General features: G+C 42.8%; 2 protein-coding genes and 2 long non-coding RNA genes across 6 annotated transcripts in view; 1 reads left to right on the top strand and 3 right to left on the bottom strand.

The window, feature by feature from the left end:
• Positions 1-31,890: 31,890 nt before the first annotated feature.
• Positions 31,891-53,798, bottom strand: LOC142658007 (active regulator of SIRT1-like). Of its 2 annotated transcripts, none has more exons than XM_075833649.1 (4): positions 53,735-53,798; positions 39,749-39,916; positions 38,793-38,890; positions 31,891-38,222 (listed from the first exon to the last, which is right to left on the bottom strand). In XM_075833649.1, the coding sequence occupies exons 1-4, from the start codon at positions 53,781-53,783 to the stop codon at positions 38,091-38,093; spliced, it is 447 nt and encodes a 148-aa protein (XP_075689764.1). In that variant the 5' UTR covers positions 53,784-53,798; the 3' UTR covers positions 31,891-38,090. The 2 variants fall into 2 exon arrangements, with proteins under 2 accessions (XP_075689764.1, XP_075689763.1); XM_075833648.1 differs by lacking the exon at positions 53,735-53,798 and adding an exon at positions 51,245-51,454.
• On the top strand, positions 51,244-64,384 carry LOC142658008 (uncharacterized). The gene is made up of 3 exons (XR_012850013.1): positions 51,244-51,647; positions 63,255-63,535; positions 63,774-64,384. It is a non-coding gene; the product is annotated as an uncharacterized LOC142658008 (long non-coding RNA).
• LOC142658009 (uncharacterized) lies at positions 63,787-93,197 on the bottom strand. The gene is made up of 4 exons (XR_012850014.1): positions 93,122-93,197; positions 83,766-83,873; positions 64,556-65,378; positions 63,787-64,275 (listed from the first exon to the last, which is right to left on the bottom strand). It is a non-coding gene; the product is annotated as an uncharacterized LOC142658009 (long non-coding RNA).
• A 36,334-nt stretch (positions 93,198-129,531) lies between these two features.
• LOC142658006 (active regulator of SIRT1-like) overlaps positions 129,532-144,179 on the bottom strand; it is a 16,906-nt gene continuing 2,258 nt past the window's right edge. The window contains exons 1-4 of one of the 2 annotated variants that reach the window (XM_075833646.1): positions 143,116-143,287; positions 131,471-131,638; positions 130,480-130,577; positions 129,532-129,906 (exon numbers count right to left, since the gene is read on the bottom strand). In XM_075833646.1, the coding sequence (XP_075689761.1) occupies positions 129,775-129,906; positions 130,480-130,577; positions 131,471-131,638; positions 143,116-143,170 (453 nt within the window). In that variant the 5' untranslated portion in view covers positions 143,171-143,287 and the 3' untranslated portion in view covers positions 129,532-129,774. Of the gene's footprint in view, positions 129,907-130,479; positions 130,578-131,470; positions 131,639-143,115; positions 143,288-144,179 lie in introns of those variants that run through there. The other variant, XM_075833647.1, reaches the window with a different exon arrangement.

The following is a 144,179-nucleotide window of genomic DNA, read 5'->3' as shown; positions in this document are numbered from 1 at the left end:
ATAACTGACGGGACGTAGGAGGAGCACTAGATGACAGTGATGATGATGACAACGAGATGGTGGATAAGGCCTGGCTACTACTTAGATGACAGGGACTCGGAGCAGCAGCAGCAGCGGCAGAGGGGTCTTCATTAGATGTACATGATGGTGGGGCATGTCGATTGTCCCACATGGCCTTGTGATGCCGCTCCATGTGTTTACGTAGAGCTGTAGTTCCTACATTGCTGCCCTGCCCACTCCTTACTTTCTTACTTACTTACAGCACTGTGCCATGTTTTCGTCCTCCGGGAAGGTACAAAAAAATTGCCACACAGCAGAGTACCGTAAAGAGGTAGTACCACGTCCACCACCACCACCCGAGCTTGCCCCTTGTCTGGCGGCTTTTTTCGGGAGCCTACACCAGTAGCAGCAGTGTCGCCGTCACCGGCTCCTGAGCTGACCCTACCGCTGCAACGTTTTGCTGATTTACTTCTGCCCCTACCTCGGCTTGGCTGTTTATCACTCCCAGTGCCGCCACTACTACCCTCCTCCTCTGACGCCGTCATCACCTCGTCACCTGGTTCCCACGTCCTGTCTAAAACAACATCATCATCATAGCCCTCCTCATCATCCCCGCCACTTCTGTCACTGTGTTGTAAATGTGATGTGACATCATGGCGGGCTCCATGCCCCCCCCCCCCTCATTACTGCGTCTGCCACCACGGCTACCACCAACACCCCACTACCACAGCTATGCGTCTCGGACACCGCTTCCACCTCCACCGCCGCAACACACTCCGTTGGCTGACTCGCGGAAAACAAATCATCATCACTATGTTGTTCAGTATCTTCCTTCGCACCCGAGGAGATGTCTCTTAGGACTCTCAGGAAAGATGGCTTCCCGCTAGGAAGGTGGAGTGAAGACAGATGATGGAATGGAAACGCTAGAAATACCCATATTACTACTGTCACTGTGCCAAGGAACTGTAGAGGATCTGGAATCCAACGACGAAACCTGGCTTGAAGCCAGATCGTCAGAGTCTTCCTGCTGTGATGACCGCAAGCCAGCCAACCAGTCCACAATGGCCGTATTGTCTAAACTAACCCGCCCACCGGAGGAGATGGACAAGTCTGGCTTGCTTATACTGCTACTACTACCAGCAGGCACATGGCTGCTGCTACTAGTAGAACTGGGCACATGTCTTGTGCCACAAATGCTGGTACTGGGTCTGGCACCAACAGATCCAACATTTGGACTGGAAGAGGACATGGCATGGGTGTTTTTTCCTCTACCCCGTCCTTTCACAACCTTTTTTTTACCAGACATTTCACTGCTGGAGTGCAGCAAGTTGAATCAAAACCCCTTCCCCTACTAGAGGAATGAGGCCCTTATAAAATATTATTTGGACTGGCTGAAAATGAGTGACTGTGAATAGGTGGCAGTCAGTGTATGCTGTGACTTGTATAATAGCACCAAAGGCAGCGGCTGTACTTAATTAGCACGTTGAATTAAACCCTTAGACAGAAATGAGACCCTTTTAAATTGTTATTCGGACTGGCGGAAAATCAGTGACTCATAAGGTGCCAGTCAGTCGGGGAATGCTGAGCGTTGTAGTACTACAAAGGTTGCCTGTATTGCAAGTTGGATGTTAACCCATGCAACTGGGATGAGCCCCTTCTAAAAGCTTATTCACACACTGGCTTGGCAAATGGCAATGAATGAGAATTTCTATCAGCCACTGTGCACTCAGGGAATGCTGGGCGTTGTAGTACTACAAAGGCTGCCTGTATTGCAAGTTGGATTGTTAACCCATGCAACGGGGATGAGCACCTTCTAAAAGCTTATTCACACACTGGCTTGGCAAATGGTAATGAATGAGAATTTCTATCAGCCACTGTGCACTCAGGGAATGCTGGGCGTTGTAGTACTACAAAGGCTGCCTGGATTGCAAGTTGAATTTTTAATCCATGCAACGGGGATGAGCCCCTTCTAAAAGCTTATTCACACACTGGCTTGGCAAATGGCAATGAATGAGAATTTCTATCAGCCACTGTGCACTCAGGGAATGCTGGGCATTGTAGTACTACAGCTGCCTGCCTGGATTGCAAGTTGGATTGTTAACCCATGCAACGGGGATGAGCCTATTCTAAAAGCTTATTCACACACTGGCTTGGCAAATGGCAATGAATGAGAATTTCTATCAGCCACTTTGCACTCAGGGAATGCTGGGCGTTGTAGTACTACAAAGGCTGCCTGTATTGCAAGTTGGATGTTAACCCATGCACGTTGGATGAGCCCCTTCTAAAAGCTTATTCACACACTGGCTTGGCAAATGGCAATGAATGAGAATTTCTATCAGCCACTGTGCACTCAGGGAATGCTGGGCGTTGTAGTACTACAAAGGCTGCCTGTATTGCAAGTTGGATTGTTAACCCATGCAAAGGGGATGAGCCCCTTCTAAAAGCTTATTCACACACTGGCTTGGCAAATGGCAATGAATGAGAATTTCTATCAGCCACTGTGCACTCAGGGAATGCTGGGCATTATAGTACTACAAAGGCTGCCTTATTGCAAGTTGGATTGTTAACCCATGCAATGGGGATGAGCCCCTTCTAAAAGCTTATTCACACACTGGCTTGGCAAATGGCAATGAATGAGAACTTCTATCAGCCACTGTGCACTCAGGGAATGCTGGGCGTTGCAGTACTATAGCTGCCTGCCTGGATTGCAAGTTGGATTGTTAACCCATGCAACGGGGATGAGCCCCTTCTAAAAGCTTATTCACACACTGGCTTGGCAAATGGCAATGAATGAGAATTTCTATCAGCCACGGTGCACTCAGGGAATGCTGGGCGTTGTAGTACTACAAAGGCTGCCTGTATTGCAAGTTGGATTGTTAACCCATGCAACGGGGATGAGCCCCTTCTAAAAGCTTATTCACACACTAGCTTGGCAAGTGGCAATGAATGAGAATTTCTATCAGCCACTGTGCACTCAGGGAATGCTGGGCGTTATAGTACTACAGCTGCCTGCCTGGATTGCAAGTTGGATTGTTAACCCATACAACGGGGATGAGCCCCTTCTAAAAGCTTATTCACACACTGGCTTGGCAAATGGAAATGAATGAGAATTTCTATCAGCCACTGTGCACTCAGGGAATGCTGGGAGTTGTAGTACTACAGCTGCCTGCCTGGATTGCAAGTTGGATTGTTAACCCATGCAACGGGGATGAGCCTATTCTAAAAGCTTATTCACACACTGGCTTGGCAAATGGCAATGAATGAGAATTTCTATCAGCCACTGTGCTCTCAGGGAATGCTGGGCGTTGTAGTACTACAGCTGCCTGCCTGGATTGCAAGTTGGATTGTTAACCCATGCAACGGGGATGAGCCCCTTCTAAAAGCTTATTCACACACTGGCTTGGCAAATGGCAATGAATGAGAATTTCTATCAGCCACGGTGCACTCAGGGAATGCTGGGCGTTGTAGTACTACAAAGGCTGCCTGTATTGCAAGTTGGATTGTTAACCCATGCAACGGGCATGAGCCCCTTCTAAAAGCTTATTCACACACTAGCTTGGCAAGTGGCAATGAATGAGAATTTCTATCAGCCACTGTGCACTCAGGGAATGCTGGGCGTTATAGTACTACAGCTGCCTGCCTGGATTGCAAGTTGGATTGTTAACCCATGCAACGGGGATGAGCCCCTTCTAAAAGCTTATTCACACACTGGCTTGGCAAATGGAAATGAATGAGAATTTCTATCAGCCACTGTGCACTCAGGGAATGCTGGGAGTTGTAGTATCCTGTTGTGTAGTATCCTGTTGTGTTGGAGGGGTTCCCTTGAATCACTGGAAGAGTTCATCAAGGAAATGAATATAAATAATTTAAATATCTTTTTGACATTTACTCATAGTAAAGATACTATTAGTTTCCTAGATCTTAACATCTACAAGGAGGAAAACAAATTGAAAACAACTACATATCGGAAACCAACATCGGGTAATACCCTATTAGCAGCAAGTAGTCACCATCCTATATCTCAGATTAGGGGGATCCCAATAAGTGAATTCCTTAGAATTCGGCGTAATTGTTCGGAATTAAAGGACTTTAAGAATGAAGCAGAAGACCTATCGTCTCGTTTTGAAAATAGGGGGTACCCCAAGAAATTAATCAAGAAGGGATACAATAGGGCATTGAGACATAATAGACAGGAAATCCTTCAAAGAAATAAAAGAAATAACGAGGACAAGAGAGTTCGATTCATTTCAAGATATGGGTCCCATTGGGACATTTTGCGTAACTTGATGATAAAGAACTGGCCACATTTAACTTTGGACAAAAAAATTAATCAAATAGTTGGAGATACACCGAGTATGGTTCCCAGGAAGGCCCCTACATTGAGAGACATACTAGTCAGCTCGGAGTTCAAGAGAAGAACTCCAGAAAATGAGGCATGGCTACAAAAACGCCCCAAGGGAATGTTCATGTGTGGTTCGTGTAGATGTTGTAAATACGTGCTGAAGTCAAATACTTTCTCGGATAGTGAACACAAAAGGGAATTTAAAGTCCTTAATTATATTAACTGTCGTTCCACGATGGTTGTGTACTCGATTATCTGCCCTTGTGGAAAACAATATATTGGGAAAACCAAACGAGAACTGCACATACGCATAAATGAACACATTTTGGATATTTCAAAAGGAGATATAAAAAATCCATTGGCAGCACATTTTAAAACACATCATGAGCAATCACCTGCGGGCCTAAAATTCATGGGGATCTACCAACTGTTTGGGGATAGAAGAGGAGGCGATCGCAATCGTATACTTTTACAGAAGGAGACCATGTGGATTTATACATTGGGTACCCTAAACCCTAGAGGATTAAACAATGAAATAAAATTCAATATGTTTCTTTAATTTTCCTTTCGGGAGGTAGCATGTGGACTTCCTCTGGGATGGCTGCTTTCCAGCGTCTTTAGAGGTCTCCTCCGGCCCCCTCCCATTTTATAGATATCCCATGATGTGATGAAAAGATCTGTAAATTCTTGATCCTAGGGGGCGCATGATTGACTAGATCCAGACTCGGTAGTTCTCATGGATTAACAAGAAATATGGAATATTTCTTGGAATAATAAATTTGAGGGCCAAACTGATGGGTGGGTTTTGCTTACAAATATATAACAGGCCACCTTTCAGATAAATGATTTATCTTCCCTTTTGTTCCCCTGGAACTAAGGAGTTTCTTCATATGAGGAGGAGTGCATATGTGATATATCCGAGGATTAATGGGTAGTGGGGGTTAATAGAGAATTTCATTCCATCTAAGTACATATTTTGATTTTTTATGGATTGTTCATTTATTTTGTTCCTTGATGATTGAATGTGTGGGGATTTATATGCTTGCCTCCCAGGATTGGTGGGGACCCGGGTTCTGTTGCCCCTCCAGGTATAAGAGCCCCCTCCCTGCCTTCCCTGGAACGCTGGATTGATTCCATCCGCATGTTCTTCGGTCATCGAATTGATAATTCATAGATGTAGTGGAATCATGCCTATGGAGCAATGGCTCAAGGAAACCTCATACAGAATAACTGGCATAAGTATTTGGATATTCAGTATGAAATTCTTATTGACTTTACCCATATATGTCTTTTTGTAAAAAATATGCAATACAAAATGAATAATTTCTGTAATGGGATTAAAGTATGTCGAGGTAGTAAACAACTCTTCCCTATACTAGAGATCTACATACGTATTTCCATGTGAGGGCACACCATTGACTGTCTTCCATCTATACAGTGATTAAAATACGTTGTGCACGTTGATTGACACTTTGCCCCTTGATGTCTCCTTAGAATTTTGGAGGTGTGGGGGATTTCGTGTTCCTTCCGGGGTTAGTGGGGACTTGGGACTCTGTTGCCCTATTGGGTATGAGCCCCCTCCCTGCTGTCCCGGGAAGACTCAATGAACTCCACCCATATTTTTCTGTCATAAAATTGAGAATTTACTCATATAATGGAACTATATTTATGGGTTATTTGCAAAAAAACGGGCTTGAATATCTTGATTAAACAAAAATGTAATAAACAAAAATGTAATATTTAAAAGCTCTTCGTATCTATGTCTCTCTATGTAAAAATGGGGAAAGAAAAGTTTTTCTTTTTCTCTTTTTTCTTTTATTAAAGGAAAAATATTTATATTTAATATTCCAAAAATATGTGAAATATGAAATGTACAACTTGGGTAATACTTGGAATAGGCAGGAAGTAATTTTCTCCAAAACCCGAGTTTCACATATTTATTAGCGTATGAGGGACACCACGGATTATGCATGATCTATATAGGGATTAAAATGTTCATTAATATTGAACTAATTGATTGTCAGTTCTTTCCCCAATATATTATTTTTTGATGTAGAAAGAAAATTATTGTTGTCACTTCGTAGAAGGAATATGAGGGTAATCTTGCAATAGCAAAGATCTCCGGTACGGGATATTTTATTCCCAACTATAGAACCAATGAAAGTACGTTGGACACTATAAATGTACTGAATCTGGCTGGACTTGCTAAGACAGCTCTGAGGAAATCCCGATATGGGATGAAACGCGTCAGCTGACCTAATCAAGCAAGGCGGGTAGTGACGTCGAGACTCTGCCTTGTGAATGCCTGGCCGTGTTGGTAACATCGCACGAAAAAGGATACTATATGGATACTATATGGTTTGGAAAATCGCCTTCTTGAAAGTGTGGGCCCCTCTTTCTTTTGGATCTAATACCTACATATGTTTCCTGTGGAGCAACCCTGCATGTCGGAGACGTAATAAAGCCTATATTGAAGAATTTAATCCTAAAGGCTTGAAGGAAGGTATGAGCTTATGGGCGGAATCTCACCTGAATACCAACTGGTGAGAGGCATTGGAGCTTCAAATTGTGCCTGCTGCTCTTCCACGTCTCTTTGCGGATGCTTAAAGGTAAAAGCCGTATAAAATCATTAAGAACGGAGCTTTCTGTGATAATTATAAGGATCGGGAGGAATATATTTGGACCAGAATGGTCTAAGAAATAGACTGTCTATTACCCCTGATCCCTGAGGCAAGATTGATCCTTGAAAGGGAGGAATGAGAGCCACACACAATAGAAAATACATTCCCCTCACTGAATGACAGCTTTATTTCTATAAGGGAATGCTTCTTTCATATATGGGAAGGCCTTCCTCATAAATCTACTACATGTTCCTTTGACAAGAACTGCTGTCATTTTTGGAGGAAATACACATAAGTATGTGCAGGGAAAAACCGCAGGTGTGAATTCAACCTAGCGATTTTTCTTGGATCTATGCTATTTACCCCGATTTGTGGGGAAAACAAGGTGTACATCAATGCTTTCTACTTATTAGTAGTATATTTTGTATAGGAGGTCATTTGTATCTGTATGTAACCTTTTCCTGGCCAGGAGATAAAAATGTTTTAATTTGTGTGAATACAATTATATTTTCCAAATAATTGGAGTTTTAATAATAAAATAAATTTTCATAATTTTTCAATAACCCAAGAGTGCCTGGTTATATTTCTGATATAGTTTTTCTTTTTTGTTTTACATATATAATTTTCAGAATTGGCACCGTGTGATATTGATATCACATTCATTTTTGGGTTTTCTATTGGGTATGGTTTTCTAAACCTAATCTTGTTTTGTACTACAGCTGCCTGCCTCGATTGCAAGTTGGATTGTTAACCCATGCAACGGGGATGAGCCTATTCTAAAAGCTTATTCACACACTGGCTTGGCAAATGGCAATGAATGAGAATTTCTATCAGCCACTGTGCACTCAGGGAATGCTGGGCGTTGTAGTACTACAGCTACCTGCTTGGATTGCAAGTTGGATTCTTAACCCATGCAACGGGGATGAGCCCCTTCTAAAAGCTTATTCACACACTGGCTTGGCAAATGGCAATGAATGAGAATTTCTATCAGCCACTGTGCACTCAGGGAATGCTGGGCGTTGTAGTACTACAAAGGCTGCCTGTATTGCAAGTTGGATTGTTAACCCATGCAACGGGGATGATCCCCTTCTAAAATCTTATTCACACACTGGCTTGGCAAATGGCAAATGGAGAATTTGTATTGCAATTTCGATGTTGAGAGTAGACTTCCGCTGTAGTGGATGAGCCCCTTCGATTGCTGGATTCCTGGCTTTTAGATTCCTAAAGCTTTCCCTTACTGCACAGAGATGCTATACCTACAGCTCCTGTCTCTAAAATGGCCGCTGAGCTCCATGCATAGACTTTTATTGCAGGCTTGAGCCCGCCCCTATGCTGCCTCCCGATTGGCTGGGAGAGCCGTTTGCAAGGCATTATGGGGTAGCCTGATGTCAGGTGATATTTTGAAATCCTCCATTTTAGATCTAACATGTGGCAGGCCCCAAAACCGGTTTGGCCGAACCCGGTGAAGTTCGGATTCGCTACTAACCGAACTTTTCACGATGTTCGGACCGAAACCGGGTTCGGTTGTCCTGGTTCGCTCATCTCTACATAAGACATTCTGATAGGGCAGTAGATATGGTGCCCGCATTCAAGGCCTGTCACTGTATGTTAAGAAGCGAGGTACTAAAAGAAGAGAGGGGATAAAAAGTCAACTTCTTATAACAAGTGGGATTCCTTAGTTGGCGATACGCCTCCCTTTCATACATGTCTCTTGGCCAGACCACTATATTACCACCCTTGTCAGCTGGTTTGTATACAGTGTCTTTGAGAGATTTTAATCTTTTCAAACTGCTCAGTTCAGCGACAGTCAGATTGTGATGTCTAATACCCATAGATATCTTTTCCAGATCTTGGGAGACCAATTTGACAAATAGATCAACCGCCGGACATATAGCGAATAGGGGAAATCTTGTTGATCGTTTCCTTATTGTTTGCGGAATCATAGTTGTTGTAAAGACTGAAGTGCCTCTCTCTCCTCTGGTGTATTAAAGATATTGTCATCCTTTCTATGGAACCATCTCTTAAAGATCAGTCCTCTAGCGAAGAGGTGCAAATCCTTCACTGCTGTAAAGGCATCAAAGTGAGTTGAAGGTGCAAATGTTAACCCACTTGACAGTACCCCAATATCAGTGGGTGAATTAATTAATTATTTAAACACCGGTATAAATGCATATATATATATATATATATATATATATATATATATATATATATATCCTCTGATGTACACAACCATATATCACATTATCCCATTTTTAGCGACTATTTTTCCGTCGTCTTACACAGTTTTGTGATGTTTCTTGTGGTTTTCTTTACTCATATTTTATCTTTATTTTTGGTTTTCTCACTTTTTGCATTGATAATAAATTTCTCTCCTCCGGTAGCGGATTGTCACTACATTGAATTATATTTCCTTATTTATGTTTTTCAGTTTGTCACCTCATTATATTTATTTATTTATTCACTTTCATAGTCTGATATGCTCAGATATGCAGCGCACAAGTATGAGCATGTATATATATCTTACATATATTGTTTTTAAGTGTAACTTTTTATATTCTCCATTACTTGAAACATCTTAAACAAAAAAAATTTTATGTGCCTTTATGAATTTTTCATGTGCACTTATAAAAATTTTATTTTTCATTAATTCTATGTAGTGTCACATTATGTATGTGTTATAGATGTGTAAATATATATTTTTTGGAAACAACGTATTGATTTGTATGTTCAGTTGATTCAATTGACTATTTTACTCTTTATTGAATATGTATAGATGCTTTATGCAATAATGGTATGCAACACCAATTTTTATTGTGGGTTTATTCAATTTAGATACTTTTCCTTCTTTCCCCTTTTATAATTAGTGTAGGGATAGATTATAGATCCATAAATATACAATAACAAGTCCCTGTTTCCCACCTTCTTGCATTGCCCTCTTTTCTTATGTATGCATCCATCAAATGTTTTCTGTGTCACAAACGATCCCCTGCATCCTACCTTATGCGCATGCGCGGTCTCGCAGTCCGTGTCTCCACCTCCCAGGCCAGACCAGATTGCGGGACACGTGTTTCTGACGTCTTCTGCTTCCGATGCAGTGCCCTCGATGTTGACGCATCGGACTGTGATGCCGTGGATGATATTTTATTAGACCTTTCAAAACTCCTTACCTGTGATTGGTTGATGGGGATTTAAAGGGCTTGGGTTCTCTTCTTGACACCACCCCCAGACGAAGGCTTCTGGGCCGAAACGCGCGTCGGGTTTGACGCCATATACGGTGACTCTTGAGATGGGTAAGAGATCTTCTTGTGCATTATAACAGACCTTTATATATGGTGTGTATACACCTCTGCTAAATTTATTTACTACTGTTATGGGCAAGTTCTCATATGCATCATGTAGAGGCGACACATGGTGAATATATCATTGTTGCATCCATCATCGAACCACCATATGTTTATATACATTTGGCTGCTGGAATTACCTTTCAAATATAGTCCATATACAAAAGGCTGAGTACGTTTTCTTACTCCTTTATGCTGTGATAAATATATATACATAGGTGTAATGTGCTATAGTCTTGTCCTTTCTGGTTTATACAGCGCCATTTTCTGTACTGTATTATCTGGTTGTCTATCCACACTGTGGCAATCATCTCTATGTTTATAATGTGTTTTGTTAATTTTAATTGATCTAATAAATTTATATTGCTTTAATTCATTTTTGGTGTGTCAGACTCCAATCTTTAGGTTTTGTTTCAAATCACTGGGTTCCACCGTTACCACCATGTTCACTATGGGCTTTTGTGCCCGGTTCCCTACAGACATCATACAACAATTGGAATGGATATTTACAATGAATATTCTAGGGATTCTCTTGGTCGTCTCCACTTAGGAATAGTATTGGTATTATCTGTTTTTCTTGCAGATTCTGGGAGGTCCACCAGCATGGACTTTAAGGCCAGGGAAAGAGCCTGGTTGACCAAGATAGAAACAGTCTTTAGAGATTAACCCACAGTGGGAGATCCTGACACCCGTGGAAATTTAGCTGCTACTAAAAATAGTTTAAAATCACTGTTCCACAAACGTACGAAAACATGGTGGAATAAGGCTTTTTTGGAAAAGTACCTACAAAGGGGCCTTATACCCAGGGGTCTTCGGATTCAAGTGTTTCCGTCTCTCAACAGTTTAGATGATGGTTTTATTAGTCGATGGGAAGAGAATTGTAGGGCCTCATCCCAGACTTTCATGGAATTACTACTAGGTCTTGATAAGCAGTCTCTTGAAGCATTAGATACTGAAATTGAAAAAGTTCAGACTCAACTGAAAGCAAAATTGAGCGATGATGAATGGAAAAGTACTTTCCAACAACTCGATTCAGAAATGGATAAATGGGAGAAAAGCATACAAGATATTAAGAGTCGCAAATTTCAGCGGGATTTAAATGATAAAGTGACAAACCGGATGTATAAGTGGCAACATTCCAAACAGCTTAGTGGGGATACCAGTAGATCTCCTTCAGTGTCCTCAGGGAGTTCTATTTCAGAACCCGAGGACAATATACAGAGAGGTAGAACATGAAGTGGCATGGATTATAGAAGACATAATACATCCAATCAAAGTGGCCGGCAGAGGTATCGCATGGATGAACGACGCATGCAATCATATGGCTATGACCCCCCTAATAGACAAAGAGGAGAAGTTCGGCGCAATCAAATGTCCGACAATCAACGAATGAAGGTAATAAATTTATCCAGTCATTATTTGTCACCCACTGATATTGGATTACTGTCAAGGGGGTTAACATTTGCACCTTCAACTCACTTTGATGCCTTTATAGTAGTGAAGGATTTGCACCTCTTCACTAGAGGACTGATCTTTAACCCCTTAACGACCGGACCTGTTTGGACCTTAAAGGGAACCTGTCACCAGCATTTCACTTATGAAACCAGCAATACCTGGTGGTAGTGGGTGAAAAATCATTTCTATATAACCTATAATTGTCTTCTTAGTCGGCTCTGTAGCTTAAGAATTCAGTTTTTTATAGTTCACACACTGTATGCTAATGAGCAGAAAAGAGTCAAATCTTAATTTGAAAAGAGTCAGATCTTCATTCCTCAAGTCTTTCAGAGTTCACCCCGCCTCCTTGCTTTTGATTGATAGCTCCTCGCCTTACCCCAGCACTGAAAATCCTGCGCTTGTGCATTGATGTCCTATTCTGGTGTGTGCGCACAATGGAACACCGGATTATTACGATAAAAGGTGCAAAATGTTTGCAGACCGTTATTTACAGTCGGAGGAGGAGTTTAGGAGAGGGGATAACGGCAATGAACTTTTGATAGCAGCGGCCAGTGAGGCATAAGTAAAGTTCAATAGGTGAAATGCTGGTGACAGGTTCCCTTTAACCCCTTCCCGCAAAATCACGTACAGTTACGTCATGGGAGATGGACTGTTCCCGCATCTCCACGTAACTGTACGTCATGGAGATGAAGTTGGCTCAGGAGCTGAGCCAGCGACATCACCGCCGGGTGACAGCTGTATGTTACAGCTGGCACCCTGAGGTATCGGCCTCCGATCCGACCGATTAACCCCTCACATGCTGCGTTGAATAGCGATCGCAGCATGTTAGGAGTTTATAGCCACCGGCGCCCCAGCAACGTGATCGCTGGGTTGCCGGTGGCTGCAAAGGCGATCGGAGGGCTAATGCTTACCTCCCGGTCCGCCAGCAACGGAATCCTCCTATGCCCCGTCGTCGGCGGGGCCCAGGAGGCTTCCGGTACCATCGGCAAGATGGCACCGACTCAGCTTCCGGCTCAGAAGCTGAGCCGGCGTCATCAGCAGTGGGTGTCCACTGTATGTTACAGCGGACACGCCGATCTATTGCCAGGAACCGGAGCTAGCTCCGATTCCTGGCATTAACCCCTTCGATGCAGCGATCCATTGTGATCGCTGCATCCTAGAGGTTTGTACCAAATCGGCAGCCTTGCCACGCGATGGCAAGGCTGGCGACTGCTACCATGGCAACAGGAGCCCTAACAATGGACTCCTGTCTGCCATTACGTAAGCTGATTACTCCCCGCCCAGAGGCGGAGCCTGATCGGCTTGCTGTCAGTGAACAACTGACAGTTCTAATACATTGCACTACATAGGTAGTGCAATGTATTAGAACATTAAACAAACTGTTGGACCTTCAAGTCCCCTAGTGGGACTAAAGAAAAGTGTAAAAAAAAAGTGTCAAAAAAGTAAAAATAAAAGTTGTAAAAAATACAATATAAGTTTCAAATAATAACACAAAACACAATCGCCCTTTTTCCCTTATCAAGTCATTTATTATTGAAAAAAATAATAAAGCCATACATATTTGGTATCGCTGCGACCGTAACAACCTGAACTATAAAAATATTATGTTATTTATTCCGCACAGTGAACGCCGTAAAAAAAATAACTAAAAAATACTGACATAATTGCTATTTTTGGTCACTTTGTCTTCCAAAAATTGAAATAACAAGTGATCAAAAAGTCGCATGTACCTAAAAATGGTACCTATAAAAACTATAACTCGTCTCGCTAAAAACAAGCCCTCATACAGCTCCGTCGACGAAAAATTTTAAACAGTTATGGCTCTCACAACTTGGCGACAGAAAAATCCCATTCTCTTTACAAAAGTTATTTTATTGTGCAAAAAGTTGTAAAACATAAAAAGTGCTATAAATTAGGTATCACCGGAATCGGACTGACCCGCAGAATAAAGGTAACATGTAATTTATAACACGTGGCGAACGCTGTATAAAAAGAACTAAAAAAATATGGCAGAATTGCTGTTTTTGGGTCACCTTGCCTCCCAAAAACAAAAGGATAACAAGTGATCAAAAAGTTGCGTGTACCCCAAAATGGTACCAATAAAAACTACAGCTCGTCACACAAAAAAAACAGCCCTCATACCACTACGTCTATCAAAAAATAAAATTAGTCAAGGCACCAATAAGCCAGGAAATAAAAATATGCAGTTGTGCCGGCCCGAGGGGAACGTTTCTTCTGTTTCAAGTGGCGAATTATCAAGGCCCCTAAAATTAGGGATCCAGGAAGGGGAGGGCCCAAACATATCTGCTGGAAGTGAGGGTGCCCGTATTATACCAGGACAACACTTTCCCAGCAAAATTCCCCAAACTTCAAAGGTGCGGAGTGCGGACCAAAAGAGGGATAAGTAAAGACCATTTATTAGTGCGACACCGGCCTGTGCAGAAAGGATTGTGTCACAGCATAACACACATCTATGGATTATTTTATTGGTGTTTTATACCCCACTATACCACCTGACTATGCCCCTTATATACTCCGCCCGCCTTACATGTGCCCTCACATTATAAACGGAAACACCAGTAAGACTCCAAACAAAACTACTACAAGCAAAATCCACGCTCCAAAAGCCAAATGGCTCTACCTCCCTTCTGAACCCTACAGTGTGCCCAAACAGCAGTTTACTTCCACATATATGGCATCGCCATACCCGGGAGAACCCTTTTAACAATTTTTGGGGTGTGTGTCTCCAGTGGCACAAGCTGGGTGCCACATATTGGCATATCTATTGAAAAAACATTTTCACTCTGCAACATCACGTGCACACCAATTTCTGCCAATCACCTGTGGGGTTAATATGCTCACTACACCCCTAGGTGAATACCTTGAGGGGTGTAGTTTCCAAAATGGGGTCACTTCTGGGGGGGGGATCCACTGTTTTGGTCCCACAGGGACTTTGCAAATGCGACATAGCGCCCAGAAACCAATCCAGCAAAATCTGTACTCCAAAAGCCAAATGGCGCTCCTTCCCTTCTGTGCCCTACTCTGGGCCTAAACAGCAGTTTATGACCACATATGTGGTATTGTCATACACAGGAGAAGTTGCTTTACAAGTGTTGCGGTGCTCTTTTACATTTATTTGTTGAGAATATGAAACATTTTCAGCTAAAACTACGTCTTATTGAAGAAAAAGGATTTTTTTTATTTTCACTGCCCAATTCTAATAAAATCTATGAAACACCTGTGGGGTCAAAATGCTCACTACACCCCTAGATGGATTCCTCAAGGGGTGTAGTTTCGTGAATCGAGTCACTTTTGGGGAGTTTCCACTGTACTGGTACCTTAGGAGCTTTGCAAAAGTGACATGGTGTCAAGAAACCAATCCAGCAAAATCTGTGCTCCAAAAGCCAAATGGCACTCCTTCTCTTCTGATCCTTGCCGTGTGCCCAAACAGCAGTTTATAACCACAAATGGGGTATTGGCATACTCCAGAGAAGTTGCTTTACAAATGTTGGGGTTCTTTTATTCCTTTATTTGTTGAGAAAATGAAAAACGTTGAGCTAAAGCTACGTCTTATTGGAAAAAAAGGATTTTTTTATCTTCACTGCCCAATTCTAATAAAATCTATGAAACCCCTCTGAGTTCAAAATGCTCACTACACCCCTAGATGGATTCTTCAAGGGGTGTAGTTTCCTAAATGGAGTCAGTTTTTTGGTGTTTTCACTGTTTTGGTCCCTTAGGGGCTTTGCAAATGCGACGTGGTCTCCGCAAACCATTCCTGCTAAATTTGAGCTCCAAAAGCCAAATGGCGCTCTTTCCCTTCTAAGCTCCGCCGTGTGTCCAAAAAGCCGTTTATGACCACATGCGGGGTATTGTTTTACTCGGGAGAAATTGCTTTACAAAAGTAGTGGTGCATTTTCTACTTTTAGTCCTTGTGGAAATTAGAAAAAATTAGCTAAACCTACATTTTCTTTGAAAGAATGTAGATTTTCATTTTCACGGCCTACTTTCAATAATTTCTGCAAAAAACCTGCGGGGTCAAAATGCTCACTATACCCCTAGATAATTTCCTCAAGGGGTATAGTTTCCAAAATGTTGTCACTTTTGGGGGATTTCCACTGTTTTGGTGCCGCAAGAGCCTTTCAGACCCGACATGGAGCCTAAAATATTTTCTAATAAAAAGGAGGCCCCAAAATCCACTGGGTGCTCCTTTGCTTCTGAGGCCGGTGCTTCAGTCCATTACCGCACTAGGGCCACATGTGGGGTATTTCTAAAAACTGCAGAATCTGGGCAATAGATATTGAGTTGCGTTTCTCTGGTAAAACTTTCTGTGTTACAAAAAAATAGATGAGAAATGAATTTCTGCAAAAAAAAAAAGAAATTTGAACATTTCACATCTACTTTGCCTTAATTCCTGTGAAACATCTAAAGGGTTAAGAAACTTTCTAAATGCTGTTTTGAATACTTTGAGGAGTGAAGTTTTTAAAATGGGGTGACTTATCGAGGGTTTCTAATATATAAGGCCCTAAAATCCACTTCACATCTGAACTGGCCCCTGTAAAAATAGCCTTTTGAAATTTTCTTGAAAATGTAAGAAATTGCTGCTAAAGTTCTAAGCCTTGTGATGTCATAGAAAAATAAAAGGATGTTCAAAAAACGATGCCAATCTAAAGTAGACATATGGGTGATGTTAATTAGCAACAATTTTGTGTGGTATTACCATCTGTCTTACCAGCTGATACATATAAATTTAGAAAAATGCTAATTTTTGCAATTTTTCGCTACATTTTGGTGTTTTTCACAATTAAATACTTAATGTATCGAGCAAATTTTGCCAGTAACATAAAGTCCAATGTGTCACGAGAAAACAATCTCAGAATCGCTTGGATAGGTAAAAGCATTCCGGAGTTATTACCACATAAACTGAAACATGTCAGATTTGAAAAAATTGGCTGTGTCCTGAAGGCCAAAACAGGCTGTGTCTTGAAGGGGTTAATGACCAAGCCAGATTTGTTAAATCTGGTATGTCTGATATTATCAGAGAATAACTCTGCGAAAGTTTTGAATATCCAAGTAATTCTGACATTGTTTTTTCGTCACATGTTGTACTTTATTTTAGTGGTAAAAGTAGACTGATACGATCTGCGGAAATTAATTAAAAAATAGAAAAATTAAAGAAATTCTGTAAAAATTATAATTTTTCCCTATTTTTAACTGCAATATGTCACATATGTACATACTGTACAATTTTTTTTAATTAAATATATATTTCCATCTTTTTACTCTATTTTGGCAGCACTTTTGAAAAAATATATATATTTTTTTAGCAATTTAGAAGACTTACAAATTTAGTAATAATTTTATACATTTTGAAGTACATTTTGTTTTCCTGCACCAAGCCAGGTTTTCAGAGGCTCATGGGTGTCAGAATGGTGGAAACCCCAACAAGTGACCCCATTTTGAAAACGACACCCCTTAAGGTATTTATTGAGGGGTGTTGTAAGTATTTTGACACCACAGTTTTTTTTGTAAGAATTCATGCAAAGCAGGCGTAAAAAAATATAATTTCACTTTTTTCATAAAAGTATCACTTTGAAGACCAATTTCTTTGTAAAGCAATAATGAGAATGAAGAAACACACCACAAAATCTATCACCCTGTTTCTCCTGTTTTCAAAAATAGCCACATTGTGGCCCTAATGCATTGCCTGGACACACGGCAGGGCCCAAAACGAAGGGAGCACCCGGAGACTTTCAGACTTATGAAAAATTCACTTTTTTCATAAAAGTGTCAGTTTGAAGACCGATTTCTTTCTAAAGCGAACATGAAAATGAAGAAACACACACCAAAATCTATCACCCGGTTTCTCCTGTTTTCAAAAATACTCCCATTGTTGCCCCAATCTGCTTATTAGACGTGTGGCTGTGCCAAAAAGTGAGGAAGAACCCTTTGGCTTTCAGGGCACAATTGAATAAATTCTAGGCCCCATATCATGCATTTAGAGGCATTGAGCTGCCTGAACAAAAAAAAAACAACACGCAGAAATGACCCCATTTTAAAAACTAAACCCCTAAAGGTATTCATCTAGTGGTGTAGTGAGCATGCGGACCAAAACATTTTTAAAGGAGGAAATAATGGGTATTATTTTAGACACTATTGGTATAGGTTTTCTTCAAATTCTTATTACGTTTCCAGATAAAATAGAGGAGACGTGGTAGAAGGTTATTTTGTTAGAAATATGCCACATTAATAAATTTGTGCGGCATACAAAAGAGAAGTGAAGTCGTGTATTCATAACGGATACATGTTCCTATAGACGTATTTGCCTGTACTTATAACTATGTCTTGCTGAAGAAGGAGTTGTCCCGCATCTGTGCCATTATGATGTCATTGTGGACAGAATTCTGTCCTAATATAAAATCAGTCAGAGAGGAAAAAATAAACTGTACTGGAGTGATGAGCAATATCTTCAAACAAATGGCGGAAAATGTATCCAACTATGTTGCAAACTCGAGTCTGTTCACTAGATAGAAGAACACCTGCAGGGCTGCCATGACAAGGTGTTTTTTTTTTCAGTAAACTGGTTGTACAACGTCTCTTTGGCTCCATCACTGCTTATGAGGGACGAATGTGCCAAGTGATGCAGTACACCATAACAGGCCCCTGCCCGGCAAGGTAGGAACCGCTATATCCACAAAACAACCAATCACCTACAGAATATATAAAGGGGCAGTGTCCAAAACCATCTATAGGAACAGTAAAGGATCACTAATCCCCAAAATGATGTCAGTATTTCCAGAAGAACTGTAAGAAAGCCCATGGTGTATTGATAAGGAACAGCTCAATTATTAGAGATCCTCCAAAAAAAATAATATCATGCCCATATCATGGTACAGAATTAGGACTGTAACAGCTGTATGTGGCAGGACATAGTCATCAGAAAAAGGAAATACATCCTCAATTTATTCTTGTAACCATTGCTAAAATGCACGACTTCCACTAAGGCCTCATTTACACGAGCGTGTGCGTTTTGCGCGAACAAAAAACGCAGCGTTTTGCGTGCGCAAAAGGCACTTGACAGCTCCGTGTGTCATCCGTGTATGATGCGCGGCTGCGTGATTTTCGCGCAGCCGCCATCATAGAGATGAGGCTAGTCGACGTCAGTCACTGTCCATGGTGCTGAAAGAGTTAACTGATCGTCAGTAACTCTTTCAGCACCCTCGACAGTGAATTCCGATCACCATATCGAGTAACCGGTTTTAAAAAAAAGAGGTTCGTACTTACCGAGAACTTCCCGGCCGTTGCCTTGGTGACGCATCCTTGGTGACGCGTCCTTGGTGACGCGCCTCTCTTGACATCTGGCCCCACCTCCCTGGATGACGCGGCAGTCCATGTGACCGCTGCAGCCTGTGCTTGGCTTGTGATTGGCTGCAGCTGTCACTTGGACTGAATTGTCATCCCGGGAGGTCAGACAGGAGGAAGAAGCCGGGAGTCATCGGTAAGTCAGAACTTTTTTTTTTTTTTTTTACACGTTCACGTATATTGGAATCGGAAGTCACTGTCCAGGGTGCTGAACCAGTTTAAACTCTTTCAGCACCCTGCACAGTGACTGTCTCCTGCCGGGTTCGGTCAAAACGAGTTCGGCCGAACCCGGTAAAGTTCGGTTCGCTCATGTCTAAGACACTCCGTTCAGATGTTTGTAAACAGAAAAGCACGTGGTGCATTCAGTTTGACAGCTCTTGCGCGAATCACGCAGTTCGCACGGAAGTGCTTCCGTGCGACCTTCGTGGTTTTCACGCACCCATTGACTTCAATGGGTGCGTGATGCGCGAAAAACGCACGATTATAGAACATGTCGTGAGTTTTACGCAACGCACTCGCGCTGCGCATAATTCACGCATCGTCTGCACTGCCCCATAGAGTAATATAGGTGCGTACGACACGCGTGAAAAGCACGCGCGTATATTACGCTCGTGTAAATGAGGCCTAATTCAGGGGTGGCTTAGGCCGCAGGTGTTCCGATTCTTTGGCAGTTTTTCGGGCGTTTACTCCCCGAAAATAGGCCGTGTGAACATACCCTTAGAGAGGGTAACGGCGGATAGGTCTGCGTATAGAGAGATCTGTTGAAACCTTCTGGAAGTTCTTGTTTCTGAATCGCAGCTTTCATTACTGCTTCTTTGAAATGATAAAAATGGAGGCGTGCAAGTAGATCTCTTGAGGCACTGGCCGGAAGATTTCGGATATCTGTGAGCCGAGAGATATAAAAAGCTTGGTTAGAAATTCCTGTAGTTGTGAATCGGAGACAGATTCAGGAATGTTTCTGAATCCAATATTATTTATCCTAGAGAGGTCCTCTAGATCAGACAGTTTTAGCTTCATAGTGGACATATCATATTTCATGTCATTGTGAGTATCAACCAAAAAGTTATGAGAACCAACAAATTCCTCCATTTTTTTTCCTCCAAATGAGCTGTTCTTTCACCCACTTCAGAAATGTTAGTATTCATAATAGAAAGAGCAAAAACCACGGCGCCACATAGTGCAAATCAATAGGGTAGGCTGATGAAGGAATAAGAAAACCATGCTCACCATTTAGCCATAGGTAATACGCAGAATAGGTCCACTAGTGCTGCTGCCAGATCCGGGCCTGTTTCCAACGGTAACCGCTTGGTATATGATAAGTAGATGCAGAAAAGTAGGATCTATAACGGCGCTGCTACGTGGTACAAGTCGGTGGAAAACAAGGAGTCTCTTCTATATTGCAAGAATATTTATTGTAAAGGTAGCAACGCGTTTCAACGCCGAACTGGCGTCTTCATCAGGCATAATATGTATTAAAAAAGCTTGGTATATATACACACACACCACTGGGTTTTGATTGGCCCAGTTCAGACGGAACAGTGATGGAAAAAACCGCCAAAACATGGCGGGTCAAAGTTCATGATAAAATCAATATAAAATAACAGCATAGCAAAATTGGTAGTATACTTAACCCCTTCCCTCTTTAGCCACTTTTGACCTTCCTGACCGAGCCTCATTTTTCAAATCTGACATGTGTCACTTTATGTGGTAATAACTCCGGAATGCTTTCACCTATCCAAGCGATTCTGAGATTGTTTTCTCGTGACACATTGGACTTTAAGTTACTGGCAAAATTTGCTCGATATGTTCAGTATTTAATTGTGAAAAACACCAAAATTTAGCGAAAAATTGCAAAAATTAGCATTTTTCTCAATTTAAATGTATCTGCTTGTAAGACAGGCAGTTATACCACACAAAATTGTTGCTAATTAACATCCCCCATATGTCTACTTTAGATTGGCATCGTTTTTTGAACATCCTTTTATTTTTCTATGACATTACAAGGCTTAGAACTTTAGCAGCAATTTCTCACATTTTCAAGAAAATTTCAAAAGGCCATTTTTACAGGGGCCAGTTCAGTTGTGAAGTGGCTTTGAGGGCCTTATATATTAGAAACCGCCAAAAAGTCACCCCATTTTAAAAACTTCACCCCTCAAAGTATTCAAAACAGCATTTAGAAAATGTCTTAACCCTTTACACATGTCACAGGAATTAAAGCAAAGTAGAGGTGAAATTTACAAATTACATATTTTTTTGCAGAAATAAATTTTTAGTACAATTTTTTTTTATAACACAGAAGGTTTTACCAGAGAAATGCAACTCAATATTTGTTGCCCAGTTTCTGCAGTTTTAGGAAATATCCCACATGTGGCCGTAGCGTGCTACTGGACTGAAGCACCGGCCTCAGAAGCAAAGGAACACCTAGTGGATTTTGGGGCCTTATTTTTGTTAGAATAAATTTTAGGCACCATGTCAGGTTTGAAGGGCTCTTGCGGTGCCAAATTAGTAAAAATCCCCCAAAAGTGACCCCATCTGGGAAACTACACACCTCAAGGAAATTATCTAGGGGTACAGTGAGCATTTTGACCGCACAGGTTTTTTACAGAAATTATTGGAAGTAGGCCGTGAAAATTAAAATCAACATTTCTTCAAAGAAAATGTAGGTTTAGCGATTTTTTTTCTCATTTCCACAAGGACTAAAGGAGAAAAAGCCTGTAAAATTTGTAAAGCAATTTCTCCCGAGTAAAACAATACCCCACATGTGGTAATAAACGGTTGTTTGGAGACACGGCAGGGCTGAGAAGGGAAAGAGCGCTATTTGGCTTTTGGAGCTCAAGTTTAGCAGGAATGGTTTGCGGAGGCCATGTCACATTTACAAAGCCCCTGAGGGGACAAAACAGTGGAAACCCCCCACAAGTGACCCCATTTTGGAAACTACACCCATTGAGGAAATTATCTAGGGGTATAGTGAGCGTTTTGACCCAACAGGTTTTTTGCATAAATTATTGGAAATAGGCCCTGAAAATGACAATCTAAATTTTTTCAAAGAAAATGTAGGTTTAGCTAATTTTTTCTCATTTCCACAAGGACTGAAGGAGAAAAAGCACCACAAAATTTGTAAAGCAATTTCTCCCGAGTAAAACAATGCGCCACATGTGGTAATAAACGGCTGTTTGGAGACACGGCTTGGCTTAGAAGGTAAAGAGCGCTATTTGGCTTTTGGAGATCACATTGAGCAGTAATGGTTTGCGGCGGCCATGTCACATTTGCAAAGCCCCTGAGGGGAAAAAACAATGAAAACGCCAAAAAAGTTACACCATTTAGGAAACTACACCTGTTGAGGAATTCATCTAGGGGCGTAGTGAGCATTTTGACCCCACAGATGTTTCATAGAATTTATTAGAATTGGGCAGTGAAAATAAAAACAATCCTTTTTCTTCAATAAGACGTAGCTTTAGCGCAAATTTTTTCATTTTCGCAACAAATAAAGGAAAAAAAAGAACCCAACATTTGTAAAGCAATTTCTACCGAGTACGGCAATACCCCATATGTGGTCATAAACTGCTGTTTGGGCACACGGCAGGGCTCAGAAGGGAAGGACCGCCATTTGGAGTGCAGATGTTGCTGGATTGGTTTCTGGACGCCTGTGGGCCCAAAACAGTGGAAACCCCCCAGAAGTGACCCAATTTTGGAAACTACACCCCTCAATGCATTTACCTAGGGGTGTAGTGAGCATGTTAACCCTGCAGGTGTTTTGTAGAAATTAGTGTGAACTCGATGTTGCAGAGTGAAAATGGGATTTTTTTCCACAGATATGTGGACAATATGTGGTGCCCGGCTTGTGCCACCATAACAAGACAGCTCTCTAATTATTATGCTGGGTTTCCTGGTTTTAGAAACACCCTACATGTGGCCATAATCTCTTGCCTGGACAGTCGACCAGGCTCAGGAGTGAAAGCGTACCATGTAAAATTGAGGCCTAATTTGGCAATTTACAAAGTATTGGTTCACAACTGCAGAGGCTCAGATGTGAAATAATAAAAATAAACCCCTGAGAAGTGACCCCATTATGGAAACTGCACCCCTCAAGACATTTATTAAGGGGTGTAGTGAGCATTTTCACCGCACAGGTCTTTTCCATAAATGAATGCGCTGTGGATGGTGCAAATTAAAAATTTATATTTTTCCCTAGATATGCCATTCAGTGGCAAATATGTCGTGCCCAGCTTATGCCACTGGAGACACACAGCCCAAAAATTGCTAAAAGGGTTCTCCCGGGTATGACAGTGCCATATATGTGGAAGGAAACTGCTGTTTGGGCACGCTGTAGGGTTCAGATGGGAGGAAATGCCATTTGGCTTTTGGAGCGTGGATTTTGCTTGGTAGTAGTTTTGTTTGGAGTCTTACTGGTGTTTCCGTTTATAATGTAGGGCATATGTAAGCCGGGCGGAGTATATAAGGGGCATAGTCAGGTGGTATAATAATGGGGTAAAAAAAAAACAATAAAATAATCCATAGATGTGTGTTACGCTGTGAAGCAATCCTTTCTGCACAGGCCGGTGTCGCACTGATATATGGCGTCCTTTATTATCCCCCTTTTGATCCACACTCCGCGCCTTTGTAGTTTGGGGAATTTTGCTAGGAAGTGTTGTCCTGGTATAATACGGGCACCGTCGCTTCCAGCGGATATGTTTAGGCTCTCCCTTTCCTGGTTCCCTAATTTTAGGTCCTTGATAAATCGCCTCTTTAAACAGAAGAAATGTTCCCCTCGGGCACAACTGCATATTTTTTTATTTCCTGACTTATTGGAGCCATAACTAATTTTATTTTTCATAGATGTAGCGGTATGAGGGCTGGTTTGTTGCGGGACGAGCTGTAGTTATTATTGGTACCATTTTGGGGTACATCCAACTTTTTGATCACCTTTTATCCTATTTTTTGGGATGCCAGGTAAACAAAAAAACGCAATTCTGGCACAGCTTTTTTCGTCTTTTTTTATACAGCGTTCACCATGCGTTATAAATTACATGTTAACTTTATTCTACGGGTCAGTACGATTCCGGCGATACCTAATTTATAGCACTTTTTTATGTTTTACAACTTTTTGCACAATAAAATTACTTTTGTAAAAAGAATGTATTTTTTCTGTCGCCAAGTTGTGAGAACCATAACTTTTTAATTTTTTTGTCGACGGAGTTGTATGAGGGCTTGTTTTTTGCGGGACGAGCTATAGTTTTTACAGGTACCATTTTTGGATACGTGCGACTTTTTGATCATTTTTTATTCTAATATTTGTAGGGCAAAGTGACCAAAAAACAGAAACTCTGGTAACGTTTTTTTTTTACGCTGTTCACCGCGTGCAATAAATAATATAATATTTTGATACCTCCGGTCGTTACGGTCGTGGCGATACCAAATACATATGGTTTATTATTATTTTTCAATAATAAAGGACTTGATAAGAGTAAAAGGGGGATTGTGTTTTATTTGATTACTTGAAACTTTTACTGTTTTCAAACTTTTATTTTTTGCACTTTTTTATACTTTTTTTACACTTTTTCTCAAGTCCCACTAGGGGACTTGAAGGTCCAACGGTCAGATTTTTTTTTTCTAATACATTGCACTACCTATGTAGTGCACTGTATTAGATCTGTCAGTCATTCACTGACAGCAAGCCGATTAGGCTTCGCCTCCCGGCGGGGCCTAAATCGGCTTCCGTAATGGCAGAGCAGGAGACAATTGTGTTTCTTCTGTTGCCATAACAGCAGTCGCCAGTCCCGATTGCCTGTCAGGGCTGGCGATCTGCTAGTAACCGCTACGATGCAGCAATCGCTTTCGATTGCTGCATCGAAGGGGTTAATGGCAGGGATCGGAGCTAGCTCTGGTTCCTGCCGTTACAGGTGGATGTCAGCTGTACAGTACAGCTGACTTCCACCGCTGATGACGCCGGATCAGCTCGGATCTTGACCGGCTTCGGTGCTAGGCAGACCGGGAGGCCAGTATTAGGCCTCTGGTTGCCATTGCAGCCACCGGAACCCCGGCAATTTCATTACTGGGGTTCCGATGAGCTGCAAACACCTTAAGTGCAGCGATCGCGTTTGAGCGCTGCACTTAAGGGGTTAATGGCGGGGATCGAAGCTAATTTCGGTCCCCGCCGTTACAGCCGGATGTCAGCTGTAAGATACAGCTCAGATCCGGTGATCTGAGCCGGTCCCAAACATTCGGCGTACATGTACGGCAAGAAGTCGGGAAGGGGTTAAAAGAAGGGACATATGATCGGGTGTCACATTAAAATTCTAAGAAAATACATATCAGGAGCGGAGTCACAACAGGTATGGATAGAAACATGTTCAACACATAGAAAGACATAGTAACAGTGGGGGCGATAAGAATTGGTTCGCCCGTCTACTGATAGCGACATAAACCTAACAGTATTTTGTGTATTTATTGTATCGAGTGGTATATACAATGAATAGGGTTCTATTGGTAAACACGGGCCGTAGTCAAGGAGATCATCCTAAACTACGGAGGCCGAGGAGGGCCAAACAGGGCGGTGGAACGCATAATGGCACGCAAACCGCGAGGACTCGTGTGATCCGCTACTGAAGAGGAGAATGAGTGAACCAGCTGTAAAAACATGTAAGTAGACACAGAAAAATTATCCTGATGTGGGTATAGGGAATGGTTAGTTCACATGTAGTTATATTTAAAAGATTTTTCTAGAAGTAAGCATTAAGGTAATTTAGAGTGGGTTTAACCCTTTAGAATTTCTTACATAAAAACATAGAAGATTACTTGTTGGCAATAGTTGTTAATGTTGATACAATGGATTTGGTTGGTAATAAGAATTGGGAATAGACCTTTTCATACGGAAAGGAGTCCTCTAGAGACGGATCTCTATGAAAACATAAGATCTTGTAATGGGGGACTCTTCACAGGAGTATTGGTTATTAGATCCCGGAGTACCTGGGTATTGGGACCAGAGTCTAAAGGAGAAAGAACCGCTTACATCCATGAGTGTGAGACCGTAATATACCGTAATGATACATGCGGTCGTTGAGAGATGTTTACTTGATAGATCTCAATAAGAACATCATATAGTTCTTTAGTGGTGTGTATGTACATCCAGTACATCGTGTCAGTTAAAGGGACAAGAGAACGGGAACCTTGAGGAATTGGTCAATAATAATAAGGTTAATCCAAGGCAGACTCTGCGATGTCATTCATGCCTCCTGGGTGTAGTGTGTTCATTTTAAATATCCAGAAGTTTTCTCTTTGTTTCAACTTATTGAACCTGTTGGGAACATCTGTATGGATGTGTTCAATCGGTGTGATTCTAATTTCACTGAATTGACAGTTATGTACCTGAGCAAAGTGACATTACCTATATATTGCAGTGTCTGTCTAAAATAGCTCTAATTATTTTGCTTCCCTTGTTGTAGGTGGTGACGAAATTGGTGTTGTAGGAAGATGCCTCTCAGTTCATTGATACTTTAAATAGTAATAATTACGAATTAACATTCACACATACTTTTTCTCCCATCTCCATAGACTTTCTAGACCTTACAATTGGCTATGATAGCGATCACAACAAATTTGTCACCCGAACACACTTTAAATTAGTAGACGTGAAAAGTTATATCGATTTTAGAAGTGCCCACTACCGCCCTTGGCTCAAAAACAAACCTTTCGGACAATTTAGGAGAATCAGAAAGAACTGTAGCACAGATGCATATTACCAAAAAGAATGCAATGTCCTTGAGAAAAGGTTTAAAGATAAACATTTTCCTCAAAATCTTATAAAAGGTGCAAGACGCAAGGCTACAGAATTATCTCAAGATTCCTGCCTTAACCCGCCCCCTAAGGAGCCCAAACCGAACAAAAACTACAACACCAATTTCATCACCACCTACAAGGGAAGCAAAATAATTAGAGCTATTTTAGACAGACACTGGCACATCATAAAGAATGACCCATACTTGAAAGATTTGGTTCCAGCCAAACCGAGTATCACCTTTAGGCGATCTTTAACCCTTAAAAATATCCTAGCCCCCAGCAATTTCCTCTGAGCTGAAAGGGTCCTATAAATGTGGTCACCCACGCTGCCTATGTTGCAACATTATTAACCATAAAAAGCATACGTACACATCATCAGTCACCAATGAAACATTCCCAATTAAAACATTTCTCAATTGTGGCAGTTCATATGTCGTCTATTTAATTGAATGTCCATGCCAACTGCAATATATAGGTAGGATCACCCAATGCCTACGAACCCGTGTCAACAACCATCGTTTTAACGTCAACACTGGTTTGCTGAAACACAGCGTATCCCGTCACTTTGCTCAGGTACATAACTGTCAATTCAGTGAAATTAGAATCACACCGATTGAACACATCCATACAGATGTTCCCAACAGGTTCAATAAGTTGAAACAAAGAGAAAACTTCTGGATATTCAAAATGAACACACTACACCCAGGAGGCATGAATGACATCGCAGAGTCTGCCTTGGATTAACCTTATTATTATTGACCAATTCCTCAAGGTTCCCGTTCTCTTGTCCCTTTAACTGACACGATGTACTGAACGTACATACACACCACTAAAGAACTATATGATGTTCTTATTGAGATCTATCAAGTAAACATCTCTCAACGACCGAATATATCATTACGGTATATTACGGTCTCACACTCATGGATGTAAGCGGTTCTTTCTCCTTTAGACTCTGGTCCCAATACCCAGGTACTCCGGGATCTAATAACCAATACTCCTGTGAAGAGTCCCCCATTACAAGATCTTATGTTTTCATAGATATCCGTCTCTAGAGGACTCCTTTCCGTATGAAAAGGTCTATTCCCAATTCTTATTACCAACCAAATCCATTGTATCAACATTAACAACTATTGCCAACAAGTAATCTTCTATGTTTTTATGTAAGAAATTCTAAAGGGTTAAACCCACTCTAAATTACCTTAATGCTTACTTCTAGAAAAATCTTTTAAATATAACTACATGTGAACTAACCATTCCCTATACACACATCAGGATAATTTTTCTGTGTCTACTTACATGTTTTTAACAGCTGGTTCACTCATTCTCCTCTTCAGTAGCGGATCACACGAGTCCTCGCGGTTTGCGTGCCATTATGCGTTCCACCGCCCTGTTTGGCCCTCCTCGGCCTCCGTAGTTTAGGATGATCTCCTTGACTACGGCCCGTGTTTACCAATAGAACCCTATTCATTGTATATACCACTCGATACAATAAATACACAAAATACTGTTAGGTTTATGTCGCTATCAGTAGACGGGCGAACCAATCCTTATCGCCCCCACTGTTACTATGTCTTTCTATGTGTTGAACATGTTTCTATCCATACCTGTTGCGACTCCGCTCCTGATATGTATTTTCATGTGACACCCGATCATATGTCCCTTCTTTTAACTTTTAAGTATACTACCAATTTTGCTATGCTGTTATTTTATATTGATTTTATCATGAACTTTGACCCGCCATGTTTTGGCGGTTTTTTCCATCACTGTTCCGTCTGAACTGGGCCAATCAAAACCCAGTGGTGTGTATATATACCAAGCTTTTTTAATACATATTATGCCTGATGACGACGCCAGTTTGGCGTCGAAACGCGTTGCTACCTTTACAATAAATATTCTTGCAATATAGAAGAGACTCCTTGTTTTCCACAGACTTGTACCACGTAGCAGCGCCGTTATAGAGCCTACTTTTCTGCATCTACTTATCACAGTATTCATAATAGAAATGGCTGCATGTATGTCTTAATGGAGTGAGTCTTTTAGCTCTTGAACCAAGTGTCTCATTTTTGCTGAGGAAATGGGAGCATCTGAAGGAGGCATAAAGGACAGCGTGGCCACGCTCTGTCGCAGGAAATGCTGTGTGGTAAGGGTGAGTTCTCTGGGGAGAGATTATGCCATGCAGGCTTACTGCTATTTGTGGCCGCTGAAGAAGCCAGGCCGGGTAAAGGCTGGGATCTGCTCACCTCCATTGATGCTTGTAACAGGGCTGGTCTCCGTCACGCTCCGGAACCAGCGCCATCACGGATGGAGGAGACTGGCAGATACAAGGCCGTTAGTCTTGGTAGACTTATGCTGCGGGTCATGATTATGGATCTTCCCAGGATGGTGAGCATCTGAGACCTATTTTAACCCCTTAATGACCAGCCTATTTTAGACCTTAATGACCAAGCCATTTTTTACGTTTTTCCATTGCCGCATTCCAAGCGCTATAACTCTTATTTTTGCGTCGACATAGCTGTATAAGATCTTGTTTTTTGCGGGACAAGTTGTACTCTTTAATAGCACCATTTTGGGGGACATATTATTTATTGATTAACTTTTATTAACTTTTTTTTGGGGGGGGGGGGGGATAGAAATAAAACCTGAAATTTCGCCACTCTTTTTCGCGTCTTAAATCAACGGCGTTTACCGTGTGATATAAATAAGACCATAACTTTATTCAGCGGGTTGTTACGATTGCAACGATACCAAATTTGTATAGTTTTTGTATGTTTTACTACTTTTACACAGTAAAAACGCTTTTTTTTCAAAATTATTTGTTTTTGTGTCTCCATATTTGAAGAGCCATAACGTTACATTTTTTCGCCGATGCGGTTGTATGAGGGCTTTTTTTTTTGCGGGAAGACTTGTAGTTTTTATTGGTACCATTTTTGAGTAGAAGCGACTTTTTGATCACTTTTTATAACATTTTTTTAAAGTCAGGATTCATAGAAAACAGCAATTTTTCCAGTTTTTTTATTACATTTTTTATGGCGTTCACCGTGCGAGTTAAATAATGTTATAGATTTATAGTCGGGGTCGTTACGGACGCGGCGATCCCAAATATGTGTAACTTTTTTACTTTATTTTGTTTTTTTAATAGTAAAGCATTGTGTAAGGGGAAAAGCTGGGTTTTTCATTTTTTTTTCATTAACTTTATTAAACTTTTATTTTTTTACTTTTTTACTAGTCCCACTAGGGGACTATAATATGCGAATATCCGATTCTCCGATCATTATTGTAATACACTGCAATACTTTTGTATTGCAGTGTATTACTGCCTGTCCGTTTAAAACAGCTGCTAGGTCATGCCTCCAGCATGATCTAGCAGGCAGTCGCTCCAGGCAGACCTGGGGGCCTTTATTAGGCCCCCGGCTGCGATTAGAGACACAGACACTCGGCGATCGTATCGTCGGGTGTCGGTGGGAGAGAGAGGGAGCTCCCTCCCTCTCTCCAAAACCACTCAGATGCGGTGCACGCTATTGCGCACCGCATCTGAAGGGTTAAACGGGTGAGATCGATACTAATATCGATCTCACCCGGCAGAGCAGGGACGCTCCCAGCCCTCAGCTGCCTCTAGCAGCTGAGAGCAGGGAGATTTGACACTCCCTGCTCTGTTTACTTTATCCTGATGCAGTGCCGTAAAAAGGCATATGCATCAGAATAAAGCCCGTTAGTGGCCGCCGTTAAAAGGCGGACTGGCGGTCACTAACGGGTTAAATGTACTGGATAGGTTACCAGCTTCTGTTTGAGCCGCTGAAGTTGATCACTGTGCGGAGCTCCTGCCTCACACGACTTCTTACTTCAGCATCCGGCCACGCCCCGTAGAACTAGGGAGATCGAGCAGGTGCCCTTCTAGCACAGATTTAAAAAAACAAACTGCTAAATTTAAAACTGAATACCTAGAGGACACACTTGGCTCTAAAACCAGTAATCCTTTAAGCAGGAGCTGTAACTTACAGATCATGATCTTAAAAGAGGTCTGCTAAATACAGCTGGGGTCGGAAAACATTCCAACCCCAGGTGTTTAATCCTTTGATCGCCACAGTCCGTGACCGTGGCATGATCAATGGGGACTCCACTCTTTGATCTCGTCATCAGAAACCAGGTGATCAAAGACAGGGGCATACCTCTGCAGTCAGCACTGGGGACCTAGAAAGGATCCCAGGGCAGTCTGCTTAGTTTGCCTGCTGTTTGGACACACTATCTGCTGCCCTAACAGCAGCCTGTGTCAGTGACACAGTATAATGTATTAGCATACAGGAGTATGCTAATACATTATAAGTAAAAAATAAAGTTATAAGTAAAGTTATCGCTTAACGCGTCATGCATATGACCGAGTCCCGTCAGTGATCCGAGGAAAGATAGGACATGTTCTATCTTTCCACGGATCGGAGACTCGGACCATTTTTCATGGACCCGATTCACTCGCTAAAGTGAATGGGTCCGTGAAGACAATCGGGTGCCACTCGGATGCCGTCAAATGGCACAACAGTCAAGTGCAAGAGGCATATTGGGTTTAAAAAAAAAAAAAAAAAAAAATTCATTATTTTGCATCAAATATATTTTATTGCCCCTACATTACATAAAAACAAAAAACCTACACATATTAGGTATCTACACGACCATAATAACCTGAAGAATTCATTTAACAGGTTATTTAGCGTGAACAGGGTAAAAATGAAACAAGAAAAACTATGCAGAGAATCGCTTTTTCCTATATTCACACTGTAATACATTTTTTCTACCCCCCAAACTGCAAAAAAAACAACTATTTCTCCTGCATAAAACAAGGCCTCAAACAGCCACATCAATGAAAAAATAAAAAAGTTATGGCTGCTGAAAGGCAAAAACAGAAAAATGTAGCTGGTCATTAAAGCCTTTTCAGGCCCGGTCATTAAGGGGATAAAGAAAGAGAAACCCAAAATGGTCACTGAAATAACTTGAAACTGACAAAAGTACTAATAAGTTTTAATTTACTGAAAATCAACTAATGTAAATCAGACATTGCTTTTGAATTGTGGTTCAACAGAAAAATTTAAAAAATAAAAACGAATGAAACTGGCCTGGACATAAATGATGGTCGCCTTAACTTTTTTGTTGCACAACCTTTTAAGGCAATTGCTGCAAACAAACTATTTCTGTAACTCTCAATGAGACTTCTGCACCTGTTCACAGGTATTTTGGCCACTCCTCGAGAGGACACTGCTCCAGCTGTCAGAATTTGCCAAAACGCATATTGACAAGCCACAAAGCTTTGGCCAGATGAGACAAAACTGGAGATTTTTCCAAGTCACATCAGCTCTATGGTCACAGACACAAAACTGAAGCATATAACGTTTTTCCAGTTAGGCCCCATGCACAAGAACGTGTTTTTGCAGCCACTATTCACCCGTAAATCTGCGGGTGAATTGCAGTCCTGTTCATTTCTATGGGAGCCGATGTAGCGGCTCATAGACTTTCTATTGAGCCCATACACCGCTATATATCGATTTCTGGAAAAAGCCGAACAGAAACGAAGTGGCTCAGCACTCACATGAGCACTTTTGCAGCTTTGTTTTAGCAATTGGTGGTAGTCTCAGTGCTCGGACCCCCACCAATCAAAACTTCTGACATGTCCCTATGACACGTCAGGAGCTTCTTGAACATATAGTTACACTTGAAGTAGGAGTAGTCCAACCATCCCTGGCTAATACCCCCTCCTTTAATCACGTCCCTTTTTTTATTTAGACTTTGCGTGTTTGTCATTGTCTGTCTGTAGTGTCTTTGTTGTCTCTGCGCTCTTTTTTTGTGTTCTTATTGTTCTGGTGTCTATACACTTTTTCATATTTGTATGTTTAAGCCAATACTCTACATTGATGAACAATCAATGATTGTGCCATGGTCCTCTTTAAATTTGGTGTGTAGCTTCTTAGATCCTTCAATAAAAGTTATAGACCCATACAGCCACTGCTTCACCTTCTCAACCACAAATCTAGCTTGGCACCAACGTATGACTAGAGCTTAACAAAAAAAAAATTATAATTGGGATTTGTCTGCAGCATTGCAATCTTCCTGTAGCATGACCAAAGTCGCCAAGTAGCACTAGCCTTCCACCACCTTGTCGAAAAAAAAAACCACATTTTTTTTAGAGATTTGCATAGATCGAGAAAACGCAAAATAGGTAGTACTATAACTATAATGGAAGCCAGAAGTGGATCCAAAGGGAAGGAAAAGTATAAATATCTTTTGGTGTCCACTTCTGTGCTTGGCTCAAAAATCTTGAGTCAAAAAACCTGTGCGTGAACCTGGCCTTAATCTTTTTTTCTCCAGTGCATTAGAAAAATAAAAACGTTTTGTGTTTCCAGCTCCTATGCAGACCTACATATGTATCTGCATGACATAAAATCTCAAACAAATAATGTATAGTCTGTTCTTTTATACTCCACCTAGGTTAGCAAGAAGAAGGGGGTAGTTGATTGCAGGTTTAGACTACACAGTGTGTGACCATGGAGACGAATAGTTCTGTATAGGAGATGTAGACACAAAATGGTAGGATCTCTTTTTTTTTTTTTTTAAATGAAGCTATTTGCAAAGTTGCTTCATTATTTTAGATGCATTGGCGCAATATAAAAAATAGGTTGCTTTGAAATATCATTGTTTTTTGTAAACAAAAAAATTAAGGGTCTACTTATAAATTGGTGGAAGTCGTTTGGTTTTTTTTCAGAAAAGTTCCAAAGACTACATTTTTTTGTACGCAGGTAACAATATACACTCCTGGAACGGACATCCACACTTCACACAAAATGTCAGAAAAACTTGTCTACACAGCCAAAAAAAACAAACCCAGATGTATAACTTATTAGTATCTCCGATGTATAAGAAGGTGTTCAAAACATAAATGACATTTTATGGAGCGCACTCCTTAGCTCAAACATAACAGAACTCCTTTGGGCCCCATGCACACGAACGTAAAAACGCTCGCAATTCCGGGCCCATAGACTTCTATTGGCCACGGGTACCTTCCCGTTTGCTTACGGGAAGGTGCCTGTGCCGTTGAAAAATATGGACCATGTCCTATTTCAGGCCGTAATTACGGCACAGGCAGGCCCATAGAAGTCTATAGGGCTCCCGTAATTACAGGTGCGAAACTAATCTTCTATACTGGCTGCCAGGCGCTGAAACGAATGCAACCAAGATCGAGCGTCTATGATTTACGGGTCAATAGCTAGCCTCAGAAACATCCAGAGAAGTCAAAGACAGTGCTTCTATACTAACTGCCAGGCGCTGAAACGAATGCAACAAGGATCGAGTCTATGAATTACGGTTCAAGAGTTAGCCTCACAAACAGTGGTTCTGAACTTGCTGCCAATAGCTCGCCTGAGAAACATCCAGAGAAGTCAAACACAGTGCTTCTATACTGGCTGCCAGGCGCCGAAACGTATGCAACCAAGATCGAGCGTCTATGACTTACGGTTCAAGAGTTATTCACAGAAACATGGTTCTGAACATGCTGCCAATAGCTCGCCTGGGAAACATGCAGAGAAGTCCAAGATAGTGTTTTTTAGACTGGCTGCCACGAGCTGAATCGAATGCAGCCAAGAGCGAGCGTCTGTTTTTTACGGTTCAAGAGTTATTCACAGAAACATGGTTCTGAACTTTACTGCCAGCCGCGAAAGCGAAAATAACCAAGATCGAGCGTCTAGGATTTACGGGTCAATAACTCGCCTGGGAAACATCCAGAGAAGTCAAAGACAGTGCTTCTATACTAAATGGCAGGCGCTGAAACGAATGCAACCAGGATCGAGTCTATGACATACGGTTCAAGAGTTAGCCTCAGAAACAGTGGTTCTGAACTTGCTGCCAATAGCTCGCCTGAGAAACATCCAGAGAAGTCAAAGACAGTGCTTCTATACTGGCTGCCAGGCGCTGAAACGAATGCAACCAAGATCGAGCGTCTATGACTTAGAGTATGTTTTCAAGGGAAAACAGCACCTGATTTTCAGACTTTTTTTTAACAACTCACGTTTTTCGCTGCGTTTTCGTAGCTGTTTTCAATAGAGTCTATGAGAAAACGGCTCCAAAAACGTCCCAAGATGTGTCCTGCACTTTTGACGAGGCTGTAATTTTACGTGTCGTCTTTTGACAGCTGTCAAACGACGACGCGTAACTTACAGGTCGTCGGCACAGTACGTCGGCAAACCCATTCAAATGAATGGGCAGATGTTTGCCGACGTTTTGGAGCCATATTTTCATGCGTAAATCGAGGCATAATACGCCTCGTTTACGCCTGAAAATAGGTCGTGTGAACCCATCCTTACGGTTCAAGAGTTAGCCTCAGAAACAGTGGTTTGAGCACCCGTAATTACGGGAGCGTTGCTAGGCGACGTCAGGGGATAGTCACTGTCCAGGGCGCTGAAAGAGTTAACTGATAGACAGTAACTCTTTCAGCACCCGGGACAATGACTACCACTGGAGTTAATAGTATTAAAAGTTAACTTACCCAGAACTCCCTGCTTCTTTCTCCAGTCCGGCCTCCAGGGATGACGTTTCATCCCATGTGACCGATGCAGTCAATCACAGGCTGCAGCGGTCACATGGACTGCCGCGTCATCCAGGGAGGTCGGACTGGATGTCAAAAGAGGCATGTGTCACCAAGACAACTGTCGGGGGTACATATGAATTTCTTTTACTTTCAATCTCTGCGTAAACTATGCCCGAAAGGGCTGCCTCTTCTCTCTACCTAGTACTGCTAGAGAGAAGGGGCTACCGATTAGTGCAGAGAAAACGGGTCCGTAAATACGGGTGGAATACGTGTGACAAAGCACCCGTATTTACGGGAGGAAAATAATACATTCATGTGCATGGGACCTTAGAGAGACGTTATATATTTCCTTAAATTAGTGCATCTTTCTGATATCCTAATACCAGAAATATATCCCCTAATTTACTTGAAAGGGGTTGTCCACTACCAGACAACTGATGACCTATCCACCGGATAGGTCATCAGCATATCATCAGTGCGGGTCTGACAGCCAAACCCCACACCGATCAGATGCTCCAGAGGCCTTCGGGCACTGGATGTTATGGCCATTATGCAATGTAAGCAGCCAGAAGCCGTTGGCTCTGTACATTGCATAGTGGCCCTGCTGCCGAACTGCAGCTCTGCTACTATTCCATGACCGGAGCGATCAGCTTCAGACATTGACATCCGGTGCACAGAAGCAGCCGAAGCAGCTTAAAGATGCAGGGTCTGGGTTTCGGACCCCCACAGATCAATGGGTACTGATAACTTATCTGGTGGATAGGTCATCAGTTGCCTGGTAGTGGCCAACCCCTATAACATTTGTCAGGTTACAGATTCTCTTTAAGCATAATCTATTGATTTGAACACAACTGCAAATTTCCTGTCTCCTACAACAGCTATGTACACTGAATGGCCACTTTATTAGACGCCCGCCCTTCCTGCATGGAAATTAGACATGTAACCTCAGAATGCAGCTTAAAAATCAAGGTAAAGAGTTTTTCATGGCTGAGTTTCAGTGTGAATCCACATTAGAATGGGATTATTCAGAGATTTAAAAAGGGGTCAGAAGAGGCTGTCAAGAAAAGTTCTATATACCCAGAGAAATGTATGGCATGTCCTAAGTGTCTGGGATCTACAGGATTTTTGCAAGGCCTATTTCAGAACAGATTGTTGTCTTCCATTTAGCTCAGTATTTAGGTTACTACCGTGTTTCCCCGAAAGTAAGACAGTGTCTTACTTTCTTTTTATCCCCAAAATCCCCACTATGTCTTACTTTCGGGGTATGTCTTATATTGCGTTGCGTTGCTCGATTTTCTAGATAGTCACTGTTCATGGTGCTGAAAGAGTTAAACTGTTTCAGCACCATGGACAGTGACTTCCGATCCCAATAAACATGAACCTGTCAAAAAAAAAAAAGAAGTTCTGACGTACCGATAACTCCCGGCGTCTTCCTCCAGTCTGACCTCCCGGGATGACGATTCAGGCCAAGTGACAGCTCCAGCCAATCACAGGCCAAGCACAGCCTGCAGCAGTCACATGGACTGGCGCGTCATCCAGGGAGGTGGGGCCCGATGTCGAGAGGCGCGTCACCAAGGACGCGTCACCAAGGCAACGGCCGGGAAGTTCTCGGTAAGTACGAACTTTTTCTTTTTTTCACGGCATTCACTGTCGAGGGTGCTGAAAGAGTTAGCTCTTTCAGCACCTTGGACAGTGACGGGCGTCGACTAGACTCATCTCTATGATGGCGGCTGCGCGAAAATCACGCAGCCGCGCATCAGAAATACCCCCGTGTTTCCCCGAAAGTAAGACATATGTCTTACTTTCGGGGTACGGCTTATATTAGCCGACCCCCCTGAAACCCCCGATACGTCTTACAATCGGGGGTGTCTTACTATCGGGGAAACACGGTATTTTATTCTTTAAGCTCTGTATTGTTCTAGATCCACAGAATAACACTGCTTCCATAATCAGAACCTACACCGTATGGATAAAATAAGGAACAAAAAGTGCAAGTATAAGGGAGGCATAAAACTGGAATATCAGATTCCCAGGACTATTAAACTTCAACAAAGAGGAGTTGTGGAAAATACTTGATAAAAACCTAGTATTCTACCACCTGGCTTTCTACCTAGTAAAATTCTAGAGTTCCAGCACTTTCCCTTCCATATTTAAGTACGTGCCAGACCAGGAGTAGTCCTGAGATATCAGGTGCCAAACCAATGTACAATTAATAATTGCAATAAGTCCTGTAGACAATGCAGTGACTGAGAACCAGTGACATAGTTGTAAGTTAGACTTGTGCTGAACTGTCCCTGTCTAGTTAATAATGCAGAGGTCCTTGTCCCTAATGTGATCAGGAAACCATGTATCTTTATTGAGATTTCTCTACTTCCACTCTTTGTTCTTTTTCTTGTATTGGACGCTTCCGTTCCATAAGTGACATATTTCTAGTTTGCCCCCAACTTTATACCATAGATTATATACATTGTTATATCAGCACCTCGGATTGCCAGCACAGAACATTCTGCTCCACTCTGTGGTTTTGAGTTGACCCAATCTTAGCAACATAACAGAACCATGCAGTAGGCATGTAACACCCAAAAAATATATATATCTGTCCAGGGGGTGATAGAGCCTCCTCTCTGCTGCTATCTGGTTCCAAAATACTCCTTTTGAAACTTTTTGAAGTCCTGATCTGTAAACATAGAGTTCTCTTGCACCGTCTTTTCCTTTTTTACACGCTGATCTTTTGCTTTCCGTCCACAGTGCTGAGTCAGAATCTGTATCACGAACATAAAACATATTGAATATTGATAGATTGCTACATGTACTCCTTTTTTCTCAGATTAAAAATGTTATCTTGCTTATTTCATTTCTTCATTGTAATGGGATTTTCTAGGATATAACATTGATGCGCCATAGGATAGGCCATCAAAGTATGAGTGTCTGTCTCTCAGTACCCCTCCTCCCGATAAACAGAGCAGGCCCATTACAGCACAGCTGCAGTACCAGACAGTTGCACAGACAGGGCTAAAGCGGTGTTAGGTACTGCAGCTCAGGCTTATTGATGTAAATGAGGGTGTGCTGCAATACTAGCCAAATTGACAAGAGCAGCACATTGGTAGGAAATACAGTAAAGGGACCGCCGTGAACTAGCAAGAGCCACAACCCCTACTTTCTGCTGATCAGTGAGGTTCTGGCAGTTGGTCCACCACGGATCACCTCTCCTTAGGATAGGTTATCATTGTTAAATCCCAGAAAACCTATTTGAATATTTAAGCAGTTTACTACCGTAGTAAACATACATAGCGTCCAACCACTCTTCAAACGATTTTTTACAATTCACTCACCTTGTTGACTGAGACCTTATTTGCAACAGCTTGTGATTCACGCATGTACTTGAGGTTCTGTGCAAGATGATCCTGCGCTGTACGCTTCTTATACTCCTCTGTAAGAAGAAATCAGACATTGCCCAGATACAAGAGTATGCATCAATGATCAACATTTATTTTAAAAATGCAAAGCCTTATTAAAAACAGCAGCACCCGCTTTGGCAAATCAGGACACTGCAGCGGTTTCTGACTGTCAGGAAACCTGACCTGTGGAGAAGCTGATAGACTGTTCAGCTTCTGCATAAAAAGGAGTGGTCATGGTAAGACAGCCCATTTAATGGACAATCTGTTGAGTTTATGTAATAAAAAGGGAAATGGAGCTCAAATGCTTGTGTAAAAAAGCCCCATGTCTTATTTCAGTAGTTATTTACATTGCAACATCTATACAGATGATAAGTATGATTTTCTGAGGACTAGACATATGTCTAAAGTCAAAGTTGAAAACTTAGCTTCCATCCTAAATTTGTTAGGGATCCCCCCCCCCCCTTTTAGAACCTTGAACATTTCCATCTAAAATTAGGGCTTCATCTTCAATGGAGAATTACCATAGAACTGAGCAGAGAGAATGCCTGGCAGGACTTAGACTACAGCCGTCTCTTACTGCTGCATTTAAATGGAATCTGCCGTCCAAATTATTCTGTCCCCACTGAGGGCAGCATCCAAATTCACAAACTTGGATGAGATTGATAACAGTTGGATCCTGTGTGGCCAGTGCTCACCGAAGCAGTATCTCCCGCTGACCTGACGGATTCGGCTGTGACCACAATCCCAGGATACATAGAAGCTGTACCTCAAAAAGTTATTTTTTTTCAATAAAACCCAACTGAAAACTTGTTTAAAATACATTTAAAAAAAAGGAGAAAAAAAAAAAAAAAAGGGTTTACACGGTGTTGTGTTGTGCTCAGGATTCTCACCAACTGCGGATTTGATGACTCTGTTTTTGGCAGACGCTCTCTGGTTTTGGGGCTGTCCCTGTTGCTTCAGTTTCCTACGCCGTTTCTTCATTCCGGTCTTGTCACAACTTATGGCTGCATGTGGATTGTGGGCTCTTGTTTTTTTCTTTAAACGTGACGATTTATTATCTGTGTCAAGTAGAAAAAAATGTAACAGGGAGGAGATGACAACAACATAAAGGTTATGGCCAAAATGACATTAATTTCTCTACATTCACACGAGCGTGACAGATTTACACGCATAAAAAACTTGCGTCAATCTGTCCGTGTGCGTTGCGTTTTTGCATCAGTGTGCTTTGTGTGTGGCATGTTTTTCACGCACTTGCACTTTTTTTTTTTTTTTTTAAGTGTAATTGATGCGTGAAACACGGACAGCACACGGATGTGCGTCCGTGTGTTGTTCGTGGTTTTCACACACCCATTGACTTCAATAGGCGACTAGGTGGGTGAAAACGCACCAATATAAGACATGCAGTGCGCTTCACGCAACGAACACTCGCTGCGTGAAAACCCATGCACGTGTGAATAGCCCCATTGAAATCAAAGCACATTGACATGGTGGTTTCAATGCACAGCACATGGACGAGAATCATGCTCGTCTGAATGAGCACTTACTCACTAAAACAGTGTGAACAATGTCATAACCTTTATTTACCCACGTTCATTGCAAGCGGACTATCACAAGGTTTACATTACAGGGAGTAGAATTAAACCAACATGAGAGGATACTCCCACCTTCTAGTTTTATGGCATATCGGTGGGAATTCGACCTCTAGGCACCGCATCGATCGTGAGAATGAATGGAGAGAGGTTCCATCGGATTATCTCTGCACAACAGCACTCCCATGCTGCAGTTACCGGTTTGTTTGTTTTTTAATTCATTCATCTGATTGGCAGAATACCATCCCTTCTAATGATGGGAAAACCCCTTAACAATGACTACGCTTGAAACTCCCCATATTGAACCAGAGCCACTGCCAAGCAGCAGCTCTTGCTCTGGCAGACTGGAGCAATCTATGTAATGCATCTAAATGGCCATCATATACTTGGCAAATTCAGCTGTTTGCCGGAGGTGTGAGGAGCTGGGCCCGTGGCTTCTGAAAAGGGGTGGTCTTTGTGAGAGGCACTAATGTGATCTGGAAGTAGTCGTGGTAATGGATGTCGCTATAACTTTCAGAATACCGCTTCCCTTCTGTGGCAATATGCGAGAAGCGTTAGTCTAAACATATTATTGTATTTACTGAAATTCTTTTAGAGATTAGAAAATTAATTAGTCAATAAAACTCAAAGCCAATGTACTGATACACCAACTGCAAATCTTCAACTATCAATTTACTCCTCAATACATCGAATGCCCTCTTCATATCACATTTGTGACGTCCATTTAGCATGTATGTCGGGAAAGTTTCAGACGTGCACATTAAATGCGTCCATGGTAGGGATGTCACAATACCAGAATTTGGACTTAGATACCGATACTTCGTGTAGTATTGCGATACTCGATACCAAAACGATACTTTGCCAACAATGAAAAAAAAGAAGTTCTTCCATTCTCTGATGTGAGGCACGTGGTGTGATGAATTTTGAACCTCCACTTGCCTCACATTAATAGTAATTAATCCCATCATGTTCCTCAGCCATAATGAACAACATTGGGTTCATGTGCGAGATACATGATGGGTTAATTACCATGAATGTGAGGCACGTGGGGGTTCAAAATTCATAATACCTCGTACCTCACATTAATAAGTGAAAGAAAGCAGTTTTTATTTCATAACATTGTAAATATCATAAATGACGCTATAAATTTATTACGGCCGCGACAATACCGAATACATGTATGTTGTATGTATTGAGACTTATTAATGTTTATTGTAAAAAAGGTGTATGTGCGTGTGCGTTTTTTTTTAAATTTAACCCCTTCAGGACTGAGCCTGTTTTGACCTTCAGGACAAAGAAGATTATCCAAATCTGACACATGTCACGATGTGGTAATAACTTCGGAACTACGTTACGTTAGTGAAAAAATTTGGACGATAAATTCAATATTTATTTGTAAAAAAAAATGGCAAGATTGAGAACATTTTAAAAAATTAGCAATTTTGTAAATTTAAATGTATCTGCTTGTAAAATACCACGCAAAATAGTTACTAGTTTACATTTCCCATATGTCTACTTTATGTTTGCATCGTTTTTTCTAGGGCGTTACAAGGCTTAGAACTTTAGCAGCAATTTCTCACATTGTCAAGAAAATTTCAAAAAGCTATTTTTTCAGGCACCAGTTCAGTTCTGAAGTGGCTTTGAGGGCCTTATATATTAGAAAGTCCCCATAAATCACCCCATTTTGAAAACTGCACCCCTCATTCAAAACAGCATTCAGAAAGTGTTTTAACCCTTTAGGCCAGAGTTTCCCAACCTTTTCAGGCTCAAGGCACCCCAGGGGAAAAAAAAATTCTCAGGGCACCCCTACCAAAAATTGTTTACAAAACGACAAAAACCGGCTAAAAACAAGCACTACACTCTTATGGTATGTTCACACAACGTTTTTTTGTAAGGTAGAAACTAAAAATCTGCCTTCAAATTCATTTAGGAATTTTGAGACAGATTTTGAATTGACAGCGTTGTTTGACTGTTTTTTGCCCACATTTTTTTTTAAGCCGTTAAAGCAAATGCAAAAACCGCAGACAAAAAAGCACCAAACGAGCGCCGCAGGTTTTTTTCTGCCTCCTATTAATTTCAATGGGAGGTCAGAGGCGGAAACCACTCGAAGACCATCAGCCGCCCACTCACAGTAATGACCATCAGCCGCCCACTCACAGTAATGACCATCAGCCGCCCACTCACAGTAATGACCACCAGCCGCCCACTCACAGTAATGACCACCAGCCGCCCACTCACAGTAATGACCACCAGCCGCCCACTCACAGTATGACCCCTCAGTAAAGAGACCATCAGCCTCCGTCCCCCAGTAAAACGACCATCAGCCTCCGTCCCCCAGTAAAACGACCATCAGCCCCCTCCAGTAAAGCCACCATCAGCCTCAGTCATCCGCCGTCGTCCCACCCCCCCCCCCCCGATAAAATGACCATCTGCCCCTCTAGTAAAAGTGACCATCACAGAGAGAAAGTGTGCTTACTCCTGGGGAAGGAATAAATAAGGAGCTATAAGAACAACAACTCCCAGCATGTCCAGGCTATTATGTGATATCAATGGACATTACAGGAAGGAGATATAAGAGAGAACTACAACTCCCATCATGTCCAGGATGTTATGGGATATCAGAGGACATTACAGAGAGGAGGTATAAGAGGAGAGAACTACAACTCCCAGCATGTGCAGGACATTATTATGGGATATCAGAGGACATTACAGAGAGGAGGTATAAGAGGAGAGGACTACAACCTCCGGCATTCTGGCTCCATTTCTCACACAACTGCTAACAAAGTAAAGAAAAAAAATACTTACCCTGCCCAGCGTTAATGGCTCCTCTCCCTCCGTCAGGCTTCTAGTGGGAAGCTGTGGGCGGTTCTCGTAACAGACGTCCGCGCGTCACGTCCGCTACGCATGCCACAGGAATTAAAGCAATTTCATTTTTTTTGCCAAAATTCATTTGTAATACATTGTTTTCTGTACCACAGAAGGTTTTACCCGACAAATGCAACAAAATACTTATTGCCCAGATTCTGCAGTTTTTAGAAATATCCCACATGTGGTCTTAGTGTGCTAATGGACTGAAACACAGGTCTCAGTAGCAAAGGAGCACCTAGGGGATTTTGGGGCCTCTTTTTTTTTTTTTTTTTTTTTAAGAATATATTTTAGGCACCATGTCAGGTTTGAATAGATCTTGTGGGGCCAAAACAGTAAATACCACCAAAAGTGACCCCATTTCGGAAAAACTACACCTCTAAAAGAATTTATCAAGGGGTATAGTTAGCATTTTGAACCCGCAATTTTTTTTGAATTGGTATGGGATGATAAAAATCGACTTTTTTTCTGAAAAAACGTAGACATTTTAAATTTTTACAAGGAATAAAAGGAGAAAAAAAAAAACACCCCAACATATGCAAAGCAATTTCTCCCGATTATAGCAATACCCCATATGCAGTGGCGGATTAAGAAGAACATGGGCTGTTACCCAAACTTGGGCCCCCCCTTCTCCACCGCCGCGATGCCGCGCTGTAACTATTGCTAACACTACCTTTTTGCACAAGCATTAACAAATGGGTGTTACGATTCCCCTTTCACAGGGCTGTGTCCCTACATACTGACAGTATCACACTGTGCAAGGGACACATCCTCCTGACAAGGGGATTGGTAACACCAATTTTCCTATCAGTCCTGGACTGCACAAAGACGTTATGTGGAATACAAGGATTTCCTATAATAAACAGGAGAGGGGACAGATTCTCTACAAATCCAGTGACTCACAGGCGACGACGTCTCAGAAGCTAGTAGTTTTTTTTCCTCTTTTCTTCTCCATCCGGTCCTGAGCTCAAGACGACTTCTCCTGGCCATGACCCATTTCTGCAGCCTTTAAATATAATATCACCATGCACTGCGCCCCTGAATACTTTACAGTGTGTGACACAACTATAAGGCACCACATACAGTGCCCCCTGTAGATAGCGCCAACCCCCCCCCCTGTAGACAGCGCCACACACACAACTCCCTGTAGAGTGCGCCACACAGGCCTCCCCCTTGTATATAGTGCCACACAGTGCTCCCTTCCTTATATATAGTGCCACACAGCGCTCCCCCCTTGTATATAGTGCTACACAGCGTCGCTGTCATTTTATCCCATATGACTGCTGAAGTCTGCGATTGGCTGCAGCGGTCACATGGGGTGAAACGTCATCACAGCAGGCCGGCCCGGACCAAGAAACAGAATTATGGGCAAGTAGAAGATTTTTATTTTTTCCAAATTGCGTTTTTACATAACATCTGTTATTTGTTGCGGGTTTTACCTCCCCATTGAATTAAATGGGGGAAAACCCAAAACAAATGAGTAGTATTTACACAAATACAATTGACATGCTGCGGAATAAAAACTGCACCGCAGGTCAATTTCTGAGCTTCTTTTCCCCACTTATTTACGCAGCGTGTGGATGAGAATTGTTCACATCTAATCTACTGTGCTGCTACTGTATTAGGGCTTCTCCACACTTAACAGAATTGCTGCGTCTTTTCCGCCAGGAAAATACGCAAAATACAGTAGTGGCAAAGTGAGTGAATTTACCAAATCTCATCCAGACGCTGCGTAAAATTTCCGACCAGACATTTTGTCCTGCGGTGCGTATTTCTCGTACTGCAGCATGTCAATTCCTGCTGCGGAAAATGGACAGAATTGCTGCGTTTTTTCAGAGGAGATGTCACCATCCCCCAACATTGAGAAAAACGCCGCAAAATACGCACCATTTTCTGCAGTAAAAATACAGGAAATGGTGCTTTTTTCTGCAGAGATATATATATATATATATATATACACACACACACACACACACGATATATATACACACACATGTACACATCGCAGACACACATGAGTATGCACATTATACACATATAAAGTACACATTGTAAACACACATGCACTTACCTTTTATGTAGGATATTTGTGAAGGGCCGTTCAGCAGGTTGATGTGGTGGGAGCCTTCACTCAGCGTTTCTTCTGCTCACAGCCCGACAGAGCCCGCAAACAGCCTCCCCTCCCCCATGTCCTGACTGCTAGCAGCAGGAGGAGAGATTTGTAGAGCAGGGAAGGGGGGCTGGAGGGGGAGTTTCAGTACAGACCATGGCTGCTAAGTAGGAGCGAAGCTCACTTCGCCTCATGACAGGTGCGGTCCTGGCACCGGGGCTCCCTTTGGTGCTAGCGACGCCACCGGGCATGAGGGGGTTCGGGCCCCCTGGGAGCCTTTGGCCCCGGGCAGCCACCCGAACCGCCCTAATGATAATCCGCCACTGCCCATATGTGGTAATGAACTGCTGTTTGGACCCACAGCAGGGCTCAGAAGGGACAGAGCACCATTTGGATTTTTGATTTTGCTGGAACAGTTTTCAGTGCCGTGTCGCGTTTTCAATGCACCGGAGGGTCCAAAATAGTGGAAACCCCCCCAAAAATTACCCCATTTTGGAAACTACACCCCTTTCTCTGAAAAAAACTTAGCCATTTTTAATTTTTACAAGGAATAAAAGGAGAAAAAGCACCCCAACATTTGTAAAACAATATCTCCCGATTACATAAATATGCCATATGTGGTAATAAATTGCAGTTTGGACCCACAGCGGGTCTTGCAAATGAAGGAGCGCTATTTGGCTTTTGGAGCTCAAATTTAGCTGAATTGGTTTTCGGATGCCATGTCGCATTTGCAAAGCCTCTGAAAGGCCAAAGCAGTGAAAACCACCCAAAAGTTAACCCATTTGGGAAACTACAAAACTGAAGGAATCGATCTAGGGGTATAGTGAGCATTTAGACCCCACAGGTTTTTTGCAGAATTAGAATTAGGCAGTGAAAATGAATATCAACATTATTTCCACTAAAATGTTGCATTTTTTCAATTTCACAAAGGATAAAGGAGGAAAAAGCACCCCAACATTTGTAAAGCAATTTCTATCGAGTATGGCAATACCCCACATAGTCATAAATGGTTTTTTCATTAGAAAGTAATTAACCCTTTCCGGACAACCATTTTTTGAATTTTCTTTTTCCCTCCCCGCGTTTACCTTGCGAGTTAAATAATGGTATATTGTAATAGTTTGGACTTTATAGACACAGCGATACCAATTTAGTGGCTTTTTTTTTTTACATTTTTACATCACTTTAGACCAAAAAAAAGTGAAAAGGTTTTTTTTTGTACTTGAAATATTTTTTCAACTAATAATTATTAACTTTTTTTTTAATATATATTTTATTAGTCCCTATAAGGGACTTGGACCAGCAATCAGTAGATAGCTGGTACAATACACTGCAATATTAATGTATTGCAGTATATTGTCATTTTTACACTCTCCTGTAACAGCGCGACCGCTGTTCCTGACCGTTAGTCATGCGTGTCAGCTGTAATACACAGCGGACAGCGTATGGCACTGGCTCAGAGCGTGAGCCCGCTCCATATATTACCCCCCCACAACACAACATGCTATGTCGTGGTGCGCAAAGAGGTTAATGCGCAGCGGATGGTGCAGAGCGAAAATTTTAATTTTCCACTGATTTACCATTTCAGAGCACTATAAATTATGCCCAGTTTGTGCCACTGAAGACAAATACCTTAAAATATTAACCGGGTTCTCCCGGCTATGGTGATGCCATATCGGTGGACGTAAACTGCTGTTGGGCACGCTGCAGGGCTGAGAAGGGAGGGAGCAGCGATTCAGCTTGGTAGTAGTTCTGTTTGGCGTTTTGCTGGTATTTCAGTTTATAATGTGGGGGCATATGTAAACTCTGAAGTACATCAGGGCATAATAATGTGGTAAATAAATAATTCATAGATGTGTGGGCAGTGTCACACTGCTAAATGGTGCCCAATTTAATCCGCTTTTGGAACACTGCACATTTTGCATCGCCATATTCTAAGATCTGGAACTTTTTTTTATTTTTTTTTAACGTGTTGATTTTTTTCCTGGTCCTCATAGGCTTCCGTACATGGCAGCCCAGAGGACATTGTCGATGGGCCGCTGATCGGCAACACAGAGAGCTGGGCAGACACGCTGCACAGTTAGCCGCCGCCGCGGTGTAGCGCCATGCAGCACTTAAAGGAAGGGTGCCGCGAAAAAAATAATTTTTAGATCAATTTGCTGTTCGTGTTTTATTTTTTTTTAAAAATATTTATTTGTGTGTTTGTGTTTTGCTTTTATTTTTTCAAACTTTTTCTTCACTATGGGGGCTGCCATTTTTTTTCTTCATCTCTGTATGTCGATTAACGACACATACAGAGATGGAATACGGCACATACATCCTCATAGAGAATGCGAACGGGAACCGTTCGCATTCACTATGGTGTACGCCGTCTGCGTGGGAACGGCGCATGCGCCGCTCCCACACAGTCCAAATGGAAGGTCTTCGACCGAGCGCCATCAGGCGCCATTTTCTTGTGGACCGGAAGCCGCGGCCGGACAGTAAGATGACTACTTCCGGTTGCAGCTTCCGGACATGTGTTCTGAAGCAAGCACTAGGAGCGGAGGGAGCAGACAGAGCGTACGGACCGGAGGGAGCGGCGGCAGCAGAAGCAGGTAAGTTATGTCTGTGTATGTACGTGTTTTAGTGTGTGATTACCACTGTATGTAAGCCTACTACACTGTATTCGCTCAAAAAATGGCGGCACAGTGTAGGAGGCTTGAACATTCAATCCCCTCCTTTCTCCTGGCACTAGCCAGGATAAGTGAGGGGGAGATTCTGTGAGCTCACTAGAGCGTGTGTGTTTACACCAAATTTGCAGCATAAAGCAATGTGGTTGCTTTACCACATGCAAATGCTGAAATTTTGGGAATTGCTCCCTCAAGTGATCAGCACAGGGAAATGTTATAAATTAGAATCTAATTTATAATATTTCCTGACTTGTGAAAAAATAAAAAAAAAATTATAACAATGTTTAATCATTTATACACTAACAGTTTAACTAAAACGGAACATATATGGACAGTGAAGTGAGGGACGTCTCCTGGAGCCGTCCTCTACAGGAAAGTAGGGGGGGGTGCTATCTATTGGGGGTGACTATGTACAAGGGTGTCTGTGTGGCATTATCTACAGAGGGCAGCGTGGGCATTATCTACAGAGGGCAGCGTGGGGCATTATCTACAGAGGGCAGTGTGTTGAAAAAAATGTACAAATGAAATTCATCCAATTTTAAAACGGACAGGGAAAAAAAAAAAAAAAAAAAAAAAAGAAGGATGCAAAACGGGTCAAAATCGTCCGTTGGCCCGAAAAACTTGGCCCGGAACGGATGCAAAACGGCCGAGAAAAACTGACGTTTTTATCGATCGACACTCGGACCCGGTCGTGTGAATAGAGCCTTAAAGGGTCAATGACTTTCTTATTCACTACAAAACAACCAAGTTGGACGGTGCACAAAATGAATCTAAACATTTAAAGGGAATGTGTTGCCAGAAAAACATGTTTTTTTTTTAAAAATTAAACATTTAGTGTGTGGGTGATTAAACATTGTTCAAATTTTTTTTATTTTTTTCGCGAGTCAGGAAATATTATAAATTTTTTCTAATTTATAATACTACCCATTTTTGGTCACTAGATGGAGCTAGTTCCCAAAATTGCAGCATTGCGTTAAAAGCCCTCGCTCTAGTGAGCTCTCAGCATCCCCCCCTCCTTTATCCTGGCTAGTGCCGGGATAAACGAGGGGTTTGAAAGGTTTAACCTCCTACACTGTGTGTCGCCATTTTTTGAGGTAACCCACAGTGTAGTAGGTTTACATACAGTAGTAAACACACACAAACACTAACATACATTGAAATATCTTACCTGCTCCTGCCGCCGCGGCTCCCTCCGGCCCGTCCGCTCCGTTTGCTGCCGCTGTTCCATGTGCACAAGTCCGGAAGCCGCGACCGGAAGTAGTAATATTACTGTCCGGCCGCGACTTCCGGTCCACAGGAAAATGGCGCCGGACGGCGCCAATTTCGAATAGGACTGTGTGGGAGCGGCGCATGCGCAGTTCCCACACAGACGCCGTACACGGCAGTCAATGGGACGGGAGCCGTTCACAGTCCCTATGGGACTGTGGCTGCCGTATTCCATGTCTGTGTGTGTCGTTAATCGACACACACAGAAATGGAACAAAAAATGGCAGCCCCCATAGGGAAGAAAAAGTGTAAAAATAAGAAACAGTAAAACACAAACACACAAATGAATATAAACGTTTTTATTAAAGCACTAACATCTTTAACATATAAAAAAATTATTTGTGATGACACTGTTCCTTTAAATCACTTTCACAATCTATCTATTTGATATCCGTTTTGCATGGCCATTAAAAAAAACTGAATTTCATTTGTCAGGCTTTTTTGTCCCAACCCCCTGAAAACAACAAAAAGAAGGTCATTGTCATGATTGTTATACAGTCCCCCTGTAGATGATGCCACACACACACACACATCTCTCCGGAGAAGGCACCACCCCCTCCCTGTAGTAATCTTCCGGTACTGGTTCTGTATAGCTCTGTTCACATCTGCGTCGGGGTCCCTTTCTGACGTTCAGTCTGAGGTTTCCGTCAGAAAGCCACCCTGAGCAGACACAAACCGACACCAGAGGTTTCCATTTCCATCACCATCGATTTCAACGGAGACGGTGGTTTCCGTTTGTCTGTTTTGTGCACCGAATAAGCTATTGCTTCCGGCAAAACGATGGATCCGGTGCACAAAAGAGACAAACGGAAACCACGGAAATTAATGGTGATGGAAACGGAAACCTCTGGTTTCTGTCGGTGTCAGTTTGTGTCTGCTCAGGGTCCCGTTCTGACAGAAACCTCCGGCGGAAAGTCAGAACGGGACCCCGACGCAGATGTGAACAGAGCCTAAACTTAGGACAGCCCCGTAAAATTTGCTGCAGTTGACAACAATGCCCCCTGTACTAGCGCCACACTACCCTTGTAGTGAGCACAATACCCGACATATAATTCCGCCTGAATGCCCTACACGCTCACTGATGCAGCGCTGCCTACTTCATATGGGGTCTTTGGTCTTCACGAGTTCTGCGAAGGCAGCGCGATGACATCCTCTTGTCACCTTCGCAGAACCCGTGAGACTAGAGACCACACCTATAGAGGACGGCGCTGCATCGGTGAGTATGTGTCATCACGCCGCCAATAGCCAACAAGGGAACCAATAATTCCCTTGCCTCTTGAACCACCATGTGATAGATCCGTTTTTAACGGCTGTTAGGGCCTGTTCACATCACCGTTCGTTTCCATTCCAGGGTTCCATCGGAGGTTTCCGTTGCGGGGTTCACCCGACAGAAACCTCAGACGGAACCCCGGAACGGAAATGAACAGCAATGTGAACAGACCCTTACATGTATTCACAGCGGTTAAAAATGGAGCCATTGACTTCTATGTGGGCCGTCTAAACGGCCAAACATAGGACATGTCCTATTTTTTTGACGGCCAATATTCACGGGCCGTTAAAAAACGGCAGTGTAAATACACCCATAGAAAATCATTGACGACCGTTCAAAGATCGGCCGTTTTTCACTGTCGTGTGAATGTAGCCGTATAGCATGGTTAAACGAAACCAATGTAATACAAAAATAAGTCCAATATAACAATGATGTAGTGTCACAAGTGCTGCGGAGACACAAATCCCAGCATGCTCTCTTGCAGATAATATGGTATGCTGTGAATTGCAGTTTCATATTAACTGGAGAACAGGTCGCAGATCGGTGCTATATACCCCAGTATAGATCAGGGCAGTTATGTGCCGTCGCTAGGCTGCTCTCCACATACAAACAATTCTCACCCCTGGAAACAGGGCCCAGTATCTCCAGTCCTTTCCTGAGTAGCGCCGCGGACATGTTCTCCCCTCTACACAGCGATACAGACCACACGTGTGACTTCCATAAGCGGCTCCGACACCAATCACCAACAATTTCCGGCGTGGCATGGCGCACTTCCGTACATAAGCTTCTGGGTCTTATTTACTACCATAGAGTCTTGACACTTGCGCTAGAGTGACCCGGCTAAGTGACGTCAGCCGAGTGAGGGTGTGCAGTGATGTTGTATCACTAGGTGGCGATAGTAGCTAATGGAACCAGTGACTTGACAGAACGTGATGTAGTGGTGAAATGGGGCTTTATAGGAGGATCAGCTCATTTTCTTTGAAAGAATTTGGCGGCATTGCTAATATTAGGGCCACAACACCTGTAAGGAGGGAGTAGCTGGGAAGACGCTAGGTCACGCTCAGTGTTGGTTTTTAATCCCTTCTCGCTGCAGCCACTTTTAACCTTCCTGACGGAGCTTTATTATGACATGTGTCACTTTATGTGGTAACTTTGGAATGCTTTTACCTATCCAAGCAATTCTGAGATTATTTTCTCGTGACACATTGTACTCTAAGTTTGTGGCAAATTTTGGTCCATACATTAAAGAGGCTCTGTCACCACATTATTAGTGCCCTGTCTCCTACATAAGGAGATCGGCGCTATAATGTAGGTGACAGTAATGCTTTTTATTTAGAAAACCGATCTATTTTAAACCACTTTATTAGCGATTTTTAGCTTTATGCTAATGAGTTTCTTAATAGCTAAGTGGGCGTGTTTTTACTTTCAACCAAGTGGGCGTTGTACAGAGTGTATGACGCTGACCAATCAGTGACCAGTCAGCGTCATACACTCCTCTTCATTCATTTACACAGCAGCATCGCGTTCTTACTAGAACATGATGTGCAGCCACATACACAGACATTAACGTTAATCAAGTGTCCTGATAATGAATATACATTACCTCCAGCCTGGACGTCATGTGTATTCAGAATCCTGACATCTCTGAATCTTTTCTGAAAACTGCGCACGGCACACGGGCGCACTTCCGTGTGCCGCGCGTGATGAGCGCTACAGTAGTCAAAACTATGAATGAAAACAGAAAAGCACCACGTGCTTTTCTGTTTAGGCTGGGTTCACACGACCTATTTTCAGACATAAACGAGGCGTATTATGCCTCGTTTTACGTCTGAAAATAGGGCTACAATACGTCGGCAAACATCTGCCCATTCATTTGAATGGGTTTGCCGACGTACTGTGCAGACAACCTGTCATTTATGCGTCGTCGTTTGACAGCTGTCAAACGACGACGCGTAAAATGACTGCCTCGGCAAAGAAGTGCAGGACACTTCTTTGCAACGTAATTTCAGCCATTCTTCATTGAAGTCAATGAAGAGCAGCTCAAGATTTACGAGCGTCAAAGACGCCTCGCATAATGCGAGGAGGAGCTTTTACGTCTGAAACGACACAGCTGTTTTCTCCTGAAAACAGTCTGTCTTTTCAGACATAAAAGGAAGCTAGCGTGTGCACATACCCTTACAAACATAAAAACAGAGTGTCATAATGATGGCGGCTGTGCGAAAATCTCGCAGCCACGCATAATATGCCGATGACACGTGGACTTTTTGCGCGCTAAGACAGATAGTAATACCACACTAAATAAATGCTAATTAACATTTACCATATGTCTAGATTGGCATCTTTTTTTGAACATCCTTTTATTTTTCTAGGACCAGTGGCGGATTAAGTAGACCATAGGCCCTGGGCTGTTACCCATAGTTGGGCCCCCCTTCTCCACCGCCGCCCTGTAACTATTGTTAACACTTCCTTTTTGTCCAGACATTAACAAATGGGTGTTACTACTCCCCTTGTCAAAAGGCTGTGTCCCCACATACTGACAGTCTCCAACCATCGCTGACAGTATGTAGGGACACATTCTCCTGACAAGGGGAATAGTAACACTTAGGGTATGTTCACACGAGGGCGTCCGTTACGGCTGAAATTACGGGGATGTTTCAGCCTGAAAACATCCCCGTAATTTCAGCCGTAACGGCATGTGCAGGCGCTTGAACACTGCGTCCATTACGGCCGTAATTAGCGCTGCTATTCATTGGAGTCAATGAATAACGGCTCCAATTACGGCCAAAGAAGTGACAGGTCACTTCTTTGACGCGGGCGTCTATTTACGCACCGTCATTTGACAGCGGCGCGTAAATATACGCCTCGTGTGAACAGACAAACGTCTGCCCATTGCTTTCAATGGGCAGATGTTTGTCAGCGCTATTGAGGCGCTATTTTCGGGCGTAATTCGAGGCAAAAACGCCCGAATTACGTCCGTAAATAGGCCGTGTGAACATACCCTTATTTGTCTATCAGTCCTGGACTGCACAAAGACTTTGTGAAATACAAGGATTTCATATAATAAACATGTCAGTAGAGATGACAGATTGTCTATAAATCTAGTGACTCACAGGTGACGACGTAGTTTTTTTCCTTTTCTCCATCCAGTCCAGACTTCATGACGACTTTTCCCGGCCATGACCAATTTCTGCAGAATTTGCCACTCAGATGTCTTTGGCTCCTCACTTTTCCAACATTTCCACACCTATAAACAAAGATAATATTATCATGGTGCCACACACTGTGCCCCTAAATATAATAGCACCAAACACTGAGCCCCTGAATAAAATAGTACAAACACTGTGCCCCTAAATATTATAGCACCATAGACTGCGCCCCTGAATATAATTGTGTCAAACACTGTAGATAGCACCACACACAGCCCCCTGTAAATAGCGCTATACAGTCCTCCCCCTCTGTAAATAGCGTCACATAGCCCTCCCCCTCTTGTATATAGTGCTACACAGCAATCCCCCTTAGATATAGTGATACACAGCACTCCCTTCTATATAGTGCTATACAACAATCCCCCCTTGTATATTGTGCTACACAGCGTCTCCCCCCTTGGACCTGCAGCTCTTGTAATTGCTCAGTATAATGTCCCCCGTAGCTGCCCCCACAGTATAATGCCCTTCATAGCTGCGACACAGTATAATGCCCCCATAGCTACGACACAGTATAATATCTCCATAGCTGCTACATGGTATATTGCCTCCATAGCTGCGACACAGTATAATATCCCCATAGCTGCGACACAGTATAATGCCTCCATAGCTGCAACACTGTATAATGCCCCCATAGCTATGGCACAGTATAATGCCCCCATAGCTGCAACACAGTATAAGGGTATGTTCACACGCTGAGAGGCAGTTACGTGTGAAAAGACAGACTGTTAACAGCTGCCTCGTTTCACACGTAAAAGCTCCTCGTAATTTACGAGGCGTCTGAGACGCTCGTAAACCTTGAGCCGTGCTTCATTGATTTCAATGAAGAACGGCTCAAATTACGTGGCAAAGAAGTGCCCTGCACTTCTTTGCCGAGGCAGTAAATTTACGGGTCGTCGTTTGACAGCTGTCAAACGACGACTCGTAAATAACAGGTCGTCTGCACAGTACGTCGGCAAACCCATTCAAATGAATGGGCAGATGTTTGCCGACGTATTGCAGCCCTATTTTCAGACGTAAAACGAGGCATAATACGCCTCGTATACGTCTGAAATTTGGCCGTGTGAACATACCCTTATACCCCCTTAGCTGCGACACAGTATAATGCCTCCATAGCTGCGACACAGTATAATGCCTCCATAGCTGCGACACAGTATAATTCCCCATAGCTGCGACACAGTATAATGCCTCCATAGATGTGACACAGTATAATGCCCCCATAGCTATGACACAGTATAATGCCCCCATAGCTGCGACACAGTATAATGCCTCCATAGCTGCGACACAGTATAATGCCCCCATAGCTGCGACACAGTATAATTCCCCATAGCTGCGACACAGTATAATGCCTCCATAGATGTGACACAGTATAATTCCCCATAGCTGCGACACAGTATAATGCCCCCATAGCTGCGACACAGTATAATGCCTCCATAGCTGCGACACAGTATAATGCCTCCATAGCTGCGACACAGTATAATGCCTCCATAGCTACGACACAGTATAATTCCCCATAGCTGCAACACAGTATAATGCCCCCATAGCTGCGACACAGTATAATGCCTCCATAGCTGCGACACAGTATAATGCCTCCATAGCTGCGACACAGTATAATGCCTCCATAGCTGCGACACTGTATAATGCCCCCATAGATATGACACAGTATAATGCCCCCATAGCTGCAACACAGTATAATGCCCCCATAGCTGCGACACAGTATAATGCCTCCATAGCTGCGACACAGTATAATGCCTCCATAGCGGCGACACAGTATAATGCCTCCATAGCTGCGACACAGTATAATGCCTCCATAGCTGCGACACAGTATAATTCCCCATAGCTGCGACACAGTATAATGCCTCCATAGATGTGACACAGTATAATGCCCCCATAGCTATGACACAGTATAATGCCCCCATAGTTGCAATACAGTATAATGCCCCCATAGCTGCGACACAGTATAATGCCTCCATAGCTGCGACACAGTATAATGCCTCCATAGCTGCGACACAGTATAATGCCTCCATAGCTACGACACAGTATAATTCCCCATAGCTGCAACACAGTATAATGCCCCCATAGCTGCGACACAGTATAATGCCTCCATAGCTGCGACACAGTATAATGCCTCCATAGCTGCGACACAGTATAATGCCTCCATAGCTGCGACACAGTATAATGCCTCCATAGATGTGACACAGTATAATAGCTATGACACAGTATAATTCCCCATAGCTGCGACACAGTATAATGCCTCCATAGCTGCAACACAGTATAATGCCTCCATAGATGTGACACAGTATAATGCCCCATAGCTGACACAGTATAATGCCCCATAGATGTGACACAGTATAATGCACCATAGCTGACACAGTATAATGCCCCATAGCTGCGACACAGTATAATGCCTCCATAGCTGCGACACAGTATAATGCCTCCATAGCTGCGACACAGTTTAATGCCTCCATAGCTGCAACACAGTATCATGCCTCCATAGATGTGACACAGTATAATGCCCCATAGCTGACACAGTATAATGCCCCATAGCTGACACAGTATAATGCCCCATAGCTGACACAGTATAATGCCCCATAGCTGACACAGTATAATGCCCCATAACTGACACAGTATAATTCCCCATAAGGGTATGTTCACACGGCGGGGGTCCGTAACGGCTGAAATTACGGGGATGTTTCAGCCTGAAAACATCCCCGTAATTTCAGCCGTACCGGCATATGCAGGCGCTTGAACGCCGCGTCAATTACTGCCGTAATTAGCGCTGCTATTCATTGGAGTCAATGAATAGCGGCTCCAATTACGGCCAAAGAAGTGACAGGTCACTTCTTCTACGCGGGCGTCTATTTACGCGCCGTCATTTGACAGCGGCGCGTAAATATACGCCTCGTGTGAACAGACAAACGTCTGCCCATTGCTTTCAATGGGCAGATGTTTGTCAGCGCTATTGAGGCGCTATTTTCGGGCGTAATTCGGGGCAAAAACGCCCGATTTACGTCCGTAAATAGGCCGTGTGAACATACCCTTACTGACACAGTATAATGCCCCATAGCTGACACAGTATAATGCCCCATATGTACGTACCTAATAAAAAAGAAAACATAATTACTTACCTATCCCGGTTCCCACGACGGTGGGGGATGCTTCTCCTCCTCTGCACTGTACTGTGAGTGACTCCATGCAGACAGGCGCGATGACATCACTACATCACGCCTGCCTGCACCGAGCCGCTCACGGCAGAGTGAATGCCGGGGCGAGGCTCCAGCATTCAACCCAACTGAATCTGCGTCCTGCGGACGCAGATTCAGTTGGAAGCGGGCAGCGCGGCACCCTGGCAGCCTCGGGCCCCGGGCGACCGCCCGATCCGCCCATATTATAATCCGCCATTGTCTAGGACGTTACAAGGCTTAGAACTTTAGTAGAAATTTCTCCCGTTTTCAAGAAAATGTAAAAATACTATTTTTACAGGTGCCAGTTCAGTTCTGAAGTGGCTTTGAGGGGCCTATACAATAAAAACCCTCATAAGTCACCCCATTTTAAAAACTTCACCCCCTCAAGGTATTCAAAACAGCATTTAGAAAGTTTCTTAACCCTTTAGGCTTCTCACAAGAATGAAAGCAATGTAGAGGTGAAATTTACCCAAAAAAAAATTCTTGCAGAAATTCATATTTAACCCCTTCACGACCAGCCCACGTAGATTAATGGGCTGCCGTGCTGGGCTTTTGTCCTGCAGCCCGTTAATCCACGTGCTGTGAGAACAGAGTGCACAGCGCTCTCCCTGTGCTCTGAATCTCTCAGCACACGCTGCTACTAGCAGCCTAAGTGCTGAGGCTCCATGCACACGACAGCAAAAAACCTCCGTTTTTGCGGACCGCAATTGCGGTCCGCAAAAACGGAGCCATTCACTTTCATTGAACACTGACACCTTTCCGTAGCACCACGGAAGGGTGTCAGTGCCGTGGAAATGTTCCGGGAATTATGGAACATGTCCGTTCTTTCGCATTTTGCGGGCCGTGCTCCCATACTTTGTATGGGAGCACGGCCCGAAAATGCGGCTGTCAGTCAGCGGCCAGCCGTGCCCGCAAGCGCGGGCTGTGATTGAGGGCACGGTCGTGTGCATGGGGCCTGAGATAAGACATCAGGACCGGATTGGTGTCGGTCCCGATGACGTGATCACCATGATAAAGCTATCATGGTGTTCACAGCAAAGTTTGTTGCAGCAACAAACTTTCGTGCTGTTTGTTACAATGTTTCTCCTCCCTCCCTGCCAGATCGTTCTGAGACAGTGGGGGAGAAGAAGCTGTGCCGAGCAGCTGCTGTGTGTCTCGTATAAAGACACAATGACTGTGAAACACAAAAACACCTCCACATAGATAGTTTAGTTTAGGCAGCTAGTTATAGTTTAGGTAGATAGTACTCAGATTAGGGCAATAAATTAGTTAATTGATAATCAATTAGGGCTTATAATGTGTGAGTGTATATATATATATATATATATATATATATATATATATAAAATTATAGCTATATATATATATATTTATATACTGTGTGTGTGTGTGTGTGTGTGTGTGTGTGTGTGTATATATATATATATATATATATATATATACATGTCTATATTATATATGTGCATATATATATATATATATATATGCATACACATATATATACACATATTCACACGTAATATATATTATATATAGACATATATTTGAAATTTGTTAATACAAAAAATTTATAATTAGGGATGTTATATATCTATAACATCATATAGATATATACGTACATGTAATATATACTCATGCACACATTTACTTATATAAATCTCTTCATATATTTGACACGTCTGTAAATTCTAAATACATTGATTCATTGTTAGGCTGTGTTCACACAGAGTTTTTTGCAGGAGGAAAATTCCTCCTGCAAAAACTGCTCCAGGTGTTTTTTGCACAGTGGTTTTGCAAAAACTCGTCAAAACACTCGTCGAGGTGTTTTCTTTACCCTCCTGACTGATTGAAATGGGGTTTTGGAGGCGGAAACCGCCTCAAGATAGGTTATGTCGCTTCTTTTTACCGCGATGCGTTTTTTTTGCTCACGGTAAAAAGGCTCGTCCAACTCCCTTTGAAATAAATGGGAGACATTTTCGGGCGGTTTTTTAAGAGTTTTGCAGAGCGGTTTCCACGCCAAAAAACTCAGTGTGAACAGGGACTTAGGGTTGTCCATAAATTTATTGATCAATGGATTAGTGGACTTTTTCTTTGTTACTTTTATTAAAACTGTTGCAAAAAATAAGTAAAAAAAAAAATACATAAAAAAATGGCACGCAAGTTATATACCACTGAAGAGGCATTTGCTCTCTTGGATTCTGATAGTGAATGTCACTTTTGGGTGGTTTCCGCTGTTTTGGTCCCTCCAGGGCGTTGCAAATGCGACATGGCACCGAAAACCATTATAGCAAAATTTGAGCTCCAAAACCCAAATGGCGCTCCTTCCCTTCTGAGGGCTGTAATGTGTTCAAATATAAGTTTATGACCACATATGGGGTATTGCAGTAATCAGGATAAATTCCTTTACAAATGTTGGGGTGCTTTTTCTCCTTTATTACTTGCGAAAATTAAAAATGTCTATGTTTCTTCAGAAGATTTTCATTTTCACAGACTAACGCCAATAAATTCAGCAAGAAACCTGTGGGTTTAAAATGCTCACTATACAACTAGATAAATTCCTTGAGGGGTGTAGTTTCCAAAATGGGGTCACTTTTTGGGGGTTTCCGCTGTTTAGGTACCATCTTCAAACCAGACATGGAGCCTAAGGCTGGGTTCACACGACCTATTTTCAGACGTAAACGAGGCGTATTATGCCTCATTTTACGTCTGAAAATAGGGCTACAATACGTCGGCAAACATCTGCCCATTCATTTGAATGGGTTTGCCGACATACTGTGCAGACGACCTGTCATTTACGCGTCGTCGTTTGACAGCTGTCAAACGACGACGCGTAAAATGACTGCCTCGGCAAAGAAGTGCAGGACACTTCTTTGCAACGTAATTTCAGCCATTCTTCATTGAAGTCAATGAAGAGCAGCTCAAGATTTACGAGCGTCAAAGACGCCTCGCATAATGCGAGGAGGAGCTTTTACGTCTGAAACGACACAGCTGTTTTCTCCTGAAAACAGTCTGTCTTTTCAGACGTAGAACGTAGCTAGCATGTGCACTAAAATATATTGTAATAAAAAGGAGGCTTCAAAATCCTCTAGGTGCTCCTTTGCTTCTGAGACCGGTGTTTCAGTCCAATGGGACACTAGGGCCACAAGTGGTATATTTTTAAATACTGCAGAATCTGGGCAATAAATATTGAGTTGTGTTTCTCATGTAAAACCTTCTGTTACAGAAATTTTTCTATTACAAATGAAGTTCTGCAAAAAAAATTACATTTGTAAATTTCACCTCTACTTTGCTTTAATTCCTGTGAAATGCCTAAAGGGTTAAGAAACTTTCTGAATGCTGTTTTGAATACTTTGAGGGGTGAAGTTTTTAAAATGGGGTGATTTATGGGGAGTTTCTAATATATAAGGCCCTCAAAGCCACTTCAGAACTGAACTGGTCCATGAAAAAATAGGTTCTGAAAATTTCTTGAAAATGTGAGAAATTGCTGCTAAAGATCTAAGGGTATGTGCACACACACTAATTACGTCCGTAATTGACGGACGTATTTCGGCCGCAAGTACCGGACCGAACACAGTGCAGGGAGCCGGGCTCCTAGCATCATAGTTATGTACGATGCTAGGAGTCCCTGCCTCGCTGCAGGACAACTGTCCCGTACTGAAAACATGATTAAAGTACGGGACAGTTGTCCTGCAGCGAGGCAGGGACTCCTAGCATCGTACATAAGTATGATGCTAGGAGCCCGGCTCCCTGCACTGTGTTCGGTCCGGCACTTGCGGCCGAAATACGTCCGTCAATTACGGACGTAATTAGTGTGTGTGCACATACCCTAAGCCTTGTAACGTCCTAGAAAAATAAAAGGACGTTCAAAAAACTATGCAAATATAAAGTAGACAAATGGGGGATGTTAACTTGTAACGAGTTTGTGTGGTATTATCTGTTTTGCAAGCAGATACATTCAAATTTAGAAAAATTAAATTTTTTGCAAATTTTCTCTAAATTTTGGTGTTTTTAACAAATAAATACTGAATTTATCGACCAAATTTTTTCACATTCGTAAAGTACAATATGTAACGAGAAAACAATTTCTGAATCGCTTGGATAGGTATAAGCATTGCCATGCTATTACCACATAAAGTGACACATGTCAGATTTGAAAAAATCGCCTGCTTCCACAAGGCCAAAACAGGCTGTGTCCTGAAGGGGTTAATCAATTTTTTTCTGTAACACAGAAGGTTTTACCTGAGAAATGCAACTCAATATTTATTGCCCTGATTCTGCACATTTTAGAAATATCCAACATGTGGCCCTAGTGTGCTAATGGACTGACAGGCCTCATATGCAAAGGATCACCTAGTGTATTTTGGGGCCTTCTTTTTGTTAGAATATACTTTAGGCACCATGTCAGGTTTGAAGAGGTCATGTGGTGCCAAAACAAAAGAAACACCCCCCAAAATACCCCATTTGGGAAACTACACCCCACAAGGAATTCATCTAGGGGTTTAGTGAGCATTTTGACCCCACATGTGTTTCATAGATTTTATTAGAATTTGGACGTGAAAATGAAAAATGTAATTTTTTTTCCAATGAGATGTAATTTTAGCTAAAAAAAACACCAATGTCCACAAGGAATAAAGAAGAACAAGCCCCCTAAAACCTGTAAAGCAACTTCTCTGATGTATGGAAATATGTGGGCAAAAACTGCAGTTTGTGCACATGGCAGGGCTCAGTATAGAATAAGCGCCATTTGGCTATTGGAGCACAGATTTTGCTGGATTGGTTTTTCTGCACCATGTCGCATTTTCAAAGCCCCTGTGGGACCAAAACAGTGTAAATTACCAAAAAGTGACTCCATTTGGGATACTACACCCCTTGAGGAATTAATCTAGGGGTGTAGCGAGCATTTTGACCCCACAGGTGTTTCGTCGATTTTATTAGAATTAGGCAGTGAAAATAAAAGTTACATTTTTTCCCAATAAGATGTAACTTTAGTTCAAATTTTTTAATTCTCTCAACAAATAAGGTAGAATAGGCACCCCAACATTTGTAAAGCAATTTCTCCCAAGTACGGCAATACCCCATATGTGGTCATAATCTGCTGTTTTGGCACACAGTAGGGCTCAGAAGGGAAGGAGCGCCATTTGGCTTTTGGAATGCAGATTTTGCTGAATTGGTTTCTTGGCGCTATGTTGCATTTGCAAAGCCCCTGTGGGATCAAAACAGTGGTCACACTCTGCACCTTTGCCATTTGGGGAATTTCGCTGGGAAAGTGTTGTCCTGGTATAATACGGACACCCTCGCTTCCAGCAGATCTGTTTGGGCCCTTCCTGGTTCCCTAATTTTGTGGCCTTGATAAATCGCCTTTTGAAACAGAAGAAATTTTCCCGTTGGGCCTGCACAACTGCATTTTCTTTCCTGACATATTGGAGCATTAGGGTGTATTCACATCAGCGTTAGTTTCCGCTGAGGGGTTCCGTCGGAGGTTTCCGTCTGGTTAACCCCTCAGTGGAATGTCAAATGTAAACATCAGCTTCTGTTTTCCTCACCATTAAACTCAATGGTGACGGAAACTTAGCTAATGGTTTCCGTCTGTCACCAGTCGACTTCGCTATTGATTCCGTCCAAATCAACGGAACCCTGTCACAATGGTGACAGACGGAAACCATGAGGGAAACGGAAGCTAAGGTTTCAATTTGCCTTTCCGCTGAGGGGTTAACCCGACGGAAACCGCAGACGGAACCCCCCCCCCCAATGGAAGAGCAACGCTGATGTGAACAGGCCCTTAGTGACGGACATTCAGGTTTTTTTTTTAAGTTGGTTCACTAAATTTTACATAGCGTAGCTTTATAGTTTTAGTCTAAAGTTACTGCAGTATAATTTTTATACTACAGTTTTTTTATTACGAATACATAAGGTTACAAATTTAGCATCAGTTAGGCTTCGTTCACTGCTTGACGGATGCCACACTGATTGCAACGTGATGTAAAATATCTTGTTTTTTGATTGATCAGTTTAACGGATCCGTCAAAAAAACGGACACTTTCTCTCAGTTTGCCATCAGTTATACTCCGTTGTAACGGATAAGTTTGTTTGTATTGTTTTGTCTAGAAGGACTATAAAAACCAGAACAAATTCCAAGAACTTCAGTCTGGACAAGATATTTTCAGAGGAGAGTACATTCTGTTTCTGCTCCAGATTTTCCTGTTCTGCACTTTCAACATGTTTCCTGCTTATCTAATTTTCAGTTTTGATGTGTGGATCTTGAGGATGAGGAGGAGAAATTTGGAGAGGGAGAGACGGCGATGGAGATATTGGGTCCACTCCATAACTTCGACAAGGATGACCAGCGGTGTTTATTCTACCTTATACCGTAATCTCTGCGAACATCCAGACAAGTTTAGTGACTACCTGCGCATGAGTGTTTCAAGTTTTGACCATCTCCTGCAGCGTGTTTCGCAATGACTTTAGAGAGAAGACACTTCCGTAAGAGCATTCCACCAGATGACCGGCTAATCGTTACCCTGTGGTAAGTTTAAATCTTTAAAACAAAAAAAATTATTTAATGATTTATTTTATGGGCAGTGCTATTTTGCTGTAGATCTTCAAAGAGAAATTACAGCAAGAAGGAAAAGCAATGTATTATAAATGACAAAGAATATTTCTATAATGACACGTTTGATTCTTTCAACTGTGTTTTCTTAAATTTTTATTGTTTTATTCTGCGTTTTATATATTTTTCTCATATTTCTGTTTTTCCTTTAAAGTTTTTGGCAACAGGAGAAAGCTTCTCATCCCTTCATTTTCAATTTAGACTTGGGAAGTCTACTATTTCATACATCGTGCGGGACACATACCAAGCCTTATGGGATGTACTACGTGATGACTATATTCCGCATCCCTCTACCCAGCAATGGAAGTTACAGACAAGTTTTTGGAGGTCATGCAATTCCCAAACTGTGTTGGTGCTATGAATGGAAAACATATTTGGAAACAGAAGACTTCAGGAACTGGATCGGAGTACTTAAATTACAAGAAGTACTTTTCCATTATTGTTATAGCCATTGCAGATGCAGAATATCGATTTGTTGCTGTGGATGTTGGGTCATTTGGCCAAACAAATGACTCCAGCATATTGAAGAACTTTGGATTACCTTCACCAATGACATCTGGGAATGATGGACCTCCAATGCCCTTTGTTTTTGTTGGCAATGAGGCCTTTCAGATGTGTGGCAACTTGTTTAAACCATACGCCAGCCGTGCGCTCAACTACAAGAAGCAAATTATCAACTATAGACTTACAAATACAATGACAATGAATACAATGTTTTTTGGGTATTTCAGTAGATTAATTACACGGAACACAGTTTGTCCAATTTAAGACCTTTACTTTATATGTTAAAATTAAATTATCAATAAAATGATAAATAACTTCAAAACTATGAAGATTGTTTTTTTGTTTTGTTTTCTTCAATAATCAAAAGTGAAATTTTCAAATGTGTTCATGTTTTTTTCAAACAAAATGACAATATATAAAAACTAAATTTACCTTTATTCACGCTGGGGGAGGCAGATACATGCCTTTGTCTGCTGACCCCTCTATCTTGAGTTTCTTCCGTAATGCCACTCTGAAAAATCTTGCGCTCTCTGGAAGTACTACAGGAGTAGATTGGTGAGGGGTTTGGAGAGAATAAGAATCGGTAAAGAAGGAAAGAGTTGAGTGCGAGGTGTGGAAGGTGTAGGAAACGAGGTAGGTAGAGGAAAATGAGAAGATGGAGAGTGAGCAGAGGAGAAAGAGTGAGAATGAGCGGATTGAGAGTGTGAAGGTGGGTTGGAATGTGTTGGTGTAAAGGATTGTGAGTGGGGTTGGGAATGAGAGGAGGAATGTGCTTGGGATGGGGGATAAGACTGGGATGGGGGGCGGTGTAGACAGACAGTTTGAGCGAGTGTCACCCAGCACTCCAATATCTGTTCAGGTGTCATTTGCTCCACCCAAGGAACGAGAGTTTCGAAGAAATGATGACTAGTTGTAGGGAAATTTGTCACTCCCACGCCCTCCGAACGACGAATTAGATGTAAAATCTGCTCCCTAAAAGTAGTCAATCTGTTCATCTAATCTCAGAAAGGCATCCCTACAGTATCTTGTGAGATCCTCCCATTCACTTGGGCGTCTCCTACCAGGTCTCTCCCACCTTAACAGATTCTCAAAATTTGTGTGAATTAATGATCTGCCTGTTAAGGCGGAAGAGGCTTCTGGTAGGGGAGCACCAGTGCCCTGAACAGACATTTGGGGGATAGAGGGGCCAGCAGAGTTGTCCTCTCTAGTGATCGCTTCACGAAGGACTTCAGGCTCTCGAGTACTCGATGTTGTCCTTAAAAGAAATAAAAATGAAATAAATATGTATAACAGGCTATAAGTAGTAGGATTCAAACTACTTGAACGATTTAGGTTGCTTATGCCATGTACCATGATTTGCTTGCACATAGTCAATAGTATTTTTTCTTTTTAATTTTTTTGAAATCGTGAGAATAATTACCTAACATAACAGGTACGTAGAATAGCATATTTAACAAAATTAAGATCATATATATACATATATGTGTTAAGGATCTGCCAGGCACAGCTTCTGTATCCACGCCCATAGGTAATCAGTCTGCACCTGCTTCTATGTCTGTGAGACTGACTCCATCTTCCACCACTCAGGATGGTAGGCTTAGGAGTGGGAGAGCCTATCACAGCCTGGCCAGACGGAGCTAGTTCCCGCCCCCTGTCTATTTATACCTGCCTTTCCTGTTCCTCCTTGCTTGTGATTCTTCTTGTGTGGTTTCCTGGCCCTGCTGCAGCTTCTTTGAATATTTGACCCTGCTTCATATTGACCCTGGCTTACTGACTACTCTCCTGCACTGCGTTTGGTACCTCGTACACTCCTGGTTTGACTCGGCTTGTTCACTACTCTCCTGCTCTGCGTTTTGTACTTCGTACACTCCTGGTTTGACTCGGCTCGTTCACCACTCCTGTTGCTCACGGTGTTACCGTGGGCAACTGCCCCTTTTCCCTTGCTTCTGTGTACCCTTGTCTGTTTGTCTGTCGTGCACTTATTGAGCGTAGGGACCGTCGCCCAGTTGTACCCCGTTGCCTAGGGCGGGCCGTTGCAAGTAGGCAGGGACTGAGTGGCGGGTAGATTAGGGATCACTTGTCTGTTTCCTTACCCCCATCATTACAATATGTTCATAAGCTCGATGTAGATCTACAATATAGATTTTTAAAAATAGGGACCGGGATTACAGTGTGTATATTATTGTACATAGGAAGCAGTGTTTTAGTAGTTCAAATCTTGTATATAGCATTCAGTTTAGAACTTTTATTAATGGGTTTGTACAGCATTAATTACTTCTGCATAAAGGGCAGTATTATAGTAGTTATATTCTTGTACATATGGGGCAGTATTACAGTAGTTCTATTCTTGTACAAAGTATACAGTATTAAAGTAGTTATATTCTTGTATATAGGAGCCAGCATTACAGTAGTTATATTCTTGAATATAGGAGCCAGTATTGTAGCAATTATATTCATGTACATAGGGAGCAGAAATATAGTATTTATATTTACCCTTTCACCTATGACAGCACCCCTGGAGGGACATCCCATTCGCTGGACAGGAAGCCTAAGGATATAAAAAAGGACACACCTCTCCACCCACCTAGTCAGGTTTCCGGTCCTCCGGATGGGATTGTTCTGTTAGGAAAAGAAGCACATCTCCATGGGTTGCAGACCCCCTAGCAAGGTTTTTACCTTTTCTCCCTAGGGGTCCTCTGGAAGGTGTAAGTCTCCTTGGAGGGAGCAACCTTAAGTCTGGGTTTGGTTACTCCTTCCTCTCCCAGTCCATCGCTTCGGTCCCTGGAGGTGGTTTTAAGTCCCACGAGGTGAGACCTTCCTCTGGAGGGAGAGCGGTTCTCCCAGGGGCCTTACTTGGTTCCCTAGTCGGGCCGGCACGCATGCCCAGTGTTGGGGGCTTTCGGCGCACTCTGTGCAAATCTTCCAGTCACCGCGACGCGTCACTTCCGGCAGAGTGACGCGCCCTATTCCAGGAAACGTTGGTTTCTGCGGCCCCAAAGGGAGGAGGGGCTCCAGGTGTCTGTAGCAGAGAACCTCCCCAGCCAATCCAAGGCCTATCTAGGCCTGAACGATATGGAGCCTCAGTCTCCAGCATCTCCTTCCATAATGGAAACGACAGGAGAAGCAACAGGACGCACTGACCGCTCGGATGCCACAAGATCCTCCAGGTCCTAGGGAAAAACTGGATAAAACCCGTAACAAGGAGTGTGCAGTTTGTAATACAAAAACTAGCAGCCTCTTAAAATAAAAGACTTTTCCAGAATTGTTTACATAAAATAATCACGGAAGAATCTACAAGTCTGGCCTCGAGCATTAAAGAGATTGTGAGGGCAGAAGTTAGGAACTCGCTAAAGTCCCTAAAGGAACAGAAGGATCTTCCATCCATCTTGTCTGGTCAGGTAGATCTATCCGATTCCTCTGCTGAAGAGGATTTTCAGCTAGAAAAAGATGAAGAGCTGAGCTCTTCAGATTATTCCTCAGACGAGGACGGGGAGGGGGATTTGTTCTTAGCAGAAGACGTAGACCAGCTTCTTAAAACCGTAAGAGCAACTATGAACATCGATGACCCCAAAGAACCTCGTTCCGCCCAGGACATAATGTCTGAAGGCTTAGGGCCTAGAAAACAGTGAACCTTTCCCATTCATAAGAATGTATGAAGCCTCATTAAAAGGGAATGGAAAAATCCAGATAGGAAAGTTGGTATTCCCAAATTTCTTAAGAGGAAATATCCCTTTGAGGAAGGACTGGGATAATGCCCCAGTGGCAAAAATATCAAGGAAGAATGCTCTTCCATTTGAGGATCTAGGCTCTTTATTCGATCCCATTGATAGGAAAGCCGATTACTACCTCAAGAGAACCTGGGAAGCTTCTACGGGGTTTTTTAAGCCAGGCATTGCCACCACTTGTGTGGCTAGGTCTCTAAAGATATGGCTAGCGCACTTAGAGCTCCAACTTAGAGATAAGACTTCTAGGAATCAGATCTTCTCCTCCCTTCCAATGTTATCTAAGGCAGCAGATTTGTTGGCCGACGCCTCGGTAGATTCTGTTCGCCTCTTTGCCAGATCAGCGGCTCTCTCAAACTCCACCAGGAGGGCTATTTGGCTAAAAACCTGCAAGGGTGACACTGGGTCAAAAGGGAAGCTATGTGCCTATTCCCTGCTCTGGTGATTATTTGTTTGGACCCCCGCTAGATGACCTATTAGAAAAAGCGTCTGATAGGAAGAAGGGGTTCCCTACACAAGGGAAACCAATGGATTCCTTTCATTCCAGGAGGCTTAATAAAAGACCTAACCCTAGGGGACAGGAGTCTAGGCCCTCAAAATTTCCTAAGAAAAACAAGGGCTTCCTTTTCAGGCCTCAAAACGACCCCAAAAACAGAGACCACCAGCAATGATGCCAGAAAGCCCATGGTGGGGGATCATCTATCCAGGTATTACAAAAATTGGGAAGAAATAACATCAAATCCGTGGATCCTAGGAATTATAAAAACTGGGTACGTCCTAGAATTAGGATCTCTTCTCCCAAACAGATTCTTTTCCACAAAGACCCTAAAGAATTTAGAGAAACAAGAAGTTTTAGAGGCAGAAATTCTGTCACTTATAAGAAAAGGGGTTCTAATTCAAGTCCCAAATGCAGAGGCAGGCCAGGGCTTTTATTCCCCTCTCTTCCTGGTGAAGAAACCAGAAGGGAAATACAGGGTCATGATAAATCTAAAGGATTTGTTCTCTTATCTGACATACAAAAATTTCATATGGAAAGCCATTCCTTAAAAATTCACTGAAGTGATAAATGAGTAAAATGTATAATTTTTATTTCATAGCTATCTAAAAACAGGGGTACAATCACCACTGTGAAAAGCCCAACCGTGTATTTAAAAACGTATTAAACAGAATACTCCCAGTCCTAGTTCGTTTGCGAACCCTTAATGACTGGGTATGTAAACAGAGATATCAAAATATGGAATCAGCGTATAACATTGGTAAAGCAGTGGTTTGGACCCTCGTTCACACAGGAGCCTGCGTTAACCGCACCAGATTCTCCCAATGTACAGATGCACAACAATGCCACTGCCCCCTACGCAAAATTCCCTCACTTCACCCGACCCTACGCGTTTCTATACTTATCATCAGGGGTCTGTCAGTCTGGCCAGGATGCCAGCGATATATCTTCAGCAGCAGATATTCTACTGCACAACACGGAAGCATGCACGCATAGATGTCAGCGGCATACTTCACTCTGGGACTCTGAGTCACTATGAACTGAATACTCCGCCCCCTGGCTCCGGCAGCATACATCAAACAGCCAATCACACTGGCCCAGCACATCCATGATGCTAAACCATGTGACTCCCGGCTGTCAGCTGACATACCCGGAAGAAACAATGTAAACAACACAGAGCATGCGGACTCAATGGGAGGCTGTAGAAGTATCTATTTACTACACAAAGCCTCATGCTATTCAAGGATGGAGTATAACACTATAATGTTGGATATATGTTGCGGATCAGCTGAGGGCCGCAATTGGACTACCACGATAGGAGCACCTACCCTGAAAATACATAATATATGGATAGAAGAACGACGTAATTGTAAACCTCACTTAAAACATTTGACACACTCCTGGACTCAATTGCCATACCTGCTACTTATTGATTGATATATTACAAGTGACTACACTGGGACTAGGAATGCATTACCATACCCCCACCCAGAGGACCAAAAAAGCCCTATGACTTGATATGGATAGTGTATTAAATAAAACAGGTATAATTTGTTTTCTCGTTTAAACCTTCAGGATGTACGCAAGCCAGTCTGTAGATCCATTGGGCCTCTTTACGCAGAATGAGGTTATCCCAATCCCCTCCCCGTTTAGGAGGACGTACCAATTCAATTGCCTGAAATTTTAAACATTCTGCCCTGCCTTGATGTTTTGCATGCACATGTTTTGATATGGAAGTATCTCTTTCATTTGTAACATCTCCAACATGTTCCCTAATCCGGCGCCGAAACTGCCGTATCGTCTTGCCCACGTAATTCAGTGGGCACGGACATGTGATTAAATAGACAACTCCAGCCGTTTTGCAGTTCACAAAATCTCGGATATCATACTCAACCTTGGTGGTAACACTTTTGAATTTTTTTTCCACTTTGAATGAAATCACAGGCTCTACAACTACCACATCTGTGTGTACCCGGTATCTGCCTGTCTAACCAAGTACCCTTTTGGATTATTGGATCAAAACAGCTCTGCATCACCCTATCCCTGATGTTTTTACCTCTACGGAACGTGACTGAAGGCCATTGTGTTATCTGATGCGCCAAGTCCGCATCGGCTCCTAGGATACGCCAATACCTCTTGAGGATTTCCATGATCTCAGATTGTTTGGAGTCAAAAGTACCTATGAGCCTAGTGACCCTTTCCTGTTGACGTTGTCTAGGGACTAAAAGGCTCTGCCTATCTGCATCCCTCGCTCCCTCATAGGCCTTTCTAATTACCCCCTTAGGGAAGCCCCTCTCCTTCAATCTGTTTGTGAGGTCATGTGCCTGTGACTCAAAATCGTCCATTGAACTACAATTTCGGCGTACTCTCATGAATTGGCCTCTGGGAATCCCACGTTTGAGGGGATAGGGGTGACAACTGTTCCATTGTAGGAAACTATTGGTTGCTGTCTCCTTTCGGTGTACTTTAGTACGTATTGTGCCTTCCTTAGTTTTAATTATCTTAAGATCTAAAAAAGATAATTCCTGATCACTGATTTCACATGTGAACCTGAGCCCTAGATCGTTTGTATTAAGGGCTGCCACAAAATTATTGAATTCCTCCACTGTGGAATTCCAGAGCAACAACACGTCATCAATATATCTAATCCAGATCTCTATTGATGAAGTCCATTTGACAAATTTATCCCCAAAGACAACTGTCTCTTCCCACCAACCAAGAAACAAGTTTGCATAAGTGGGAGCAGTGGGACTCCCCATTGCTGTACCACGTTGCTGATGAAAAATACGGTCTTCAAAGATAAAAACATTCCTTTCTAACACAAAGTGTAATAATTGCAAAACAAGCTGGTTATGAGCCACATATTGAGTGCCCCTAGATTTTAGAAAGTATTCCACTGCTTCACAGCCAAGTCTATGTGGAATGGAGGAATACAAAGCCTCCACATCCAAACTCGCCAGAAATGTATTTTGTTCCAAAGTGATACCCTAAATTTGTTTTAAAACATCCATGGTATCACGTACATATGATGTGAGACCTAGCACAAACGGACGCAGCACCTGGTCTATATATGTACTCACATTCTGGGTAAGATTATTAATACCTGATACAATGGGTCTACCACGTAGGGGAGGATAGCCCTTGTGTATTTTTGGCAGGCTATAAAAGCATGCCATAATAGGAAATTGAGGAAATAGAAAGTTGAATTCGCTAGCACTGATCAAAGACCTGCTCTTTGCATCCAGCAGTATACCTAAAAGCTCCTTCTTGAACACTGCTGTGGGGTTATCTTTTAGAATGGTGTAACAGTCAGGATTGAGCAAAATGTCCTCACACATTTTCTTATAGTCTTCTCGACTCATGACCACAATGTTCCCACCCTTATCGGATGCTTTTAGAATGATATTACGTCTTTTTTCCAAAGTGGTAAGAGCTACACGTTCAGACCAAGACAGATTGTTATCAATGCCCCTCATATCCTGACTCAAAGCTTTGATCTCTTCACCCACCAAATCTACGATCAGATCTACGTTGGTAAAATCTCCCAATGGCGGCAACTTCCTACTTCTAGTTCTTAGATTAGTAAAAGGACCCAGTCCTGGGGTTCTACTTGATTCTTCAAGTTGTAGAGCCTGTGATTTCATTCAAAGTGGAAAAAAATTCAAAAGTGTTACCACCAAGGTTGAGTATGATATCCGAGATTTTGTGAACTGCAAAACGGCTGGAGTTGTCTATTTAATCACATGTCCGTGCCCACTGAATTACGTGGGCAAGACGATACGGCAGTTTCGGCGCCGGATTAGGGAACATGTTGGAGATGTTACAAATGAAAGAGATACTTCCATATCAAAACATGTGCATGCAAAACATCAAGGCAGGGCAGAATGTTTAAAATTTCAGGCAATTGAATTGGTACGTCCTCCTAAACGGGGAGGGGATTGGGATAACCTCATTCTGCGTAAAGAGGCCCAATGGATCTACAGACTGGCTTGCGTACATCCTGAAGGTTTAAACGAGCAAACAAATTATACCTGTTTTATTTAATACACTATCCATATCAAGTCATAGGGCTTTTTTGGTCCTCTGGGTGGGGGTATGGTAATGCATTCCTAGTCCCAGTGTAGTCACTTGTAATATATCAATCAATAAGTAGCAGGTATGGCAATTGAGTCCAGGAGTGTGTCAAATGTTTTAAGTGAGGTTTACAATTACGTCGTTCTTCTATCCATATATTATGTATTTTCAGGGTAGGTGCTCCTATCGTGGTAGTCCAATTGCGGCCCTGAGCTGATCCGCAACATATATCCAACATTATAGTGTTATACTCCATCCTTGAATAGCATGAGGCTTTGTGTAGTAAATAGATACTTCTACAGCCTCCCATTGAGTCCGCATGCTCTGTGTTGTTTACATTGTTACTTCCGGGTATGTCAGCTGACAGCCGGGAGTCACATGGTTTAGCATCATGGATGTGCTGGGCCAGTGTGATTGGCTGTTTGATGTATGCTGCCGGAGCCAGGGGGCGGAGTATTCAGTTCATAGTGACTCAGAGTCCCAGAGTGAAGTATGCCGCTGACATCTATGCGTGCATGCTTCCGTGTTGTGCAGTAGAATATCTGCTGCTGAAGATATATCGCTGGCATCCTGGCCAGACTGACAGACCCCTGATGATAAGTATAGAAACGCGTAGGGTCGGGTGAAGTGAGGGAATTTTGCGTAGGGGGCAGTGGCATTGTTGTGCATCTGTACATTGGGAGAATCTGGTGCGGTTAACGCAGGCTCCTGTGTGAACGAGGGTCCAAACCACTGCTTTACCAATGTTATACGCTGATTCCATATTTTGATATCTCTGTTTACATACCCAGTCATTAAGGGTTCGCAAACGAACTAGGACTGGGAGTATTCTGTTTAATACGTTTTTAAATACACGGTTGGGCTTTTCACAGTGGTGATTGTACCCCTGTTTTTAGATAGCTATGAAATAAAAATTATAAATTTTACTCATTTATCACTTCAGTGAATTTTCAAATGTTCATATTTGTGGGAGCACAATATATATCGTTAAAATACAGTGAATTATTACGGAAAGCATTCCTTCTACTATAAATCTCCTCTCCAAAGATTGTGTGATGGCATCACTAGACCTGGAGGATGCATATCATCATGTGCCAATATGCAGTCCTCACCAGAAATATCTAAGAATAGCAGTGACCCTCAACAAGTCTTTGTTTCACCTTCAGTACAGAGTCCTTCCCTTTGGCATTTCACAAGCCCCAAGGGTGTTCTCAAAGATAATATCAGAAATGACATATATCAGGACGAGGGACATCCTCCTGATTCCCTACCTGGACGATTTTCTAATAACGGCAGAAACATCTCAGGCCTGATCCAACAGATAAAAATAATTTGCTCCATCCTAACAAATTTAGGATGGAAGATAAATCTAAAAAAAAGTCAAATTTAATCCCATCAACCAGATGTATCTGTCTAGGGATTCTGCTAGATTCCTCCAGGCAGATGTCCTTTCTTCCAGAAGGGAAGATCAATCCCCTGATAGACAGGGTCTCAGAGCTACAGTATATTTAGACCATATGACCTCTTTCAGGGAAGCTATGTCCGTGCTGGGCCTCATGACGTCACGCATCCCAGCAGTATTATGGGCTCCCTTCAGATCCAGGGCCCTACAATAGGACATTTTAAATCAGTGGGACAAGAACAGTCTCTCCCTAGATCAATCCCTCCACATATCATTAGCAGCCAGGCTGTCTCTCAGATGGTGGTTGAAAAGGGAAAACCTCAGGCGGGGCATCCCATGGATAACAACCCCTACTCTAAATATAACTACGGATGCGAGTCCTTGGGGATGGGGAGCTCAATACGACACCTCTTTTCTTCAGAGTCAGTGGGATCACCAAACCATGCAGAGGTCCTCCAACTTCAAGGACCTGGCAGCAGTTATTAAAACTATGAAAAACTCTATACTAGCAATTTCAGGTCAGAATTTAAAGATATATTCGGACAACATGACGAGTCATCAGTGGGGGACGAGATCTGTTCCCCTGATGGGTTTATCTTCCCAGATATTTTCTCTGGCAGAGCACCATCTGTTGACCCTCTCAGCTGCCACCTAAAGGGAATGGACAACCAGGTAGCAGACTTCCTAAGTCGAGAAAGGTTACGCCAGTCAGACTGGTCTCTGAATACGGAAATATTTCAGAAGATTGTTTACAGATGGGGGATTCCCTCAATAGACCTGTTTGCGTCCGGAGGAAACAGGAAGGTCAAGAGATTCTTCTCCCTGGATCCATCAGAAAACCCAACGGCAATAGATGCATTCTCCCAGTGTTGGAGTCAAGAGAGGGGTTATGCCTCCCCCCCTATGTTTTCTCCCAAGGGTGATCAGAAAATCAGGGAAGACAAAGCTTCAATAATCCTGATAGCCCCCTTCTGGCCAAAGAGACCATGGTTCACATGGTTAAGGAAAATGTCCTCAGACCAACCTTGGATTCTCCCGACTCTACCAGATCTCCTATACCAGGGCCCAGTCATGCAATAGACTCTATAACCATAAAGATACTGACACTCAAAATGACGTTCTTGTTAGCCATTACATTGGCCAGTAGAGTAAGTGAGATTCAGGCCCTTTCTGCTTTTTCTCCATATACTCTACCATTAGATCATTAGATGACAGGGTCATCTTAAAAACCTTAACAAAGTTTCTTCCTAAAATGATCTCTCTGTTTCATCTAGACTAAGAAATTGTTCTTCCCTCTTTTTGTAATTCCCCGAAAAATCAGAGGGAACAGCATTTTAACTGCCTGGACATAAGGGGGTGCCTAGTCCAACACCTAGAAATCACTAAAGATTTAAGAACCTCAGAAAATGTGCTTGTCCAGTTCCAGGGTCCCAACAAGGGTTCGGCAGCCAGTAGATCCACTATAGCGAGATGGATTAAACAGGCTATACATTTAGCCTATGTAAATCATAATCTCCAGCCTCCAGAGTTCTTCGGATCCCACTCCACCAGGGCTGTGTCCACTTCCTGGGCTGAGAGAGCAGAGGCCCTCCTAGATCAGATATGCAAGGCTGCTACATGGAGCTCTCCTCATACATTCCTCAAGCATTACCGATTACAACTGCATACAGCCTCTGACTTGGCCTTTGGTAGAAAGGTACTACAAGCTATGGTCCCACCCTAAATTTTGACTTCTATTGTACATCTCAAGGGGTGCTGTCATAGGTGAAAGGGTAAAAGATTGACTACTTACCGGTAATCGGTTTTTCATGAACCTATGACAGCACCCCTCTGTTACCCTCCCTAATAGCGTATACAGTCCTCATAAGGTTGAGTTCCAACATGAATACAAAGGTATTCCTTGTAAATACTGTATATATGAAGGTGTGAGGTAATTCCACTTGGGTGGCGCAAAAAAATAAATAAATAAATAAATATATATATATATATATATATACTAAACTAATATATAAACTAAACTAATTCTCATCATGAGTTCTTTCTAAGACTGGGTGCGTGGAGAGGTGTGTCCTTTTTTTTAAATCCTCAGGCTTCCTGTCCAGTGAATGGGATGTCTCTCCAGGGGTGCTGTCATAGGTTCATGAAAAACAGATTACCGGTAAGTAATCAATCTTTTTTGTATATAGGGCAGTATTATAGTCGTTATACTAGCCACCACTGGTATAGTGCGCCCTCCGAATGAAGTGGTCTGGTCAACAACCGACTGAAATACAGATTAATAAATAAAGATTAATTAATATTTAATTGTATCTAACAATAATTTAGTGTGTATGTATATATATATATATATATATATATATATATGTATATATAGCGGAAAAAGAATGGCGACAGCACACTGCGACACTAATGCCACCTAAACCACTAAATATAAATAAATATGCATTACTGCTAAGTCTACTTATAATAGGGTGGTTCTTAGTGCACATTTTGATCAAAAAATATGAAGCGAGAAATAACGGAGATGGAGGAAAGACGCCAAGAAATTGTGTCCGGAGGTTGTGCCGTTGCGAAAAAACTCAAAAATGATGACTGATTTGCAGAGATGGCGTCCCCTAGCACAAGAGAGAAAGGCAAAGAAAAACAGGATAAAGAAGCAAAAGTAACCGCACCATCGGCACCAGTCTCCAGACTCAGAAATGCCGCCAGAGACTAGGGAGACAGGCAGCGAAGTGGAGGAGAAACCAAAAGTGGTAAAGAAGGTGGTGGAGGGTTATAATATCCATTTGCCTCCCACCTCGTAATCTGAAGGCAGCTCCGAGTCAGAGGACGAGCGTCCCCCGGGTGTGCTCACCCAGATCCAGGAGCTGGAATCCCCGGTATCAATGCAGGGATTCTGCTTCGGTTCGGAGCTGCCCGCTGAGACCGGCAAGAGGAAGAAGGGGAAGCGGAGGAAGAAAGCTGACACAGGACAGATGAGGCTGGTATACAAACTGCAGTCTCCCCTGCACTCCGGACCAGAGAATATCTCGGTTCGGGCTGCAGATCCTGCAAAACCCCCAGTTTCGGCTTCTGTAGTGGGCCGGAATGGGTAAGCGAGGAGAAAATCACGAGGCCAGGCGAAATGGCGCCGGACGCCGTTCTTTGTAAAGGGGGCGGTGCCAGTGCTGTCACTTTAAGGGGCGTGGTCCCAAGGCTGGTGGAAGGCGAGCCCCTGAAGCTGGCAAATGGCGTGAGGCATCGGAAGGGGCGGACCGGAAACTGCCGGTGCGTTCCTGGGATTCAGCTGACCGGAAGTCAGCCAGCCATGCAACATCCGGGCCGGCTGATGAGACAGAGCAATGGTCAGCTGCTGCCTCGTACAGAGACGGAGCGGACAGGAGCGTTAAGCAGGCTGGTAGCCACCGCGCTTTGGAAAGGGGGAGTGGCTCTAAAACCACTGCCCAGGTTGGGGGCGGTTTAATAGTAATTTCGCAGTTGACATTGCCGCAAGGTTCTGTCAGAGATGTAACGCCTCCCCCTTCAGTTGCCATGGACACCACTGATGCGGAGGGTAGCGTGGAGGTACCGCTCATAACATTTTGCGGTCCCTCCACAAAAGCACATGATGAGTTTGTAATTGGATTGAGAATTGGCTCAAGGACCATATCCAGAGAGTTGTGGTAAATGATTCCTACTCTGAATGGTCCCCGGTAATAAGTGGTGTACCCCAGGGTTCAGTGCTGGGACCGCTATTATTCAACTTATTTATTAATGATATAGAGGATGGGATTAATAGCACTATTTCTATTTTTGCAGATGACACCAAGCTATGTAATATAGTTCAGTCTATGGAAGATGTTCGTGAATTGCAAGCGGATTTAAACAAACTAAGTGTTTGGGCATCCAGTTGGCAAATGAAGTTTAATGTAGATAAATGTAAAGTTATGCATCTGGGTACCAACAACCTGCATGCATCATATGTCCTAGGGGGAGCTACACTGGTGGATTCACTTGTTGAGAAGGATCTGGGTGTACTTGTAAATCATAAACTAAATAACAGAATGCAGTGTCAATCAGCTGCTTCAATGGCCAGCAGGATATTGTCGTGTATTAAAAGAGGCATGGATTCGCGGGACAGGGATGTAATATTGCCACTTTACAAAGCATTAGTGAGGCCTCATCTAGAATATGAAGTTCAATTCTGGGCTCCAGTTCATAGAAAGGATGCCCTGGAGATGGAAAAAAATACAAAGAAGAGCAACGAAGCTAATAAGAGGCATGGAGAATCTAAGTTATGAGGAAAGATTAAAAGAATTAAACCTATTTAGCCTTGAAAAAAGACGACTAAGGGGGGACTTGATTAATTTATATAAATATATTAATGGAACATACAAAAAATATGGTGAAATCCTGTTCCATGTAAAACTCCCTCAAAAAACAAGGGGACACTCCCTCCGTCTGGAGAAAAAAGGTTCAACCTGCAGAGGCGACAAGCCTTCTTTACTGTGAGAACGGTGAATTTATGGAATAGCCTACAGCAGGAGCTGGTCACAGCAGGGACAGTAGATGGCTTTAAAAAAGGGTTAGATACTTTCCTAGAACAAAAAAGTATTAGCTCCTATGTGTAGAAATTTTTCCCTTCCCTTTTCCCGTCCCTTGGTTGAACTTGATGGACATGTGTCTTTTTTCAGCCGTACTAACTATGTAACTATGTAACTATGATGCGGTGGAGAAAATAGAGGAGGGGCTAAAGTAAAAGAGAAATATAATAACATTGAGCCAGACCTGGTTAGGAATGTGTCAAATGTAAATAAAGATGTGATGGGTGTTGGTGGTAGAATGTGTATAGGTGATAGGGCTCAACCAGGGGATTAGGGGGGTCGGGTGCTCCCTCTAATACTGCTCCCAGCAGATCTTATGCTGGAGTCATGGGGTGGGGACCGCCCGCTCACCCTTCCTCATCCTCAGGCCCCAGGGATGGTAACTTGCAACAATGTCTCCTGGAGGCTTAAGGGAGGGGAAGCAGACCCTAACAGTAGGGGGTGTGCAGGGAGACCTATCCTCTTGGATAGAGAGGTACGGTCTGAATGCCTTCCGAGAGACGAGGGGAGATCAATAGTCGCTCCCAACAACCGGGCCGGCCACTGCCAGGAGAAATGTAGTCCATCTCCGGAGGCGTGGCAATGATGCGTGCCCTCCTAGAAAGAGGGTGGTGGAGCTGCTACTTGAGATGGGCTTCAAGGTGAGTGACATCTTTGCCTTGATACATCCTCATGGTACGGCTGAGTTTGACGTCAGCTTTGTTCACCCGGGGGGCCTTGAGGTATTCTGGGGCAACTACAAGCTGATGAAAAGCGAGCCCGGCTGGCGGGATTTTGCTGTACAAGCAATATCCCGCCAGAATGGTCTCAAGAAGATGACTGTTCTTACCCATAACGAGTCACTTTCTTGCTTTGACATCATGACCTGGTTGAGCAGATATGGTGAGGTGGCGGAGATGCCAAGGAAGAACTTGGACGAATTTGGCATCTGGTCAGGGGCCTGAACATTTATGGTCAAACTTAAACGTCTGGAGCAAACTGTGTCCCACATTCCATCCTCCGCTTTTCTCGGGAGGGATCGTATCGTGGTCTTCTACCAGGGGCAACCAAAGCGGTGACCCTTGAGCGCGGGCTGCCCTGTGCAGAATTGCGCTCATTGTGGAGGGGTAGGCCTTCTGGCTGCATCGTGTGACCAGGTTAGGTGTCATCTGTGTGGTGACCTAGGTCACCCGTTCAGTAGGTGTCCTCGCTCTGTGGTCTCCAAATCTGTAGCGGAAGAAAGTGCTTCTGCAGGTGAGGAGTCATGCGGAGATGGCGGAGCCCAAGGGCAAGTGAAGAATACCAAGAGAGGCCCCCTTCTTACCAGCGGAGGTTGGAGAAAATGAGAAAGGAAAGGGAGCGGAGAGAAGCCCAGGCAACTGGGGTGATCTCTGGCCCTGACCTGGACCCTGCCCCAGAAACAGATGCCCTTGGGGAGACCGATCTGAACGAGGAGATCAGGAGAATCTGGAGAGAGTGAGTGGCTGAAGACTCCCAGTCCTCCCAATATGAAAGTGTTGGTGAGGAGGAGAGAGCCAAGAACATCTGGCTCTGCCCTGACCATGGAAGGCAGGACCTGCAACCCTCTGGGTCTCTCCCCCAGCCGCTACCAAGCCCTTGTGTATATTCCAGCTCCTCAAAGCGAGGAGGAGAGTGAGGTAGGGGTCTCTAGGGACGCTGAGCACCCTCCCTTGCAAGGTGCACTGGCCTCAGGGGCGGGGGTTACCATGGAGTCGGAGGATAAGGAAGGGAAGGCAAAATGTCCTGAAGATATGGACTCTTCTGTTTAAAGAAAAAGAGGAAAGGGGAACAAGTCTGAGGGGTCCTCCTCGGACAAAGAAAATCAGGGTGGGAAGAGGAAAGCTGTCTAACACAATCATCTTAGATGGCAGAACCCGCACCGTTGACGCTGGCATCGATTAACGTTGCCAGCATTATGTCTGATACGGCTAGATTTGCAGCCTTTAATTTTCTTGGCCGAGTTAAAGCCGACATTTTGTTTTTGCAGGAGACCAGGCTGTCACTTTTGGCAGACATCGTAAAAGCTAGGAGGGAATGGCGACGCGGGCCCTCCTACTGGTCTCTTGCGGCTGAGCCGTATAGCGGTGTGGCGGTTCTTTTCACCATACCGGTAACATGCCGATGGATGATTGAGTTAGAAATGGGGAGGTGCTTGATCTTAGATGTTCTCATGAGGGGGCAAGAACTAAGATTAATTAATATATATGGTCCCCAGACCAAGTGGGACAGGAAAAGCCTCTTCATGAAAATTAAGCCTTTCCTTTTTACGAGCAGACAAGTTATCTTTGGAGTGGATTGTTTTTTACTGTCGTTAGACCCCGAGACAGAGGAGTTTCCAGAGATAGACTGACTTATGATAGTGTAGCATTAGATAGCATAGTTAGCGATGCTCGCCTGGTGGATATCCACATCAGGCATACCCCAGGTCACTCGGGTTTCACCTATCGTAAAGGTAGTTGTAGGTCTAGAATAGACAGGTTTTTTTTGAAGGAGGAAGCCATCTCTTGTTGAGGTGGAGTTCTCCGATCACTGTATGATTATTTTCTCTTTGAACATTGCAGAGTCCCTCCAGATGGGAAGAGGTATATGAAGGCTGAATTCTACTCTCTTGGAAGAAACGGAGATAAGACAGGCCTTTGAGGATTTTCTTCAGAGCCAGGTACCTTTGTTGGGTCTCAGTTTTACTAAGTCTGAGTGGTGGTAAATGTTCAAAGAACGGGTGGCAGAGTTTCTCCGCCAGCTCTCGTGCCTCAGGTCCATGAGTATGTATCGCCTTTATCAGGAGATGAGGAGGAAACTCGAACATCTGGTCTCAACCGGAGGTAGTGGGGAGGAGATCTCCGGGGTGAAAGCTTTGCTTAAGAGGTGTCAGTATGATAGGCACTCATCTTTGGTTCTTGAGAGGGATTTCGGGAGGTACCGCTCGCCCGACCCCTACTGGAACTGTAAGATGTCAGTGAGTCGTAAGATTGTTAAAGGACTGGCTGATAGTACAGGCTCCCTGAAGAGATCCAAATCAGGAATCCTGGAGGTCGTCAGATCCTTCTACTCGCACCTCTTGGGAAAGCAGGATCTAAGCAGAGACGAGATGTCGGCTTTCCTGGCTGAAACCATTTCTGAGCCAAGGGTAGACCCCGCTCTCAGTGTTTTGATAGACTCGATCAAGGAAGAGGAAGTGGGACTGGCGATTGATGGGCTTGCCCTCAAAAAATCGCCAGGGCCAGATGGCTTAACATCCGAGTTTCATAGGACCTTTAAAGGAACCCTAGTTCACCTCTTGACTGCGGTGTTTAATGATTGTCTTTCCTCGTGTACTTTGCCAAAGTAATTAAGGAGGTCAGCCTTGATCATTTTATCCAAGGGAAAAGACTCGACCCGTATTGAGAATTGGCGTCCCATAGCGCTGCTCAATATGGAAAGAAAGGTTCTTGCAAAGGTGCTGTTTAATTGGATGGTGAAGTTTGCATCCCGGCTTCTTTTGCTGGTCCAGCATTGCTCTGTTCCAGGCCGCAGCACGTTTAGTGCTGTCCGCAGTGTCAGAGAGGCAGTGGAGCAGGGAAATTCTGGTCGGTGGAAGGAGTATATCCTGTCCTTGGACCAGGCCAAGGCTTTTGACCGGGTGGACCACGAATACCTCTGGTCGGTCCTTCTGAGGTACGGCTACCGGGGGGGGGGGGGGGTTTGTCAATTGGCTACAGACCTTATACACTGGGGCTGAGACTTTTGCGCTTGTGAATGGGTGGGTTGGAACCCCCTTTGAGGTTGGGTCTGGTGTCCGCCAGGATTGTCCCTGAGCCCTTTGCTATATACTTTAAATATGAAGACTCACCAGGTTGACTTGCAAGTTAGGCGCCATTAACAAGTGTCCGCGCACCTCATTGTATATAAGTAACATAGCAAACTTCATTACATCATAGAGAACTTAGAGAAAAAGAAGTCATTACGCCACAAGTATGATAAAAATGTACAAATTTTATTAGGACATACAACACAAAATACTAATATATAAAATTCAAAGGAGAATCCGAAAAAGAAAAGCAGTGTGGTGGCTTCAAGCGAATAGAAATTGGGGTATCTAGCCCACCAACAGAGTTCCCTGGCAATAGTTCTCTGTCTGATGTAGATCACAGGTAACAAAATCTAAGTAATATAATAAGGGCGTAACTGCGACTTGGTGGTGATAGCACAATTATAAAAATTACAAGGAACAAAAAGGTCAATCTATGACCATATGTTTCAAAATTGGCCAGATACAAAAAATTACAAAGCAAGTTTACGCTTAAATAGTAAGAATAGATCAGGACCAGAGTGTCATAATCAGAACAAAGTTGCTAGAAAGGAAGTCAGGTGTACATAGCATGTGTAGATCACAATAGATCTGTTTGTAGCGTAAGAGATATTAAGGTAGGCTTACCCATAAGAATGAACGTTATAGTGGCCCCACACTGCAGCCTGAAATGGTAGCGCTCCGACGCGCGTTTCGCCAATCTAGCTTCCTCAGGGGGTAGTGTATTGAATACTGACATTGTCATGCTTTTTATATGGTTGAGTCAGTAATGGTGATTGGGCTCCGGTGTCTGTCCTCTAGTTCCGGTCCACGGCGCATGCGCGGGAGTCTGACTTGAGCCGCGAGATCCCTGCTATCTGTCGTCACGCTCGCAGTGCGCCCGCGTGCTCCCAAGGACGCGTGTCCATGGAGACAGGGCAGGCACAGCGCGAGCGTAGAGACGACAGAGAGCCAGGGCGAGGCTCCCAGACTCACTCGCAACATGCGCAACCCCGGGACAAGAAGAGGTATTGAGGTGGATGTAAAAAACGTAGTCTGTACTTGGGCTTAAGTGTGACTAAAGATTTAAAAATTATAATGTTATGTCGCTTCTTAGAAAAGATAAGAAGGGAGAAAAATAAAATAAGAGAAAAGGAGAGAAAGGTAAAAAAAAGGAGAGAAGTAAACAGAAGAAAAAGCCAGAAAAAACGAAAACCAATATAGATTTTTGAGCTGGGGCAACATGCATAATAGATTACTCCCTTCGTGTTGCACTTAATAAGCCAGATAATATTATATGTTACCTGGCCAGATGAGTCTACAAAATCATCACTGCTAACAATGTTTGGGCAGGCTATACATCGGCCACATGGGCAACAACCCCATTTCGGTTTGTATACTCCAAAGATCGGTTTAATCGCTTGGGGTTGGTGGTAGCTGTGAACTAATGTATTGCGAAGATTCCTTGCCCTCCTTGACGCTACTGCAGGTTTAGTAGGTAAAATTTCAGATAGAATACCATCAGTTTGTAAGATGGGACAGTGTTTAGACAAACATTTCCGCATTTCCCCCCATCTGTCGTGATAGACGGTGACATACCTGATTTTAATGTCGCCACATTTCTTGATGGCAGGGTGGAGTACTTGGGCCCGTGTGGACCTGCATGCCCTCTCATATGCTTTGTTGATACATCTTCTAGTGTAGCCCCTATTAGAGAAACGTTGTTTAAGATTTTTTGCCTATTTCTCAAAATCCTCCTCGGATGAGCACAATCTCTTTATCCTTAAAAACTGTCCAACCAGAATGGAACGGATCATATGTCTAGGGTGCGAGGATGAGGCATGTAGATATGAGTTGACTGACGTGTCTCCCCTATGTACATCTGTCTGGACAAAGCCAATGTTGTCACCCTTAATTAGTACATACAGGAAGTCAATGGCCATTTCATTTGTTTTCCAGGTCAGTCGGATAATGAGATCATTGACATTTAATTCACCCATAAAAGAAGTGAATTCCTCTTGCGTGCCCTGCCAGATTATAAAGATATCATCAATGAATCTGGTCCAAAGGACCACCTTATTCATTGATAATATCCGGTCAGACAAGAAAAGATCCCTCTCCCACAACCCCAGGAAAAAGTTGGCGTATGATTGTGCACAAGCTGCCCCCATCACCGTTCCCTGGAGCTGTAGATAGAAGGATCCATTAAATGTAAAAAAATTGTGTGTAAGCACAAATTCCATAAGGATGAGAATAAACTGAGACATGGATGGGACAATGTCAGTCATCCTCAAGAAATATGCCACTGCCTGGAGACCATCTTGGTGTCTGATGTTCGTATACAATGATTCAATATCACAAGTGGCCAACAGCATGTCGGGTTCAACCTGAACCCCCTCCAATTTTTTAAGGAGATCCGCCGAATCTCTGAGGTATGATGGCAATGTCTCTACTAGTGGTTTTAGGATTGAGTCAATTTACTTACTTATGTTGTCGCAAATATTCCCTCTCCCGGAGATGATGGGGCGCCCTCGTGGTAGTTTGGAATTCTTGTGGATCTTCGGCAGCAGATACAGACTCACTACCATGGGGTCCTGTACCATAAGACTAGAGATGAGCGAACTTATGAAAAGTTCGGTTCGGCTGGTTCGCCGAATTTCATCAAAAAGTTTGATTCGGACCGAACTAGTTCTGACCAACCTGTAATTCAAGAAAGCCCCTAAAAATCGTGTATAACACTGTTTAACCCCATAGTGACCACCAATACGCCTTTTCACGTCGGTCACTAAGGGGCCTTAGGCTAGGCTGACGCCTTTTCACGTTCGCCTAGTCTAAGTCCTGCACGGGTCTCCCGTGCAGGCTGGAGCCGGGGCTCAGCTGCCTGATGACAGCTGGGCTCCTGCTCCAACGCCCGCGATCGAAGTTTACTTCGATCGCGGCCGTTTAATCCGTTAAATGCCGCCGTCAATAGCGACCGCGGCATTTAACTTTGTTTACAGAGGGAGTGAGCTCCCTCTGTCACCCATCGGCGGCCCGCGAATGCAATCGTGGGTCTCCGATGGGGTGTCATGGCAGCCGGGGGCTTGATAAAAGCCCCCAGGTCTGCCCAGGACATATGCCTGTTAGGACGCACCGGAGGCACGTCCTAACAGATTGCCTGTCAGATTTACACTGACAGGCATTAATGCTCTGGTATACGAAGTATACCAAAGCATTATAGCAGCGGTCGGAAGATCGCACAGTAAAGTCCCCTAGTGGGACTAATAAAATAAGTCACCAATGTGAAAGATTATTAATAAAAAGTACAGTAAAAAAATAAATAAAACCATTTTTTTCAATAAAAAGTGGTTTTATTTAGTAAAAGTGTAAAAAATAAATAAAAGTACACATATATGGTATCGCCGTGACCGTAATGACTCCATTAATAAATATAATATGTAGTTTAAACCGCAAGGTGAACACCGTAAAAAAAAAACTCAAAAAACAATGGCGAAATTACAAATTTTTTCCATTGCCCCCAAAAAAGTCATAATAAAAATGAATCAATAAGTCCCATGCACCCCAAAACAGTACCAATCAAAACGACATCTCGTCCCGCAAAAAACAAGTCGAAAAAATCACTACATTGATGGAAAAATAAAAAAATTACGGCTCTTGGAAAGCAACGATGCAAAAACAAATAATTTTAGTTCAAAAGTGTTTTTATTGTGCAAAAGTCGTAAAACATAAAAAAACTCTACATATGTGGTATCGCCATAATCGTACCGACCCATAGAATAAAGGTAACATGTTATTTACGCCGCACAGTGAAGGGCGTCAATTTAAAAACGCATAGAACAATGGTGGAATTTCAGCTTTTTTTTATAATCCCCCCCAAAAAAGTTAATAAAAGTTAATAAAAAAATTATATGTACCCTAAAATGGTGCTATTAGAAAGTACAACGAATCCCGCAAAAAACAAGTCCTCATACAGCTATGTAGACGAAAAAATAAAAAAGGTTATAGCTCTTTGAATGCGACTATAGAAAAACGAATAAAATAGCTTGGTCATTAGGGCCTAAAATGGGCTGGTCACTAAGGGGTTAAAAGCCCTAGAAGCCCTGAATAACACTCTTAGGTCACCCATGAGTGTATCCAAGTACTTTTGAGCTGTCTTTAAGGCAAAGTTAGTGTCAAAGTTACAGCAACATGTATGGCTATAGGAAAATGGATGGGACACGGTGATAACTAACAGAAACCACTGCACTTGTGCATGTTGTATGCTTAATGCATTGTTAAAAAAGGTACAAAAATTAACCATTTTTGGCGGCAGATGCCTGCCAGGGTTCATACATATAAGGTGGTAAAAGAAGAAGCAATGGCTTTTGACAAGCCCTCAAAAAATTTACCCTTTATGGTGGCAGATGCCTGCCAGGGTTCATCCATACATGGATGTAAAAGCAACAAGCAATGGCTTTTCACAAGCCCTCCAAAAATGTACCCTTTTTATTGGCAGATGCCTGCCGGGGTTCATCCATACATGGATGTAAAAGCAATAAGCAATGGCTTTTCACAAGCCCTCCAAAAATTTACCCTTTTTATTGGAAGATGCCTGCCGTGGTTCATCCATACAAGGATGTAAAAGCAACAAGCAATGGCTTTTGACAAGCCCTCCAAAAATGTACCCTTTTTATTGGCAGATGCCTGCCGGGGTTCATCCATACATGGATGTAAAAGCAACAAGCAATGGCTTTTCACAAGCCCTCCAAAGATTTACAATTTTTATTGGCAGATGCCTGCCGGGGTTCATCCATACATGGATGTAATGTAAAAGCAACAAGCAATGGCTTTTCACAAGCCCTCCAGGCCTGCTTGTAGCAGACTGCAGTGGAGGTGTATTGGTGGTAGTAGAGGTAGCCAACGGACAGCAAGGGTGGTGGTAGTAGTAGTAGTAGCAGCGCATTAAAAGAGACTGGACAGTCACAGGACAAAGCCCTGTGGTGGGGTAGGCCTGCTTGTAGCAGACGGCACAGGGGGTGGATTGGTGGTAGTAGAGGTAGCCAACGGACAGCACGAGTTGTGGTAGTAGTAGTAGTAGCAGCACATTAAAAGACACTGGACAGTCACAGGACAAAGCCCTGTGGTGGGGCTGGCCTGCTTGTAGCAGATGGCAGTGGAGGTGTATTGGTGGTAGTAGAGGTAGCCAACGGACAGCAAGGGTGGTGGTAGTAGTATTAGCAGCACATTAAAAGACACTGGACAGTCACAGGACAAAGCCCTGTGGTGGGGCAGGCCTGCTTGTAGCAGACGGCAGTGGAGGTGTATTGGTGGTAGTAGAGGTAGCCAATGGACAGCAAGGGTGGTGGTAGTAGTAGCAGCACATTAAAAGAGACTGGACAGTCACAAGACAAAGCCCTGTGGTGGGGCAGGCCTCAGGCCTGCTTGTAGCAGACGGCAGTGGAGGTGTATTGTTGGTAGTAGAGGTAGCCAACGGACAGCAAGGGTGGTAGTAGTAGTAGCAGCACATTAAAAGAGACTGGACAGTCACAGGACAAAGCCCTGTGGTGGGGCAGGCCTCAGGCCTGCCTGTAGCAGACGGCAGTGGAGGTGTATTGGTGGTAGTAGAGGTAGCCAACGGACAGCAAGGGTGGTAGTAGTAGTAGCAGCACATTAAAAGACACTGGACAGTCACAGGACAAAGCCCTGTGGTGGGGCAGGCCTCAGGCCTGCTTGTAGCAGACGGCAGTGGAGGTGTATTGGTGGTAGTAGAGGTAGCCAACGGACAGCAAGGGTGCTAGTAGTAGTAGCAGCACATTAAAAGACACTGGGCGGTCACAGGACAAAGCCCTGTGGTGGGGCAGGCCTGCTTGTAGCAGACGGCACTGGGGGTGGATTGGTGGTAGTAGAGGTAGCCAACGGACAGCACGGGTGGTGGTAGTAGTAGTAGTAGTAGTAGTAGTAGCAGCACATTAAAAGACACTGGACAGTCACAGGACAAAGCCCTGTGGTGGGGCAGGCCTGCTTGTAGCAGACGGCACTGGGGGTGGATTGGTGGTAGTAGAGGTAGCCAACGGACATCACGGGTGGTGGTAGTAGTAGTAGTTGTAGCAGCACATTAAAAGACACTGGACAGTCACAGGACAAAGCCCTGTGGTGGGGCTGGCCTGCTTGTAGCAGACGGCAGTGGAGGTGTATTGGTGGTAGTAGAGGTAGCCAATGGACAGCAAGGGTGGTGGTAGTAGTATTAGCAGCACATTAAAAAACACTGGACAGTCACAGGACAAAGCCCTGTGGTGGGGCTGGCCTGCTTGTAGCAGATGGCACTGGGGGTGGATTGGTGGTAGTAGAAGTAGCCAACGGAGAGCACGGGTGGTGGTAGTAGTAGTAGTAGCAGCACATTAAAACAGACTGGACAGTCACAGACAAAGCCCTGTGGTGGGGCAGGCCTGCTTGTAGCAGACGGCACTGGGGGTGGATTGGTGGTAGAAGTAGTAGAAGCACCAACAGCGGCACATTAAAAAAAGAGTGAACAGGACAGAATCCCGTAGCAGGCGGCAGTAGCAGGCGGCAGTAGTAGGCGGCAGCGGCAGCAGCAGCAGCAGCAATGTCAGATCTAATCAGTAGAGTTTAAGCAGGAGAAAAAAGGATCATTCCAGGGGCGCTGCTGAGTGGTGATAATAACAGGATCGAAGTTCGGAGATAATAATAATAAAGAATTTATTGGCTACGCGTTTCGACGATGAATTATCGTCTTCATCAGGCCATATGCATAATACATTGAACACGTCTTATATACCAACATGGTTCATAAATGACACGAGTAAAAAAGCCGCCAAATCTGCAAAGGTCAAGGTGCGTTCGTGACGTCACAGCCGGCTTTTTACCTTTGCATCCAATCAAAACTTAAATCGGTGAAAAACATTACCCGTGTTAAATATATCACTCAAACATAGTACATTTGTTAAATAACATAAGAAATAAAAATAAAAGGAATAAAAGACAAAGTGTTGTCAACATCTGTATAATCAAAAAAAATAAAAACAGGCATAAAATAAATGGTTTACAAAAGACACAATACGTGGAATTTAAAATAGAAAAGTACTGAGCTACAGACCAGTAGGTTGTTACGTAGCAACTCCTCAAATTCGTTGATCATCACGATTTCCAGAAATTAGAAACTTCCACTAGCAATAGATTGAATGCGTATGAAAAAGACATCATTTTAAAAAAGATTAATAAATTAAAAAGGGATCGGAATGATTATACCCTAAATGATTTAGGTGCCTGGAAACCATCCTTACCACACATTCCCAAATTAGACAAAGTTGCAACCGTATACAACACTCCACATAAAACGTATGCAGCACCATTGGATGTTCACTCTAGGTTTAGGGCCCCTTCTAACTCCCGTGCCCCCCATGCCGAAGGTAACACCTATAGTAGGTCTTTTAAAAACAGTTCTAGATTCCATCATGGATCTAACATTGACAGCTCCTCAACCAGAACACCCACCATTAACTTGGCGGTGAAACACCTGGCACGTAACCCCACAGCAGCAATACAACCTTGTATTCACCACCCTAATCAAGCAACCAATGCTTCCCAAACAATTTTTGTACCCGGTAAAACAATTACTGAAGTGCCTGTTAATGCCTTCAGAGCATCTGACTTAGATCTCCACCTCTCCAAGTTCTTTTCTATATCCGAACCAATGGAAGTCCCAATTATAATCAATTCTCCTTCTTCCTTACTCAACGACTCCATAGAAGATAGCCTGATATCTTTACTCCAATTATCAGTACACAGCACTCCCCAGTCTTCCATTCTTGACACCCAGGAGAGTCCATCCATGGGCCCCTCCACATCGTTACTACTCAATGACAATCATTCCAAAATAGATTTAGTCACATCCTCGCTAGATAACACCTACGCAGCAAACTCTTTTTTAGAACTTCCCTCACAACTGACCAGACCTCCCTTAACCCCCACAGTCAGCAGCAACGACATACTACTACCATTCTTAATGAGCCCCAAAGCCCAAACCATCACGAATTTTTTTCCAAAAATCCAGAAAATTTCAATAAAAAGAAAACTAAATACAGACATAGAGGACGGAGAGGTGGCAAGAAACACATCAAACAACGGTCTGAGACTAAACCCAAAGAAGAATCGAGTAAAACAGTAAAAATATTTAATTTGTCATCTTACCTATTAAACGCTCACGAGACGAATTTACTTAATAAAGGTTTGTCATTCTGCCCTACCTCCCCATCTAATGATTTTGATTTATTCATGGACCTCAACCGTTTCATCAGAAAACTTACTCTTATTAGACATTTTGCGTTACAGAAACCTAACACATTATCAGTTGCAATAGAGGTCCCGCATACACCTGATTTAAATATTAAGGCCATCCCAGTTGAAGTCTTTGTGAAATCAGATTTCTATCCTGTCCATCATCAAGGCCCCCTCATTGAAACCTTCTCAACACTCGTGAATAATGAATTTAGGTCTTTAGAGAACCCTTTTCCATACCAGGATAATTTGACCCAATATGAAAGAAAGGCCATTAAATCTCTCCAAAATAACGGTGACATTGTCATTCGTCCTGCCGATAAAGGGGGTGGCATAGTTAACCAGAATAGGGACAATTATTTGGAAGAAACGTCGAGGATTTTAAATGATAAGACATTCTACTGTAAATTAGCATCAAATCCCCTCCCTACCCATGTTCACGAATACACATCTATGATAGAGAAGGCTTTTCATGAAGGTCTTCTCACTAAAAAAGAAAAACGTTTCTTACATGTCTTTCCCAAACATACCCTTTATCTATCACCTCCCGAAAATACACAAAACACTCATTGACCCCCCAGGACGCCCCATCATATCAGGCATCGGCTCACTAACCAGCAATCTCTCCCACTTCGTTGATCTACACCTGCAACCTTTTGTACTCATGTTACCCTCCTATCTCAAAGATTCCACCCAATTACTAAAAGATTTATTTAATCTCAAAATTGATAAGACTACACCACACATATTTTTTCTAACAGCTGACGTGACCGCTCTGTATAGTAATATCCCCCATATAAAAGGTATGCAGGTAACAAGATCATTCTTAGCATCTAACCCCTTAATCCCTGTCAACCAGGTTTCCTTTCTGACTAATTGTATTGATTTCATTCTCCATCACAATTCATTCACCTTTAATCATACATTTTACAATCAAACAAGAGGTTGTGCGATGGGCTCGAGATTCGCACCTGCCTATGCAAACCTGTACATGGGGGCGTTTGAAGAGGAACACATCTTAGGGGACCATCCATTTAAAAACAACATTCTCCTATATAGGAGGTATATTGATGACCTGTTTTTCGTATGGACAGGAACAGCAAATGAAGCTTCAAATTTTATCAAGCATCTAAATACCAATAGCTATGACATCTCCTTCACACACACCTTTTCTGAAATCTCTATTGACTTTCTTGATCTAACCATTAGCTATGACATCAAGATTGAACAGTTTGTCACAAAAACCCACTTTAAATCTGTCGATGTAAATAGCTATATTGATTTTAAAAGTGCCCACTATCGCCCTTGGTTAACAAATGTGCCCTTCGGCCAATTTAGAAGAGTCCGAAAAAATTGCAGTACCAACGCAAATTTTAAATTTGAGTGCAATATTTTAGAAAAAAGATTCAGAGAGAAGAATTTTCCTTTAAAACTAATCCAAGATGCTAGATCTAAAGCCTCGGAATTATCCCAAAACTCCTGTCTAAACCAGGTACAGAAGAAAAAACCAGAACAAAATAAATACCACACCAACTTTATAACCACTTATAACCGAGGGAACAAGACAGTTAGAGCAATTTTGAACAAACATTGGCACATTTTAAAAAACGACCCTTATCTTAAAGATATGATACCCTCCCATCCGAGCATCACCTTTCGTCGTTCCCTAACTCTGAGAAATATTCTGGCCCCTAGCAGAATCCGAAAACCTAAAATATCACCAACTACTACGTTTTTATCCAGACCCAACGGTTCATACAAATGTGGCCACCCACGTTGTCTATGCTGTAATAGCATCAGCAACAAAAAATATACATATACATCAAATGTTAAAAAAAAAACCTTCCCAATTAAGTCATCCCTAAGTTGCAGCAGTTCCTACGTTATCTACCTAATGGAATGTACATGTCAACTCCAATACATTGGTCGAACCACACAACAACTGAGATCTAGAATTAATAAACACAGATCCAATGTGAACACAGGTTTTTTGAAGCACAGTGTGTCTCGACACTTCACTTATGTACATAAGTGTCAATTTAAACAAATCACAGTTACACCCATCGAAGATATACACCGCGATGTCCCCAATAGATATACTAAACTGAAACAGAGGGAAAACTATTGGATCTTTAAATTGCAGACTTTATACCCAGGAGGATTGAACGATATCTCTGAATCAACACTTGACTAATTAATAAGCTTTTTCCTAAATGAAAAGAGCTCATCATTACACATTAAGAAGTAATAAACAATGATTATTTCTTATCCATACCTATTTACTTCCCTTTTTGCAATTTTTCCCCGTATTTATTAGATCCATCATGTTGTGACCTCCCCCGTTATTCTAATCATTGTATATCTAACTATTTTTCCGCTAACTCTATCATAGTATATATAGCGCCCGATCTTTTGATCCCTTTATGCCGCTTACCACGTACTGTTTGTCTATTATTAAAATTTCATACATCCCTTATAAATCACTTTTTGTAAAGTGTTTATTCCACTGATACAATACTACACCAGTGCCGGGAGAAAAAAATATGCTGTGCATCCTATGACAAGACATAACAATATATTGATTTTCCCCTGTTTATTTTTAACTGGCAATAAATACTGTAAACTAGTTCTGACTTAAGAATACTATATACTTAATAATATTATAGATATGTTTAACAAACCTGTCCAGAAGTGGTCTTCCTTTGGTCCATTCACAGTGAGCGCTGATATGTCCTTCGTTCGCTGTTCCCGTCCTCTTTGTTTGTTCTTTCAGTTGCCTGGCAACGCCTCTGTTAGAGCCACACATAAAAACCCCGAACAATCCATCTAAGCAACTAAGAGCACTTAATTGTATACATACTCTTAATAAAGATTTAACTTTTACAAATTTTCTACGGCAGATACATATCCTTATATGCTCTATAGCACTGTTCTCGGCCAAGTTGTCCTGGTTACCAAGTTCGCGTCTTGGCGTCCTTCGTTGCTACGTAACAACCTACTGGTCTGTAGCTCAGTACTTTTCTATTTTAAATTCCACGTATTGTGTCTTTTGTAAACCATTTATTTTATGCCTGTTTTTATTTTTTTTGATTATACAGATGTTGACAACACTTTGTCTTTTATTCCTTTTATTTTTATTTCTTATGTTATTTAACAAATGTACTATGTTTGAGTGATATATTTAACACGGGTAATGTTTTTCACCGATTTAAGTTTTGATTGGATGCAAAGGTAAAAAGCCGGCTGTGACGTCACGAACGCACCTTGACCTTTGCAGATTTGGCGGCTTTTTTACTCGTGTCATTTATGAACCATGTTGGTATATAAGACGTGTTCAATGTATTATGCATATGGCCTGATGAAGACGATAATTCATCGTCGAAACGCGTAGCCAATAAATTCTTTATTATTATTATCTCCGAACTTCGATCCTGTTATTATCACCACTCAGCAGCGCCCCTGGAATGATCCTTTTTTCTCCTGCTTAAACTCTCCTCTCAAGCGGTCCTTTTGGATGCCGTCTCGGATCTGGCAGCAGCACTGTGGTTACATTTATATGCTTGTTAACTCCCTACCTAGGTGAGCATAATACCTTTAATACGGCATCATTGTCTCACCTTTACCGACTGATCTGCACAAGGTGGCGCCGTGTTTTTCTCTCTTTATTCCTAGATCTAATCAGTGGCATCAGGCATAGCGGTTTTAAAATCCTCACCGATCCATGCTTGATTCATTTTCAGAAACGTGAGATTTTCCAAGCTGTTGGCGGACAATCTTGTTCGCTTAGGGGTGACGAAGCCCCCTGCCGCGCTGAATACCCTCTCTGACGCTACACTGGAGGGTGGACAAGACGGTACACCCATGGCAAACTGGGCCAGTTCTTGCCAATGATCCAATCTGCTGACCCAGAAGTCCATGGGGTCTGGGATCAGGATTTCTGACAGTGAAAGGGCACAGTCCAGGTACGAGTGAACCTGGTTGTTTAGGTGCTGGTGATGGTGAACATTCCTTTGGTGACTACGATGTGTGTCAGGTCGGGATATTGGATGTAAAAATGTTGTCATCATATTTTCCAAACTGAATTGGCTGCTGCTGCTGCCGCTGCTGCCGCCTATTGCTCTGCCAGAGGCGGTGGAACGATGAGACAGTGGGGAGCGGAGAGTGGCCCCCCGGTCAGACATGCTTGCAGCAGGTGTTTGCCATTTGAAAGCCGTGACAAGCTGGCTGCATAGCTTCTCTCGATAATAAGCCAATTTTGCCTTCCTCTCGGAAGGCGCAAAAAACTCCCCCATTCTGGCTTTATACCGAGGGTCTAAAAGTGTGGCTATCCAGTACTCATCTCTTTGCTTCATGCTAACAATACGACAGTCAGCGCGCAAGTAACAAAGCATACAGCTCGCCCTCCTGGCCAGCGTTTCAGAGGGCCCGGTTGGTTCCATCTCCGCCCCATACTGCCATGGTTGTCCATCATCAAGGTCGTCGTCAGACTCGTCATCATCACTGTCATGTTGTGCGGCTGCCTCGTCCCCTATCCCTTCCTGTGATTCCATCTCCAAATCCAGCTCCTCTTCAGGTCCTGTTTCCTCATCCTCACCCTCCTCCTCCTCCTCAACATCCATAGCCAGATGTGATCCTTCCTCTATCCTTTGCTGAATCATCGCTGTGAGCATTTGCTCCAGAATGAATATCAGCGGCATAACATCGTTCATTCCGCTAGCGTCACGGCTCACAAATCGTGTGGCCTCTTCAAAGGGCCTCAAAACGCGACATGCGTCTCTAACCAGCTGCCAGTGCCTGAGCTCGAAATTACACTGGCTCCAAACGCTGCCCGTCTGCTGCATCAGGAAATCATTCACGGCTTTCCGCTGTTCGTACAGACGGTCCAACATGTGCAGGGTGGAATTCCAGCGTGTTGGAACGTCGCAAATCAGGCTGTGTTCTGGGAGATTGTTTTGACGCTGCAAGTCCAGGAGGGCGTGCTTAAATGCATACGAACGTCTAAAGCGAACGCAAACCCTCCGGGACATGGCCAGCACACCCTTCAAACCAACATATGACTTTAAGAAGCGTGTCATGACCAGATTGATCACATGTGCCATGCAAGGAGCGTGTGTCAGGTGACCTAGACGCAGTGCAGCCACAACCTTCTTCCCGTTATCAGAGACAACATTGCCCAGTGTGAGTTTCAGAGGAGACAGCCAGAGTGTGATTTCCTCCTTGATGCACAGCAGCAGGTCCTGCCCTGTGTGGCTTTTCTCGCCCAGGCTCAGCAGGTGTAAGACAGCTTTGTGGCGCTTCACCTTGCACCTATGAAAAGAGGAGGGAGGAGCAGTGGAAGATACGCTGTGTCCTGTCGGGGACGGGAAGACCTCCATTGAGGAGGGCAAGGAGGAGGAGGATGGTAGGCGCCTGGTGTCCGGAGTTGAACCAGAAAGATACAAGCGTGGAGGTGGTAATGCCTGGCATTGCTGCGGTGGTGCATCGGACTGCAAAATATTGACCCAGTGGGCCGTGAAAGACATGTACTGTCCCTGCCCATAGATGCTGCTCCACGTGTCGACGGTAGCATGTACCCTGCTGCACACGGATAATTGCAAGGACTGGCCCACCTTTTCCTCCATGTGCTTGTGCAAGGCAGGGACAGCTGTTTTGGAGAAGTAATGGCGGCTAGGTATTCGCCACCTAGGCTGAGCGCACGCCATCAATTGCTTGAAGCCGGTGGAGTCGACCAGGTGGTACGGCAGCGACTGCACCACCAACAACTTAGCCAGGTGTGAATTAAGCCGCACGACAAGTGGATGACTGGGTATATATTGTTGCTTATTGGACAACGATTCCGTAATGGATAACTAACGGGACGTAGGAGGAGCACTAGATGACAGTGATGATGATGACAATGAGATGGTGGATAAGGCCTGGCTACTACTTAGATGACAGGGACTCGGAGCAGCAGCAGCAGCGGCAGAGGGGTCTTCATTAGATGTACATGATGGTGGGGCATGTCGATTGTCCCACATGGCCTTGTGATGCAGCTCCATGTGTTTACGTAGAGCTGTAGTTCCTACATTGCTGCCCTGCCCACTCCTTACTTTATTACTTTCTTACGGCACTGTGCCATGTTTTCGTCCTCCGGGAAGGTACAGAAAAATTGCCACACAGCAGAGTACCGTAAAGAGGTAGTACCACGTCCACCACCACCACCACCCGAGCTTGCCCCTTGTCTGGCAGGCTTTTTTCGGGAGCCTACACCAGTAGCAGCAGTGTCGCCGTCACCGGCTCCTGAGCTGACCCTACCGCTGCAACGTTTTGCTGATTTACTTCTGCCCCTACCTCGGCTTGGCTGTTTATCACTCCCAGTGCCGCCACTACTACCCTCCTCCTCTGACGCCGTCATCCCCTCGTCACCTGGTTCCCACGTCCTGTCTAAAACAACATCATCATCATAGCCCTCCTCATCATCCCCGCCACTTCTGTCACTGTGTTGTAAATGTGATGTGACATCATGGCGGGCTCCATGCCCCCCCCCTCATTACTGCGTCTGCCACCACGGCTACCACCAACACCCCACTACCACAGCTATGCGTCTCGGACACCGCTTCCACCTCCACCGCCGCAACACACTCCGTTGGCTGACTCGCGGAAAACAAATCATCATCACTATGTTGTTCAGTATCTTCCTTCGCACCCGAGGAGATGTCTCTTAAGACTCTCAGGAAAGATGGCTTCCCGCTAGGAAGGTGGAGTGAAGACATAGATGATGGAATGGAAACGCTAGAAATACCCATATTACTACTGTCACTGTGCCAAGGAACTGTAGAGGATCTGGAATCCAACGACGAAACCTGGCTTGAAGCCAGATCGTCAGAGTCTTCCTGCTGTGTTGACCGCGAGCCAGCCAACCAGTCCACAATGGCCGTATTGTCTAAACTAACCCGCCCACCGGAGGAGATGGACAAGTCTGGCTTGCTTATACTGCTACTACTACCAGCAGGCACATGGCTGCTGCTACTAGTAGAACTGGGCACATGTCTTGTGCCACAAATGCTGGTACTGGGTCTGGCACCAACAGATCCAACATTTGGACTGGAAGAGGACATGGCATGGGTGTTTTTTCCTCTACCCCGTCCTTTCACAACCTTTTTTTTACCAGACATTTCACTGCTGGAGTGCAGCAAGTTGAATCAAAACCCCTTCCCCTACTAGAGGAATGAGGCCCTTATAAAATATTTTTTGGACTGGCTGAAAATGAGTGACTGTGAATAGTTGGCAGTCAGTGTATGCTGTGACTTGTATAATAGCACCAAAGGCACCGGCTGTACTTAATTAGCACGTTGAATTAAACCCTTAGACAGAAATGAGGCCCTTTTAAATTGTTATTCGGACTGGCGGAAAATCAGTGACTCATAAGGTGCCAGTCAGTCGGGGAATGCTGGGCATTGTAGTACTACAAAGGTTGCCTGTATTGCAAGTTGGATGTTAACCCATGCAACTGGGATGAGCCCCTTCTAAAAGCTTATTCACACACTGGCTTGGCAAATGGCAATGAATGAGAATTTCTATCAGCCACTGTGCACTCAGGGAATGCTGGGCGTTGTAGTACTACAAAGGCTGCCTGTATTGCAAGTTGGATTGTTAACCCATGCAACGGGGATGAGCACCTTCTAAAAGCTTATTCACACACTGGCTTGGCAAATGGTAATGAATGAGAATTTCTATCAGCCACTGTGCACTCAGGGAATGCTGGGCGTTGTAGTACTACAAAGGCTGCCTGGATTGCAAGTTGAATTTTTAATCCATGCAACGGGGATGAGCCCCTTCTAAAAGCTTATTCACACACTGGATTGGCAAATGGCAATGAATGAGAATTTCTATCAGCCACTGTGCACTCAGGGAATACTGGGCATTGTAGTACTACAGCTGCCTGCCTGGATTGCAAGTTGGATTGTTAACCTATGCAACGGGGATGAGCCCCTTCTAAAAGCTTATTCACACTGGCTTGGCAAATGGCAATGAATGAGAATTTCTATCAGCCACTGTGCACTCAGGGAATGCTGGGCATTGTAGTACTACAAAGGCTGCCTGTATTGCAAGTTGGATTGTTAACTCATGCAACGGGGATGAGCCCCTTCTAAAAGCTTACTCACACACTGGCTTGGCAAATGGCAATGAATGAGAATTTCTATCAGCCACTGTGCACTCAGGGAATGCTGGGCGTTGTAGTACTACAAAGGCTGCCTGTATTGCAAGTTGGATGTTAACCCATGCACGTTGGATGAGCCCCTTCTAAAAGCTTATTCACACACTGGCTTGGCAAATGGCAATGAATGAGAATTTCTATCAGCCACTGTGCACTCAGGGAATGCTGGGCGTTGTAGTACTACAAAGGCTGCCTGTATTGCAAGTTGGATTGTTAACCCATGCAAAGGGGATGAGCCCCTTCTAAAAGCTTATTCACACACTGGCTTGGCAAATGGCAATGAATGAGAATTTCTATCAGCCACTGTGCACTCAGGGAATGCTGGGCGTTGTAGTAATATAGCTGCCTGCCTGGATTGCATGTTGGATTGTTAACCCATGCAACGGGGATGAGCCCCTTCTAAAAGCTTATTCACACACTGGCTTGGCAAATGGCAATGAATGAGAATTTCTATCAGCCACTGTGCACTCAGGGAATGCTGGGCATTGTAGTACTACAGCTGCCTGCCTGGATTGCAAGTTGGATTGTTAACCCATGCAACGGGGATGAGCCCCTTCTAAAAGCTTATTCACACACTGGCTTGGCAAATGGCAATGAATGAGAATTTCTATCAGCCACGGTGCACTCAGGGAATGCTGGGCGTTGTAGTACTACAAAGGCTGCCTGTATTGCAAGTTGGATTGTTAACCCATGCAACGGGGATGAGCCCCTTCTAAAAGCTTATTCACACACTGGCTTGGCAAATGGAAATTAATGAGAATTTCTATCAGCCACTGTGCACTCAGGGAATGCTGGGAGTTGTAGTACTACAGCTGCCTGCCTGGATTGCAAGTTGGATTGTTAACCCATGCAACGGGGATGAGCCTATTCTAAAAGCTTATTCACACACTGGCTTGGCAAATGGCAATGAATGAGAATTTCTATCAGCCACTGTGCACTCAGGGAATGCTGGGCGTTGTAGTACTACAGCTACCTGCTTGGATTGCAAGTTGGATTCTTAACCCATGCAACGGGGATGAGCCCCTTCTAAAAGCTTATTCACACACTGGCTTGGCAAATGGCAATGAATGAGAATTTCTATCAGCCACTGTGCACTCAGGGAATGCTGGGCGTTGTAGTACTACAAAGGCTGCCTGTATTGCAAGTTGGATTGTTAACCCATGCAACGGGGATGATCCCCTTCTAAAATCTTATTCACACACTGGCTTGGCAAATGGCAAATGGAGAATTTGTATTGCAATTTCGATGTTGAGAGTAGACTCCCGCTGTAGTGGATGAGCCCCTTCGATTGCTGGATTCCTGGCTTTTAGATTCCTAAAGCTTTCCCTTACTGCACAGAGATGCTATCCCTACAGCTCCTGTCTCTAAAATGGCCGCTGAGCTCCATGCATAGACTTTTATTGCAGGCTTGAGCCCGCCCCTATGCTGCCTCCCGATTGGCTGGGAGAGCCGTTTGCAAGGCATTATGGGGTAGCCTGATGTCAGGTGATATTTTGAAATCCTCCATTTTAGATCTAACATGTGGCAGGCCCCAAAACCGGTTTGGCCGAACCCGGTGAAGTTCGGATTCGCTACTAACCGAACTTTTCACGATGTTCGGACCGAAACCGGGTTCGGTTGTCCTGGTTCGCTCATCTCTACATAAGACATTCTGATAGGGCAGTAGATATGGTGCCCGCATTCAAGGCCTGTCACTGTATGTTAAGAAGCGAGGTACTAAAAGAAGAGAGGGGATTAAAAGTCAACTTCTTATAACAAGTGGGATTCCTTAGTTGGCGATACGCCTCCCTTTCATACATGTCTCTTGGCCAGACCACTATATTACCACCCTTGTCAGCTGGTTTGTATACAGTGTCTTTGAGAGATTTTAATCTTTTCAAACTGCTCAGTTCAGCGACAGTCAGATTGTGATGTCTAATACCCATAGATATCTTTTCCAGATCTTGGGAGACCAATTTGACAAATAGATCAACCGCCGGACATATAGCGAATAGGGGAAATCTTGTTGATCGTTTCCTTATTGTTTGCGGAATCATACCTGTATCAGGGTTCTCTTGTTCATTATGTAGTTGTTGTAAAGACTGAAGTGCCTCTCTCTCCTCTGGTGTATTAAAGATATTGTCATCCTTTCTATGGAACCATCTCTTAAAGATCAGTCCTCTAGCGAAGAGGTGCAAATCCTTCACTGCTGTAAAGGCATCAAAGTGAGTTGAAGGTGCAAATGTTAACCCACTTGACAGTACCCCAATATCAGTGGGTGACAAATAATGACTGGAGAAATTTATAACCTAAGAATTAATTAATTATTTAAACACAGGTATAAATGTATATATATATATATATATATATATATATATATATATATATATATATATATATATATATATATCCTCTGATGTACACAACCATATATCACATTATCCCATTTTTAGCGACTATTTTTCCGTCGTCTTACACAGTTTTGTGATGTTTCTTGTGGTTTTCTTTACTCATATTTTATCTTTATTTTTGGTTTTCTCACTTTTTGCATTGATAATAAATTTCTCTCCTCCGGTAGCGGATTGTCATTACATTGAATTATGTTTCCTTATTGATGTTTTTCAGTTTGTCACCTCATTATATTTATTTATTCACTTTCATAGTCTGATATGCTCAGATATGCAGCGCACAAGTATGAGCATGTATATATATCTCACATATATTGTTTTTAAGTGTAACTTTTTATATTCTCCATTACTTGAAACATCTTAAACAAATAAAATTTTATGTGCCTTTATGAATTTTTCATGTGCACTTATAAAAATGTTATTTTTCATTAATTCTATGTAGTGTCACATTATGTATGTGTTATAGATGTGTAAATATATATTTTTTGGAAACAACGTATTGATTTGTATGTTCAGTTGATTCAATTGACTATTTTACTCTTTATTGAATATGTATAGATGCTTTATGCAATAATGGTATGCAACACCAATTTTTATTGTGGGTTTATTCAATTTAGATACTTTTCCTTCTTTCCCCTTTTATAATTAGTGTAGGGATAGATTATAGATCCATAAATATACAATAACAAGTCCCTGTTTCCCACCTTCTTGCATTGCCCTCTTTTCTTATGTATGCATCCATCAAATGTTTTCTGTGTCACGAACGATCCCCTGCATCCTACCTTATGCGCATGCGCGGTCTCGCAGTCCGTGTCTCCACCTCCCAGGCCAGACCAGATTGCGGAACACGTGTTTCTGACGTCTTCTGCTTCCGATGCAGTGCCCTCGATGTTGACGCATCGGACTGTGATGCCGTGGATGATATTTTATTAGACCTTTCAAAACTCCTTACCTGTGATTGGTTGATGGGGATTTAAAGGGCTTGGGTTCTCTTCTTGACACCACCCCCAGACGAAGGCTTCTGGGCCGAAACGCGCGTCGGGTTTGACGCCAGATACGGTGACTCTTGAGATGGGTAAGAGATCTTCTTGTGCATTATAACAGACCTTTATATATGGTGTGTATACACCTCTGCTAAATGTATTTACTACTGTTATGGGCAAGTTCTCATATGCATCATGTAGAGGCGAAACATGGTGAATATATCTTTGTTGCATCCATTATTGAACCACCATATGTTTATATACATTTGGCTGCTGGAATTACCTTTCAAATATAGTCCATATACAAAAGGCTGAGTACGTTTTCTTACTCCTTTATGCTGTGATAAATATATATACATAGGTGTAATGTGCTATAGTCTTGTCCTTTCTGGTTTATACAGCGCCATTTTCTGTACTGTATTATCTGGTTGTCTATCCACACTGTGGCAATCATCTCTATGTTTATAATGTGTTTTGTTAATTTTAATTGATCTAATAAATTTATATTGCTTTAATTCATTTTTGGTGTGTCAGACTCCAATCTTTAGGTTTTGTTTCAAATCACTGGGTTTCACCGTTACCACCCTGTTCAATATGGGCTTTTGTGCCCGGTTCCCTACAGACATCATACATCAATTGGAATGGATATTTACAATGAATATTCTAGGGATTCTCTTGGTCGTCTCCACTTAGGAATAGTATTGGTATTATCTGTTTTTCTTGCAATTTCTGGGAGGTCCACCAGCATGGACTTTAAAGGGAATGTGTTGCCAGAAAAACATGTTTGTTTTTTTTAAATTAAACATTTCGTGTGTGGGTGATTAAACATTGTTCAAATTTTATTTATTTTTTTCACGAGTCAGGAAATATTATAAATTAATTCTAATTTATAATATTACCCATTTTTGGTCACTAGATGGAGCTATTCCCAAAATTGCAGCATTGCAAAATTGGGTAAAAAGCCCTCGCTCTAGTGAGCTCTCAGCATCCCCCCCCTCCTTTATCCTGGCTAGTGCTGGGATAAACGAGGGGTTTGAACGGTGTAACCTCCTACACTGTGTGTCGCCATTTTTTTTAGCTAACACACAGTGTAGTAGGTTTACATACAGTAGTAAACACATACAAACACGAACATACATTGAAATCTCTTACCTGCTCCTGCCACCGCGGCTCCCTCCGGCCCGTCCGCTTCGTTTGCTGCCGCTGGTCCAAGTGCACAAATCCGGAAGCCGCGACCGGAAGTAGTAATATTACTGTCCGGCCGCGACTTCCGGTCCACAGGAAAATGGCGCCGGACGGCGCCAATTTCGAATTGGACTGTGTGGGAGCGGCGCATGCGCAGTTCCCACACACACGCCGTACACTGAAGTCAATGGGACGGGAGCCGTTCGCAGTCCCTATGGGACTGTGGCTGCCGTATTCCATGTCTGTATGTGTCGTTAATCGACACATACAGAAATGGAACAAAAAATGGCAGCCCCCATAGGGAAGAAAAAGTGTAAAAATAAGAAAAAGTAAAACACAAACACACAAATAAATATAAACGTTTTTAATAAAGCACTAACATCTTTAACATATAAAAAAATAATTTGTGATGACACTGTTCCTTTAAGGCCAGGGAAAGAGCCTGGTTGACCAAGATAGATACAGTCTTTAGAGATGAACCCACAGTGGGAGATCCTGACACCCGTGGAAATTTAGCTGCTACTAAAAATAGTTTAAAATCACTGTTCCACAAACGTACGAAAACATGGTGGAATAAGGCTTTTTTGGAAAAGTACCTACAAAGGGGCCTTATACCCAGGGGTCTTCGGATTCAAGTGTTTCCGTCTCTCAACAGTTTAGATGATGGTTTTATTAGTAGATGGGAAGAGAATTGTAGGGCCTCATCCCAGACTTTCATGGAATTACTACTAGGTCTTGATAAGCAGTCTCTTGAAGCATTAGATACTGAAATTGAAAAAGTGCAGACTCAACTGAAAGGAAAATTGAGCGATGATGAATGGAAAAGTACTTTCCAACAACTCGATTCAGAAATGGATAAATGGGAGAAAAGCATACAAGATATTAAGAGTCGCAAATTTCAGCGGGATTTAAATGATAAAGTGACAAACCGGATGTATAAGTGGCAACATTCCAAACAGCTTAGTGGGGATATCAGTAGATCCCCTTCAGTGTCCTCAGGGAGTTCTATTTCAGAACCCGAGGACAATATACAGAGAGGTAGAACATGAAGTGGCATGGATTATAGAAGACATAATACATCCAATCAAAGGGGCCGGCAGAGGTATCGCATGGATGAACGACGCATGCAATCATATGGCTATGACCCCCCTAATAGACAAAGAGGAGAAGTTCGGCGCAATCAAATGTCCGACAATCAACGAATGAAGGTAATAAATTTATCCAGTCATTATTTGTCACCCACTGATATTGGATTACTGTCAAGGGGGTTAACATTTGCACCTTCAACTCACTTTGATGCCTTTATAGCAGTGAGAAGGATTTGCACCTCTTCACTAGAGGACTGATCTTTAACCCCTTAAAGGAACAGTGTCATCACAAATTATTTTTTTATATGTTAAAGATGTTAGTGCTTTATTACAAACGTTTATATTTATTTGTGTGTTTGTGTTTTACTTTTTCTTATTTTTACACTTTTTCTTCCCTATGGGGGCTGCCATTTTTTGTTCCATTTCTGTATGTGTCGATTAACGACACATACAGACATGGAATACGGCAGCCACAGTCCCATAGGGACTGCGAACGGCTCCCGTCCCATTCACTTCTGTGTACGGCGTCTGTGTGGGAACTGCGCATGCGCCGCTCCCACACAGTCCAATTTGAAATTGGCGCCGTCCGGCGCCATTTTCCTGTGGACCAGAAGTCGCGGCCGGACAGTAATATTACTACTTCCGGTCGCGGCTTCTGGACTTGTGCACTTGGACCAGCGGCAGCAGACGGAGCGGACGGGCCGGAGGTTGCCGCGGCGGCAGGAGCAGGTAAGAGATTTCAATGTATGTTCGTGTTTGTGTGTGTTTACTACTGTATGTAAACCTACTACACTGTGTGTTAGCTCAAAAAATGGTGACACACAGTGTAGGAGGTTACACCGTTCAAACCCCTCGTTTATCCCGGCACTAGCCAGGATAAAGGAGGGGGGGATGCTGAGAGCTCACTAGAGCGAGGGCTTTTTACCCAATTTTGCAATGCTGCAATTTTGGGAATAGCTCCATCTAGTGACCAGAAATGGGAAATATTATAAATTAGAATTAATTTATAATATTTCCTGACTCGTGAAAAAAATAAAACAAATTTGAACAATGTTTAATCACCCACACACTAAATGTTTAATTAAAAAAAACAAAACATGTTTTTCTGGCAACACATTCCCTTTAATGATCGGACCGGTTTGGACCTTAAAGGGAACCTGTCACCAGTATTTCACTTATGAAACCAGCAATACCTGGTGGTAGTGGGTGAAAAATCATTTCTATATAACCTATAATTGTCTTCTTAGTCGGCTCTGTAGCTTTAGAATTCAGTTTTTTATAGTTCACACACTGTATGCTAATGAGCAGAAAAGAGTCAAATCTTCATTTGAAAAGAGTCAGATCTTCATTCCTCAAGTCTTTCAGAGTTCAGAGACCCCGCCTCCTTGCTTTTGATTGATAGCTCCTCGCCTTACCCCAGCACTGAAAATCCTGCGCTTGTGCATTGATGTCCTATTCTGGTGTGTGCGCACAATGGAACACCGGATTATTACGATAAAAGGCGCAAAATGTTTGCAGACCGTTACTTACAGTCGGAGGAGGAGTTTAGGAGAGGGGATAACGGCAATGAACTTTTGATAGCAGCGGCCAGTGAGGCATAAGTAAAGTTCAATAGGTGAAATGCTGGTGACAGGTTCCCTTTAACCCCTTCCCGCAAAATCACGTACAGTTACGTCATGGGAGATGGACTGTTCCCGCATCTCCACGTAACTGTACGTCATGGAGATGAAGTTGGCTCAGGAGCTGAACCAGCGACATCACCGCCGGGTGACAGCTGTATGTTACAGCTGGCACCCTGAGGTATCGGCCTCCGATCCGAGCGATTAACCCCTCACATGCTGCGTTGAATAGTGATCGCAGCATGTGAGGAGTTTATAGCCACCGGCGCCCCAGCAACGTGATCGCTGGGTTGCCGGTGGCTGCAAAGGCGATCGGAGGGCTAATGCTTACCTCCCGGTCCGCCAGCAACGGAATCCTCCTATGCCCCGTAGTTCGGCGGGGCCCAGGAGGCTTCCGGTACCATCGGCAAGATGGCACCGACTCAGCTTCCGGCTCAGAAGCTGAGCCGGCGTCATCAGCAGTGGGTGTCCGCTGTATGTTACAGCGGACACGCCGATCTATCGCCAGGAACCGGAGCTAGCTCCGATTCCTGGCATTAACCCCTTCGATGCAGCGATCCATTGTGATCGCTGCATCCTAGAGGTTTGTAGCAAATCGGCAGCCTTGCCACGCGATGGCAAGGCTGGCGACTGCTACCATGGCAACAGGAGCCCTAACAATGGACTCCTGTCTGCCATTACGTAAGCTGATTACTCCCCGCCCAGAGGCGGAGCCTGATCGGCTTGCTGTCAGTGAACAACTGACAGTTCTAATACATTGCACTACATAGGTAGTGCAATGTATTAGAACATTAAACAAACTGTTGGACCTTCAAGTCCCCTAGTGGGACTAAAGAAAAGTGTAAAAAAAAGTGTCAAAAAAGTAAAAATAAAAGTTGTAAAAAATACAATAAAAGTTTCAAATAATAACACAAAACACAATCGCCCTTTTTCCCTTATCAAGTCATTTATTATTGAAAAAAATAATAAAGCCATACATATTTGGTATCGCTCCGACCGTAACGACCTGAACTATAAAAATATTATGTTATTTATTCCGCACAGTGAACGCCGTAAAAAAAATAACTAAAAAATACTGACATAATTGCTATTTTTTGGTCACTTTGTCTTCCAAAAATTGAAATAACAAGTGATCAAAAAGTCGCATGTACCTAAAAATGGTACCTATAAAAACTATAACTCGTCTCGCTAAAAACAAGCCCTCATACAGCTCCGTCGACGAAAAATTTTAAACCGTTATGGCTCTCACAACTTGGCGACAGAAAAATCCCATTCTCTTTACAAAAGTTATTTTATTGTGCAAAAAGTTGCAAAACATAAAAAGTGCTATAAATTAGGTATCACCGGAATCGGACTGACCCGCAGAATAAAGGTAACATGTAATTTATAACACGTGGCGAACGCTGTATAAAAAGAACTAAAAAAATATGCCAGAATTGCTGTTTTTTGGTCACCTTGCCTCCCAAAAACAAAAGGATAACAAGTGATTAAAAAGTCGCGTGTACCCCAAAATGGTACCAATAAAAACTACAGCTCGTCACACAAAAAAAACAGCCCTCATACCACTACGTCTATGAAAAAATAAAATTAGTCAAGGCACCAATAAGCCAGGAAATAAAAATATGCAGTTGTGCCGGCCCGAGGGGAACGTTTCTTCTGTTTCAAGTGGCGAATTATCAAGGCCCCTAAAATTAGGGATCCAGGAAGGGGAGGGCCCAAACATATCTGCTGGAAGTGAGGGTGCCCGTATTATACCAGGACAACACTTTCCCAGCAAAATTCCCCAAACTTCAAAGGTGCGGAGTGCGGACCAAAAGAGGGATAAGTAAAGACCATTTATTAGTGCGACACCGGCCTGTGCAGAAAGGATTGTGTCACAGCATAACACACATCTATGGATTATTTTATTGTTTTTTTTTACCCCACTATACCACCTGACTATGCCCCTTATATACTCCGCCCGCCTTACATGTGCCCCCACATTATAAACGGAAACACCAGTAAGACTCCAAACAAAACTACTACAAGCAAAATCCACGCTCCAAAAGCCAAATGGCTCTACCTCCCTTCTGAACCCTACAGTGTGCCCAAACAGCAGTTTACTTCCACATATATGGCAGCGCCATACCCGGGAGAACCCTTTTAACAATTTTTGGGGTGTGTGTCTCCAGTGGCACAAGCTGGGTGCCACATATTGGCATATCTATTGAAAAACCATTTTCACTCTGCAACATCACGTGCACACCAATTTCTGCTAATCACCTGTGGGGTTAATATGCTCACTACACCCCTAGGTGAATACCTTGAGGGGTGTAGTTTCCAAAATGGGGTCACTTCTGGGGGGGATCCACTGTTTTGGTCCCACAGGGACTTTGCAAATGAGACACAGCGCCCAGAAACCAATCCAGCAAAATCTGAACTCCAAAAGCCAAATGGCGCTCCTTCCCTTCTGTGCCCTACTCTGGGCCTAAACAGCAGTTTATGACCACATATGTGGTATTGTCATACACAGGAGAAGTTGCTTTACAAGTGTTGCGGTGCTCTTTTACATTTATTTGTTGAGAATATGAAACATTTTCAGCTAAAACTACGTCTTATTGAAGAAAAAGGATTTTTTTTTATTTTCACTGCCCAATTCTAATAAAATCTATGAAACACCTGTGGGGTCAAAATGCTCACTACACCCCTAGATGGATTCCTCAAGGGGTGTAGTTTCGTGAATCGAGTCACTTTTGGGGAGTTTCCACTGTACTGGTACCTTAGGAGCTTTGCAAAAGTGACATGGTGTCAAGAAACCAATCCAGCAAAATCTGTGCTCCAAAAGCCAAATGGCACTCCTTCTCTTCTGATCCTTGCCGTGTGCCCAAACAGCAGTTTATAACCACAAATGGGGTATTGGCATACTCCAGAGAAGTTGCTTTACAAATGTTGGGGTTCTTTTATTCCTTTATTTGTTGAGAAAATGAAAAATGTTGAGCTAAAACTACGTCTTATTGGAAAAAAAGGATTTTTTTTATCTTCACTGCCCAATTCTAATAAAATCTATGAAACCCCTGTGAGTTCAAAATGCTCACTACACCCCTAGATGGATTCTTCAAGGGGTGTAGTTTCCTAAATGGAGTCACTTTTTTGGTGTTTTCACTGTTTTGGTCCCTTAGGGGCTTTGCAAATGCGACGTGGTCTCCGCAAACCATTCCTGCTAAATTTGAGCTCCAAAAGCCAAATGGCGCTCTTTCCCTTCTAAGCTCCGCTGTGTGTCCAAAAAGCCGTTTATGACCACATGCGGGGTATTGTTTTACTCGGGAGAAATTGCTTTACAAAAGTAGTGGTGCATTTTCTACTTTTAGTCCTTGTGGAAATTAGAAAAAATTAGCTAAACCTACATTTTCTTTGAAAGAATGTAGATTTTCATTTTCACGGCCTACTTTCAATAATTTCTGCAAAAAACCTGCGGGGTCAAAATGCTCACTATACCCGTAGATAATTTCCTCAAGGGGTATAGTTTCCAAAATGTTGTCACTTTTGGGGGATTTCCACTGTTTTGGTGCCGCAAGAGCCTTTCAGACCCGACATGGAGCCTAAAATATTTTATAATAAAAAGGAGGCCCCAAAATCCACTGGGTGCTCCTTTGCTTCTGAGGCCGGTGCTTCAGTCCATTACCGCACTAGGGCCACATGTGGGGTATTTCTAAAAACTGCAGAATATGGGCAATAGATATTGAGTTGCGTTTCTCTGGTAAAACTTTCTGTGTTACAAAAAAAATAGATGAGAAATGAATTTCTGCAAAAAAAAAAAGAAATTTGAACATTTCACATCTACTTTGCCTTAATTCCTGTGAAACATCTAAAGGGTTAAGAAACTTTCTAAATGCTGTTTTGAATACTTTGAGGAGTGAAGTTTTTAAAATGGGGTGACTTAGAGGGTTTCTAATATATAAGGCCCTAAAATCCACTTCACATCTGAACTGGCCCCTGTAAAAATAGCCTTTTGAAATTTTCTTGAAAATGTAAGAAATTGCTGCTAAAGTTCTAAGCCTTGTGATGTCATAGAAAAATAAAAGGATGTTCAAAAAACGATGCCAATCTAAAGTAGACATATGGGTGATGTTAATTAGCAACAATTTTGTGTGGTATTACCATCTGTCTTACAAGCTGATACATATAAATTTAGAAAAATGCAAATTTTTGCAATTTTTCGCTACATTTTGGTGTTTTTCACAATTAAATACTTAATGTATCGAGCAAATTTTGCCAGTAACATAAAGTCCAATGTGTCACGAGAAAACAATCTCAGAATCGCTTGGATAGGTAAAAGAATTCCGGAGTTATTACCACATAAAGTGAAACATGTCAGATTTGAAAAAATTGGCTGTGTCCTGAAGGCCAAAACAGGCTGTGTCTTGAAGGGGTTAATGACCAAGCCAGATTTGTTAAATCTGGTATGTCTGATATTATCAGAGAATAACTCTGCGAAAGTTTTGAATATCCAAGTAATTCTGACATTTTTTCGTCACATGTTGTACTTTATTTTAGTGGTAAAAGTAGACTGATACGATCTGCGGAAATTAATTAAAAAATAGAAAAATTAAAGAAATTCTGTAAAAATTATAATTTTTCCCTATTTTTAACTGCAATATGTCACATATGTACATACTGTACAATTTTTTTTTATTAAATATATATTTCCATCTTTTTACTCTATTTTGGCAGCACTTTTGAAAAAATATATATTTTTTTTAGCAATTTAGAAGACTTACAAATTTAGTAATAATTTTATACATTTTGAAGTACATTTTGTTTTCCTGCACCAAGCCAGGTTTTCAGAGGCTCATAGGTGTCAGAATGGTGGAAACCCCCACAAGTGACCCCATTTTGAAAACGACACCCCTTAAGGTATTTATTAAGGGGTGTTGTAAGTATTTTGACCCCACAGTTTTTTTTGTAAGAATTCATGCAAAGCAGGCTTAAAAAAATATAATTTCACTTTTTTCATAAAAGTATCACTTTGAAGACCAATTTCTTTGTAAAGCGATGATGAGAATGAAGAAACACACCACAAAATCTATCACCCTGTTTCTCCTGTTTTCAAAAATAGCCACATTGTGGCCCTAATGCGTTGCCTGGACACACGGCAGGGCCCAAAACGAAGGGAGCACCCGGAGACTTTCAGGACTCATATTTTGCTTGAAAATGTTTTAGGCCCCACTTTACATTTGGAGAGGCTTTGAGCTGCCAGAACAATAGAAACTCCCCATAAATGACCCCATTTAGAAACCTAGACCCCTTAAGGTATTTATCTAGGGGTATAGGAAGTATTTTGACCCCACAGTTTTTTGCTAAATTTAATACATAGCAGGTGAAAAAAAAAAATTCACTTTTTTCATAAAAGTGTCAGTTTGAAGACCGATTTCTTTCTAAAGCGAACATGAAAATGAAGAAACACACACCAAAATCTATCACCCGGTTTCTCCTGTTTTCAAAAATACTCCCATTGTTGCCCCAATCTGCTTATTAGACGTGTGGCTGTGCCAAAAAGTGAGGAAGAACCCTTTGGCTTTCAGGGCACAATTGAATAAATTCTAGGCCCCATATCATGCATTTAGAGGCATTGAGCTGCCTGAACAAAAAAAAAACAACACGCAGAAATGACCCCATTTTAAAAACTAAACCCCTAAAGGTATTCATCTAGTGGTGTAGTGAGCATGCGGACCAAAACATTTTTAAAGGAGGAAATAATGGGTATTATTTTAGACACTATTGGTATAGGTTTTCTTCAAATTCTTATTACGTTTCCAGATAAAATAGAGGAGACGTGGTAGAAGGTTATTTTGTTAGAAATATGCCACATTAATAAATTTGTGCGGCATACAAAAGAGAAGTGAAGTCGTGTATTCATAACGGATACATGTTCCTATAGACGTATTTGCCTGTACTTATAACTATGTCTAGCTGAAGAAGGAGTTGTCCCGCATCTGTGCCATTATGATGTCATTGTGGACAGAATTCTGTCCTAATATAAAATCAGTCAGAGAGGAAAAAATAAACTGTACTTTGAGTGATGAGCAATATCTTCAAACAAATGGCGGAAAATGTATCCAACTATGTTGCAAACTCGAGTCTGTTCACTAGATAGAAGAACACCTGCAGGGCTGCCATGACAAGGTGTTTTTTTTTTCAGTGACAGGTTGTACAACGTCTCTTTGGCTCCATCACTCCTTATGAGGGACGAATGTGCCAAGTGATGCAGTACACCATAACAGGCCCCTGCCCGGCAAGGTAGGAACCGCTATGTCCACAAAACAACCAATCACCTACAGAATATATAAAGGGGCAGTGTCCAAAACCATCTATAGGAACAGTAAAGGATCACTAATCCCCAAAATGATGTCAGTATTTCCAGAAGAACTGTAAGAAAGCCCATGGTGTATTGATAAGGAACAGCTCAATTATTAGAGATCCTCCAAAAAAAATAATATCATGCCCATATCATGGTACAGAATTAGGAATGCAACAGCTGTATGTGGCAGGACATAGTCATCAGAAAAAGGAAATACATCCTCAATTTATTCTTGTAACCATTGCTAAAATGCACGACTCCCACTAAGGCCTCATTTACAAGAGCGTGTGCGTTTTGCGCGAGCAAAAAACGCATCGTTTTGCGTGCGCAAAAGGCACTTGACAGCTCCGTGTGTCATCCGTGTATGATGCGCGGCTGCGTGATTTTCACGCAGCCGCCATCATAGAGATGAGGCTAGTCGACGTCAGTCACTGTCCATGGTGCTGAAAGAGTAAACTGATCGGCAGTAACTCTTTCAGCACCCTCGACAGTGAATTCCGATCACCATATCGAGTAACCTGTTTTAAAAAAAAAGAGGTTCGTACTTACCGAGAACTTCCCGGCCGTTGCCTTGTTGACGCATCCTTGGTGACGCGCCTCTCTTGACATCTGGCCCCACCTCCCTGGATGACGCGGCAGTCCATGTGACCGCTGCAGCCTGTGCTTGGCTTGTGATTGGCTGCAGCTGTCACTTGGACTGAATTGTCATCCCGGGAGGTCAGACTGGAGGAAGAAGCCGGGAGTTATCGGTAAGTCAGAACTTTTTTTTTTACACGTTCACGTATATTGGAATCGGAAGTCACTGTCCAGGGTGCTGAACCAGTTTAAACTCTTTCAGCACCCTGCACAGTGACTGTCTCCTGCCGGGTTCGGTCAAAACGAGTTCGGCGGAACCCGGTAAAGTTCGGTTCGCTCATGTCTAAGACACTCCATTCAGATGTTTGTAAACAGAAAAGCACGTGGTGCTTTTCTGTTTACATTCAGTTTGACAGCTCTTGCGCGAATCACGCAGTTCGCACGGAAGTGCTTCCGTGCGACCTTCGTGGTTTTCACGCACCCATTGACTTCAATGGGTGCGTGATGCGCGAAAAACGCACGATTATAGAACATGTCGTGAGTTTTACGCAACGCACTCGCGCTGCGCAAAATTAACGCATCGTCTGCACTGCCCCATAGAGTAATATAGGTGCGTACGACACGCGTGAAAAGCACGCGCGTATATTACGCTCGTGTAAATGAGGCCTAATTCAGGGGTGGCTTAGGCCGCAGGTGTTCCCATTCTTTGGCAGTTTTTCAGGCGTTTACGCCCCGAAAATAGGCCGTGTGAACATACCCTTAGAGAGGGTAACAGCGGATAGGTCTGCGTATAGAGAGATCTGTTGAAACCTTCTGGAAGTTCTTGTTTCTGAATCGCAGCTTTCATTACTGCTTCTTTGAAATGATAAAAATGGAGGCGTGCAAGTAGATCTCTTGAGGCACTGGCCGGAAGATTTCGGATATCTGTGAGCCGAGTGATACAAAAAGCTTGGTTAGAAATTCCTGTAGTTGTGAATCGGAGACAGATTCAGGAATGTTTCTGAATCCAATATTATTTATCCTAGAGAGGTCCTCTAGATCAGACAGTTTTAGCTTCATAGTGGACATATCATATTTCATGTCATTGTGAGTATCAACCAAAAAGTTATGAGAACCAACAAATTCCTCCATTTTTTTTCCTCCAAATGAGCTGTTCTTTCACCCACTTCAGAAATGTTAGTATTCATAATAGAAAGAGCAAAAACCAGGGCGCCACATAGTGCAAATCAATAGGGTAGGCTGATGAAGGAATAATAAAACCATGCTCACCATTTAGCCATAGGTAATACGCAGAATAGGTCCACTAGTGCTGCTGCCAGATCCGGGCCTGTTTCCAACGGTAACCGCTTGGTATATGATAAGTAGATGCAGAAAAGTAGGATCTATAACGGCGCTGCTACGTGGTACAAGTCGGTGGAAAACAAGGAGTCTCTTCTATATTGCAAGAATATTTATTGTAAAGGTAGCAACGCGTTTCAACGCCGAACTGGCGTCTTCATCAGGCATAATATGTATTAAAAAAGCTTGGTATATATACACACCACTGGGTTTTGATTGGCCCAGTTCAGACGGAACAGTGATGGAAAAAAACGCCAAAACATGGCGGGTCAAAGTTCATGATAAAATCAATATAAAATAACAGCATAGCAAAATTGGTAGTATACTTAACCCCTTCCCTCTTTAGCCACTTTTGACCTTCCTGACCGAGCCTCATTTTTCAAATCTGACATGTGTCACTTTATGTGGTAATAACTCCGGAATGCTTTCACCTATCCAAGCGATTCTGAGATTGTTTTCTCGTGACACATTGGACTTTAAGTTACTGGCAAAATTTGCTCGATATGTTCAGTATTTAATTGTGAAAAACACCAAAATTTAGCGAAAAATTGCAAAAATTAGCATTTTTCTCAATTTAAATGTATCTGCTTGTAAGACAGGCAGTTATACCACACAAAATTGTTGCTAATTAACATCCCCCATATGTCTACTTTAGATTGGCATCGTTTTTTGAACATCCTTTTATTTTTCTATGACATTACAAGGCTTAGAACTTTAGCAGCAATTTCTCACATTTTCAAGAAAATTTCAAAAGGCCATTTTTACAGGGGCCAGTTCAGTTGTAAAGTGGCTTTGAGGGCCTTATATATTAGAAACCGCCAAAAAGTCACCCCATTTTAAAAACTTCACCCCTCAAAGTATTCAAAACAGCATTTAGAAAATGTCTTAACCCTTTACACATGTCACAGGAATTAAAGCAAAGTAGAGGTGAAATGTACAAATTTCATATTTTTTTGCAGAAATAAATTTTTAGTACAATTTTTTTTTATAACACAGAAGGTTTTACCAGAGAAATGCAACTCAATATTTGTTGCCCAGTTTCTGCAGTTTTAGGAAATATCCCACATGTGGCCGTAGCGTGCTACTGGACTGAAGCACCGGCCTCAGAAGCAAAGGAACACCTAGTGGATTTTGGGGCCTTATTTTTGTTAGAATAAATTTTAGGCACCATGTCAGGTTTGAAGGGCTCTTGCGGTGCCAAAACAGTAAAAATCCCCCAAAAGTGACCCCATCTGGGAAACTACACACCTCAAGGAAATTATCTAGGGGTACAGTGAGCATTTTGACCGCACAGGTTTTTTACAGAAATTATTGGAAGTAGGCCGTGAAAATTAAAATCAACATTTCTTCAAAGAAAATGTAGGTTTAGCGATTTTTTTTCTCATTTCCACAAGGACTAAAGGAGAAAAAGAACTGTAAAATTTGTAAAGCAATTTCTCCCGAGTAAAACAATACCCCACATGTGGTAATAAACGGTTGTTTGGAGACACGGCAGGGCTGAGAAGGGAAAGAGCGCTATTTGGCTTTTGGAGCTCAAGTTTAGCAGGAATGGTTTGCGGAGGCCATGTCACATTTACAAAGCCCCTGAGGGGACAAAACAGTGGAAACCCCCCACAAGTGACCCCATTTTGGAAACTACACCCATTGAGGAAATTATCTAGGGGTATAGTGAGCGTTTTGACCCAACAGGTTTTTTGCATAAATTATTGGAAATAGGCCCTGAAAATGACAATCTAAATTTTTTCAAAGAAAATGTAGGTTTAGCTAATTTTTTCTCATTTCCACAAGGACTGAAGGAGAAAAAGCACCACAAAATTTGTAAAGCAATTTCTCCCGAGTAAAACAATGCCCCACATGTGGTAATAAACGGCTGTTTGGAGACACGGCTTGGCTTAGAAGGTAAAGAGCGCTATTTGGCTTTTGGAGATCACATTGAGCAGGAATGGTTTGCGCGGGCCATGTCACATTTGCAAAGCCCCTGAGGGGAAAAAACAATGAAAACGCCCAAAAAGTGACACCATTTAGGAAACTACACCTGTTGAGGAATTCATCTAGGGGCGTAGTGAGCATTTTGACCCCACAGATGTTTCATAGAATTTATTAGAATTGGGCAGTGAAAATAAAAACAATCCTTTTTCTTCAATCAGACGTAGCTTTAGCGCAAATTTTTTCATTTTCGCAACAAATAAAGGAAAAAAAAGAACCCAACATTTGTAAAGCAATTTCTACCGAGTACGGCAATACCCCATATGTGGTCATAAACTGCTGTTTGGGCACACGGCAGGGCTCAGAAGGGAAGGACCGCCATTTGGAGTGCAGATGTTGCTGGATTGGTTTCTGGGCGCCTGTGGGCCCAAAACAGTGGAAACACCCCAGAAGTGACCCAATTTTGGAAACTACACCCCTCAATGCATTTACCTAGGGGTGTAGTGAGCATGTTAACCCTGCAGGTGTTTTGTAGAAATTAGTGTGAACTCGATGTTGCAGAGTGAAAATGGGATTTTTTCCACAGATATGTGGACAATATGTGGTGCCCGGCTTGTGCCACCATAACAAGACAGCTCTCTAATTATTATGCTGGGTTTCCTGGTTTTAGAAACACCCTACATGTGGCCCTAATCTCTTGCCTGGACAGTCGACCAGGCTCAGGAGTGAAAGCGTACCATGTAAAATTGAGGCCTAATTTGGCGATTTACAAAGTATTGGTTCACAACTGCAGAGGCTCAGATGTGAAATAATAAAAATAAACCCCTGAGAAGTGACCCCATTATGGAAACTGCACCCCTCAAGACATTTATTAAGGGGTGTAGTGAGCATTTTCACCCCACAGGTCTTTTCCATAAATGAATGCGCTGTGGATGGTGCAAATTAAAAATTTATATTTTTCCCTAGATATGCCATTCAGTGGCAAATATGTCGTGCCCAGCTTATGCCACTGGAGACACACAGCCCAAAAATTGCTAAAAGGGTTCTCCCGGGTATGACGGTGCCATATATGTGGAAGGAAACTGCTGTTTGGGCACGCTGTAGGGTTCAGATGGGAGGAAATGCCATTTGGCTTTTGGAGCGTGGATTTTGCTTGGTAGTAGTTTTGTTTGGAGTCTTACTGGTGTTTCCGTTTATAATGTAGGGCATATGTAAGCCGGGCGGAGTATATAAGGGGCATAGTCAGGTGGTATAATAATGGGGTAAAAAAAACCAATAAAATAATCCATAGATGTGTGTTACGCTGTGAAGCAATCCTTTCTGCACAGGCCGGTGTCGCACTGATATATGGCGTCCTTTATTATCCCCCTTTTGATCCACACTCCGCGCCTTTGTAGTTTGGGGAATTTTGCTAGGAAGTGTTGTCCTGGTATAATACGGGCACCGTCGCTCCCAGCGGATATGTTTAGGCTCTCCCTTTCCTGGTTCCCTAATTTTAGGTCCTTGATAAATCGCCTCTTCAAACAGAAGAAATGTTCCCCTCGGGCACAACTGCATATTTTTTTATTTCCTGACTTATTGGAGCCATAACTAATTTTATTTTTCATAGATGTAGCGGTATGAGGGCTGGTTTGTTGCGGGACGAGCTGTAGTTATTATTGGTACCATTTTGGGGTACATGCAACGTTTTGAGCACCTTTTATCCTATTTTTTGGGATGCCAGGTAAACAAAAAAACGCAATTCTGGCACAGCTTTTTTCGTCTTTTTTTATACAGCGTTCACCATGCGTTATAAATTACATGTTAACTTTATTCTACGGGTCAGTACGATTCCGGCGATACCTAATTTATAGCACTTTTTTATGTTTTACAACTTTTTGCACAATAAAATTACTTTTGTAAAAAGAATGTATTTTTTCTGTCGCCAAGTTGTGAGAACCATAACTTTTTAATTTTTTTGTCGACGGAGTTGTATGAGGGCTTGTTTTTTGCGGGACAAGCTATAGTTTTTATAGGTACCATTTTTGGATACGTGCAACTTTTTGATCACTTTTTATTCTAATATTTGTAGGGCAAAGTGACCAAAAAACAGAAACTCTGGTAACGTTTTTTTTTTACGCTGTTCACCGCGTGCAATAAATATAATATTTTGATACCTCCGGTCGTTACTGTCGTGGCGATACCAAATACATATGGTTTATTATTATTTTTCAATAATAAAGGACTTGATAAGAGTAAAAGGGGGATTGTGTTTTATTTAATTACTTGAAACTTTTACTGTTTTCAAACTTTTATTTTTTGCACTTTTTTTTACACTTTTTTTACACTTTTTCTCAAGTCCTACTAGGGGACTTGAAGGTCCAATGGTCAGATTTTTTTTTTTTCTTATACATTGCACTACCTATGTAGTGCAATGTATTAGATCTGTCAGTCATTCACTGACAGCAAGCCGATTAGGCTTCGCCTCCCGGCGGGGCCTAAATCGGCTTCCGTAATGGCAGAGCAGGAGACCATTGTGTCTCCTGTTGCCATAACAGCAGTCACCAGTCCCGATTGCCTGTCAGGGCTGGCGATCTGCTAGTAACCGCTACGATGCAGCAATCGCTTTCGATTGCTGCATCGAAGGGGTTAATGGCAGGGATCGGAGCTAGCTCTAGTTCCTGCCATTACAGGGGGATGTCAGCTGTACAGTACAGCTGACTTCCACCGCTGATGACGCCGGATCAGCTCCTGACCCGGCGCCATCTTGCCGGCCGCTACGGAAGCCGATCAGGCTCCGCCGCCGGGCGGATCTTGACCGGCTTCGGTGCTAGGCAGACCGGGAGGCCAGTATTAGGCCTCCGGTTGCCATTGCAGCCACCGGAACCCCGGCAATTTCATTACTGGGGTTCCGATGAGCTGCAAACACCTTAAGTGCAGCGATCGCGTTTGAGCGCTGCACTCAAGGGGTTAATGGCGGGGATCGAAGCTAATTTCGGTCCCCGCCGTTACAGCCAGATGTCAGCTGTAAGATACAGCTGAGATCCGGTGATCTGAGCCGGTCCCAAACATTCGGCGTACATGTACGGCAAGAAGTCGGGAAGGGGGTAAAAGAAGGGACATATGATCGGGTGTCACATTAAAATTCTAAGAAAATACATATCAGGAGCGGAGTCGCAACAGGTATGGATAGAAACATGTTCAACACATAGAAAGACATAGTAACAGTGGGGGCGATAAGGATTGGTTCGCCCGTCTACTGATAGCGACATTAACCTAACAGTATTTTGTGTATTTATTGTATCGAGTGGTATATACAATGAATAGGGTTCTATTGGTAAACACGGGCCGTAGTCAAGGAGATCATCCTAAACTACGGAGGCCGAGGAGGGCCAAACAGGGCGGTGGAACGCATAATGGCACGCAAACCGCGAGGACTCGTGTGATCCGCTACTGAAGAGGAGAATGAGTGAACCAGCTGTAAAAACATGTAAGTAGACACAGAAAAATTATCCTGATGTGTGTATAGGGAATGGTTAGTTCACATGTAGTTATATTTAAAAGATTTTTCTAGAAGTAAGCATTAAGGTAATTTAGAGTGGGTTTAACCCTTTAGAATTTCTTACATAAAAACATAGAAGATTACTTGTTGGCAATAGTTGTTAATGTTGATACAATGGATTTGGTTGGTAATAAGAATTGGGAATAGACCTTTTCATACGGAAAGGAGTCCTTTAGAGACGGATCTCTATGAAAACATAAGATCTTGTAATGGGGGACTCTTCACAGGAGTATTGGTTATTAGATCCCGGAGTACCTGGGTATTGGGACAAAAGTCTAAAGGAGAAAGAACCGCTTACATCCATGAGTGTGAGACCGTAATATACCGTAATGATATATGCGGTCGTTGAGAGATGTTTACTTGATAGATCTCAATAAGAACATCATATAGTTCTTTAGTGGTGCGTATGTACATCCAGTACATCGTGTCAGTTAAAGGGACAAGAGAACGGGAACCTTGAGGAATTGGTCAATAATAATAAGGTTAATCCAAGGCAGACTCTGCGATGTCATTCATGCCTCCTGGGTGTAGTGTGTTCATTTTAAATATCCAGAAGTTTTCTCTTTGTTTCAACTTATTGAACCTGTTGGGAACATCTGTATGGATGTGTTCAATCGGTGTGATTCTAATTTCACTGAATTGACAGTTATGTACCTGAGCAAAGTGACGGGATACGCTGTGTTTCAGCAAACCAGTGTTGACGTTAAAACGATGGCGTATCCCGTCACTTTGCTCAGGTACATAACTGTCAATTCAGTGAAATTAGAATCACACCGATTGAACACATCCATACAGATGTTCCCAACAGGTTCAATAAGTTGAAACAAAGAGAAAACTTCTGGATATTTAAAATGAACACACTACACCCAGGAGGCATGAATGACATCGCAGAGTCTGCCTTGGATTAACCTTATTATTATTGACCAATTCCTCAAGGTTCCCGTTCTCTTGTCCCTTTAACTGACACGATGTACTGGATGTACATACACACCACTAAAGAACTATATGATGTTCTTATTGAGATCTATCAAGTAAACATCTCTCAACGACCGCATATATCATTACGGTATATTACGGTCTCACACTCATGGATGTAAGCGGTTCTTTCTCCTTTAGACTTTTGTCCCAATACCCAGGTACTCCGGGATCTAATAACCAATACTCCTGTGAAGAGTCCCCCATTACAAGATCTTATGTTTTCATAGAGATCCGTCTCTAAAGGACTCCTTTCCGTATGAAAAGGTCTATTCCCAATTCTTATTACCAACCAAATCCATTGTATCAACATTAACAACTATTGCCAACAAGTAATCTTCTATGTTTTTATGTAAGAAATTCTAAAGGGTTAAACCCACTCTAAATTACCTTAATGCTTACTTCTAGAAAAATCTTTTAAATATAACTACATGTGAACTAACCATTCCCTATACACACATCAGGATAATTTTTCTGTGTCTACTTACATGTTTTTACAGCTGGTTCACTCATTCTCCTCTTCAGTAGCGGATCACACGAGTCCTCGCGGTTTGCGTGCCATTATGCGTTCCACCGCCCTGTTTGGCCCTCCTCGGCCTCCGTAGTTTAGGATGATCTCCTTGACTACGGCCCGTGTTTACCAATAGAACCCTATTCATTGTATATACCACTCGATACAATAAATACACAAAATACTGTTAGGTTAATGTCGCTATCAGTAGACGGGCGAACCAATCCTTATCGCCCCCACTGTTACTATGTCTTTCTATGTGTTGAACATGTTTCTATCCATACCTGTTGCGACTCCGCTCCTGATATGTATTTTCTTAGAATTTTAATGTGACACCCGATCATATGTCCCTTCTTTTAACTTTTAAGTATACTACCAATTTTGCTATGCTGTTATTTTATATTGATTTTATCATGAACTTTGACCCGCCATGTTTTGGCGGTTTTTTCCATCACTGTTCCGTCTGAACTGGGCCAATCAAAACCCAGTGGTGTGTGTATATATAGCAAGCTTTTTTAATACATATTATGCCTGATGAAGACGCCAGTTTGGCGTCGAAACGCATTGCTACCTTTACAATAAATATTCTTGCAATATAGAAGACTCCTTGTTTTCCACCGACTTGTACCACGTAGCAGCGCCGTTATAGATCCTACTTTTCTGCATCTACTTATCACAGTATTCATAATAGAAATGGCTGCATGTATGTCTTAATGGAGTGAGTCTTTTAGCTCTTGAACCAAGTGTTTCATTTTTGCTGAGGAAATGGGAGCATCTGAAGGAGGCATAAAAGACAGCGTGGCCACGCTCTGTCGCAGGAAATGCTGTGTGGTAAGGGTGAGTTCTCTGGGGAGAGATTATGCCATGCAGGCTTACTGCTATTTGTGGCCGCTGAAGAAGCCAGGCCGGGTAAAGGATGGGATCTGCTCACCTCCATTGATGCTTGTAACAGGGCTGGTCTCCGTCACGCTCCGGAACCAGCGCCATCACGGATGGAGGAGACTGGCAGATACAAGGCCGTTAGTCTTGGTAGACTTATGCTGCGGGTCATGATTATTGATCTTCCCAGGATGGTGAGCATCTGAGACCTATTTTAACCCCTTAATGACCAGCCTATTTTAGACCTTAATGACCAAGCCATTTTTTACGTTTTTCCATCGTCGCATTCCAAGAGCTATAACTCTTTTATTTTTGCGTCGACATAGCTGTATAAGATCTTGTTTTTTGCGGGACAAGTTGTACTTTTTAATAGCACCATTTTGGGGGACATATTATTTATTGATTAACTTTTATTAACTTTTTTTTGGGGGGGGGATAAAACCTGAAATTTCGCCACTCTTTTTCGCGTCTGAAATCAACGGCGTTTACCGTGTGATATAAATAAGACCATAACTTTATTCAGCGGGTTGTTACGATTGCAACGATACCAAATTTGTATAGTTTTTGTGTTTTACTACTTTTACATAGTAAAAACGCTTTTTTTTCAAAATTATTTGTTTTTGTGTCTCCATATTTGAAGAGCCGTAACGTTACATTTTTTTGCCGATGCGGTTGTATAAGGGCTTTTTTTTTGCGGGAAGACTTGTAGTTTTTATTGGTACCATTTTTGAGTAGATGCGACTTTTTGATCACTTTTTATAACATTTTTTTTAAAGTCAGGATTCACAGAAAACAGCAATTTTTCCAGTTTTTTTATAAAAAATTTTATGGCGTTCACCGTGCGAGTTAAATAATGTTATAGATTTATAGTCGGGGTCGTTACGGACGCGGCGATACCAAATATGTGTAACTTTTTTACTTTATTTTGTTTTTTTAATAGTAAAGCATTGTGGAAGGGGAAAAGCTGGGTTTTTCATTTTTTTTCCATTAACTTTATTAAACTTTTTTTTTTTTACTAGTCCCACTAGGGGACTATAATATGCGAATATCCGATTCTCCGATCGCTATTGTAATACACTGCAATACTTTTGTATTGCAGTGTATTACTGCCTGTCCGTTTAAAACAGCTGCTAGGTCATGCCTCCAGCATGATCTAGCAGGCAGTCGCTCCAGGCAGACCTGGGGGCCTTTATAAGGCCCCCGGCTGCGATTAGAGACACAGACACTCGGCGATCGTATCGTCGGGTGTCGGTGGGAGAGAGAGGGAGCTCCCTCCCTCTCTCCAAAACCACTCAGATGCGGTGCACGTTATTGCGCACCGCATCTGAAGGGTTAATCGGGTGAGATCGATACTAGGGACGCTCTAGCAGCTGAGAGCAGGGAGATTTGACACTCCCTGCTCTGTTTACTTTATCCTGATGCAGTGCCGTAAAAAGGCATATGCATCAGAATAAAGCCCGTTAGTGGCCGCCGTTAAAAGGCGTACTGGCTGTCACTAACGGGTTAAATGTACTGGATAGGTTACCAGGTTCTGTTTGAGCCGCTGAAGTTGATCACTGTGCGGAGCTCCTGCCTCACACGACTTCTTACTTCGGCATCCGGCCACGCCCCGTAGAACTAGGGAGATCGAGCAGGTGCCCTTCTAGCACAGATTTAAAAAAACAAACTGCTAAATTTAAAACTGAATACCTAGAGGACACACTTGGCTCTAAAACCAGAAATCCCATTGAAATTGCTAACCTATTTGCTCAATATTATGCAGTCTGTATAATTTGAAATCAGACCCACATACTTATCAACCCTCCAATACAGACATGAAAAATGTCCTAGCCACTTTAAATCTCCCTTCAGTTTCGCAAGACCACTTAGAGTTCTTGAACGCTCCCTTTACAGTAACTGAAATCCAGAAAGTAATTAAATCGAATGCTATGCATAAGGCCCCAGGTCCTGATTGCTATTTCAAAATTTTACTCAAAGATTTTGGCCTTACTCTAATGTCCCCAGATCAAGCGGACATCTATGTACTGATTGGAACATATTTGAGACATTGTTATACAGTCGTGGACAAAATTGTTGGTACCCTTCTGTTAACTCCTTAACGACCACCTGTTGACGGCAGGCGGTGCTTCGACTACAGCGACGTCTTTTGGCGTCGTTGAAGAAGAGGCTGATGAGTGCTCATCCTTTAAGCAGGAGCTGTAACTTACAGATCATGATCTTAAAAGAGGTCTGCTAAATACAGCTGGGGTCGGAAAACATTCCAACCCCAGGTGTTTAAATCCTTTGATCGCCACAGTCCGTGACCGTGGCATGATCAATGGGGACTCCACTCTTTGATCTCGTCATCAGAAACCAGGTGATCAAAGACAGGGGCATACCTCTGCAGTCAGCACTGGGGACCTAGAAAGGATCCCAGGGCAGTCTGCTCAGTTTGCCTGCTGTTTGGACACACTATGTGCTGCCCTAACAGCAGCCTGTGTCAGTGACACAGTATAATGTATTAGCATACAGGAGTATGCTAATACATTATAAGTAAAAAATAAAGTTATAAGTAAAGTTATCGCTTAACGCGTCATGCATATGACCGAGTCCCGTCAGTGATCCGAGGAAAGATAGGACATGTTCTATCTTTCCACGGATCGGAGACTCGGACCATTTTTCATGGACCCGATTCACTCGCTAAAGTGAATGGGTCCGTGAAGACAATCGGGTGCCACTCGGATGCCGTCAAATGGCACAACAGTCAAGTGCAAGAGGCATATTGGGTTTAAAAAAAAAATAATAAAAATTCATTATTTTGCATCAAATATATTTTATTGCCCCTACATTACATAAAAACAAAAAACCTACACATATTAGGTATCTACACGACCATAATAACCTGAAGAATTCATTTAACAGGTTATTTAGCGTGAACAGGGTAAAAATGAAACAAGAAAAACTATGCAGAGAATCGCTTTTTCCTATATTCACACTGTAATACATTTTTTCTACCCCCCAAACTGCAAAAAAAACAACTATTTCTCCTGCATAAAACAAGGCCTCAAACAGCCACATCAATGAAAAAATAAATAAGTTATGGCTGCTGAAAGGCAAAAACAGAAAAATGTAGCTGGTCATTAAAGCCTTTTCAGGCCCGGTCATTAAGGGGATAAAGAAAGAGAAACCCAAAATGGTCACTGAAATAACTTGAAACTGACAAAAGTACTAATAAGTTTTAATTTACTGAAAATCAACTAATGTAAATCAGACATTGCTTTTGAATTGTGGTTCAACAGAAAAATTTAAAAATAAAAACGAATGAAACTGGCCTGGACATAAATGATGGTCGCCTTAACTTAATATTTTGTTGCACAACCTTTTAAGGCAATTGCTGCAAACAAACTATTTCTGTAACTCTCAATGAGACTTCTGCACCTGTTCACAGGTATTTTGGCCACTCCTCGAGAGGACACTGCTCCAGCTGTCAGAATTTGCCAAAACGCATATTGACAAGCCACAAAGCTTTGGCCAGATGAGACAAAACTGGAGATTTTTCCAAGTCACATCAGCTCTATGGTCACAGACACAAAACTGAAGAATATAACATTTTTTCAGTTAGGCCCCATGCACACGAACGTGTTTTTGCAGCCACTATTCACCCGTAAATCTGCGGGTGAATTGCAGTCCTGTTCATTTCTATGGGAGCCGATGTAGCGGCTCATAGACTTTCTATTGAGCCCATACACCGCTATATATCGATTTCTGGAAAAAGCCGAACAGAAACGAAGTGGCTCAGCACTCACATGAGCACTTTTGCAGCTTCGTTTTAGCAATTGGTGGTAGTCTCAGTGCTCGGACCCCCACCAATCAAAACTTCTGACATGTCCCTATGACACGTCAGGAGCTTCTTGAACATATAGTTACACTTGAAGTAGGAGTAGTCCAACCATCCCTGGCTAATACCCCCTCCTTTAATCACGTCCCTTTTTTTATTTAGACTTTGCGTGTTTGTCATTGTCTGTCTGTAGTGTCTTTGTTGTCTCGGCGCTCTTTTTTTGTGTTCTTATTGTTCTGGTGTCTATACACTTTTTCATATTTGTATGTTTAAGCCAATACTCTACATTGATGAACAATCAATGATTGTGCCATGGTCCTCTTTAAATTTGGTGTGTAGCTTCTTAGATCCTTCAATAAAAGTTATAGACCCATACAGCCACTGCTTCACCTTCTCAACCACAAATCTAGCTTGGCACCAACGTATGACTAGAGCTAAACAAAAAAAAAATTATAATTGGGACTTGTCTGCAGCATTGCAATCTTCCTGTAGCATGACCAAAGTCGCCAAGTAGCACTAACCTTCCACCACCTTGTCGAAAAAAAAAAAACACATTTTTTTTAGAGATTTGCATAGATAGAGAAAACGCAAAATAGGTAGTACTATAACTATAATGGAAGCCAGAAGTGGATCCAAAGGGAAGGAAAAGTATAAATATCTTTTGGTGTCCACTTCTGTGCTTGGCTCAAAAATCTTGAGTCAAAAAACCTGTGCGTGAACCTGGCCTTAATCTTTTTTTCTCCAGTGCATTAGAAAAATAAAAACGTTTTGCGTTTCCAGCTCCTATGCAGACCTACATATGTATCTGCATGACATAAAATCTCAAACAAATAATGTATAGTCTGTTCTTTTATACTCCACCTAGGTTAGCAAGAAGAAGGGGGTAGTTGATTGCAGGTTTAGACTACACAGTGTGTGACCATGGAGACGAATAGTTCTGTATAGGAGATGTAGACACAAAATGGTAGGATCCCTTTTTTTTTTTTTTTAAATGAAGCTATTTGCAAAGTTGCTTCATTATTTTAGATGCATTGGCGCAATATAAAAAATAGGTTGCTTTGAAATATCATTGTTTTTTGTAAACAAAAAAATTAAGGGTCTACTTATAAATTGGTGGAAGTAGTTTGTTTTTTATTCAGAAAAGTTCCAAAGACTACATTTTTTTGTACGCAGGTAACAATATACACTCCTGGAACGGACATCCACACTTCACACAAAATGTCAGAAAAACTTGTCTACACAGCCAAAAAAAACTAACCCAGATGTATAACTTAATATTAGTATCTCCGATGTATAAGAAGGTGTTCAAAACATAAATGACATTTTATGGAGCGCACTCCTTAGCTCAAACATAACAGAACTCCTTTGGGCCCCATGCACACGAACGTAAAAACGCTCGCAATTCCGGGCCCATAGACTTCTATTGGCCACGGGTACCTTCCCGTTTGCTTACGGGAAGGCGCCTGTGCCGTTGAAAAATATGGACCATGTCCTATTTCAGGCCGTAATTACGGCACAGGCAGGCCCATAGAAGTCTATAGGGCTCCCGTAATTACAGGTGCGAAACTAATCTTCTATACTGGCTGCCAGGCGCTGAAACGAATGCAACCAAGATCGAGCGTCTATGATTTACGGGTCAATAGCTAGCCTCAGAAACATCCAGAGAAGTCAAAGACAGTACTTCTATACTAACTGCCAGGCGCTGAAACGAATGCAACAAGGATCGAGTCTATGACTTACGGTTCAAGAGTTAGCCTCACAAACAGTGGTTCTGAACTTGCAGATGTTTGCCGACGTATTGGAGCCATATTTTCAGGCGTAAATCGAGGCATAATACGCCTCGTTTACGCCTGAAAATAGGTCGTGTGAACCCATCCTTACGGTTCAAGAGTTCGCCTCAGAAACAGTGGTTTGAGCACCCGTAATTACGGGAGCGTTGCTAGGCGACGTCAGGGGATAGTCACTGTCCAGTGCGCTGAAAGAGTTAACTGATCGACAGTAACTCTTTCAGCACCCGGGACAATGACTACCGCTGGAGTTAATAGTATTAAAAGTTAACTTAACCAAAACTCCCTGCTTCTTTCTCCAGTCCAGCCTCCAGGGATGACGTTTCATCCCATGTGACCGATGCAGCCAATCACAGGCTGCAGCGGTCACATGGACTGCCACGTCATCCAGGGAGGTCGGACTGGATGTCAAAAGAGGGATGTGTCACCAAGACAACTGTCGGGGGTACATATGAATTTCTTTTACTTTCAATCTCTGCGGAAACTATGCCCGAAAGGGCTGCCTCTTCTCTCTACCTAGTACTGCTAGAGAGAAGGGGCTACCGATTAGTGCAGAGAAAACGGGTCCGTAAATACGGGTGGAATACGTGTGACAAAGCACCCGTATTTACGGGAGGAAAATAATACATTCATGTGCATGGGACCTTAGAGAGACGTTATATATTTCCTTAAATTAGTGCATCTTTCTGATATCCTAATACCAGAAATATATCCCCTAATTTACTTGAAAGGGGTTGTCCACTACCAGACAACTGATGACCTATCCACCGGATAGGTCATCAGCATATCATCAGTGCGGGTCTGACAGCCAAACCCCACACCGATCAGATGCTCCAGAGGCCTTCGGGCACTGGATGTTATGGCCATTATGCAATGTAAGCAGCCAGAAGCCGTTGGCTCTGTACATTGCATATTGGCCCTGCTGCCGAACTGCAGCTCTGCTACTATTCCATGACCGGAGCGATCAGCTTCAGACATTGACATCCGGTGCACAGAGGCAGCCGAAGCAGCTTAATGATGCAGGGTCTGGGTTTCGGACCCCCACAGATCAATGGTTACTGATAACTTATCTGGTGGATAGGTCATCAGTTGCCTGGTAGTGGCCAACCACTATAACATTTGTCAGGTTACAGATTCTCTTTAAGCATAATCTATTGATTTGAACACAACTGCAAATTTCCTGTCTCCTACAACAGCTATGTACACTGAATGGCCACTTTATTAGACGCCCGCCCTTCCTGCATGGAAATTAGACATGTAACCTCAGAATGCAGCTTAAAAAACAAGGTAAAAAGTTTTTCATGGCTCAGTTTCAGTGTGAATCCACATTAGAATGGGATTATTCAGAGATTTAAAAAAGGGGTCAGAAGAGGCTGTCAAGAAAAGTTCTATATACCCAGAGAAATGTATGGCATGTCCTAAGTGTCTGGGATCTACAGGATTTTTGCAAGGCCTATTTCAGAACAGATTGTTGTCTTCCATTTAGCTCAGTATTTAGGTTACTATTTTATTCTTTAAGCTCTGTATTGTTCTAGATCCACAGAATAACACTGCTTCCATAATCAGAACCTACACCGTATCGATAAAATAAGGAACAAAAAGTGCAAGTATAAGGGAGGCATAAAACTGGAATATCAGATTCCCAGGACTATTAAACTTCAACAAAGAGGAGTTGTGGAAAATACTTGATAAAAACCTAGTATTCTACCACCTGGCTTTCTACCTAGTAAAATTCTAGAGTTCCAGCACTTTCCCTTCCATATTTAAGTACGTGCCAGACCAGGAGTAGTCCTGAGATATCAGGTGCCAAACCAATGTACAATTAATAATTGCAATAAGTCCTGTAGACAATGCAGTGACTGAGAACCAGTGACATAGTTGTAAGTTAGACTTGTGCTGAACTGTCCCTGTCTAGTTAATAATGCAGAGGTCCTTGTCCCTAATGTGATCAGGAAACCATGTATCTTTATTGAGATTTCTCTACTTCCACTCTTTGTTCTTTTTCTTGTATTGGACGCTTCCGTTCCATAAGTGACATATTTCTAGTTTGCCCCCAACTTTATACCATAGATTATATACATTGTTATATCAGCACCTCGGATTGCCAGCACAGAACATTCTGCTCCACTCATGTAACACCCCAAAAATATATATCTGTCCAGGGGGTGATAGAGCCTCCTCTCTGCTGCTATCTGGTTCCAAAATACTCCTTTTGAAACTTTTTGAAGTCCTGATCTGTAAACATAGAGTTCTCTTGCACCGTCTTTTCCTTTTTTACACGCTGATCTTTTGCTTTCCGTCCACAGTGCTGAGTCAGAATCTGTATCACGAACATAAAACATTGAATATTGATAGATTGCTACATGTACTCCTTTTTTCTCATAGATTAAAAATGTTATCTTGCTTATTTCATTTCTTCATTGTAATGTGATTTTCTAGGATATAACATTGATGCGCCATAGGATAGGCCATCAAAGTATGAGTGTTGTGGAGTCTGTCTCTCAGTACCCCTCCTCCCGATAAACAGAGCAGGCCCATTACAGCACAGCTGCAGTACCAGACAGTTGCACAGACAGGGCTAAAGCGGTGTTAGGTACTGCAGCTCAGGCTTATTGATGTAAATGAGGGTGTGCTGCAATACTAGCCACATTGACAAGAGCAGCACATTGGTAGGAAATACAGTAAAGGGACCTCCGTGAACTAGCAAGAGCCACAACCCCTACTTTCTGCTGATCAGTGAGGTTCTGGCAGTTGGTCCACCACGGATCACCTCTCCTTAGGATAGGTTATCATTGTTAAATCCCAGAAAACCTATTTGAATATTTAAGCAGTTTACTAGTAAACATACATAGCGTCCAACCACTCTTCAAACGATTTTTTACAATTCACTCACCTTGTTGACTGAGACCTTATTTGCAACAGCTTGTGATTCACGCATGTACTTGAGGTTCTGTGCAAGATGATCCTGCGCTGTACGCTTCTTATACTCCTCTGTAAGAAGAAATCAGACATTGCCCAGATACAAGAGTATGCATCAATGATCAACATTTATTTTAAAAATGCAAAGCCTTATTAAAAACAGCAGCACCCGCTTTGGCAAATCAGGACACTGCAGCGGTTTCTGACTGTCAGGAAACCTGACCTGTGGAGAAGCTGATAGACTGTTCAGCTTCTGCATAAAAAGGAGTGGTCATGGTAAGACAGCCCATTTAATGGACAATCTGTTGAGTTTATGTAATAAAAAGGGAAATGGAGCTCAAATGCTTGTGTAAAAAAGCCCCATGTCTTATTTCAGTAGTTATTTACATTGCAACATCTATACAGATGATAAGTATGATTTTCTGTTTAAGAGGACTAGACATATGTCTAAAGTCAAAGTTGAAAACTTAGCTTCCATCCTAAATTTGTTAGGGATCCCCCCCCCCTTTTAGAACCTTGAACATTTCAATGGAGCAGTCACATGCCTAGCAACCTTTCCATCTAAAATTAGGGCTTCATCTTCAATGGAGAATTACCATAGAACTGAGCAGAGAGAATGCCTGGCAGGACTTAGACTACAGCCGTCTCTTACTGCTGCATTTAAATGGAATCTGCCATCCAAATTATTCTGTCCCCACTGAGGGCAGCATCCAAATTCACAAACTTGGATGAGATTGATAACAGTTGGATCCTGTGTGGCCAGTGCTCACCGAAGCAGTATGTCCCGCTGACCTGACGGATTCGGCTGTGACCACAATCCCAGGATACATAGAAGCTGTACCTCAAAAAGTTATTTTTTTTCAATAAAACCCAACTGAAAACTTGTTTAAAATACATTTAAAAAAAAGGAGAAAAAAAAAAAAAAAAGGGTTTACACGGTGTTGTGTTGTGCTCAGGATTCTCACCAACTGCGGATTTGATGACTCTGTTTTTGGCAGACGCTCTCTGGTTTTGGGGCTGTCCCTGTTGCTTCAGTTTCCTACGCCGTTTCTTCATTCCGGTCTTGTCACAACTTATGGCTGCATGTGGATTGTGGGCTCTTGTTTTTTTCTTTAAACGTGACGATTTATTATCTGTGTCAAGTAGAAAAAAATGTAACAGGGAGGAGATGACAACAACATAAAGGTTATGGCCAAAATGACATTAATTTCTCTACATTCACACGAGCGTGACAGATTTACACGCATAAAAAACTTGCGTCAATCTGTCCGTGTGCGTTGCGTTTTTGCATCAGTGTGCTTTGTGTGTGGCATGTTTTTCACGCACTTGCACTTTTTTTTTTTTTTTTAAAGTGTAATTGATGCTTGAAACACGGACAGCACACGGATGTGCATCCGTGTGTTCGTGGTTTTCACACACCCATTGACTTCAATAGGCGACTAGGTGGGTGAAAACGCACCAATATAAGACATGCAGTGCGCTTCACGCAACGAACACTCGCTGCGTGAAAACCCATGCACGTGTGAATAGCCCCATTGAAATCAAAGGGGCAGTGTGATGTGCGTGGTTTCAATGCACAGCACATGGACGAGAATCATGCTCGTCTGAATGAGCACTTACTCACTAAAACAGTGTGAACAATGTCATAACCTTTATTTACCCACGTTCATTGCAAGCGGACTATCACAAGGTTTACATTACAGGGAGTAGAATTAAACCAACATGAGAGGATACTCCCACCTTCTAGTTTTATGGCATATCGGTGGGGATTCGACCTCTAGGCACCGCATCGATCGTGAGAATGAATGGAGAGAGGTTCCATCGGATTATCTCTGCACAACAGCACTCCCATGCTGCAGTTACCGGTTTTTTGTTTTTTTAATTCATTCATCTGATTGGCAGAATACCATCCCTTCTAATGATGGGAAAACCCCTTCACAATGACTCTACGCTTGAAACTCCCCATATTGAACCAGAGCCACTGCCAAGCAGCAGCTCTTGCTCTGGCAGACTGGAGCAATCTATGTAATGCATCTAAATGGCCATCATATACTTGGCAAATTCAGCTGTTTGCCGGAGGTGTGAGGAGCTGGGCCCGTAGCTTCTGAAAAGGGGTGGTCTTTGTGAGAGGCACTAATGTGATCTGGAAGTAGTCGTGGTAATGGATGTCGCTATAACTTTCAGAATACCGCTTCCCTTCCGTGGCAATATGCGAGAAGCGTTAGTCTAAACATATTATTGTATTTACTGAAATTCTTTTAGAGATTAGAAAATTAGTCAATAAAACTCAAAGCCAATGTACCGATACACCAACTGCAAATCTTCAACTATCAATTTACTCCTCAATACATCGAATGCCCTCTTCATATCACATTTGTGACGTCCATTTAGCATGTATGTCGGGAAAGTTTCAGACGTGCACATTAAATGCGTCCATTGTAGGGATGTCACAATACCACAATTCGGACTTAGATACCGATACTTCGTGTAGTATTGCGATACTCGATACCAAAACGATACTTTGCCAACAATGAAAAAGAAGAAGAAGTTCTTCCATTCTCTGATGTGAGGCACGTGGTGTGATGAATTTTGAACCTCCACTTGCCTCACATTAACCCCTTAAGGACACGGCCAATTTTAGCCTTGAGGACAGAGCAATTTTTTTTAAATTTCCCTCTTTGCATCCCGACGCGCATAACGCTTTTATTTTTTGTACGACGTAGTTGTATGAGACTTTGTTTTTTGCGGGACGAGTTGTACTTTAAGTACGTACCATTTTTTGGTACAAATACATTATCGTTTAATTTCTATACATTTTTAATTAGATTAAAATGCAGAAAAAAAGCAGTTGTGCAGCAGTTTTAATATTTTTTTTTTTTACACAATACGCCGATCATCATAAATAATGTTATACATTTGTTGTACAGGCTGTTACGGTCGTGGCGATACCAAATATGTCTATATTATTTTATGTTTTGGGACTTATATTTTAAAAAGTTGATTTATTATAAAAAATGTGTGTTTCTGTGTATTTTATTTACTTTTTATTTATTTATTTACCATTATTATTTTTTTACATTCATTTAACTTTTTTTTTTAATCCCATAAAGGGATTTATCATTTTTATTTTTATTTTGTAACTGCAATGTACTGGCATAGATCTGTATGCCAGTACATTAGCCTGTTACTGATCGTACACAGGCAGTTGTTAGGGCACACCTCAGTATGCCCTAACAACAGGAAATATGTTCAGACAGCCCTGGGGTCCTTCAATGGACCCTGGGCTGTCTGGCCATACGAGTTATGGGCTTTGATCGCGTCACAGTTATTTTCTGTGACGCGATCAATGTGCAGTCCCCTCTCCTTGTACGCCGCGATCAGCTGTCATCGCGGCGTTCAAAGGGTTAACAGCGGAGAGAAGATGTTTCTCTTCTCTCCGCTGTCAGAGCGGGGCCGTGGCTGTGTATTACAGCCGTTGCCCCGCTCTCGATCACACACGCAGAGACGGCACAGACGGCTGTCACACAGGACGAGTATGCTCGTCCTAATGCGCGAAGTGCTCGCCGCTCAGGACGAGCATACTCGTCCTGTGTCGGCAACCAGTTAATAGTAATTAGTCCCATCATGTTCCTCAGCCATAATGAACAACATTGGGTTCATGTGCGAGATACATGATGGGTTAATTATCATGAATGTGAGGCACGTGGGGGTTCAAAATTCATAATACCTCGTACCTCACATTAATAAGTGAAAGAAAGCAGTTTTTATTTCATAACATTGTAAATATCATAAATGACGCTATAAATTTATTACGGTCGCGACAATACATGTATGTTGTATGTATTGAGACTTATTAATGTTTATTGTAAAAAAAGGTGTATGTGCGTGTGCGTTTTTTTTTAAATTTAATCCCTTCAGGACTGAGCCTGTTTTGACCTTCAGGACAAAGAAGATTATCCAAATCTGACACGTGTCACTATGAGGTAATAACTTCGGAACTACGTTACGTTAGTGAAAAAATTTGGACGATAAATTCAATATTTATTTGTAAAAAAGAAAGCCAAGATTGAGAAAATTTTAAAAAATTAGCAATTTTGTAAATTTAAATGTATCTGCTTGTAAAATACCACGCAAAATAGTTACTAGTTTACATTTCCCATATGTCTACTTTATGTTTGTATCGTTTTTTTGAACATTCTTTTTTTCTAGGGCGTTACAAGGCTTAGAACTTTAGCAGCAATTTCTCACATTGTCAAGAAAATTTCAAAAAGCTATTTTTTCAGGCACCAGTTCAGTTCTGAAGTGGCTTTGAGGGCCTTATATATTAGAAAGTCCCCATAAATCACCCCATTTTGAAAACTGCACCCCTCATTCAAAACAGCATTCAGAAAGTGTTTTAACCCTTTAGGCCAGAGTTTCCCAACCTTTTCAGGCTCAAGGCACCCCAGGGGAAAAAAAAATTCTCAGGGCACCCCTACCAAAAATTGTTTACAAAACGACAAAAACCGGCTAAAAACAAGCACTACACTCTTATGGTATGTTCACACAACGTTTTTTTGTAAGGTAGAAACTAAAAATCTGCCTTCAAATTCATTTAGGAATTTTGAGACAGATTTTGAATTGACAGCGTTGTTTGACTGTTTTTTGGCCACATTTTTTTTTAAGCCGTTAAAGCGAATGCAAAAACCGCAGACAAAAAAAGCACCAAACGAGCGCCGCAGGTTTTTTTCTGCCTCCTATTAATTTCAATGGGAGGTCAGAGGCGGAAACCACTCGAAGACCATCAACCCGCCACTCACAGTAATGACCATCAGCCGCCCACTCACAGTAATGACCATCAGCCGCCCACTCACAGTAATGACCATCAGCCGCCCACTCACAGTGATGACCATCAGCCGCCCACTCACAGTGATGACCATCAGCCGCCCACTCACAGTGATGACCACCAGCCCCCCACTCACAGTATGACCCCTCAGTAAAGAGACCATAAGCCTCAGCCCCCCCAGTAAAGTCACCATCAGCCTCCGTCCCCCAGTAAAACGACCATCAGCCCCCTCCAGTAAAGCCACCATCGGCCTCAGTCATCCGCCGTCGCCCCCCCCCCCCCCCCGATAAAATGACCATCTGCCCCTCTAGTAAAAGTGACCATCACAGAGAGAAAGTGTGCTTACTCCTGGGGAAGGAATAAATAAGGAGCTATAAGAACAACTCCCAGCATGTCCAGGATGTTATGTGATATCAGAGGACATTACAGGGAGGAGGTATAAGAGGAGAGAACTACAACTACCAGCATGTCCAGGATGTTATGGGATATCAGAGGACATTACAGAGAGGAGGTATAAGAGGAGAGGACTACAACTTCCGGCATTCTGGCTCCATTTCTCACACAACTGCTAACAAAGTAAAGAAAAAAAATACTTACCCTGCCCAGCGTTAACGGCTCCTCTCCCTCCGTCAGGCTTCTAGTGGGAAGCGGTGGGCGGTTCTCGTAACAGACGTCCGCGCGTCACGTCCGCTACGCATGCCACAGGAATGAAAGCAATTTCATTTTTTTTGCCAAAATTCATTTGTAATACATTGTTTTCTGTACCACAGAAGGATTTACCCGACAAATGCAACAAAATACTTATTGCCCAGATTCTGCAGTTTTTAGAAATATTCCACATGTGGTCTTAGTGTGCTAATGGACTGAAACACAGGTCTCAGTAGCAAAGGAACACCTAGGGGATTTTGGGGCCTCTTTTTTTTTTTCTTTTAAGAATATATTTTAGGCACCATGTCAGGTTTGAATAGATCTTGTGGGGCCAAACCAGTAAATACCACCAAAAGTGACCCCATTTCGGAAACTACACCTCTAAAGGAATTTATCAAGGGGTATAGTTAGCATTTTGAACCCGCAATTTTTTTTGAATTGGTATGGGATGATAAAAATCTACTTTTTTTCTGAAAAAACGTAGACATTTTAAATTTTTACAAGGAATAAAAGGAGAAAAAAAAAAACACCCCAACATATGCAAAGCAATTTCTCCCGATTATAGCAATACCCCATATGCAGTGGCGGATTAAGAAGAACATGGGCTGTTACCCAAACTTGGGCCCCCCCTTCTCCACCGCCGCGATGCCGCGCTGTAACTATTGCTAACACTACCTTTTTGCACAAGCATTAACAAATGGGTGTTACGATTCCCCTTTCACAGGGCTGTGTCCCTACATACTGACAGTATCACAGTGTGCAAGGGACACATCCTCCTGACAAGGGGATTGGTAACACCAATTTTCCTATCAGTCCTGGACTTCACAAAGACGTTATGTGGAATACAAGGATTTCCTATAATAAACAGGAGAGGGGACAGATTCTCTACAAATCCAGTGACTCACAGGCGACGACGTCTCAGAAGCTAGTAGTTTTTTTTCCTCTTTTCTTCTCCATCCGGTCCTGAGCTCAAGACGACTTCTCCTGGCCATGACCTATTTCTGCAGCCTTTAAATATAATATCACCATGCACTGCGCCCCTGAATACTTTACAGTGTGTGACACAATTATAAGGCACCACATACAGTACCCCCTGTAGATAGCGCAACCCCCCACTGTAGACCGCACCACACACACAACCCCCTGTAGAGTGCGCCACACACACAGCCCCCTATAGAGCCACACAGGCCTCCCCCTTGTATATAGTGCCACACAGTGCTCCCTTCCTTATATATAGTGCCACACAGCGCTCCCCCCTTGTATATAGTGCTACACAGCGTCGCTGTCATTTTATCCCATATGACTGCTGAAGTCTGCGATTGGCTGCAGCGGTCACATGGGGTGAAACGTCATCCCAGCAGGCCGGCCCGGACCAAGAAACAGAATTCTGGGCAAGTATAAGATTTTTATTTTTTCCAAATTGCGTTTTTACATAACATCTGTTATTTGTTGCAGGTTTTACCTCCCCATTGAATTAAATGGGGGAAAACCCAAAACAAATGAGCAGTATTTACACAAATACAATTGACATGCTGCGGAATAAAAACTGCACCGCAGGTCAATTTCTGAGCTTCTTTTCCCCACTTATTTACGCAGCGTGTGGATGAGAATTGTTCACATCTAATCTACTGTGCTGCTACTGTATTAGGGCTTCTCCACACTTAACAGAATTGCTGCGTATTTTCCGCCAGGAAAATACGCAAAATACAGTAGTGGCAAAGTGAGTGAATTTACCAAATCTCATCCAGACGCTGCGTAAAATTTCCGACCAGACATTTTGTCCTGCGGTGCGTATTTCTCGTACTGCAGCATGTCAATTCCTGCTGCGGAAAACGGACAGAATTGCTGCGTTTTTTCAGAGGAGATATCACCATCCCCCAACATTGAGAAAAACGCCGCAAAATACGCACCATTTTCTACAGTAAAAATACAGGAAATGGTGCTTTTTTTCTGCAGAGATTATATATATATACACACACACACACACGCTATATATACACATGTACACATCACAGACACACATGAATATGCACATTATACACATATAAAGTACACATTGTAAACACACATGCACTTACCTTTTATGTAGGATATTTGTGAAGGGCCGTTCAGCAGGTTGATGTGGTGGGAGCCTTCACTCAGCGTTTCTTCTGCTCACAGCCCGACACAGAGCCCGCAAACAGCCTCCCCTCCCCCATGTCCTGACTGCTAGCAGCAGGAGGAGAGATTTGTAGAGCAGGGAAGGGGGGCTGGAGGGGGAGTTTCAGTACAGACCATGGCTGCTAAGTAGGAGCGAAGCTCACTTCGCCTCATGACAGGTGCGGTCCTGGCACCGGGGCTCCCTCCGATGCTAGCGACGCCACCGGGCATGAGGGGGTTCGGGCCCCCTGGGAGCCTTTGGCCCCGGGCGGCCACCCGAACCGCCCTAATGATAATCCGCCACTGCCCATATGTGGTAATGAACTGCTGTTTGGACCCACAGCAGGGCTCAGAAGGGACAGAGCACCATTTGGATTTTTGATTTTGCTGGAACAGTTTTCAGTGCCGTGTCGCGTTTTCAATGCACCGGAGGGTCCAAAATAGTGGAAACCCCCCAAAAATTACCCCATTTTGGAAACTACACCCCTTTCTCTGAAAAAAACTTAGCCATTTTTAATTTTTACAAGGAATAAAGGAGAAAAAGCACCCCAACATTTGTAAAACAATATCTCCCGATTAGATAAATATGCCATATGTGGTAATAAATTGCAGTTTGGACCCACAGCGGGTCTTGCAAATGAAGGAGCGCTATTTGGCTTTTGGAGCTCAAATTTAGCTGAATTGGTTTTCGGATGCCATGTCGCATTTGCAAAGCCTCTGAAAGGCCAAAGCAGTGAAAACCACCCAAAAGTTACCCCATTTGGGAAACTACAAAACTGAAGGAATCGATCTAGGGGTATAGTGAGCATTTAGACCCCACAGGTTTTTTGCAGAATTAGAATTAGGCAGTGAAAATGAATATCAACATTATTTCCACTAAAATGTTGCATTTTTTCAATTTCACAACGGATAAAGGAGGAAAAAGCACCCCAACATTTGTAAAGCAATTTCTATCGAGTATGGCAATACCCCACATAGTCATAAATGGTTTTTTCATTAGAAAGTAATTAACCCTTTCCGGACAACCATTTTTTGAATTTTCTTTTTCCCTCCCCGCGTTTACCTTGCGAGTTAAATAATGGTATATTGTAATAGTTTGGACTTTATAGACACAGCGATACCAATTTAGTGGCTTTTTTTTTTTACATTTTTACATCACTTTAGACCAAAAAAAAGTGAAAAGGTTTTTTTTTGTACTTGAAATATTTTTTCAACTAATAATTATTAACTTTTTTTTTTTATACATATTTTATTAGTCCCTATAAGGGACTTGGACCAGCAATCAGTAGATAGCTGGTACAATACACTGCAATATTAATGTATTGCAGTATATTGTCATTTTTACACTCTCCTGTAACAGCGCGACCGCTGTTCCTGACCGTTAGTCATGCGTGTCAGCTGTAATACACAGCGGACAGCGTATGGCACTGGCTCAGAGCGTGAGCCCGCTCCATATATTACCCCCCCACAACACAACATGCTATGTCGTGGTGCGCAAAGAGGTTAATGCGCAGCGGATGGTGCAGAGCGAAAATTTTAATTTTCCACTGATTTACCATTTCAGAGCACTAGAAATTATGCCCAGTTTGTGCCACTGACGACAAATACCTTAAAATATTAACCGGGTTCTCCCGGCTATGGTGATGCCATATCGGTGGACGTAAACTGCTGTTGGGCACGCTGCAGGGCTGAGAAGGGAGGGAGCAGCGATTTAGCTTGGTAGTAGTTCTGTTTGGCGTTTTGCTGGTATTTCAGTTTATAATGTGGGGGCATATGTAAACTCTGTGAAGTACATCAGGGCATAATAATGTGGTAAATAAATAATTCATAGATGTGTGGGCAGTGTCACACTGCTAAATGGTGCCCAATTTAATCCGCTTTTGGAACACTGCACATTTTGCATCGCCATATTCTAAGATCTGGAACTTTTTTTTAACGTGTTGATTTTTTTCCTGGTCCTCATAAATTCCGTACATGGCAGCCCAGAGGACATTGTCGATGGGCCGCTGATCGGCAACACAGAGAGCTGGGCAGACACGCTGCACAGTTAGCCGCCGCCGCGGTGTAGCGCCATGCAGCACTTAAAGGAAGGGTGCCGCGAAAAAAATAATTTTTAGATCAATTTGCTGTTCGTGTTTTATTTTTTTTTTAAAATATTTTTGTGTGTTTGTGTTTTGCTTTTATTTTTTCAAACTTTTTCTTCACTATGGGGGCTGCCATTTTTTTTCTTCATCTCTGTATGTCGATTAACGACACATACAGAGATGGAATACGGCACATACATCCCCATAGAGAATGCGAACGGGAGCCGTTCGCATTCACTATGGTGTACGCCGTCTGCGTGGGAACGGCGCATGCTCCCACACAGTCCAAATGGAAGGTCTTCGACAGAGCGACATCCGGCGCCATTTTCTTGTGGACCGGAAGCCGCGGCCGGACAGTAAGATGACTACTTCCGGTAGCGGCTTTCCGGACATGTGTTCTGAAGCAAGCACTAGGAGCGGAGGGAGCAGACAGAGCGTACGGACCGGAGGGAGCGGCGGCAGCAGGAGCAGGTAAGTTATGTCTGTGTATGTACGTGTTTTAGTGTGTGATTACCACTGTATGTAAGCCTACTACACTGTATTCGCTCAAAAAATGGCGGCACAGTGTAGGAGGCTTGAACATTCAATCCCCTCCTTTCTCCTGGCACTAGCCAGGATAAGTGAGGGGGAGATTCTGTGAGCTCACTAGAGCGTGTGTGTTTACACCAAATTTGCAGCATAAAGCAATGTGGTTGCTTTACCACATGCCAATGCTGAAATTTTGGGAATTGCTCCCTCTAGTGATCAGCACAGGGAAATGTTATAAATTAGAATCTAATTTATAATATTTCCTGACTTGTGAAAAAATAAAAAAAAATTATAACAATGTTTAATCATTTATACACTAACAGTTTAACTAAAACGGAACATATATGGACAGTGAAGTGAGGGACGTCTCCTGGAGCCGTCCTCTACAGGAAAGTAGGGGGGAGGGGTGCTATCTATTGGGGGTGACTATGTACAAGGGTGTCTGTGTGGCATTATCTACAGAGGGCAGCCTGGGGCATTATCTACAGAGGGCAGCCTGGGGCATTATCTACAGAGGGCAGCCTGGGGCATTATCTACAGAGGGCAGTGTGTTGAAAAAAATGTACAAATGAAATTCATCCAATTTTAAAACGGACAGGGAAAAAAAAAAAAAAAAAAAAAAAAGGATGCAAAACGGGTCAAAATCGTCCGTTGGCCTGAAAAACTTGGCCCGGAACAGATGCAAAACGGCCGAGAAAAACTGACGTTTTTATCGATCGACACTCGGACCCGGTCGTGTGAATAGAGCCTTAAAGGGTCAATGACTTTCTTATTCACTACAAAACAACCAAGTTGGACGGTGCACAAAATGAATCTAAACATTTAAATCACTTTCACAATCTATCTATTTGATATCCGTTTTGCATGGCCATTAAAAAAAACTGAATTTCATTTGTCAGGCTTTTTTGTCCCAACCCCCTGAAAACAACAAAAAGAAGGTCATTGTCATGATTGTTATACAGCCCCCCTGTAGATGATGCCACACACACACACACACACACACACACACACACACACACAGCTCTCCGGAGAAGGCACCTCCCCCTCCCTGTAGTAATCTTCCGGGACTGGTTCTGTATAGCTCTGTTCACATCTGCGTCGGGGTCCCTTTCTGACGTTCAGTCTGAGGTTTCCGTCAGAAAGCCACCCTGAGCAGACACAAACCGACACCAGAGGTTTCCATTTCCATCACCATCGATTTCAACGGAGACGGTGGTTTCCGTTTGTCTGTTTTGTGCACCGAATAAGCTATTGCTTCCGGCAAAACGATGGATCCGGTGCACAAAAGAGACAAACGGAAACCACGGAAATTAATGGTGATGGAAACGGAAACCTCTGGTTTCTGTCGGTGTCAGTTTGTGTCTGCTCAGGGTCCCGTTCTGACAGAAACCTCCGGCGGAAAGTCAGAACGGGACCCCGACGCAGATGTGAACAGAGCCTAAACTTAGGACAGCCCCGTAAAATTTGCTGCAGTTGACAACAATGCCCCCTGTACTAGCGCCACACTACCCTTGTAGTGAGCACAATACCCGACATATAATTCCGCCTGAATGCCCTACACGCTCACTGATGCAGCGCTGCCTACTTCATATGGGGTCTCTAGTCTTCACGAGTTCTGCGAAGGCAGCGCGATGACATCCTCTTGTCACCTTCGCAGAACCCGTGAGACTAGAGACCACACCTATAGAAGACGGCGCTGCATCGGTGAGTATGTGTCATCACACCGCCAATAGCCAACAAGGGAACCAATAATTCCCTTGCCTCTTGAACCACCATGTGATAGATCCGTTTTTAACGGCTGTTAGGGCCTGTTCACATCACCGTTCGTTTCCATTCCGGGGTTCCGTCGGAGGTTTCCGTTGCGGGGTTCACCCGACAAACCACAGACGGAACCCCGGAACGGAAATGAACAGCAATGTGAACAGACCCTTACATGTATTCACAGCGGTTAAAAATGGAGCCATTGACTTCTATGTGGGCCGTCTAAACGGCCAAACATAGGACATGTCCTATTTTTTTGACGGCCAATATTCACGGGCCGTTAAAAAAACGGCAGTGTAAATACACCCATAGAAAATCATTGACGACCGTTCAAAGATCGGCCGTTTTTCACTGTCGTGTGAATGTAGCCGTATAGCTTGTGTAGCATGGTTAAACGAAACCAATGTAATACAAAAAAAAGTCCAATATAACAATGATGTAGTGTCACAACTGCTGCGGAGACACAAATCCCAGCATGCTCTCTTGCAGATAATATGGTATGCTGGGAATTGCAGTTTCATATCAACTGGAGAACAGGTCGCAGATCGGTGCTATATACCCCAGTATAGATCAGGGCAGTTATGTGCCGTCGCTAGGCTGCTCTCCACATACAAACAATTCTCACCCCTGGAAACAGGGCCCAGTATCTCCAGTCCTTTCCTGAGTAGCGCCGCGGACATGTTCTCCCCTCTACACAGCGATACAGACCACACGTGTGACTTCCATAAGCGGCTCCGACACCAATCACCAACAATTTCCGGCGTGGCATGGCGCACTTCCGTACATAAGCTTCTGGGTCTTATTTACCACCATAGAGTCTTGACACTTGCGCTAGAGTGACCCGGCTAAGTGACGTCAGCCGAGTGAGGGTGTGCAGTGATGTTGTATCACTAGGTGGCGATAGTAGCTAATGGAACCAGTGACTTGACAGAACGTGATGTAGTGGTGAAATGGGGCTTTATAGGAGGATCAGCTCATTTTCTTTGAAAGAATTTGGCGGCATTGCTAATATTAGGGGACACTTGAGCCACAACACCTGTAAGGAGGGAGTAGCTGGGAAGACGCTAGGTCACGCTCAGTGTTGGTTTTCGCAGTTCTCGCTGCAGCCACTTTTAACCTTCCTGACGGAGCTTTATTATGACATGTGTCACTTTATGTGGTAACTTTGGAATGCTTTTACCTATCCAAGCAATTCTGAGATTATTTTCTCGTGACACATTGTACTCTAAGTTTGTGGCAAATTTTGGTCCATACATTAAAGAGGCTCTGTCACCACATTATTAGTGCCCTGTCTCCTACATAAGGAGATCGGCGCTATAATGTAGGTGACAGTAATGCTTTTTATTTAGAAAACCGATCTATTTTAAACCACTTTATTAGCGATTTTTAGCTTTATGCTAATGAGTTTCTTAATAGCTAAGTGGGCGTGTTTTTACTTTCAACCAAGTGGGCGTTGTACAGAGTGTATGACGCTGACCAATCAGTGACCAGTCAGCGTCATACACTCCTCTTCATTCATTTACACAGCAGCATCGCGTTCTTACTAGAACATGATGTGCAGCCACATACACAGACATTAACGTTAATCAAGTGTCCTGATAATGAATATACATTACCTCCAGCCTGGACGTCATGTGTATTCAGAATCCTGACATTTCTGAATCTTTTCTGTGAGATTCCAGCAAGCCA

This window comes from Rhinoderma darwinii, chromosome 7 (assembly GCF_050947455.1).
Source record: "Rhinoderma darwinii isolate aRhiDar2 chromosome 7, aRhiDar2.hap1, whole genome shotgun sequence".
NCBI classification, from domain to species: domain Eukaryota; kingdom Metazoa; phylum Chordata; class Amphibia; order Anura; family Rhinodermatidae; genus Rhinoderma; species Rhinoderma darwinii.
This window is presented reverse-complemented; position numbering and strand designations above follow the sequence as displayed.

What these genes read in the sequence shown, in the direction of transcription:
- LOC142658007 (XM_075833648.1), bottom strand. Translation starts at nt 51,299, where the DNA reads ATGTCCGCGGCGCTACTCAGGAAAGGACTGGAGATACTGGGCCCTGTT. An exon ending in ACTGGGCCCTGTTTCCAGGG is followed by an intron (nt 39,917 to 51,244) that starts GTGAGAATTGTT and finishes TACTTGACACAG; the next exon opens with ATAATAAATCGTCACGTTTA. An exon ending in AGTCATCAAATCCGCAGTTG is followed by an intron (nt 38,891 to 39,748) that starts GTGAGAATCCTG and finishes TTCTTCTTACAG; the next exon opens with AGGAGTATAAGAAGCGTACA.